The 114572-nt window shown below is 41.7% G+C and overlaps 7 protein-coding genes across 15 annotated transcripts in view; 3 read left to right on the plus strand and 4 right to left on the minus strand.

Moving 5' to 3' along the window:
* The window catches only part of LOC102790324 (NLR family CARD domain-containing protein 3-like), a 10277-nt gene extending 3955 nt beyond the window's left edge, over positions 1 to 6322 (minus strand). Inside the window, exons 1-7 of one of the 4 annotated variants that reach the window (XM_035913371.2) lie at positions 5943 to 6322; positions 5214 to 5333; positions 4881 to 4976; positions 3552 to 3671; positions 2712 to 2782; positions 799 to 2584; positions 17 to 190 (exon numbers count right to left, since the gene is read on the minus strand). In XM_035913371.2, coding sequence (XP_035769264.2) covers positions 17 to 190; positions 799 to 2584; positions 2712 to 2782; positions 3552 to 3671; positions 4881 to 4976; positions 5214 to 5333; positions 5943 to 6037 — 2462 coding nt within the window. In that variant the 5' untranslated portion in view covers positions 6038 to 6322. Of the gene's footprint in view, positions 1 to 16; positions 191 to 798; positions 2588 to 2690; positions 2783 to 3551; positions 3672 to 4880; positions 4977 to 5213; positions 5334 to 5942 lie in introns of all 4 variants that reach the window. The other 3 variants (XM_035913370.2, XM_035913369.2, XM_035913368.2) reach the window with 3 other exon arrangements.
* A 1666-nt stretch (positions 6323 to 7988) lies between these two features.
* Positions 7989 to 19914, minus strand: LOC118455200 (NLR family CARD domain-containing protein 3-like). 3 transcript variants are annotated; one of them, XM_087833821.1, is made up of 9 exons: positions 19858 to 19914; positions 18777 to 18917; positions 17492 to 17623; positions 16509 to 16690; positions 14581 to 16408; positions 13508 to 13681; positions 12776 to 12952; positions 11738 to 11911; positions 7989 to 9109 (listed from the first exon to the last, which is right to left on the minus strand). In XM_087833821.1, exons 2-9 carry the CDS (start codon positions 18890 to 18892, stop codon positions 9076 to 9078), a joined length of 2817 nt encoding a protein of 938 aa, XP_087689947.1. In that variant the 5' UTR covers positions 18893 to 18917; positions 19858 to 19914; the 3' UTR covers positions 7989 to 9075. The 3 variants fall into 3 exon arrangements, with proteins under 3 accessions (XP_087689947.1, XP_087689945.1, XP_087689946.1); XM_087833819.1 differs by having other exon boundaries at positions 14581 to 16411; XM_087833820.1 differs by lacking the exon at positions 19858 to 19914 and adding an exon at positions 19840 to 19851 and having other exon boundaries at positions 14581 to 16411.
* Positions 19915 to 28839: 8925 nt separating this feature from the next.
* gata1b (GATA binding protein 1b) lies at positions 28840 to 34552 on the minus strand. Of its 3 annotated transcripts, none has more exons than XM_035913363.2 (7): positions 34457 to 34552; positions 34280 to 34370; positions 33071 to 33383; positions 32851 to 32990; positions 29488 to 29613; positions 29193 to 29371; positions 28840 to 29029 (listed from the first exon to the last, which is right to left on the minus strand). In XM_035913363.2, exons 2-6 carry the CDS (start codon positions 34358 to 34360, stop codon positions 29210 to 29212), a joined length of 822 nt encoding a protein of 273 aa, XP_035769256.2. In that variant the 5' UTR covers positions 34361 to 34370; positions 34457 to 34552; the 3' UTR covers positions 28840 to 29029; positions 29193 to 29209. The 3 variants fall into 3 exon arrangements, with proteins under 3 accessions (XP_035769256.2, XP_035769254.2, XP_087689609.1); XM_035913361.2 differs by having other exon boundaries at positions 28840 to 29076; XM_087833483.1 differs by having other exon boundaries at positions 28840 to 29371.
* A 1213-nt stretch (positions 34553 to 35765) lies between these two features.
* On the minus strand, positions 35766 to 40518 carry cdk20 (cyclin dependent kinase 20). Its single transcript, XM_035913360.2, has 8 exons — positions 39860 to 40518; positions 39608 to 39721; positions 38813 to 39001; positions 38463 to 38584; positions 37793 to 37855; positions 37052 to 37175; positions 36183 to 36338; positions 35766 to 35966 (listed from the first exon to the last, which is right to left on the minus strand). The coding sequence occupies exons 1-8, from the start codon at positions 39932 to 39934 to the stop codon at positions 35775 to 35777; spliced, it is 1035 nt and encodes a 344-aa protein (XP_035769253.1). The 5' UTR covers positions 39935 to 40518; the 3' UTR covers positions 35766 to 35774.
* A 293-nt stretch (positions 40519 to 40811) lies between these two features.
* Positions 40812 to 45713, plus strand: uxt (ubiquitously-expressed, prefoldin-like chaperone). Its single transcript, XM_087833484.1, has 6 exons — positions 40812 to 41369; positions 42734 to 42815; positions 43898 to 43965; positions 44150 to 44257; positions 44861 to 44924; positions 45271 to 45713. The coding sequence occupies exons 1-6, from the start codon at positions 41272 to 41274 to the stop codon at positions 45316 to 45318; spliced, it is 468 nt and encodes a 155-aa protein (XP_087689610.1). The 5' UTR covers positions 40812 to 41271; the 3' UTR covers positions 45319 to 45713.
* Positions 45714 to 51837: 6124 nt separating this feature from the next.
* On the plus strand, positions 51838 to 84584 carry elk1 (ETS transcription factor ELK1). 2 transcript variants are annotated; one of them, XM_087833394.1, is made up of 12 exons: positions 51838 to 52494; positions 52588 to 52902; positions 64017 to 64225; positions 64309 to 64494; positions 64587 to 64763; positions 65006 to 65152; positions 65869 to 66291; positions 66374 to 66524; positions 66672 to 66820; positions 69585 to 69668; positions 71392 to 71493; positions 76855 to 84584. In XM_087833394.1, exons 2-12 carry the CDS (start codon positions 52878 to 52880, stop codon positions 76951 to 76953), a joined length of 1752 nt encoding a protein of 583 aa, XP_087689520.1. In that variant the 5' UTR covers positions 51838 to 52494; positions 52588 to 52877; the 3' UTR covers positions 76954 to 84584. The 2 variants fall into 2 exon arrangements, with proteins under 2 accessions (XP_087689520.1, XP_087689521.1); XM_087833395.1 differs by having other exon boundaries at positions 51838 to 52902; positions 64590 to 64763.
* Positions 84585 to 89325: 4741 nt separating this feature from the next.
* On the plus strand, positions 89326 to 109665 carry si:ch211-180f4.1 (leucine-rich repeat neuronal protein 1). The gene is made up of 13 exons (XM_087833786.1): positions 89326 to 89507; positions 98144 to 98306; positions 98398 to 98543; positions 99473 to 99574; positions 99874 to 100058; positions 100562 to 100804; positions 101211 to 101333; positions 101483 to 101605; positions 101857 to 102271; positions 103835 to 103964; positions 104058 to 104236; positions 104795 to 104953; positions 105150 to 109665. The coding sequence occupies exons 2-13, from the start codon at positions 98225 to 98227 to the stop codon at positions 105696 to 105698; spliced, it is 2436 nt and encodes an 811-aa protein (XP_087689912.1). The 5' UTR covers positions 89326 to 89507; positions 98144 to 98224; the 3' UTR covers positions 105699 to 109665.
* Positions 109666 to 114572: the final 4907 nt, after the last annotated feature.

Here is a 114572-nt window from a genome sequence, read left to right on the forward strand (position 1 = left end):
TACTCAGTAAACTGACCTCAGAGTCTCCAGTCTGCAATTTGGATTCTTTAGTCCGGCAGAGAGCAGCTTCACTTCGGAATCCTGCAGCTTGTTAAAGCTCAGGTTCAGCTCAGTCAGATGGGAGGGGTTGGACTTCAGAGCTGAGGCTACAACTTCACAGTGAGCTTCTGAGAGCTCACAGCTAGAAAGTCTGTAAAAGAAAAGAAGCACATTTTACAAAACATAGTGTTATGAAGTGTCATGATGCATGCTCAATCGTCCAAGTAAGGAAATCCCATAAATTTGATTCTGTTTATCTGAATGTAGCATTTTCAGTGAGAGAAACGTCTCTTGGAGATTGAAGAAGTCACTTGTCACGTTACTTCCACTGAAAATGTTACGTCGAGATGAACAGAATCAACCTTTTGGGATATTGTTATGAAAGTAGACATTTATTTCGTTTTTCGTCATCTAATCTTTAGATTTTCTAATAAGTTTTATTGAGTCAACAGAAGCTGACAAGAACTAGCAACACAAGGCACCAGCATTTGTTTGCACTGATTGCACCTAACAGAACCTAAAATATGTTAGCAGGAGTTTTAAGTTTAAGTTTCAAACCATTTTCTAATGAAAATGTGGAAGTTTACTGTCCATTCTGACCAAAGTATGAAGAGTTTCCTCACAGAAACTCCAACTCATCTTTCTGTTGAATTCTCAATCACAGCAAAATCTGAAATCTTATCTCATCTTAATTTTGCCCTTTGGCTCGAAGCTGCTAACCTGAACCAAGTTTATAATGTTAGTCACAGGCAGACTTACTGAGCCTTTCTGCAATTTCTCACAGCTGGGATGAGTCTCTGTTTGCCCTCCAGTGTGGTGTTATATTCACCCAGGTCCAGTTCATTCACAACCTCTTCTGACATTTGGAGAATGTAGGCCAGACCTGAGCAGTGGATAACAGAAAGTCTCTGTGATCTCCTTCCTGACTTCTGGAACTCTTGGACCTCCTGATGTACTGAGAGGTCATTCATCTCCATCAGACAGTGGAAAATGTTGAGACTTCTGTCAGGGGATATTTTTTGGGTGTTTATCTCCTTCAAGTTGCTGATGGCTTTCTGGATGCTATCTGGATTACTCTCTCTCTGACCTAGCAGGTCTCTTAAAAGTCTCCGGTTGGACGACAGACAAAGGCCATGAAGAAAGCGGACAAAAAGGTCCAGGTGACCATTTTTACTTTTGAGAGATTTCTCCATAACTTTGCTCAGAAAGTCATCTAAAAATAGCACATGGGTAGTTTTATTTCCAAAATTCCTAGACATCCTAGAAAACTTAGGAATTAGGAAATCCTCCAGGATCTTGCTCTGTCTACTGGTGAAACAGTGGAACATGTAAACAGCAGCCAGAAACTCCTGAATGCTCAGATGAACAAAGCAGTAGATTGGTTTCTGGAAGATCACACACTCTCTTTTGAAAATCTCTGTACAAAGTCCCGAGTACACCGAGGCCTCTGTGACATCCAGACCACACTGCTCCAGGTCTTCTTGGTAGAACATGATGTTTCCTTTGTCCAGATGTTCAAATGCCAGCCTCCCAAGCTTAAGAAGATCTTCAGGAGTAGAAGCCTTATGGTACTTCTGAATCTTCCTCTTGGTCTGATCCAGCAGGAAGTGTGAGTACATGTCGGTCATGGTCTTGGGCAGCTCTTCTCTCTGCCCTCCAGTTAACATGTGCTCCAGAACTGTAGCAGTGATCCAACAGAAGACTGGGATTTCACACATGATGTGGAGGCTCCTGGATGATTCTATGTGGGAAAATATTTTGCTGGACAGCTCTTTATTACTGAATCTCTTCTTAAAGTACTCCTCTTTCTGAGCATCAGTGAAACCTCGCACTTCGGTGACACGGTCAACACATGTAGGAGGGATCTGATTGACTGCTGCTGGTCTGGAAGTTATCCAGATGAGAGCCGAAGGAAGCAGATTGCCTTCAATGAGGTTTGTCAGCAGATTTGTGACCGTTGACTTCTGTGTGACATCAGACATGACGCTCCTCTTAGTGAAATCCAATGAAAGTCTGCTTTCATCCAGACCATCAAATATAAACAAAAGTTTACAGACAGCGAGCTTCTCTGCTGTGACCTTCTGTAATGTTGGATGGAAAACCTGGAGCAGCTCCAGGAGACTATACTGCCCATCTCTGATCAGGTTCAGCTCCCTGAATGAAAGCAGAACCACCACACTGATGTCTTGGTTTTCCAAACCTTCTGCCCAGTCCAGAGTGAACTTCTGCACTGAGAAGGTTTTTCCAACGCCAGCAACACCGTAGGTCAGAACCACTCTGATCACTTTGTCAGATAAGGCTTTAAAGATGTCATGACACTTGATTGGAATTTCATGGAGGGTCTTCGTCTTGGAACCTGTCTCCAGCTGCCTCACTTCATGTTGAGTATTAACGTCTTCACTCTGTCCCTCTGTGATGTAAAGGTTTATGTAGATTCTGTTCAGGAGAGTTCTTCTTCCTGTTTCTTCAGATCCTTCAGTTACAGTTTCACATCTCTTCCTTAGACTGATCTTATGTTCATCTAAAAGCTCCTGCAGACCAGCAACTGCTAGAAGACAAAAAAGAAAGACAGAAATAAAATTAATGAAACTTTAATATCAGCATATAATCATCTGGAATCTTCCCCTATATCTTATAAAGCATAATGTTACTTTGCACAGTGCTGCTCTGACCAGCTATATGTCGTCCAAACTTGGCTGTGGCTGTTTCTCCACAGTGGGAAACAGGATCCTTTGTCTTCTCTCTGTGCATAGAAAAGAAAATGTATATTGACCAGTACACATACAATACAATACAACTTTATTTATATAGCACATTTAAAACCAAAGGTACACCAAAGTGCTTCACAACAAGGTTAAAACATAAGATAAAAGACTATAAAAGAGAACAAAGGTGCAGACAGAATAAGAAGTAAAACATTATAGCATGGTTTAGAAGATAAAATTACAGGGTATTCATTAATATAAGGTGGGGGTATTTATTCAGTGGGAGATTAGTAGGAAGATAAGTAACACAAGGGTAAAATATAGGGGGAAGTGCACTAACTAACTGAAAACGCTCGGTCAAACAGGTACGTTACATACATTAAAATAATAGTCTAATGCAAACAAATAATTATAGAAAAATATATATTCTTTGGTGTATAAACGCTAGGGTTGGGCGATACGTGAAAAAATATGTAAAAATTTTCCAACCGACAATCGTCAGTCCAACAATCCCTGATGGGCGATATAGGCGCACATGCACAGACTTTATGATCAGCGGGGCAATCATGCACGGACTAATTTGCAAGTTTACAACACAAATTACTTTACCATGGAAGAAGATATTAAATTTAAAAAAAGAAAGAAAGAAAAAAGAAAAAATACAACTGCATTAAAATGATATTTTGTGATGCCATTGTTTTGGCAGACACTGGTTTAGGCAGAAATCTCTGACTTCATTTGCCTCGCCCCATGTTAGGTATGAACCGCCTCACTCTGTAGACCAGCCAGTTCAGGATACTTTCTTACTTTGTGTCCGATTGTCCAGGTTCATTATTAAACGATATGGGAACAATTTTGGAAGAGTCACTCCTCATAGACAGACACTCTGATCCTGGAGACGCTGGGCTGCATCTGGGCTGCTGACCTCTGGGAACACAAACATATAATATTTAGCACATTGTTCATCTGCATCTTAATGTTGTTGGAAATAAGTCACTTATTATGAGTACAGGACTGAGGTTCTGGAGGTTTTTGGTAAAAGCAGAAACATTCACTGTCCCAGGGTCTCAGTTTGGATTTTATTTATATCACTACCACAATGAGTGTCCAATGAGACTTTTGCCAGTCATACAGGAGTACGGACTCTGCTGTCAGCAGTGAAAGGGAGTTGGTGAACTATTTGTCTTGGGTGGGGAACCATATCTATTTGTGTTTCTCCAGTTTTCTGCAACAGTTACGTTAACTGCTTATTTGAACTTGGTCACAGGTATGTTGTTGGGCACTACCACCTAAATTTTGTGTAACGATTCGGTGTTCAGGGCTGAAACTCTGCAGGTTTCCTGTGTCAGCTACACAGGAATAGGCACTATTTGCAGTCATTAAATTAGCATGGTTAAACTGTTTGCGTTGGGTGATTAGCTACATTTTACATCACACCCGAGCATAGTTGAGGCCTGAAGCCTGTTTTATTTGTGTTTGTAATCTTAATATGTCTTTTGGCCACAGTTATGGATGTGAGAGACTTTGAGGAACATATTCTACCTTCTATAGGTGCATACTGTCATGGTCGCTGGATCTTGGACACAGGTTTGAATTTTGTGATGTTGGGGGTTTTATAGTTCTGTAGCTTTGGTTATGTTTAGGTTATGATGTCAGATTTAGTTTGTGCTTTATTCCTTGCTTCTCTGTTTATTCCTGCCTCCTTCGTCTTTCTGTGCTTTACTTGGTCTTCTTTTGTGCTTGGCATCAGGTTAATCTTGTCTCGCTGTTCAGTTGAGGCTCTCTTCCTGTTTTATTTTGGTGACTGTTCTTCTTTGTATCCTGTGTCTAATTTCCTTCCAGGTAATTATGATAGTTTACTGCTGCTGCGTTCCCACCTGTTGCCTTTTCCTTCATCATCCTGCGTGTCTCTGTATCCCCTCATATGTTGTGTTCTCCATCATGAGTGTGGTCTATTTCATAATGTGTTTTTAAAATATCTGACACATAAAAACACAAGAAGTCCTTCATGTTTTCATGTTACAGCTTTTCTGTTCAAATAGGTTTCTGATTTTGAAAATCACTGAAGCTTTTCTGTGTTAGTGTCATCCTAACAAACCATTTTTGTGTCATTTTAGAGGAGAAATAGTCTCTTACTTTGTGTTTGAGACTTCAGGTTCATTACTGAAGTGCATAGGCTCGTCTTTGGAAAAGTTAGACAGAGAGTCGAATCCTGAAGTCTCTGTTCCTTTTCTGGGAACACAAACATATAATATTTAGCACATTGTTAATTTGCATCTTCATGTTGTTAGAAATACGTCACTTATTGTGAGTACAGGACTGAAGTTCTGGAGGTTTTCAGTAAAAGCAGTTTGGATTGTATTTATATCACTACCATAATAAGCTGGTCTTACAGATATGGAAGCATGTTTGTTCTGCCTGCTAAGGGAATTTTCTTCAGCTCATTTTACAGCAGAAACATTTTCTTACTTTGTGTTTGAAGGTCCAGGTTCATTACTGAAGAATGGAGGATCATCTTTGGAGATGTTACTGTTCACTGACAGACACTCTGATCCTACAGACGCTGTTCTGCGCCTGGGCTGCTGATCTCTGGGAACACAAACATATAATATGTAACACATCATTCATGTTGATGGGATCTGTCTTGGTGCCAGGGTCACTGACCCAGGGTTTGGGGTTTTGGGGATGTTTCTTGTCTTCAGCATCTCCTGTGGAAGTCAGTCTCCACGTTTATTTACCTCTCTGTCTCACCAGCTGTGTCCCTTTCCAAAGATCCACATCCTAAATGGTCATTCTAAACTGGTGAGAATGTAAGCAAATTTAGCTGTATAAGCAGCTAATAAAAGAACTAATTAGTGCAATATGCATTTTTCCAACAAGAATCAGTTTGTCTGTGGCCCACAATCTTGGTGAACAGTTTATATTGTCCATCTATTACTCAGGCAGTCCTCCCTATACATATTTATCTCTATGAGTACTGCGTGCATACAAATGTAAAAACTCCTTCCTGAGTTTCATTTTGCACTGTTTCTGTGCAAACAGGTTTTTAATCTTTAACATCCGCAGTGAAATTTTGCTCCGGATGTTCCACATCAAAGGTTTAGGGGTAACACTTCACTAAAATATATCGCACACATTATTTCTTCATAACAAATAAATCATCTTTACTTCACTTTACAGTAGAAAACGGTCTCTTACTTTGTGTCTGCAGGTCCAGGTTCACTGTCATTTATGGAAAGGTCTCTCTTCATGGGAAAACAGAGAGATTGTGCACTGTCCTCCTCTTCCTCCATTTTCAGCCAGGCTCACCGGTAACTCAGAAATGCTGAGCATTAGCACAGAATACAAACCACTCTCATGACTGACAAAACAGGAAGTACAACACACAGAGAGAGAGACTTCAGCAGTGAACTGAGTTGTCAGTCCACTTCCTGAATTAGCACATCATTGTTTTTTCCTCTAGTCCACAGAGACAGCTGACTGAAAGCAGACGAAACATAATGTCGGCTTAAAGCTCACATTCATTTCTTCCTCCTGCTCCGTAGTCTGCAGGGACCTAGATCAATGGAGAAGAGATGCTCCTCCCTTCTCCATTTACAGGAAATCACATGACGTCATCCTGGGTGTGTGTGTGTGTGTGAGAGAGAGAGAGAGAGAGAGACATACGAAAATACATAAATATATCATATAATTAGGCTTCTAGATTTATGATTCAAGAACTTTCAGAGCATCAAATCACATCGATCACATTCTCAAAACATACACTTATATGGACAATGATGGTTTATATATAATCTGAGGCCCCCTAATGGTAGACTTCTGGTTTTATCGCCAAAATGAATACTTTCATTTCTAACTGGTAAGTCGAGTGGCATAGTGAGTAAGCGAGCAGGTAGCAACTTGATTCTAATCATGTAGAAGTTAATAGTTAAACATTAATGTAGCTTCATCAGTGAGTGTCAGGGAGACCTTTGGTCCAGCTTGGTTGTACGTCTCTTTTCTTACTATCAAAGACAACAGGCCTAAATTTAACAGCCACTTAAACATTGCTATCAGAGTAATCTAAACTGGGTTAACCCTTAAAGGTCTTTACACTTCGGGTTGGTTGTAAATTTTATGAAAACAAGCTAGCATGGAAGAAATATGATACCACTACGTCACATTTTTTAGAAGGTTTTGGGAAACCTGATTAAAAAGGATTTATAAAAGTCTAGCTCTTGCACATGACATGTTTTTTTGTTTAGGTTCAATGTTTTTAGTAAATTCAACATGGATTCAAAAATCACTCAGATAATAGTAATAATAGTAATAACTTAGTTTAGCACCTTTTAAAAGACCCAAGAATGCTTTACAGAGGAGCAGAAGGTTTTGTTGAAGACGTGAGTTTGAGAAGTTTTTTGAAGGATTCCAGTGACATTGTGAAGCTGATATGGAAGAGTTGCAGAGGGTGGTGGCCTCCAGCCTGACGACTCTGTTCCCAAAGGTATGGAGGCTGGTGCACGGGACAGAAAGCAGGCCCGTGGCTGAGGACCGTAGCATCCAAGATTGTGTGTATGGTTGCAGCAGATCAGAGAGATACTGAGGGATCAGGGTATTGAGGGGCTTGTAAGAGCATCTTGTAAGTAATGTATGACTTGACAAGAGGACATTTATGAGGGTGGGGATGATATGTTCTCACAGCTGCCCTTCCCTGGGATGTGGGTACTTGCTGGTTCCGGGGCTTGTGGCTGGATGTTCTGGCGCAGTCTTGACCCGCTCCCTTGGTGGTCTGGGACGCTTGTAGCTCATCTTTGTCGCCAGGGGTGGGAGGGCTCTGCCGGGTACTGGGTGGTACTTGTGGGCCTGGAGCCCTGGGACCCTGTACTGGGCTTGCACCAGGGGGGTCGGCCGCCCGTCACCTCTGGGACTCTCACCCTGTGGCCATGGGCGCCCCATTTAGGGCCTCCTTCCTTCTCCTCCTGGGTTGGGCGCACAGATGTTGCTGAGATGTGTGGCCTTGGGGCTTCGGTACTCTTGGGGGCTGCCTTAAGACATTGTCCTGCTATACCATATATAATGTAATAACTGAAATAAGATGAATAGAAATGAATAAATAAACACGTAAAAGAAACAGCTGAACAAGAGGAGCCTATAGAGAATTTATAGAGCTGATCTTGGAAAAATATGTTTGCATTCAGGTCGTAATTCTGATTGCAAACGCTGCCAAACAGGACAGGATTTTTTTAGCTATTTTAATAAGAGCAGTCTCAGTACTGTGGTGAGTTCTAAAGGGTTCAGTGAGCTCATAGAGGTTTATTAAACTTTCTTGGCATGACTTTAGTCGGCATCGTTCCTTCACATTTTTATGCATCCAACAAATACTTTGCATTCAGAAATATTAATTACTGAAAGACTAAACAGGAACCTAATCCACTGACAGTAATGAAACTGTGCATGCAAGCAGTCTTTAACAATCAAAAAAGTTACTGTGTAAACATTAACTGCAGTTCTCAATTATGCCACAGTGTGGCACTCTAACACAGAAAAATTACAGAAAATCAAAGCCTACTCTAGTTTACACTGATTTGAGTGCCGTCTAAATGACTATAAACCGTGTGTCACCATAAGAAGTAATCAGAAGAGCAGTGCTGGTATGATTATTTATACTCTATCAGGTTTATAAAACACAGGGATGATGGTATATTCATCAGGATTCACTGACTTACAGTATATATAATATATTGCTTACACAGATGAATGTTTTATTATCTAAGACAAAGGCTGTGGCTCAAGTTTAAAAGAAAAGTTTGACATTTAAAAGTGTTAAATCATAGCAAACCAGAAGAAAAGAAGTAAGCAGGTCCAAACAAGGACCAACCAGTCCATCATCTATAACCAGGACATCATCGAGAAATGAGTGTAACTAACTACCAGTAAGGGTGGACTCTAATTTAAATACATTTTGAACAGATAAATATTAAATATACTTTCTAAGACAGTTCATCTTTTGTATAGACACATAGTCTGTCGTAGTTCTAAATATGCCTGCTCATTACAAGCAAGCTCAGGAAAAGAGAACAGAATCCCAGATTAGCAGGAGAAACACTCATATGCACAGTTTAAGCACATATATGTGTTTGCATAATGTCTGTGAATAATTCTTATTGAGTCTGCACTTCTTAGGGCAGTTCACACTGAAACACAGTCATTTATACTTCTTTTGATTCCTCTAGAAGTCACTGCTGGTTGAAGTTTTTCTTCTGACTCCATGGCCGAGTCAGGGTATGCTAATGCACAAATTCCTGCTGCTGTTTAAAACTCTCCAGATCATCAGGGCAGAGCTCGTCATAGCTCAGCAGACAACTGTTACCGACAATTCGTGCCAGCTGTAGAGAGAAGAAATAACAGAGGTCATGAATTAGAGTTTACAAGAGTCATAAACAAAATATGATTACTACATATCAGGCTCTGCGTGTAAAAACGAACAGCGACTAAGTGTAAAGATGAATCTCTGAAATAAGGGAAAAGAGTTTGCAGGCTTCTGTCTGACTGACTTTAAAGAAAAGAGAGAAAAAATCAAATTTGATTGTACAACTATCTGGTCAAAAAGACCCATGTATCTATATCCATATCTATATCTCTTCAAATGTCTTGGCTCCAACACTTCTTTACTTGCTTTAGAAATGAACAGAGGGCCTCTTCACCTCTACCTCCTGAACTCTTGCTCACTGTGTCAGAATTTTAGCTACTTCTCAGCCTCCTTTAGTAATGATGATACTTGTAACAAATATGGTTACAGCTCTGGAGGCCAGGAGCTTGAAAGAGTAGTTGTCAAACAGCTAACTGATCATCTGCAGAGAATTGGCTTCAGTTTCAGTCAGGTTTCAGAGCTCATCACAGCACAAAAACAGCTTTAGTGAAGGTTACAAATGATCTTCTTATGGCCTCTGACAGTGGACTCATCTCTGTGCTTGTCCTGCTAGACCTCAGTGCAGCGTTCGATACTGTTGACCATGATTTATTACCGTGATTAGAGCACGCTGTAGGTATTACAGGTACTGCAGTGGTTTGAATCATATCTATCTAACAGACTCCAATTTGTTCATGTAAATGGAGTCTATACATTACATTATACATGCTTCCCTTAAGCCAGGGGTCTGCAACCTTTAACACCCAAAGAGCCATTTGGACCCGGTTTCCACGCAAAAGAAAACACTGGGAGCCGCAAATACTTTTTGACATCTAAAATGAAGATAACACTGTATATATATTGTTTTATACTTTTATGCTTTGTGTGAACAACTAAGGTGTGTTGCTTATGAAATCCATGAAGTGCTACAGAGAAAATTACATTTTATTTATGTAATTAACACATTTTGAACTCTTAAAGAAATATAACAAAAGGAAAGACACTGAACTAAAAGGATCCAGCAAACAAAAACTGTTGTGAGCTGCCACCCTCATATCGCCTTTGTGCTTTTGGAGCCTAGACCTGACTTTTAAAAAATAACTGGGGAAAAAAGCACTATGCTGCTAAAAAAAAATTAGATATTTGCAAAATTCTGCCTAAATATGTATTTTACCTGGTTAATGTGTGTGCCGGGGCGTGGTCTGCAGTATGCGTACAGCAACCGTGTGTGAAAAGTGGTCAATAAAGAGATGCTGAAAAGCATGTTCATGCAAACATCGTCGGGTCTGCCGTGGTATGTTTACAATGGGACTTCTGCTCCTGAACCTCTGCGCACAGCGTCTGCAAATCAGGGCTTTCATCTTTACGCAGGACTGTAAGCTGTCATTAGTGAGGCGTGAGTGGTGTTTGTTTTTAACAGAGTTCACGATGGAGAACAGCTGCTGACATAATGTGGATCCGAAGATCCATAAATGGCCTACCTGGGGTTGAAAGTCTCAATAAATGCACGGCGTTTCGGCGGGTACACCGGCTTCCGCACATGTGACGCTTATTTTGAGCGATGAAAAAATAATAGAATATAATTTTATTTTTATATTTCAATATCACCATAATCTTCCAATTTAGAAGTACAAGTTAAAAAAGAACTAATATAAATAAAATACACTTCAGCTAAATACTTCTAATTTATTTTCCCAACCACGCTGAGCCGCACTATAAGGACTGAAGAGCCGCATGCGGGACCGGAGCCGCAGGTTGCCGACCCCTGTGTTAAGCAGTATTATTAGAAGACATAGCATACAATTTCACTGCTATGCTGATGACACCCAGCTCTATCTGTCCATGAAGCCAGATAACACACACCAGTTAGTTAAACTGCAGGAATGTCTTAAAGACATAAAGACCTGGATGACCTTTAATTTCCTGCTTCTAAATTTAGATTCAGATAAAACTGAGGTTATTGTACTCGCCCCTGAAAATCTTAGAAATTTGGTATCTAACCAGACTCTTACTCTGGATGGCATTACCTTGGCCTCCGATTTTATATTTAAAAATAAAATCGGAGCCAGAGCCTTCAGCTTTCAGGCACCTCTTCTGTGGAACCAGCTCCCAGTTTGGATTCGGGAGACAGACACTATCTCTACTTTTAAGATTAGGCTTAAAACATTTCTTTTTGATAAAAGCACATTGTTAGGGTTGGATCAGGTGACCCTGAAACCTCCGTTAGTTATTCTGCAATAGGTCCAGTGTTTCACCTTCCCACTGTCACTGAAGTGTTTGCTCATAGGGGGTCATCTGATTTTTGGGGTTTTCTAAGGTCTTTACTAGTGCTGTCAGCGTTATTCTGCAAATTCCCGTTCGGCCCATGCGAGGGTTGCCCGGCGCTAACGCGTTAACAAAGTGCAGCCCTCGCAAGCTTCAGTCTAATCTGCCTGGCTGACTTTCTCGTCCTCTCAAAAAATGATGACTGTTAACAGCTGCCGCTTTACTGAGAAAAGCAGCCAGTGAGGGTTTATAGGAAACACTCGATCTTTACTCCCATACCAACTGTGTTTTATACAGTAGTGCTAAAAGCAGCATTGACTCAATGCAACTTCCTACTTACCACAGATTCTCCAGTCTGTATTTTGAATTATTCACAAGATTCACCAGCTGAATCATATCTGAATCCTGCAGGCCGTTTCTACTCAGGACCAGCTCTCTCAGGTGGTAGGGGTTTAACTCCAGCGCTGAGCACAGAAAAGTACAACTGGCCTTTGACAAAGAGCACTCCCTTAGTCTGAATAAAGAATAAAATAAAAAGACAATGTTTCTGTTTTAAATATTTCATATAAATAATCAAACATAATAAGTAAAAAAAGAGCTGTCATTATTACTAATCAAATCTTGCTATTTCTGCTGCACAACAAAGACATAATAACATCAGCTCTCATACACTGTCAGCTCAAGCAGTGACTTCATTTACATGCAGTTGTTCACAGCAAAAAACATATGCACACCCATTTAACTGCCTGTTAACGCTGATTTGCGTAATGCCTAATGGCAGTAACTCAATGCATTTAGGCATGTGGGCATGGTTAAGACAACCTACCTACTTAAGTTCAAATCAAGCAACGAGTAATTTTGAGCATATCAGGATTATTTGAACCACACAGGTGGTTCTGAGTGTTTTAGAAACTACTGATCTGATTTTCCCACAAAACCATCTTTAGGGTTTACAGAGAATAGACACAAAAGCAACAAGTTCTCTGAGTGAAAATCTCTTATTGATGCAAGATGGAAAATGGCCGAACTGTTTTGGGCCTCTAAATGCACAACATGTTGAACCTTAAAACAGTTGGGCTACAGAAGCAGAAGAACACAGTGGGTGCCACATGTAGCAGCTAACAACATGAAAGGGTTGGGGACCACCAAAAGTGGACAATAGAAGAGCTGATAAACAATTGCCTTGTCTGATGTGTCTCGATTTCTGCTGCAACATTCTAAATGCAGTCAGAATTTGGCATAAACAAACTGCAGATCCGTTGTGTCTTGTATTAGGGACAGATAAAAGAAGATATTTGAACATGACTTTTTGTGAATTGAACCCGTAAGATCATCATTACATTCTGAGAACACAGTTTAATATGAAAACACAGCTGACCTCAGAGTTTCCAACTGACTGTGTTGCCACTCCAGAAAACCACACAACTGCTTTACTCCAGAATCCTGCAGCTTGTTGTAACTCAGATCCAGATGTCTCAAACGGGAGGGGTTGGAGAGCTTCAGAGCTGAGCTCAGAGTAGCACAGCTAATCTCTGACAATCCACAGTGCCACAGTCTGAATAACAAAAGAAGAAAGAAAAAGACAGATACAATTATTTCTGACCTAATGACATGCTCAGGTTTTAAACGTAGTGCCACATCACTTTATAGTATGTAATGCACAGATATAAAACTAATTCAGGGAAAAGGTATCATAAAAAAAATTCACTAACTGAAATAATGAGACTTAATGATGGTCTTGTATCTTGCTGGCATTCAGTGATGATTAGATTGGATTACTTTTTAATTCCTCCTATCTATGTAGGATCGATAAACCCTAGCAGGTATGATTACTAAGCTTTGGCTAAAATTTCACTGGTAGATACTTCCAAACAATTTTCCCCCCATTAAGAGCAGTCTGTTACATATTTTAGCTAGTCTGAAATGGTACAAAATGGTGTTGTTCACTTTCTAAGCACAGAAAAGGATACTAACCAAAGCAAGGTTTTAAGGTTCTTTCTTACTTAGTGTACTTTTTATGTACTTTTTTGTTTAGGAAAATCCTGAAAATGTATATCCAAATTTATGAAGTAAATGTATTAAAAACAACAACAACGGTTAGGGTACTGACTTCAGGATCTCCAGTTTGCAGTGTGGACTCTCCAGTCCTACAGAGAGCAGTTTCAGTCCCGAGTCCTCCAGCTCATTGAAGGTCAGATCTAACTCTATCAGATGGGAGGGATTGGACTTCAGGGCTGAGGCCAAGACTTCACAGTGAGTCTTTGAAATTCCACAGTCAGAAAGTCTGTGATAAGACAAATTTGCAAAAGACATTATCATGGAAGAAGATACTACATATTTATTTTTGCTTTTGCATTTAACATCAAAACAGTTGAGCATATCTTGTTCAATCAGGGAACCCATCAGCGAAAAGCCTTTTGGGAACAACAGCCAATTTGGGGGCTTTCCAGTGTAGCTGGCTGATATCTAGACCAAGAAGCATTCTGAGTAGAGATGTCAAGACTTTTGATCATCCAGGGCACCTCTTTCAATTTAACAGCTGCTCTGAAAGAAAGCCCAGCCACACCTCATAGAAAAATCATTGCTACCACTTGTATCTGCAACATCATCCATTCGGTCCGAGCTTGTCACCATAGGTGAGAGTAGGAATGAGAGTAGGATGCAGCAGCGTGTGCTGCACTGACTGCCAGCTAGAGTGAATGGCCCAAAATTTGTGTTGCGCTGACTACTGCACTCGACTTGTATGTCATTTTTTTGTGCTCACTCTATGTGTACCAGATGTGCCTGCTCTGTGTCATTTCAAAACATTGATCTCTCATCCATAAAAGGCAAAACATTGTAAGTATCCCAACTAGAGAAGAGTATGTCGTTTCCACAACAGTGCTTTCCTCCACATAGCTGTTGAATGGAGTGACTTACTCAATGGCTCCAGGAGGTCCCTATATATGTATGTAAACATGTGTCATAGAGTTCCTCGTTCATTGTGTGATTGAGGTTAGTGTGACTGTAGGCTTCGTTTCTCTTGGTTGTGCAAAGGTATGTCACATGTATAGCGGTTAAAGTTCAGCTGGGTTGAACTTTGACCACAGCATGTGCGAGTACTCTTGTGCAATAGAAAAGAATAGGTTTTGGAGTACAGCGCTGCACATGCCGCGTCCTATGTGAAAGGGCCTTTAGACTTACAGAGCCTTTCTGCAGTTCCTCACGGCTGGGATCAGTCTCTGTCGCCCTGCCTCTGATGTGTTGTACTTGTTCAGGTCCAATTCATCCAGAACTTCTGACATTTGCAGCATGTAGGCCAGAGCTGAGCAGTGGATTTCATAGAGTCTCTTCTCTGATCTGTTCTCTGAGTTAAGGAACTCTTGGATCTCCTGATGTACTGAGAGGTCATTCATCTCCATCAGACAGTGGAAAATGTTAATGCTTCTGTCGGGAGATATTTTATCACTTTTCATCTTCTTCAGGTTGTTTATAATTCTCTTGATGATTTGTGGACTATTTTGCAAATGAACCAGTAAGCTTCCTAAAAGTCTGTGGTTGGACTCCAGACTAAGGCCATGAAGGAAGCGAATAAACAGGTCCAGGTGGCCATTTTTACTTTGCAAAGATTTCTCCATGGCTCTGCTCAGAAAGACATCCAGAGATGGGATGGAACAATTAATATTTCCAGATTTTTTAGAGGTTTTCTCAAAAAAAGACTTTATATTTATAAAGTCCTGCAGAACATCAGTATTTTTATTGGTGAAACAGTGGAACATGTAAACGGCAGCCAGAAACTCCTGAATGCTCAGATGAACAAAGCAGTAGACTGGTTTCTGGAAGATCACACACTCTCTTTTGAAAATCTCTGTACAAAGTCCCGAGTTCACCGAGGCCTCTGTGACATCCACACCATACTGCTCCAGGTCTTCTTGGTAGAACATGAGGTTTCCTTTTTCCAAATGTTCAAATGCCAGCCTCCCGAGCTTTAAAAGACCTTTCTTGTCAGCCTCCATCAGCTCTTCTGGATTTGCTTCTTCTCCCTCATGGTACTTTTTAATCTTCCTTTTTGTTTGTACCAACAGGAAGTGTGAGTACATGTCGGTCACGGTCTTGGGCAGCTCTTCTCTCTGCTCTCCAGTCAACATGTACCCCAGAACTGTAGCAGTGATCCAACAGAAGACTGGGATTCCACACATGATGTGGAGGCTCCTGGATGATTCTATGTGGGAAAATATTTTGCTGGACAGCTCTTCATCATTGAATTTCTTCTTAAAGTACTCCTCTTTCTGAGCATCAGTGAAACCTCGCACTTCGGTGACACGGTGAACACATTTAGGAGGGATCTGATTGGCTGCTGCAGGTCGGGAAGTTATCCAGACGACAGCCGAGGGAAGCAGATTCCCCTGGATGAGGTTTGTCAGCAGCTGGCTGACTGATGACTTCTGTGTGACATCAGACAGCAGCTTCCTGTTGGTGAAATCCAATGAAAGTCTGCTTTCATCCAGGCCGTCAAAGATGAACAAAAGCTGAGAGACAGCCAGCTTCTCTGCTGTGACCTTCTGTAATGTTGGATGGAAAACCTGGAGCAGCTCCAGGAGACTATACTGCCCATCTCTGATCAGGTTCAGCTCCCTGAATGAAAGCAGAATCACCACACTGATGTCTTGGTTTTCCAAACCTTCTGCCCAGTCCAGAGTGAACTTCTGCACTGAGAAGGTTTTTCCAACGCCAGCAACACCGTAGGTCAGAACCACTCTGATGGGTCTCTTTTGGTCAGGTAAGGCTTTAAAGATGTCACAACACTTGATTGGAGCATCATGGAGGGTCTTCTTGTTTGAAGCTGTCTCAAGTTGACTCACTTCATGTTGGGTATTAACCTCCTCACTCTGTCCCTCTGTGATGTAGAGCTCAGTGTAGATTGCGTTGAGGAGAGTTTCACCTCCTGTTTTATCAGTTCCCTCAGTCACAGATTGACATCGCATCTTCAAACAGATTTTATGTTCATCGAAAACTTCCTGAAGGCCATCATCTACTGAAAGACAATAAAGACAAGAAAACAAAATTTATATATAGTTTTTTACATATATTTATATATGTGTACATATATTTATATGTGTACATATATTTACCATAACTGGTTCTGGATTTTTTTCCACACGGGGGACCAGTGTCTCTTGATGAATCAGAATCCCGGCACAAATCAATGCACTGTTTGCAGAACAAGTGTCCACAGATGTTAGAGACTGGGTCATTCACGGCATCCTGACACGAAGCACAGCAGGACACGGGCTCCGGCACACACTTGTTCTTTCTGTGGATAGAAAGGGAAACTTATTCTGGCCATGTTGCTAAACATGAAGTTAATTAAGTTCAAAGTCTCAGAATGGTCTATTACTAAGTAAATGCTCTTTCTTTACTTATCAAGCAATAATCATTTCCTTTTACACCATCAGAACTTATATTAATCCAAAACACGAGCTCTCAGCACCCTGTCGACACATCTGTTTACAAGGAAGAGGGTTTATCATGACAGTATTTTCCTGATATCTGCTTTTCGGTCTCTTCCTGAGAACTCTACTACCAAGCAGCATTTTGTCCACCTGTGAAGGTGGTTCACTTCTTACCGAGGTAAATCGCCATGGTAACCTATCCTGTTACGTTCAAGATTGGAGATTAACTGGTATAAAATAATCCCCTACTGACCAATCGATTAACCAGAAATTAACATCACCATTTCTAGAAGATCTCTCAGACATCTATGGGGAGAGTTGGAGGGTCTAAATCAGTGGTGGGGAAACTCCAGGCCTCAAGTGCCTGTGGGGTGGGGATGTATCCTTCATTCAACACAGCTGATTTAAATGGCTAAATTACTTCCTCAACATGTCTTAAAGTTCTCCAGAGGCCTGCTAATGAACTAATTAGTTGATCCGGGTGTGTTGACTCAGGTAGTTGTGGTATTTAACAAAAACAATAAAAATAAAATTATTACATATGAATTGCAGGGAAAAAACAAAAACAAAAAACAGGAAGATCAACATTATTCTACAACTAAAGACACTACCACTGATTCTGGCTCATTTTCAGGTCAGTGTAAAACAAAACAGCCTCTTACTTTGTGTCTGAGGGTCCGAGTTCATTACTGAAGTTTGAAGGACGACCTTTGGACCAGTCACTGGCCACAGACATACAGCTGGGCACAAGGGACGATGTTCCATCCTCCTCTTCCTCCAAATTATTGTTTCCCCTAATGAGGATCAACAATACATAACAAATATAGATTTTTTAATTTTAATTTTTTGTTTTCTGTTGGTAGCAAACATTTTCACAACAGCATTATTGTTCTATAAGAATTAATCCTGCTTCTCACATACAAGGTCTTAAATAATCAGGCCCCATACCCTGAATCCTCCCTTAGTTATGCTGCAGTAGGTGTAGGCTGCTGGGGGATTCCCATGATGCAGTATTTCTTCTTCAGTCATGTTTCTCATTCACTCATGTGTTAATAGACTTCTCTGCACTGAATCATACTTGTTATTAATCTCTGTCTCTCTTCCACAGCATGTCTTCTATCCTGTCTTCCTTCTCTCACCCCAACCAGTCGCAGCAGATGGCCCCGCCCCTCCCTGAGCCTGGTTCTGCCGGAGGTTTCTTCCTGTTAAAAGGGAGTTTTTCCTTCCTACTGTCGCCAAAGTGCTTGCTCATAGGGGGTCATATGACTGTTGGGTTTTTCTCTGTATGTATTATTGTAGGGTCTACCTTACAATATAAAGCGCGTTGAGGTGACTGTTGTTGTGATTTGGCGCTGTGTAAATAAAATTGAAACAGGACACTTTCCGCTGACCTCATAAGAAGTTTGTACGTACACTACGTTTGAAATCTGTTTTTATATTTCATTTTTACTCTGAAACCCTTAAACAACACCAAGTCTGTTGCTGACACAACAGAAATGAAAACTGTCAGGAGCGGATTATGTTCCGACTTTCACAACACGTTTTCTCTGAGTCTTTCATTTAAAGATTGTTTTAAGTGTATTATAGATTCTATGCTGGGAAATAAACTTTATATGTACAGTTTGCTGTTTGATTTTACTGTTACTTTTTCTGTGTTCTTTATAGGTTTATCCTTCACATCATCATTACCATGCCTGAAACCCAAAAAGTGTATTAGTAAGATTTTTTTTTTAAGTCTTTACCCTACATTTAGTTTGTGGGTATCTGGTCACCCTAGTCCCTGGGTGGAGTCCCTAACTATGCAGAGGTATCAGGTAGTTGTGGTATTTAACAAAAACAATAAAAACAAAACAAAAACCGGAAGAACAACATTATTCTACAACTAAAGACACTACCACTAACTCTGGCTCATTTTCAGGTCAGTGTAAAGCAGAAACAGCCTCTTACTTTGTGTCTGAGGGTCCCGGTTCATTACTGAAGTTTGGGGGACGACCTTTGGACCAGTCACTGGCCACAGACACAGGAGACGGTGTTCTGTCCTCCTCTTCCTCCAAATTATTCATCTTCAAGCACTTGTAAACAACAATTCTGCGAACGCACAACGTGAGAATGAAGACAGGTTTGTTCAAAAGTCGCCCAAGACCAGTCCACTTTTGCTCTGTCGGCTGTTTCAACATGTACACAAGTACGTATATGTCACGGACCCGGCTCTGGGGACTCGGGGTCCGTGGGCAGTGGGGACTAGGATTGTTGTTATTGTTGTTGTTATTATTATTATCGTTATCATTATTATTTGGTGTGTTGTCTGCACTGCCCCTGTGCACATCTGTATGTAGGCAGGTGGCTGTGTTGCCTGTCTTCTGGGGCCAAGTTACAGGCACCTTCAGCCCTGGGGGCGTGGCCTGACTTGAGGGCTGGCCACACCCGAAGTCCTTGCCGCACACCTGCTCCTCATCTGGGCTCGTCGGTGGAACTATTTAGAAGAGTGATGGAGCTTCCACCGACGCTGGATTATTGAGTTTGACTCCACGTTAGTGTCATTAGTACCCAGTCCAGTGAGTACATGCCCGCGGTAGTCGAGTGTCCTGACAAGTTGCTTCTTTGTTATTTTTCTCCAGGAAGGAGCGGGGAAGACAAGAGCAGCGAGCACGGGGTGCGGGGACACACTGGAGCGAAGAGCATGGAGCACGAAGCTGTGGGTGAAGACACGACACAGAAGTCAAGGGGAAAACATGGGGTTTATTCTGTGAACTATTTACACCACTGTAAATAAACGCACTGCCTTCATCACAAAGTCCTGCATCTTGGGTCCTCATTCCCCTCATCCCCACGGTCTGCCCCACAGACCGTGACAGTATAAGTATATGAAGCGCCTTGGGGCGACTTTTGTTGTGATTTATATAAATAAAATTGAATTGAATTACGTGGATCAGCCAAACACAGGAAAGACCATCGATTACATGATTGTTAAAGAGACGCGAGAGCACCGCACATGTTAAACACAGCTTACAGCAGAAGTGATCTTTACCTGGACTTTATGTTAAGTTCAACAAACCTCCGCAACAGCCGCTGGTTTCACTTTCTGTTTTACAGCTTCTCCACCACTTTACGTTTGAGGAGATCACGTGACCACAGTTCAACCTTCTTATAGGATGATGGCATTTCAACTTCACAACTGCAGCAGGGTTTGACAGTTTATCAACACTTTTCTAGATTTCTCATCAAAATGACCTAAATCATTGTCAGATTTCCACACGTCATTAAACTGGTTAAACATTTTGCTTGTTTTCTATTCTTTTCTCTCAACAGGTGATCCCGGAGATATTCCCCCCCCCCCCCCCCCTTTCTCACTGTCCCTCTCCCCTTATGTTTTTCTTTTCCTTCCTCTTTCTTTCTCCCTTTCCTATCCCTCACTTATGTCTGTCCCGTCTGTAACAACTGAAAATAAAATAAAATAAATAATAAAAACAAAGGTCGATCAAATGGGCCAATACGGCAATGCCATGATGATCCATTTGGCAAAATAAATCCATTGGGTATCCTTGTTGGTCTTCAGACAACAATTCTGACGGCTAAAGAACTAAATGGGACAGGCAAAAAAAAAAAATAAAAAACTGGTTAAACATAACGGAACAAAGAAATATTAATTTTGCACTCTGTCGCAGGGCTATGGAGTCCTTTACTGAATGTATTGGTTTAATTACTCATGTTTGCTTAATTTTCTTCTGCCCTCAAGTTCTCTCTATGGATGAGAGCACGTAAGGTACCAGATGTGGGATTCATTTATAGTTGTTTATTATGATGATCCACTATTATCATGAATTCTCTTACTTTAGATTTAGAGTATATTTGGATCCTAAAACTCTTTTAACATCGATTAATTAAAAGTCCATCCATCCATCCATTCGCTTCCGCTTATCCTTTTCAGGGTCGCGGGGGGCGCTGGAGCCTATCCCAGCTGTCATAGGGCGAGAGGCAGGGTACACCCTGGACAGGTCGCCAGTCTGTCGCAGGGCTAACACACAGGGACAGACAACCATTCGCACTGTCATTCACTCGCACATTCACACCTAGTGGCAATTTGGATTATCCAATTAACCTATCCCCACAAGCTGCATGTCTTTGGACGGTGGGAGGAAGCCGGAGTACCCGGAGGGAACCCACGCAAACACGGGGAGAACATGCAAACTCCACACAGAAAGACCCCGGCCTGATGGTGGAATTGAACTCAGGACCTTCTTGCTGTGCGGCAACAGTGCTAACCACCGTGCCACCGTGCGGGCAGCACGGTGGCACGGTGGCACGGTGGCAATTAAAATTAAAAGTCATATTTATTTAAATAAGCAATTGAAATGTTAAGATTGAACCAAGAATGGTGGACACTGATATAAGACATGACAGAAATCAAGTGGAGGGATTAATTACAAAGACTTGTAAATCTTGAAGTCTTGCTCTTTTTACAAAGACAGGGACAGATTCCTACTGAGCATGTGCACTGGACCAGCTTGTTCCTGCCTGGTGAAATTAATTGTCCATAACAGCACCTCCTGCCTAATGATCCTTCGAGGCTTTGATTTTTATGAAAGCTTAATTTAAACTCCAGAACAAAATTCTGAAAAACAGTTTCTCTGTGTAAATGTAAATAACTTTTCAAACTGTGAACAGGCAGCTTGCGTACTGAAAGATAGAAGATGACACCACACCATACAGCACCATTGATAAAACTCTTTATATCGAACTTTTACATTTGTTTTTAAAAGCACAAAGTCTCCAGAAACTCTTTAAACTCACTGTTACAGATAAAGGTATTTCTTCACTGAACATGGTGCAACAGGACTTTCTGACACCAGAACATTCACTGTCCAAACACTTTTGACATTCCTGCTTTCTTCCTGCTTTAAATGAAAATAAAATGTTTACAGCTCAAATGTTTTTCAGGTTTTTGCAGAAGAATATACAACTGCTCTGCAGAGTAGAAAGAGCAAAAAGGAAGGAAATCAGCATGATCTAAACAAAACACGATGATCCAAACTAAGAGATCTGGTCTGTTCCAAACACATTGAGGTAGAAATGTTCTGACATTAAAGCTGCTGAAGAGCACCGAGGATCGACAGAAATCCTGTTTATCTAAGTGCTGCAGGAATTAGTCTATAAACATGGAAAACTGTTTGGTAAGATGCCTGAAATATGCTTTTTGTAACGGTTCTGGGTCAGTTTCAAACCAGTATTTTGAGTTTTGATTGTTAGTTTATTTTTGAATGATTGTTGTGGTTTTTGGTGCTATGATGATGATTATTATTAGAGTTCCATGTTTTGTGTGGGTTTAGTTCCATGTGTCATTTTCTGTGTGTCTCTCAGTGTCGAGTCTGCGTCTTTGTGTAGTGTTCTTGTTTCCTGTTTTATTGTGAAGGTCTGCATCTCATGTGAGTGTGTGTGTGTTCAGTTTTACCTCTGTCTCGTCTTGTTGATTACTCCCAGCTGTGTTCCCCACCTGTGTGTAATCTCCCTGTGTTTCTCTGTGTGTATTTAAGTCGCGTCTTCTGTCATTGTAGTTGCTGGTCCGTCTGTGTATTCACCATGTTTCATCCGTGTGTTCCCTGCTGTCTACCATCGTCTGCCTCTGCTCGCCCTCCTTCATGTTCGTGTTCTGGTTTCTGCGCTGTAGTTCAGTTGTTTTTTCAGTATAGTTTAGTTTGTCTTCGTTTGCCACTTTCCCTTTGCCGTTTATTCAATAAACCACCTTCACACCTTCACGACTGCCTGCGTTTGGACCCTCCTTCATTTCTTCCACACGGCTCTTCTCACTCGCCGTGACACTTTTAAAATTCCACAGATGGTTTAAATACATATATGAACACTGAGCTGCTGAATTTTGAAGCTGAACGAGTCATAAACACGGGATTTCCAAACGAGCATCTTAACAAAAGAAACTCCAGGAGTTTCAAAAAAGTTTTATGTTTTGGGAAGTTAAAGTCATGCATCCATGCTGTAGTGTGTTTCTGATTTGTTTGCCCTTTTCACTGCTTCAATACTGCTCGGTGACTAGTTGGCACCGATTGTAGGCAAGTCAACATCTTCCACGCAAACTATGACACCTGCAGCAATCTGCTTGCAACCAGAGCAATCACAAGAAGGTTTTTAGTGAAGCACAGCAGATGACTGGTTTCACCTAAAAACAGAAAGCAGCTTCCAGCGGCCACTCGCCAACCGGTCGAGGGATAAACATTTGTCCCCAGTGGTTGTGGTGGAGTCACCAACCGGGCTCTAGGTCTGTACGATTTTGAAGTTTCTGATGGAGCTCGTGTAACTTTTCTTCCAGAACATTCTTAAACTGAGCAGCTTTAAACACATTATGTAAAAATATATTTTACACATAAATAGAATTTACAATTTTTAACTATTTATACAAAAGCTGCATTCAACAGGTTTTATATTAAAGGTGGGGAGATTTATCAGGTAAATAAAATAATATGATATAAGAATGATGGGAGTCCACAGTCCTGGATCCTCTTTGTTGTTTTTCATTTCATGATGCTTCAAATGCTCTCACATGGTGAAAGGTCTGATCTGCAGGCAGGCCAGTTCAGCACCACAACCCTTCTGCTATGAAGCCATGATGCTGTTGTAGATCTAGTATGCAGTATTGTCTTGCTGAAACATGCAAAGCCTTCCCTGAAAAAGATGGCAGTATATGTTCCTCTAAAACCAGTATATACTTTTCAGCATTGATGGATACTTTCCAAATGTGCCAGCTCCCAATTGCATTGGCACTAATGCACCCCTTACCACAGAGATGCAGCACTGATAACAAGCCAGAATGGTCCCTCTCGTCTTTATTCCAGAAGACTCAGGATCCATGTTTTCCACTTTAACTCAGGCCATTTTAAATGAGCTTTGGCTCAGAGAAGGCAGGAGGTTTTCTGGATCATGTTCACGTGGCTTCTTGTTTGTATGTTAAAGTTTTAACCTGTATTTTCAGATGGCACGGTGAGCTGTGACAGACAGGGAATTCTGGAAGTGTTCCCGACTCCATGCATGGATTTCCGTGACAGAATCATGCCTGTTTTTAACGCTGTGCCTCCTGAAGGGCCCAAAGATCACAGTAGGCCCAATATTCATTTTCAGCCTTTTTCAGAGATTTCTTCAGATTGTCGTGTGATGATGTTGTACTGCAGATGATGAGATATTTTATGTTGAGGAGCATTATTCTGAAACACAGTTTTTTGCAGATTTGTGAACCTCAGTTCATTTTAACTTTGATATGCTTTTTTTAAATAAACATAAACATGTTACTGACGTGTTACCAGCTGTTTCTTTCTAGTATCACTTATTTTTTTATGTTTTGTTGTCATTAAATTCTAAATGAACTCATGTTTTTCTTAAAGTGGTACTATTTCAGATGTTTTGATCTGATTGCATGTTTTGTTTTGTTCTTTTAACGTTTCCATGTTCTGTTATAAATTAAATTTGGGTTTATGAGAGATCCTTGTGTTCTCTTTAGCGCAGGGTCCCAACTTTATGCAAGTGGTGCTGTACTACACACAGTTAACATGGCAGAAGGTGGCGCAAAGCATGCAGACTGAGGAATGTAAATATGATGGCACTGGGAACACTGGGAAGAGAAAACAAGGAAACACTAGGGAGTCATCTAGGACAGAGTTATGGCTATGAAACAACGAATGGTTTTGTGACAGCTGAGTCAGTCTTAAGCTTAATCTCTCAGAAATATAAGTGAATGTCAAGAAACCCACCAGTGTCCTGCTGTGAAATGCTCTGTATGGATGTATGGACTGATCAGTGTTTACACTTGTTATTTTTAAAGGTTCACCAACTTTAAAAATAGTAATAATAATAATGTAAATCTCAGTGTGGATGTGACCTGTGTCCGCAGAGAGGAATGTTTACGATTATACATTGAAGGCATCATCAATAAAGCGCTCCTCACAGCCACAAAGCATGCGCAGTCCTGCAAGGAATCAATCATTTAGTAAATTAGTGATAAAGTCAAACAGAAAGAGAACTGAGGCAATTGACTGAGCATGCGCAGCAGCCAGGGGCGCGGGAACATTTCACTATTAGAAGGGGAAGAAGTTACAGGAGAAAAATCATGAAGCCGAAGATTAAAGGAGGATGACTTTGTCTTGTTGTCGATTCTGAGGTGTGAAACGCTCAGATGGGCTCTGTGACTTCAGGAGCTTTCACAGTCACTCGACCTGAAAACATCCTGTGGATTTAATAAAGACAACCTCAAAGAGAAAACTAACGGGAAAGGTGCAGAGACCATAGCAGTCACCAGGGGGCGCCCTTCACTGAAACTTCAACTGCATCAATCCGTCCTGCTTCTTTCTGTTTTAAATCAAATCCAGAGGCAGATCTAGAAAGTTTTACATGGGGGCGGGGTCAAAGGAGGGGCAAGAGGTCTCGGCAGGTGGCACATACCTCTGCAGGGAAGTATGTGAAAATGCCCTATATGTAAATGGAGTCAACAAGATATCCACAAAAACCTTTAAAACTATTTATTGTTTCATCATCTCTACTAAAAAACACAAAGTCAGGGTGATTTTTTACAAGCAAGTAGAAAAACTTTGCTCATATCCTGCAAAACTCACTGGCAAGACATTAACGATCATGCGCAGGTCAAAAGTCTATGAAGGTGGCCCTGTCCTGCCCTGTGCTTGCAAAATAATCAGAATAATCAGAAAATCCTCACTATAGAGGACAAAGATCAGTTATAAATAAGTTAGAAAATATCTGTAAATAATTAAGACACATTAAAAATAAACTGCTGAAGGTAGAATCCATCCATGCATCCATCCTCTTTTGCTTAACCAATTCAGGGTCACGGGTGAGGATGAGTCAGTAAGTGGACAACTCGGACCTAGGTAGAGTGACCAGGTATCCCTCCTTATAATTTACTGCACAGCGATTTTATCCCCCTCTAGTTTCCAAAAATCATCACTGCAAGACAGACCTGTCACTAAAGTCTGGATCTGATTGAATGACTGTGAAGAAAGCGGTAAAGATCATCACGGGCCTCCTGCAGTTTAACATGTCTGCATGTACGCAGCAATTCTCCACAGTGGAAACCTACAAATCACAAGCTACTCAGATGTTTGTGGAACATGAAAAACTGCCAAAAATATCTGTGTAGGTTGTGAAAATGAAATGCAGCTACGATGCAGACAAGAAAACTTTTACTGGCTGGTGGAACATGAATGTAAGAAAGGCTTTTCTCACAGCTGATCGATGCATCCCCACTGAAAGCCAAATGAGACTTGAACCAGACTGAGAGGCTCCTTTCATTACCAAGAAGCTCATTCAAATAAAATATGTGCTTCAAATGCCAAACTCCTGTGTCACACACACTCTTTGTTTTTTACATTTAGTTTTCTGGGATCTCGCCACAATACGCACAGCCTGTGTAACCTACCAACTGTGGTGACCTGGTGACCTCTCCCTCTGTCGCCACCTTCAGGACAAACTCAGACTTCATGTCCTGAAGGACCTCTGAGTGTGGCAGTCCACTCTCTGAGTGTTTTCTGGCTGCTGAGAGAACAAGATGTCAACATCTGCTGCAGGTGTTCACTCCCCAGCCGTTTACTGTGTGTGTGCGTGTGTGTGTGTGTGTGTGTGTGTGTGTGTGTGTGTGTGTGTGTGTGTGTGTGTGTAACCAGCACTAACGGCTAACGGATGCCTCTGTGAACATCTATAAAAAAAGTGTGGGTTTGCTGTGGTTTCTGATGTTTCATGACGTTCATCCGTACTGTTATTGCCTGGACCCCTCACACACACACAAACAGACACACACACATTCAAGGTGGTGGAGGGAGGTAAGGCATCTTTGGCCGGCCTCAGACCACCAACCGCCCTCTCTTTATCTCCTTTTTCCTCTCTTAGCCTTTTTTTCTGGCTCCGGAAAACCAGAAGCCTCCTGCGTTGCACAATTTCGGCCCTCAGCAAGCAGCCAGCAGGAGGCTCTGAGTGGGTGGGGGCCAGGGTGGGAGTATGGTGTATTATTGTCTGATGATAGCATATGATGCTCTGTGACAGGCTGAGGCCTCTGTTAGCACTGCTGACATCTCACTGTGGAGTTTGGGTGATAAGTCCCATTAAACCTGTGGGACTTTCTGGGCCTCCGTGACCTTCAGTGACCCCTAAAGTATTCGTAACTTTGTGTTTATTTAAATGTAACTTTACATGGAAAGACTGAGAATTTTTCCATCAGTTTACATTCAATAATCAGCGAGTCAAAGCGTGTTTCTAGCAGATTTGATGGAAAATCAAAAAATGAAATCTCTCGTTGATGAAGGTGATCAGACACTTCCTGTTGGCTTTGCTAATCCAGCACATGAAGACACACGGAGCAGAAACAACACGCTTCAGAGTGAATCAAAAGCAGACGACCGTAAAAAATAAAATAAAATAAAATGCAAAGCAAAAACAAAGTCAGCAGTGTTCACACTAAACAGGCTCTCTGCTTGCTCCTGCTGCAGGCGGCGATCTTTACTGTGTCTAATGACTTGGTGTATTAGTGATTTAACATGTTTGTGGTTGTTGTGCGTTGGTTTCACTGTTTTTATATTGTTCTTTGTGGATGATTGCTTCAGAGTCTGTCTGTTTCCAATAAGGGGCAATAAAATAACTGACCTGAACAGTGACATCAGCACCCAGAGGTCACTCACGGTCATGTTAGAGTTTCTTATGTGATTTAAAAAAGCTCAGGCAGTTAAAAAAGAAGAATGAGTGATTCATTTGGAGATTAAGCTTTTTGATATTTCGACAAACTGGATTATATTTTTATCGCCGATTGATATTATGCATGATTATGATTAATCTGACAAGTATTTTCTGTTTAAGTTCTAACTATGCCATCCACTACATTGCTGTGACGGCATGAACAAACTGACTAATACTTCAGATTACATTTATTCCATTCATTAATATACAGAAAACATACAAATATAGTACTTTTTAGTTCTGCTTTGTGGATATTATAAATGGAATCCAGATTGAAGGCGAAACAACAATTCTTAAGCGAGCAAAGATCCAGTGGGACTACCAGATACAAACAGGCAAAATAAAGAAGAAGAAAGAAGAAAGAAGAAAGTGTACTTTATTGATCCCCTCTCTGCATTTAACCCATTCACTCTGTGAAGCAGGGGCAGCCATTGGGCGCCTGGGGAGCAGTGTGTAGGTACACAGGAGATATATATATATATACAGTTGTTGTTTTTTTCAGAATAGCACTTAAATTTTCAAATTATACCAGCCAAAAGCAAGACAGTGGGTGGAAGCTCTATTTATTATTATGTCTGCGATCGTGGCTCGAGAGTTGGGAGTTCGCCTTGTAATTGGAAGGTTGCTGGTTTGAGCCCCGGCTTGGACAGTCTCGGTCGTTGTGTCCTTGGGCAAGACACTTCACCCGTTGCCTACTGGTGGTGGTCAGAGGGCCCGATGGCGCCAGTGCCCGGCAGCCTCGCCTCTGTCAGTGCGCCCCAGGGTGGCTGTGGCTACAATGTAGCTGCCATCACCAGTGTGTGAATGGGTGGATGACTGGTTGTGTAAAGCGCTATACAAATACAGGCCATTTACCATTCATTTGTCAAGAAATGTAGAGGGACCATTATTATTTTTTATTATTACATTATAGCTGAAAGTCTGCACTTCAAGCACATATTGACTGCTTAATGTAAAATCCCAAAACTCAGAGTTTCCCACGTAAGGATGAATCAGATATTAATAATTAATCAATAATTGATCAGACTTTATGTTAAACTGAGTTTTTTCAAGCCTGTTTTCTGGAACGGGTCCTGGATTTAAAGTCATTTCTAAAACGTTGAGTTTTACGTGTGTGAGGCAGCTGAAACTAAACCCAGGCTGTTAATGTTTATGCATTGGATCACATGCGTGATGAGTTTGTCCTGGTAGCTGTCGATAAATGCTGCTGTCAGAAGGAGGGGGGAGTGGAGGAGTGGGGACCCAAATGTAGGAGGCAAAATAAGATGTGTTAAATAACAAAAAGTGAGTCATTTATTGGGCTGGAGACAAGGTCCACAGTAAATACAGCCAACAAACATCTAAAAACAGGTGATCACAGAGGACGGCACACAGGAAGCAAAAACAGCAGACACGTCTGAAAAGGTTGTGCGAGCAGCTCCTGTCTGCAGAGGTTCATGGATTTATTTATTCACTCGATTGTTCTGATAATGAAGAAGAAGGTCCTGAGCTGATGTTTTCCTCTGGTGGGCTTATGAAGGTTCAAAACAGAGAGAGATCAGAGGTAATGAGATCCTGAGAATCTAAACATGTTTATCTCTGACTGATTTCTGACAATAAAACCTAAACTGCTGCAGATTGTTTTACCTGCAGCATCAGGTCACCTAAAACCCGACAACGCTGCTGTCAGCTGCTGTGACATCACTGGGCTGGACCCCCTTAGGCAGCTTGGTCTCTGATTGGTCAGTTTTCCTCTTCTTCTTAGTGACCACTTTCCGTTTTCTGGTTTGGATTCCATCTTTCTTCAAGGCCAGCGGGCGATTCACCTGCAAACATTTAACAAAGACTCAGCCTCAAAGTACAAGGAACACCTTCTTTGCTGTTTCACTCTTACTAGAGGAAGTAAAGCATGTGGCCAGAGCAGTATTTTAGTTTGTAGTACCCGGTGTAGTCTGTAGTAGAGGCCGCAGGCGTTGCAGATGGCTTCTCCTGCAGAGTTTCTCCTCCACAGCGTCGTGTGCTCAGTCAGACAGTTGACACACTGAGTTCCTTTCCTCTGAATCCTGCTCTGGAATAACACATCATGATGTTTTGAATTATACTTTGAGGTAATTTAACACAATTTTCTTTTTCAAACAAGATGTTTCCCACAGGAAATCTGAATTTTTCAGTAATAAATAAGAGGAAGAAAACTGGCAGGACTTCATCCAGCAGATGGTGTTAAACCTGTTCCTGTTGTTCAATTATTTTCTTAAGTAAAAGCCTCAAAAGCAGAAGTTTTACCATCAGAATATAAATGAAGTACCTAAAGTAAAAGTACTCAGTCTGCTGAATCACATTCATCATATTAGAGGATCAGAATTACTGATCGGTTATTGTGTCACTTTATTGTTTCAGCTGGAGGTGTTTTCCATTACTTATATGGGCAGGGTTAAATATAATAATACTTAATAAGAAGAAGAAGAAGTAGCTAAAATTTTTAAATAATGGTATGGAGTACAAAGTACATTAAAAATTGTATTTTCAATTTAGTTTTATTTATACAGCGCCAAATCACAACAACAGTTGCCTGAAGGTGCTTTATGTTGTAAGGTGGACCCTACAGAGAGAACCCAGCAGTCACATGACCCCCTATGAGAACACATTAGTGACAGTGGGAAGGAAAAACTCCCTTTTAACAGGAAGAAACCTCCGGCAGAATCAGGCTCAGGGAGGGGCGGGGCCATCTGCTGCGACCGGTTGGGGTGAGAAAAGGAAGACAGGATAAAAGAACAGTATAACTGCATCTAAGTAAAAAGTAAATAAAGTAAGAGTACATTAAAATTGTGCTTCAGTAAATGTACTGAGATATCACTGGTCTTGTCAGCAGAAATAAAAAGGTTTACAGCCTGATCGCAGCTGTTTTAATGACCTGCTCACGTTTGAGTTTGTTAGTTTCATGACTGCTTTGACTGACCCAGCACAGGCGAGCGTCCGCTGGGCTTCACCTCCACTCATCTGAGTCTCTACAATGGACATCTAGACCTTGTTTTTGTACGAACAGACCAGTCTGTGCTGCGGTGTGACTGAAATATTGTGTTTTTGTTTCTGAATCTGCGAGCACGCAGGGGTCCACATGGGTCCAACTGACAAAACTGATGTCATCAAATGGTGAGCATGAAGCTCCGTGCAGACGTACAACTTTTTAATGACTGCTTGGAGTCTTTCACGCAAGCATAAAGTGCACCCACATGCCCTTTAAGCCGACTTCAAGCAGGCTTCAAATAAGTATAACAGAAATAACTCATCCATCATCTATACAGTCGTTCTGGTTTGAAACCGAATGTAACCCCTAGTTATGTGCACAAACTAGTTAACTAGCATTTAACTAATGATCTCTGTGTCTGTGCAGTGCACCTGTACAGCTTAAGGATGCTGCTTGCTAATGAAGCAGCACCAGCTGCTGAATAAGCGAGCATCTGAAACGTGTTCCCTTCTAACTCGAACCAACCAAATAAAAACAGTAAAAAACAAAAATGCAAAGGTCCCGACGGCACAAACCGGAGCGAAGCATCTTTGCGTCCACGTCCATCTTTTAGAAACAGTCTATGATTTTAACCCCAACCACAATCTTTTCCTCAACCTCAGCAAACAGCAAAAGCAGAAGTAAACAAGGAGTGAAAACAAAAGTCTGCTGTGAGTGAAACCGAACACAAACCGAGCTCTCCAACGGCGCACTACACCTGCCTCCTTACACTGTTACCACCATCGCTTACACATTTACAACAGCACTCCAAATAATGGTTATCAATTAGTTTCCAAAGCAATAATTAGCTCTTAATATTTATATTTTTATTCTTTATGAACAGTAAAAAAAAAACAACTATTACCCAAAATTAACTTGAAGTTTTATCATAAAGTGTTAGATGGTGTTGTTCGTATTGTTCGTCACTGGGTATCATAAATAGTTAAGAATTAGTCTGTCGATCAGAGGAGCCACTGAGGCAGGCAGCTGTTCAGGGCCCACGCCAGTAACTTCAAACTACAATGACCTGATCTCCCTAAGAATGCCTGAGCTGGAGTTTTGATCAAACCTGATAACTGATGCGATCAATGAAAATGAAGAGGAGAAGAAGAAAAAAAGAGGAAGATGAGAAAACTTTGGCTTTAAACAGTGTTTAGCTTGGCCTGCAGAGCAGCCTGGTGTGTTTATCTCTGCAGGCTGTCACATGACTGAGTCGAGGGTGTATGGAGGGAGTCAGAGTAAGAACACCAATGGTACACTGTAGACTGAAGGAACTAGTAAATATGGCATAAATATCTTACAACCAGCCAGCTTGGTCCTGGCATCATTACTGAAATAAACCTGTACTCTTCCATTTCTACAGTTGCTGGTTTACTCTCTGTTTTATTGGGCACCAGTAACAGAGTGGAAACTGCCATCTTGAACATTTTTGACAGCTGTGTCTGCCGGGGCTAACTTCCAAAGCTGTGAGTGCTAAGTTATGAAACTGAGACGCAAAGAAATTTGGATGTGTATGCTAAGGTACTCTGATTACTCTGATGTACTGGTGTAAATTATTGTGCTGTGTGTATTTTATTGTCCATTCATCCATTCTCTTCTGCTCATCAGGGTCACCCATCCCAGCTACCACAGAGCAAACAGAGAGACGACAACCGCTTACACTTGCATTCACACCTATGGGTAATTTAGAATTCTAATTCTATAATGTGAAATAATTTACTACATCCCTTCATTAAGTTTTCTCAGAATGATTAAGTTTCTGGCACCAGAAGGAAAGAGAAGGGTTTGGTCCAACCATTAAATGTTAACTACAGATTCAGGATTCCACTTTTAACTGATTAGACTGTATGTACAACGTGCTCTGAAGAGTCCCCATGACAGGACGTCATGTTCCCGTTTGTCAGTTCAGTCATCAGAAACAAAAAAAATATCTTTGAAAGTGATGTACTTTCTCACTTATATTACTGTTTATAATGTGAATTTCAGCCAAAGGCCCCAACAGACACCAGAATCATCAATGACTGCAACTTTGCAAGCAATTTTTATTATATAAAAGATAAATTAATATAGATACAGATGCCTGTGAGGGACTTAATTAAAATTAAAACAATAATGTAAACTTCAAAAAAACTCTTGATATATCCATATAAAATGTTATATATAAAAGTCCTACCTGCTGTACAGTGTAGAATTTAAATTTTCTGATGCTCATTTTAAATTGGTGCAATATAATAATAAAATATTATTATTTTCTAATTAAAACATTAACACAATTTTTCAAATACGTGTGTGTCGTCTTACAGCTCGTCTCTTCGGTCTCAGCAGCGGTGTGTTGTTGGCTTCCTGTCCGAGGCTGCAGGTGTTACACAGGAGTCGACCTGCAGCGTCTCGCCTCCACAGGGGGGCGCTCTGCGTCCCACAGCTCACGCACTCGCGCTGCTCTGAGCAAACGATGACAAATTACACATCAGCACAAAAGACACACACGCTGATCTACCAGCACAGGCAGGTAATTACTCACCTGGTCCACATCCCTGCCCCCAAGACAGACTGTCAGGTAGCATCCAGTCACCTGCAGAGGGGGAGGAGGGTGTGTACAGGTTGCCATGGTAACTGTTACATCCAGGTGTTGAGGAGAGGAGGTGGGTGGGGTGCGGAATCAGAGCATGATTACTATACAAGGATGAAGAAGATGCAGGTGGGACGTAAGCAGGGTTCGGTGACTGACAGCTGGAATCATTCAGCCAGAGGCAGGGGCTGAGGAGGAGCGAGGGAGGGGCCTCTTGGGATGTGTGTGGTGATTGGAGGAAAGTGTCTGAAAGAACAGGCCCCACCTGAAAAGAGATCATATCAATGTAAGAGAAACCTGCATCTGACATCTAACAGATCAGCTCATATCATAACTACCGCAGGCTCCCTGACCCCTGAGCCCGGCGGTGGGGTCAGTGACGTAACAGAAAAGGCGTAACAAGAATAAATAAATATATCATATATACATCAATATAAATCAACTAAATATCAGATGAGGAAACTTTGTTATGTTTGATGAAGGTCAGGCGCTCTGGATGCGTCACAAAAGAAGAAACAAATAATTTCCTGTAATTACTTTTAAAATGTTTTATTTTCAGTTACGAGGCCTCAGAAGGCCTCGTTCTTTGAGGAATATCAGGAATTTTTGTAAGACCAGGGCCCCATTCATCGAACCGAGCTAAGCTGCAACCCCGTTAGTCCCCGGGTACCGTCTCTGATACACACGTTTTTTGGGAGTTTTTGAGACGTCTACATCATCAGTGTGATTTTTTTCCCCTGAAAAGCCTAAATAAATCGCACAATACTTTTTTAAACATTTTTTTAAATGCCAGACGTCGCAAATACGATACAAATGTAAAGTCATATGTGGAAATTCAAATTTCAAGAATTTTTCAAACTAATTTGTCAGATGTTTCGATAAACTCTCCATTTTCAAAAAAAATTCAATCTTCTTTCAAAGAGCTAAACGTGTGCATAAGAATCACCAAATAATTTATGGCGAGCCAAAGTCGCCAAATAACATTTTCAATAACATTTTCATTACAGCACTTTTTACTTCTGTACAGGTAAAAGCACATTAAAGCAAAAAAGAAGAAAAAAAACACTCCATATGTTTATTGAACATCAGATTACATACTTCCATACTTGTACTTGATTACATTTTGACTCCATAAGCAGGAATATAATAAAAGACTCTCACCTTCGTACTGAAGCTTGTTTCAGATCTGTTGGACGTCACAGCAGAAGACCAATAAGCTAACGGCAAATAGTTTGACATCATCGCTGAATTTCTAAGAGGAGGTAAGAAACATTAAAGACTGAGTGAGTGCTCTCTCTAACACAAAGGATCACTGCTCTATTTTCTGATGGTACTCACAGAGGCTGAAGAGCTTTGAGGGCTTTAACTTCCTCTGAATGCTGCTCTGGGGTCTGAAGGAGGGCGACCAGGAGGAAGAGGAGGTGTTTGACTCCTCCTACAAATTCTGACGTGGGTTTTTGAAAGGGATTTTTTTTTTATTATTGAAATTTGGAGTTTCCAGTGTTTACATAGCTGTTATCATTTACTGCTGTAAACATGGTGTAATATGAGATCACTGTCAGTCCACTGGAGTCCAGGTTCAGCCCACAACTGGCCTCAAAAACACATCAAAGAGTAAAGAAAAGAAAAAAATTCTTCTTCTACTTTTCCTGGTCTGCTGTTCCAGTCGTGGACGCTCTAGTTAAACATCGCCACACACAGTACTGATGTCAGTGTGTGTACAAATAATCACTAATCCACAGGTTCAGTCTGCTCTTACACTCCGTTTCAGTCAGTTTTTTGTACTCTTGGTTCTGTAAGATGTCAGTGAGTGCATTCTTTGATATGGTCGTCTCAGGCACACAGCTCACGCTGTAAACACATCATTATTTTCAAGATTAATTCTCAGAAATGACATATTTAAAGGAAACAAATGGTCAGGAACCAACCCAACTTCTCCACACTTTACTTTAAATAAAACTCTCAACATGTTTCATAAATGGTAAATGGCCTGTATTTGTATAGCGCTTTTTACTAGTCCCGCCTAGGGACCCCAAAGCGCTTTACACGTCCGGTCATCCACCCATTCACTCTCACATTCACACACTGGTGGAGGCAAGCTACAGTTGTAGCCACAGCTGCCCTGGGGCAGACTGACAGAAGCGAGGCTGCCATATTGCGCCATCGGCCCTTCTGGCCAACACCAGTAGGCGGTAGGTGAAGTGTCTTGCCCAAGGACACAACGACCGAGACTGTCCGAGCCGGGGCTCGAACTGGCAACCTTCCGATTACAAGGCGAACTCCCAACTCTTGAGCCACGATCGCCCCTGAACAGAACAGAAACAAATATTTTTAGAATAAAAATCTGCTTGATTTTGTGTTTTGTTTTTTTTAATTATTCCATCCTTTTACCACATGGAGACCCAGTGGAGCTAAACATTAATTCCTTTTAGTCGATAAATTCAGTGTGTGGAAATTTAACTGTATTAGGTCATTTTCTCGCGGTTACAAGTGGTTACAGAAGAGGTTCAGGCTCAGGAAAGACCGTCAGAAATCTTCTGTGTGAGCTAAAGTTCATAAAACAATGAGGATTCAGTCTGAAGGAGAGGATTTAGTAAACCAGATAATAAATAAATATATAAAACAAGATTAACTGGTATAAGAGCAGCTGATCAGTTCAGAGGCAGGAAGCGTATCCCTGTATTAGGGCAGGGTCTACCATACTGTTCTGCAATGGTAGGTCCACTGAGAAGTCAGTGGGCGGAGCCTGGAAACGTTGGCGGGGGGGTCGCCCTCCCCTTTCAGGGATGGGCAGCTCTGAGTGGTGAGCAGGAATTGGCGAAGTGAAGAAATATGGATGGAGGAGAGCCTGCAGTAAGGAGGAGAGGACATGGAGAGCACCGATCAATAATCAGTTTATTAACCTTTATCTGAGTGATAATGGGTGATAAACAGACCACAGTGATCAGGGAAAATATAACGGCTATGTCCCAAGAAATGATTCTTTATGTAAAAATGAGAGGACCTCTGACCGAGCCCTGAGGAACTCCGTTTTTAAACTTAAGCTCTGCTTCAGGTTTCTTACCTGTCTGGCTGAGCAGCGCTGTTTAGATGGATACACCAGGAACTTATAGAGCAGGTCCACTGCCTGAGGGGGCGTGTCAGGGATGATTTCCTCCAATGGGATCGCTGGATTCTCCTTAAAGGTGATTTTATTGTAATCTGGCAACTCCACTATCTCCTGGAGACAGACAGGAGAGGGATTAAAGTGTTTTAACCAGTTTCACAGCCATAAAAGAAAAAAACAGGACAAAATTAAACTTTGCATTATTTTACCTCAGCCTTCAGATAAAATCTCACACAGACCACAAAAATGGCACCGGACTTCAAACAGTTGTTGATTTTTAGAGTAAATTACACAGGATCAATTTTAGGTCCGATTTAATTTCTCTACATATTCATCATCATTTACTGCTAGTCGACTGGATTTCCTTTAATCTTAAACTAAACATTTTAAATAAAGCTAACTGGAGACCAACCAATATTTCAGGCAGATGATTGCAGGCCTATCGCATATAATAATATACTGATGATGATTATAATGTAGACTATGCACTAAAAAACATTATTTTAAAAAAATAACACATTGTGTCTTTTTAGCACATTTAAATTTAATGAACGTGGATATCGGCGGATATTTATATGCACTATGTGCAAAGATGAAAGAGAAAACACTACCACTGAGTGATGAGTGATGATGACATGTGGAAATTAGGCATCCTCATTGTGTTTACATTTTCAGAATATCTCTTTTATATAAAAGGCAGAATGTGTGAGATGATACTTTGATATAAAGCTTAATAGTTTAACCTAATACAAAAAGATCCCTAAGAAAATGAATGTATATTCATGTAACGTCCCCTGAAGTGATGGAAAAACCAGTGTGTGTCTTACAGGCCAGCTGTCCTGAGTCGGGGTTCCCAGCACTCTGAGGACACAGCAGAGCTGCTCGATGTCGTTCTCTCCAGGAAACAGAGGAGACGAGTTCAACAGCTCCCCAAAAATACAGCCGACTGCCCTAAAACACACACACAAGCACTCACACACGGACTAAACAGTAAGCTGTGACTTCAGACTGCTGCTGCCCCCTGCTGTTCATCTCTGATCACTGGACCCATTTACACCTGAGCAGGAACTGTGAGCATTAACAGAGTTAGAGTGTACTGAAGCTAAAGCTTACTCTTTCTATGTTACATGGTCCCATGTTACATAGTATGTTAAAGAATAATATATAATAAAATACGCTGATACAGGAAAAGAATACAAGCATGCACAACAGAAACAAAAGCATCCAGGTTTATTGAGTAAAAGCTAAACAGCGGAGAATTCACAGTAGATAATCAAATCTAATTTATTTGTATTGCACATTTAAAGTCCAAAGTACACCAAAGTGCTTTCCAGTAAAACCATGATACAGATAAAATCACAATATAAAATATCAATTACAGATATAAAATAATTAATATAAATGCAGAGCCAGGTGAAAAATCACACTAATTAGCCCCGAATGCCTGGTTATACAAGTACTATGTAATGTAAATCTATATAATGTAATGTAAGCTATAATGGTCGAACAACAGCAAAAAATAATAGTGTGGGCGCTACTTTTAGCAGCATTTTCAGGGTTGTACTTACCACAGGTCGACTCCCTCGTCGTACTTTCGGGCTCCGTACAGCAGCTCAGGGGCTCTGTACCATCTAAACACACACAGTGGTCAAATGTAACTGAGCACATTTACTGCACATTACTGATAAAGTACTGATGTCCAGTTGAAAGTGGTGATTATTTTAGAATGAACTGAACCAGCAAGTCACATGACATGGCGACTTTAACATGATTATTATTCACAGGTGTAATGAGCACCTCAAATCTGAATATGTGAATCTCCTCTGTGACACATTTGTTCACCAGTCGAGCTTTAAAGCAAGTCTGAGTGAATATTTAAAGTATCATCTGACTGCATTTTACATGTCACCACATGGACTTTTCCCAGCAGCACTAAAGCTAATGCTGTGTTAGTGCTACTTTACTTTATAGAGCCATTTTCTGTATTACATTCAGCCTTTTAGATACTGCATTTTATATACAAAAGTACTTATTTTTAGGTTCATTATATTGCATTTAAATTTTCACTTGAGATCTTTCATTTTACTGTCATTTTTCTATTTAAATGAGCATTTTGCTCTTCGTGTTTTTTTACCTCACTGAGTTCTTTTGGTAAGTCATACTGTATTTTACTTTGATTAGCTAAAGCTAGCTGCTAAATAAAGTATTTCTTATTTAATCTCATCTTATCATATTTACCTGGTGGCCACCTGGTGGCTGTACAGCCTCTCTCCCTGCTCGCTGAATAGCCGGGCCAGACCAAAGTCTGCAATCTTCAGGTGGCCTGAGGAGCTGATGAGCAGGTTTGCTGGTTTCAGATCCTGCAAACACACAAACGTCACTTTATAATGGTTTGATTTATTTTGTTAAAGCAAAAGAACCCCAAACTCTCCACATATTTCCCATATTTTCAGCTTTTCATTTATTATGAATAACCAACAGTATTTAAATATCCTTGTATGTTTAAGTGTTGCTTGTTACAAACACAGGATTCACTGAGAAAACAGTCAGATGACTCATTAATGATAATAACTGTTAGCTGCGCTCACCCGGTGCATGACATTGTTGTGATGCAGGAAGGCCACGCCCTTCAGCAGCATCATCATGTAACTTTTGACCTGCGCAGGGGTCAGAGGGCGCTGGGAATTCCTGATGACCTCAGAGAGGTCAGACAGCATGAAGTCGAACACCAGGACGAAGCCCGTGCCGTGAGGAAAGACGTCCTTCAGCTTCACCACCTGAGGAGGAAGTCACAGAAAGAAGTCCTGCATCCCTTCAGACTCCAAACACTCTGCAGCTTCTTATAATTTTCTCATATAGCCTAATCTCCTTTTTATTAACACGTCTGTTATGCTTGGCTTTGTTCTTGCTGCTCTGCTTTGACTGTCTATGTTTTCTATGTGCTAATTTTTGGTTTCTGTTATATCTTGTTTGTGATGTCCCCCCAGCCACCAGGGGAGCTGGAGTGTATCCCATCTACCATAGGGCGAGAGGCAGGGTACACCCTGGACAGGTGGGCAGTCTGTTGCAGGGCTAACACATAGAGACAGACAACTATTTGTACTCACATTCACACCTATGGGCAATGTAGAATTACCAATTAACCTAACCCCACTAACTGCATGTTTCTGGACTGTGGGAGGATGCCAGTGTACCCAGGGAGAACCCAGGGAGAACCCAGGGAGAACACGCAACCTCCACACAGAAGGGAGCCGAACTCATACTCAGGACCTTTTTGCTGTGAGGCAGCAGTGCTACCCACTGCACCACCGTGCTGCTAAACACTAATCAAATTTTAAGATTAAAATGACTCTTATCTGTAAAAACTCTGCACATTCACTCACATGCTCATTGTCCTTGATCTCCTGCAGTGCTTTAATTTCCCTCAGAGCCTGGTTCGGAATGCCGTCTTCCAGCCTCCTCAGAGCCACTTTCTTCAGAGCCACCGTCTCCCCTGTCTGACACACAAGAACATTTCCATGTCACATTTCTAAGCCGCTGAGGTTAGACTCCAAATTTAATGCTGATCGGATTACACAAAGAAAAGAAAAAAAGAAATGAGATAAGATGCAGACATAAAAGCACCAGTCCGTCACCTCAATATGTTTGGCCTTGAAGACTATGCCATGAGCTCCTTCTCCTGTCCGACCCAGAATGTTGTACTGCTCCATGTTTTCATGAGCGTGTAAAACAGCTTCAGTTAATCTGGATTTAATCTGGATCACAACTCTCACCGATTTTTTTTTAAATTCAAATAGTGGTTTGAAGTAAACCCCCAATGATGTACAAATTAGCTCCTTGGAGCAGAAAACCAGAGAGAGGAATGCCAACCTCGAACTTCACTCAAAAATTAAGCTGTTCACGATGCTGCGCACGTTTGCTCAATAAGATACAGTTATTAAACTATTATTTTAAGCCCAGTAAAAGTTTAAACCGTTAACTTAAATTCGGCTTGTATTACATATGCAACAACAAACAGCTGTAAAGAAAAGTCTCTCAGAAAATAAATCCTGAGACAGCTAGCTGTTGGCTAACGTTGCCTTGGCAACGTCTTAGCTCCGATTACCCAGTTAAAATTTTAAAACTTGTTACTGTTTAACTTCTGCTGCCGGATTGACACGCACGCTTGTTAAGAAAGAAACTACAAAAACGACGATATGTAATTTTTCAATACGCATTTTCATTTAGGACGTTTTAATAATTGTTTCGTGTTACAGTAGCTAGCTACAGATCCGCCCGTGGTCTGCCATGTTTGTTTACAGTGACGTCATGAGACAGGACCGCCATAGAGCCAGACAAAGTAGAAAGCATTAGGCAGAAACAATTTTTTATTTTATTTTATTTTATTTTTGATTCTTTTTTGTTGTTGTTCTCTTTCGCTGTTTAATTTTTTAACGTACAAACTAAACAATTTGACTTGAACATTTCATTCGACTAATGATTAAAAAGCTATTTTGTTTTTTTCCCCCAGTTTATAAAGCACGTCTTTTGAACTGTATAGAGATGTACTTGATGTGTCTAAAATTTATAATCTGCTCAGACAAATCCTTCAAATTTCCCTGACCGACAGACAGACTTTTTTGAATCCAATTGGGAAATTTTTGTTTTACAGCAGCACGATAAAGAATAAAAATCATTCACTCCGTACTGGTATTCTACATAACGAAAAAGGCTTTCTATTCTAGTATATTAAAAAAAAAATAAAGTAAGGCTTTTTCTGAGTTTCCGAGTTTATGCTATCATTAGTTGACAAGCTTTTGCTGTCGTTTTGTCTTTTCTGTTCTCACAAAATCTATTCTTTGTGATTATTTGGAAACCCGGAAGTACTTGTTCACAGTTTCTTCCCATCCGGTGTAGAGTGGCGTGTTTACATCCTGTCTTAAGCATGCTAGCCGGAGAGTTTGGTGTCCAGAAACATTAACGTTTACGACAGAGAAATCGGGTAGTTGGCCAACCGGATGTTTTTTCTGTTGTTTGTAGCTTCTTTTAAAGAGAAGACAGTGAAGAAATGTCTGCTCCCGACAATTCCACAGCTAGACCTAACGTGGACCAGAAGGTGCTGCAGTATGAAACCTTCATCAATGAAGTCCTGAAGAGAGACTTACAGTAAGAAGACACTACAGCTGATGTCTGAACACAGTATATGTCCGTACAGAAAACTTTATTCAGTTACAGAACTTTAAAAACTAAAGTAAAAGAAATGTAATCTGTAGTTAAAGTAGTGCAAAATACTTGTGTAGATATATATAGATATGAACTCAGATTTCTATCCTGGCAGACTTTGAGCAGGTAGTAGAGGCGATATGAAGGTCAATGAGGATTGACTACAAATTAAAGTAATTTAAAGCTTAATTAACAGCCTAATAAATGTCAAGTCTCACAGCTGCCGATTGTATAATAGTGCTGGTGTCATTTTTGGTCCCCCTCTGCGCCTTAATTACTTGCAGACTGATTATTAAATACTTACACTCACAGGTCACTTTGTTAGGAATACCTGCTCAACCCAAATATCTCATCAGCGATTCATATGCCAGCAACTCAATGCATTTAGGCATGTAGACGTTGTCAAGACAGCCTTTGCGTGCAATGTGTTTTTAATACAGTGGGATTGTCGTACATGTCACTGCTGTGCCAGCACTGCAACAACTGGGTCAACAAACCAGACAGAACTGGAGCGTTTTGACCACACTAAGAGGAAACATCTCAAATACCGTACTGCTTCACATTCTGCAGCCAGTACTGCAGAGCTCAGCATGAGCTAACAGAGTGCGAAGCACATCCAGTTATGTTAATTTACAGCTTTATATTGTTATTCTTGCACACTATGGCACTAGAGTAGCTTTGCATGATTCATAGTAATCATGCAAAGCTACTAATTATTACTCAAATATTTTTTTTTTTGCCTTTGACATGACCGGTGTAGCTCCTCAGACAGCAGGTGGGTGGGCTATATTAGGGATATCTCTTCTCAATGACATCATACAGATTCAAGACTTGGAAAAGTATTTAGAGGAATTTAAGGCCTTAGCCTTTGGTTCACATGGGTTACTTGTACATGCACAGACCCGACTGGTTGTGTTTAATGTGAACACTGAGAATTTTATTAGGGTGTAAGAAAAGAAATACAGAAATTACTTTGTACAGTTACAGAACAAAATGGTGCAAAAATCTAAAAACTACATGTAAGAAGGAGCTCAGTTATATAGAAAGGATACAATTGAATTGAATCTGTTGTAAGTACACATGTGTGGTGGATAAGAAGGGTAGATCTAATCTTACAGGTATTTAGGTGGTTCTTTAGGTTGGCATCTGACTGTTTGGTGACACAGACTAAAGAGCTCAGGTGTCTGAAATGCTGTTTGGTGCTTTGAATCAGATTTTCTTGGCGTGTTTAGGCTGTTTGAATTATTTTGGTCCATCTGAAGGCGTTAATGTTCTCTGTAAATCAAGTGACAGCTGTCGTTTGGCAGGAAGGTGGTGGAGCAGAGGGATCAGGTTTATGAGAAGATCTCTCAGTACCTGCAGCTGAAGAACACCATACAGAGTCTGCAGGTAAACGCACACAAAATGTATTGTGTTATTTTGAAGACCTGTAGGTTTTTCAGTTTAGAAAAGAAGAGATTTCCACATTAAACTGGAGATCGTTGTAGTGATTCCCAAGTGTTTGTGCTGGCTGTCATTCTCTGTTAATGTTAAACGCTTCAGTCTGCTGGTTAATGAGCTGCAGACCGAACTCTGCTGATACAGACATCTCTCTGTGTAGCTTCTCTGTGTGAGCTGTTTCTGTAATTCAGCACACTCTTCTGTGAGGAAAGGTGGAGGAGCTTATCGCACCTCCATCAATACAGCTGAGCCTCACTGCAGCTGTTTATCCAGCAGATCAATACGTGTGGCTCATTAGGCCGAGAGCTGTGAAGCCAAACCTCCATCGTCTGGATCAAAGAGCCTGAAACTACAGCTGGAAAAAAAAAACATTCAGACATTTTACCTCCACTTTTCAGATATTTGAAAAGATCATTTTTTATTTGTTTTTATTTTATTTAGAGGATAGAAGTTTTAATTTTAGTTTTCAAATATTTTTAAAATAATTTTCATAATCATTGATGTCTGCGTAGGTTTTCAGTCATCCGGGTCATGGTAATCTAAGGAGCTTGGAAAGAAAAGCGACTCAACTTCTTTAAGTTTCTTGAAGACGTTTCATCCAAGAAGCTTCTTCAGTTCTAAAACCAAACAGTGGAGAGTCCCAGGTATTTAAGTCCTAGTGGGAGTTGTCCCATAAGAGGGTCGTTGACCGACTGTTGATCGTGTGCCTTATCACACACCTTGGCTCATGTGATGTAATATTTTGAACTCTCCACTATTAGGTCTTAGAACTGAAGAAGCTTTCCAGATGAAACGTCTTGAGTCGCTTTTCTTTCCAAGCTCCTTACATATTCACTGATATATTTTTCTGTGGAAACCCCTCCAAACAAGCCAAACTCATTCAGTCTCTTTTCTAGCTGTCATGTCATGAACTTTAACCTCTAACATGCTAACTGAGGCCTGTAGATGCTGAGATGGAGTACTTTTTTCTCTGAGCTTGGGCCACCTGTTCCACAAGTGAATGAAAGTCACTCTTCTTTGTGTTCCTGCAGGAGGCGGGCTCTCAGCAGCTGAAGACTGACGTTGATCTTGGCTGTAACTTCTACGTTCAGGCTGAAGTGTGAGTTGCTGACACAGGAAGGTCATCCGCAGCTGTTCTGCATTCAAACAGGCACAAATGCTGCATTTAGGCTAATGAAATGTGCTGCGAGACTCCAGAGAGGCCAGAGGATCCGTGCTGTGTGTTTCCGAGAGGAATTCACTTCCTGTTTAAACTCAGTTCTCGTTGTCTTCTCCTCCACCAGCGAGGACTCATCCAGGATGTTTGTGGCCGTCGGTTACGGTTTCTTTGTGGAGATGACTCACGACGAGGCTCTGAGGTTCATCGAGAAGAAGACGAGTCAGCTCACAGCGTGAGTTCATTGTCACTGTAACACTATTAAGATTAAAAGTAGGAGAAAAAAGCATTAAAAATTAATTATGTTTCAAATGAAGGTCAGGATTTCACTTTGTTGTGAAATTATTTGAAAAAAATATGTTAGAACTATTTATTTTGAAATGTCCTGATTTTGTTTTTAGATATTTTTGGTGGGTTTTCTGAACATCTATGATTTTATTATTAATTTTATCTTTAGATATTTCTCAAGTATTTTTTTCACACTTAAATTTTCCAGTTTAAAACATTGATATTTTTGTTGTATTATTATTTTTTCTGACAAATTCCTGTTTTTATTGTACTTAAAAATTAATTTTTATTTGTTTTATTTATTTATTTATTTATAATTTAGAATTATTGGAATTATTGCTAATTATTACTAATTTGTCTATTACTAATTTTTTTATTTTATATCTTTTGTAAGATTTTTTTTTATTTTATTATTATGATTGATTATTTTTTTATGATTTGTTGTTGCAGACTAATGTCTATTAGCTAGCTCATGTTAGCTCTTTGCTAGCACTGTCACTTTTTCTGAATGAGAGATGCTAGCCATGCTAACCCTGTGTTTGTGTTACAGCTTCACTGAGCAGCTCACAAAAGACTCTGCCAAAATAAAAGCCCACATCCGCATGGTGCTGGAGGTCAGTTTCTTCTCAGGCAGATTATAGGACAGTTTTTATATAATAATAGTTTCTGTTGGGTGCAGGAGTTTTCCTCTGGCTTATACTTAAGTACTAAATAACTTGTTACTCATTTCTGAGGATTTTACCGTCAGTGAAGTTTGAACATTGAACTGGAAATAAAAAGTTTTACCCACCTGATGAAAAATAATCAAGATCAGATTTGAATATGTTCAGTTAAAAAACTGTTTTTCAGTATTTACTGGTGACAAAAAGGTTAAAATAGTCAGATTTATCTGATTTATGATCAGATGTTAAAGAGGCAGGTAAAGAATCTGATTGGCTGCTCTTTTCTTCTTTATGTCAGGGTTTGAGGGAGCTGCAGGGCCTGGGCGACCTGCCAGAGACGGGTTAACGAAAGCCGACTGCTGATGTCAACGGTTTGTTTTGGGAAAACAGGGTCAAGGAGAAGGAAAGACTTCAGGACTAAAGCCTGAAAGTCGTCACAGAGCTGAAGAGGAGGATTAGTGCCTGAGCCTTCTCAAACGCGTACACTCGACGTGACTTTGTGTCTTTGTGAAACTCGTCTGTTGAAAATCAGAGAATATTCCTGTTTTTTGTTGTCTTCAGTGTCACATTGAAAAAGGGGGCTGCTCAGAGATGATCCTGCAGCCTCTAAACAGACACTTTCAGTCAATGTGACAAATTCAGGTTCAAACAAACCTGATCTCATAGGTTGAAAATAATGTGACAGGAAGTGAGTGATGTTTCACTGTTTGGAGTTTGAAATAAATTGTTTTGTGAAAATGATCCAGACAGCTTTCCTTCCTTCGGTTTGTTGGACCTGTGCTCAAGGTGTTTCCTGGGTTTTCATAGAAATTCTTTGGATGTTTTACTGAATTTCACTTTTTTTCCCTGACTAGCTGTTTTCTAAAGTTCTTTGAGAATGATGTGTTTATTTAGGTGTTTCAGGACTTTTAGCATCGTCCAGCCTCCTCCTGGAAACCCTGCTGAGGCTGATCCGACACCAGGATGGGTCCACGTTAACGGGTGGTTACTCTCCTCTCCTGGTTCTCTCTTGAGCCATCTTGAAGGTTTCTCACCTGTTTCAGTGGTAACACAGATGTCTGTTCTCCTTAATCTTCTCTTTAATGCCCAACAAGTTGAAGGCTTTAGACACAACACCTCCTCATCCGGCCTCCACTGACACTTTGCTCTCCATTCAGCTTTCTGACTGCCGGCCTCTTCTACGGCGGTCAGCCATCCTCCAGGAGTGGGGCTGGTGACTCCCCTTTGCCAAACACGGTGTGTCTCTGGTTTCCACAGTTCGGTCCAAGTTCATGTTCTCTTTGATCCTGCTGCCTCATTCCCACCATCTTCCTCCTCGACTGCTGTTCTCACCTCTTCCTGGACTAAGCAACACGTCTTTCCCTTTGATGATGTCCCAACAGGAAGCTGAAGAGGCTCCCAGACCAGCCCTGGCTGTTGCCATCACTCCCACCTGCTGCAGTCTGCTGCTCAAACAGCCTCCTCTGCCCCGCCGCCTCCCCCCTGTCCCCACTTCACACTCAGCTTTGGCCATATTTGGATCTCTGTACTGCCACACTTCTCTGGCTCTTTGAGCTTTTTGTACTATTTCTTTGTACGTTATTCCTCATGATAAACTTTTTGCATGTCAGTAATGTTTTCAATAATATTTTTAAATGATGTTCATTCATTTTATGGACTAATAAGCTTCCAAAACAGGTTTCAGTTATTTTAATATTTTGAAATATTTATTTCGCTGAACATGTGTCCATATTTGTCTTATTTTCTTATTGTTAGTACAAACGTAGTACAATTTTCTCTATGTTAGTACTTTTTAATTGTTTCTACTTTTTTAATAAATATGTTTCAGACATTTTACTGATTTGAAAAAACATATTTTACTAATATAACATTTATATGGAGTAATTTAAAAGATGAGTACAGCGACTGTACTCATTGTTGTTATCACGTTATAAAATACAAAAAATCGAGTGCTAGTTCTGTCTCGAAAAAAGAATAAAAAGTCAGCAGAAGATGATAAATAATGATCAATATTAAGGTGTCAAGAATGAAAGAGACGGTGCTTTACAGTATTCGATTTCAGACAGTAACTGCACTGTTTGCCTTTGTTTTGATGGACTTTTACCTTCAACCACCGGGCAACAGGTCAAGCAGAGTCCAGAGTGAGAAAACGTCTTCTGCTCACCTTCAAGGCCATTCATAACCTCACACCTCCTTACCTGCCTGACCTGTTAAGCACCACCTTTTCTGCCCGCTCACTTTGATCTTCTTCTTCTATCCAGCTTTCTGTACCTTCCTTCCGCCTCACCGTCATGGGCAGCAGAGCTTTCAGCTGCTCTGCTCCCAGGCTGTGGAGCGCTCTACCCCCAGATATAAGAAACACTGGTTCTCTCCTCCAGTTTAAATCCCAACTCAAAACCCATCTGTTCAAATCTGCATATTCACTGTGAGCCCACTGTTTGTTATTTTATCTTGTGCTTTTGTTTTTATTGTTCTTCATTGTGTCGTTGTTCTATTATGTGTTTTTATCTATTGTACAGTGTCTTGAAAGGCGCTTTATAAATACAATTTATTATTATTATTATTATTATTAATCATATTTAGTGATTTTAAGGTGGTATTTTGCATTAACAGCTTCTTGTAGGGAGGGGAGTGTGCAGCCAGCGGTCTTTGGTAATGTGTTTGTTATTTCCTTCTGATTACCCTTTTTATCTGCTGCAGAGCATCCGGCTGTTACGCAGTACACCGGGATGCTTTCTACACTGGCATAATAAAAGGTCACCAGCAGTTTGCCATCCACACAGTTCCTCTTCAGCAACCTCAGGAAGTGAAGTGCTGCTGAGCTTGTTAATGTTCACAGACCAGGTGAGGTCAGAAATGAGGGTCCTCCTCTACACGGTTCTTACTATTAAACAAATAATTGAATAATCTTAGAAAGAAATCTTTCATTTGGGAGATAAAAGGTTGTGCCAGAACAGAAACATCCTGCTCCGAACGGGTGGAAATCTCTGCAGCAGGGTCACATGTGATCCACTGTCCACATACTTTTGGAAATCCTCCGATGAGATGCGATTGTGCGTCGAACTGACGCACAAACAGACCCTCAGCATATGTAACGATTATTGAAACAAGATGAAGCGGTGCTTGGCCATTAGCTCAGCTGCTTTTTAGAGATGCAGCACCATAAAGAACCTGTTGCCATGGAAACTGGATGCTGAATAGAGGCAGTGGCGTAAAGAAGCAGAGGGAAAGAAAGAGAAAGATGTGATGCCGACTGAATGGCCAGAGCTCGGCCAGCATGTGGTCGATTCTAGCTGCAGTCAGACAGGAGGAGGTGATTTCAGCCAACGTCTTTAGAAGAAATCCTTAATGAGAGTCGCTGTAAAACAAAATAACGACGTCAAGTTTGAAATCTGAGTGAAAGACGTCATCCCAGTGCACTGCAAGAAAGGATCTGTGGACATTTGCTCTCTCTCTCTCTATCCTTCTTTTATCAATGTAAAACCTTCAAGATTCAACTTCAGGAGCCAAAAGCTTTTTAATCTTAGTCATTTTTGTTATTTTTATTGATGTATTGCAGATCTACAGTATTTTAGTTCTAGGTCTTTAAAATAAATTTTGCATGGACTTCATGCACAGACTTCTTCGAGGCAGCAAAACAGTTAGAGATATTCAGTTTTGCTTGCGATGCTTTGGGAATTTATTTAAACGTTCCTTACAACAAAAAGACAAATCTGCAGCACACTGCTGAACTAGAACACCACCTGGGTGTGACAAGTGAGAAGACCTGCCTTTAAGTTTGCCATATGTTATTAAAAACAGTCTTTATACTCCAGTAAACTGCTGATACTGAGAGGAGACCAAGGAGGGCACTCTGCAGGAGGCTCACGCTCACATTTTGACTTTTTTGAGCTTTTCAGGAAACAAGAAGGTGGCTTGGGTTTCCCCCAGTCTGAATTCTACTATACTGATATATGAATACATTATTTTTGTGTCGTGGTTGATTTCCTGGCACTAACCCAGATGAAAATGGCCATTTGGCTGTGGATTGAACACGTGTCCTGCAGGCAGACGTCTCTCACATCACTCCTGAACAGACTTTTACAGTGACAATCCTAGAGTGCAACACCCATTAAAAGTCTGGTCTCAGGTGCTCACTATACTGACAAAAATCTATATGCTGACACACTGATATGCTTTAATCATGTATAGCGGGTCTGGAGGAGCTTGTCTTTAAAATCTAGAAGCAGAAGGGTAAGAGTATGAGGTATTGATGGCCAGCTACAGCAGACATTTTAGCTTTCACATTTGCACTTATTTTCATTTTTAGAGTTTGAAGCAACTCTAAAAATCACGTCCCAAAGTATGAACAGAGACCTCTTCATGCAGCTTTACAGGGTGTCCTGAATAATCAGACATCTTCCAGTGGAGCTGTAAAGCTCCATCCTCGGGATCATTCCGACTAGACTGGAATGAAGAAGTGGACACTCAGATCGCTGATGAAGTCTGGGAAAACTCTTTGGACAAAATTGGTGGTACTTCTATAAATGCTCACGTTCAAAACCATCCACAGACTACACTTCTCTCCATCCAGATTACATAAATTATTCAAAGACATTCCACCTCTGGGTGTGAAAGTTCAACAGAGAAAGGAACCCGATCTCATCAGTGTAACAGATTACAGACTTTGTCAGCAAGGATTTAAACAGGGGGGCTTTGTCTGGCCCCTCTTACAGCACAGTTTAGGGTGATGATTCGAGCAGTGTGGAGGATCGGCACATTTCTTACAATCCAGAAAGTCTGAGACGCCTCCAACAAGTCAAACAATGCGAAGACTGAAAAGTTGAACTGAAACTTTTTTGGTCTTATTAATGATGTCACGCTGTCCTATAAATATGTATAACAGGTAATAATGTAATTGAGTCTGTATGCGAGCTAACACCATAAATACTAACACCTAAATCCTCCTTCAGTACCTTTTTTTTTTAGCTCTCTCAGAGACCTTGTAGTTTAATATACCTGATGTTTTATAAAAAGATAAAATTATAATTAATTGATTATTATAAACAATATTATACTTCTCATAAAGTGAATATTTATGAATAATTAGTGCTTGAGATTATTGCTGCATTTTAATTTTGCAACATGTTTGCAGTTTTAGTTCAATATTCCTTTCAGCTTTGATTTCATTTTACTGTTTACTGAAGACAGAAATATTTTGATAGCATTTTTATAATATTTTTCACTGCTTTCCTCCTTAAACGTAAATGAAAGATTACAGTAGTACTGTCAGTAGCAGTGCTCACACGATGTTTACCATGAGTATAGGTCAGGGTCACCTCATGGCTACAGCTGGTTCCTAGTGACAGATTTCAAACTTCAAAACAAAAAGGTTTTCATCTGAATTATTAGAGAATGAGCTTTTTAACAACAATAACGTCCAGTTTATATAATTTTGTCACAACCCGGTTCTTAAGGATATGACAAAAAGGTGGACACACCTTTAAGAAAATAGTTTATTAAGAAATTAAAGAAAAACTAATTCAGCACACGGCATGGTGGCAGGGAGAGAGAAACGCGGGAGTCCCAGCCACAGATTTATAGTCTGGGAACACACCTTCCAGGTGTGCTCAGGTGTGCCGAGGAGCCCCGCCCACCGAACACCTGAAACACATGTAGAGAGAAAAGCCTGGGAACATGGGGCAGAGATTTAACTGTGAAAACCTGTTATCTTACTTTATCACAGTACCTGAGATACGAGCACTATTCCCCGTTTCCAAAATGGGATTGGCCGTGCGAGCGGTTATTTTTGCAAAGACCGCAGCGGTGCGATAAGAGTGCAGATCTGACATCGATAAGATGCGTTTCACTGAGTTCGTTTAGCAAAGTTTGGCGGAGTTACTCAGATCTCCCGTCCATGGAGCGCACAGCCGTCGTTACGTCACCCCCCGTTGCTGCAGAAACGGTGCTTTCACACACCGGAATTCAAACAAAGCGCGAAAGGATGTTCTTCAAAATAAGAGCACATAAAACCCGCAAACCTTTCATTTGAAAACGTAATTCCACACAGATTTGTGATAATATTCATTGGCTGATTCGGTCACTGATTCGAGGTTAAAAACAGGGCAAAAAAACCCAAAATATAATTTTTTTTTGCTAAAACCCAGACAACGAGCTGATGCTGAACTTTGAGAAGCAAGTCTGCACTCAGAAACCTCGTTTTAATGGTTAAATAACCTTAATGTCAGTGGTCAATGAGACATGAAAATTACACGTGTGCACTCATCAGTCAAATATGAAAAGTTTGTCTTTAGCGAAGACTTGAGACTCCTCTAAACACTCTTTTACCTACACTGTCTTTTTTTTGTTTTGTTTTTTTACTCTTTTTTTCCTATGAGGAAGTGTCTCTAATGACACTCTCTCAGGCAGAGAAGCATTACAGCATTACAAAGTGCAAAAATATTAAAACAAGTCACTGTAACTGTTCTTTAACCAGTTAAATGATCAAAAATCTTTATATTTGTCAAGCTCTGCAAAAGGTGAATACCTTAACTCAAAATTTTGAGATACTAAACTTAAATTTTGGCATATGGCTAGCATTAAATAAATGAATAATAAAATAAATAAGTAATAATGGTAAAAAGTTACATTTAAATTAAAAAGTGCTGGAAACAAGCTTCCATTCCTAACGGAGTTTAGGCAAATATTTTAAGTAATCTAAAAATATCAAAGTTACAAGGCTTGTTTAAAAAGATCTATGGTAGCAATAAGAATGAAAAACGATCATTTCATACAGAGAGAGCGTGGGGCGCTTGAGCCATTTGAGTTTTAATTTGAAGGTACACCGGAAGTGAGGCCGTTTGCGTTGAGGCTAATATGACGAGAATGGAAGCGTTGAGGAGGCGTGTGGTTCCAAACAGGAAGAAACTGGGAAAACACGCAGTAAATACGATATCCTCGGACACAGCCAACTAACAGCCTGGGGCAGATGGTACAAACTACTTTTTCTCCCTGCCGGAGGCCTGTGGACCGTTCCTGGTGTACTCCTTTTAGATCTGTCCCGCAGTCGGAGGGGCTGTCTGGGGGGGGCTGACGCACCAGCAGAAGCGCAGGAAGGCGGGGGGCTGTCATAGCAGCAGGCTAGGCTAGGCTAGGGTAGGCTAGGCTAAGCTTGGCTAAGCTAAGCTAAGCGCTGCAGCCCGGAGAAACCTTGAACTTGTGTAAACTTTGTGGAGTACAACACCGGAAGTAGCATCACCGGAGTGGTTAAACGACAACCACGGACTCCACAGATGAGATAAATATACACAAACGTCTATTATTTTCATAGATGTTTTTTTTTCTAAAAAGTGTTAGCCTGGCAGCGGACTTATAGCCAGTTAGCTGTTGAACACATCCAGGCTCTGGCAGGGGGACGTGAGCGGGAGGAAAATCGCCTCAGTTTGCCCCATGCACATCCGCAGAATGGATCTAATTTGCGTTGTTAACCAGTGAAAAGCTATTGGACGCTAACTAACACAGTGGATGTTAATTAATCACTGAGGTATCAGCGGATGAAGATTGTTTTTGACACATAAGAGGGACTTTTTTCTGTTTTGTCATATCGGTTTTTGTGATAACTTCTGCTTTCCGTTAGTGTGGTTATCATGGAGGTAGGGGAGCCTGGCAGCGGCAGCTTGGAGCGGTTACATAACACCAGCAGGCCGGGAGAGAAGCTGCTGAACGTCGCCTCCTCTTCAGCCTCCTCAACCTGGCTCTGACAGCTGTAAACCCCCCTCCAGCGCATACACACACACACACTCACACTAACAGACTGACAGACGCACAAACAAACACAGACAGACTGACAGCAGGACAGCAGCATGGAGGTGGTGTGAGGCATCTGGGAGATAGAAAACAGCAACGAGAAGGAGCGTTTTGCTGAAGATGGAGTCCAACCCACTGATTAACGGTGAGAAATACTGCTGCAGGATACAGTTGCGTGCGTGCGTGCGTGTACCGCAGTCCTGCGTGTGTTTCTGTGCACTTTGGAGGGAAGAAGCAGCAGCTTTGCAACAGGTGTGTAGAAGCTGCTGTGGCCTGCAGCTGGGTTGGACCTGAATTGTTTTCATGCTGCTGCAGGCGTGTACAAACTTGCAGCCTGAGAGAGAAAATCCACACTAAATGCTCTTTAACTATTCACAGTAGGGGGGCAGAGAGTCACTGCAGGGGGGATGGTGTGTGTTTATATGTTTACTGTTGCTACAGCACTAATACCTGTTTATGATTTGGAGCTGAGCACACTACTAGAGATTAATACAGGGGTTATAAAAATGACTGTTTCTGCTTTATTCTATCGATTCATATGAACATAAATGGAAATACAGCATGCATGCGCGAAAGCCAACATTTAGCTGCTTTTTGTTCCATTCCGTTGGCAGTGTATTTTGGATCATTTTTGTGCTAAAAAAACATTGTCAATCAGTAACTTCTGAGATGGTATTGCATAGTGAATCGAAATCTGTTTGTACATCTCTGCAGTTTTAATTCCATCATTTTTGAAAAGATCAACACCACTGGTTGAAATACAGTTCCAAACCATGACAGAGCCTCCACAGTGTTTTACAGGTGGCTGTAGACACTTACTGTTGTAGCTCTCTCCTGACCTCCTTCATACATACTGATGATGATTTGACTCAGAGATGTCAAATTTGGATTAATTGCTCAATTAGACCTTTTGTCAGTGATTTTCACTTGAGTTCTTGTGTAATTTTAATACCTCAACCTTTCCTTTTCCCTTCCCTTTCACTGGTTTCTTGACTGCCAGCCTTCCACTGAGATCATTGCTGAAACTTCAGTGAAGTGTCAGATGCATCTCTCAGGTCCTGTGTCAGGTCTTTGCTGGATTTGTTTTAAGGACGTGACTTTCAGATGCTGTCTGTCTGATGTAAACAGTTTCTTAGATCTGCGAGTTTTTCTTTTGTCCTTAACTTGTCCAGTTAATTAGATTTTTCAAGGACATGCTGCACACCATGGCGAGATATAATGCAAGTTCTTGGCAATGTGGTCGAGCAAAAATACTACAGTATGCACTACAGTTTTACAGTACTGTGCAAAATGGAACAACGTTGTGATGATACTGATTGGTTTTGGGTTGCAAATGAGGTTGTCGATTGCTTCCATGTGTTCTGCTTTTGCTAGTTGGCACCAGAAATATCTGTTGGCTAAATGAATGATTTTTGTTTTATAATGTACAACGGCAGTATCTATTCGTTCAAAAATGACACAACTTCATTCACCACTAGCCAGAGCAAAAGCCCTGACACATAGCTGTGGCCCATCTGTCTGATCTGACCCATTTTTCCAATCCGATGCCAACTTTCTGGCTGTGAGTGTGCGATACAGCATACCTATCTGTCATCAGCATTAAATTAATAAACCGTGTGTAACCTTGGCTACGTTCACACTGCAGGTCTTAATGCTCAATTCCGATTTTTTGATCATTTGTCTGCTTGTTCACACTACAAATAAAATGCGACAGCAAACGTGCTCTAGTGTGAACGCTCAAAGCGGCCCGCATGCGCAAAAGAAGACGTCACACACAACGCGCTCTGTTTAGACCCAGACCAAACAGTATTGTTTGACTGTTGGCCCTTAATATAAAGACTTTGGATTTTACGTTTCCCAATTTTTGCTTTAAGTTATTTACATAATAATGTAAATAACCTAATAATGATCCTTATTGCTGTTTTAGAGAGGAGCGGTGCTTCAAAGGATAGTTACAGATTTCTGTCAGAATCTGCAGATTATACAGTACAAATAAAATGTTCATGTTGTCTTCCCAACAGTTTCACTGACATCTACACTGGATGGCCAGGAAGCGTTCATGATGTCTTCTCCGGCGCTGATAATTGGCGTCTGTCTTGTGTCATTGACGTAAAAGATGGATTTAATGTGACATGACCGTTCAAACAGCAGTCGCTTTCTAAAACATCAGATATGTATCAGATTCAGTAGCACATACGAAAGTGACCCAGATCGGATTTGAAAATATCGGATTTGTGCCGTTCATACTGTCATACCATGATCGGATATGGGTCACATAGGGTCAAAAAAGTCGGATTTGATGCGCTTTCGCCTGCAGCGTGAACGTAGCCATAATGTCAGGATCAATTCAAACAGCTAACTTTGTAGCATAAAATGTTGCAAAAGTATTAATAGAAGCCGTTGATGTAGCAGCATCAAATGTTTCCTAGCTGATTTCACTCAGCTGTTAGCTTCTTCCATGTTATCTCTGCTGCTAGCTGCTGCTGTCACATGATGAAGTAAACACAGAGCAACATAGAATTGAAGTGAATGAATTGGCTTAGACCAATACCAGCACATCCTTACAAGTGAGGTGCAAATTAAACGTGTGAACTTTACTTTATTTTAAAAAGTTTTTATGAATTTTTCCAGACTTCTAGACTAGCTGCCCAGTCAGTTTTTTTTATTCTAAAGTTACTATATGTCATTGTCATTGTTTGGTCTCTGCTCGTAATGTTGCTACCAGTCACTTTTATTGTGAAGTAAAGAAGTAGCAACAGTACAAAGGATATTTCATTCCCTTGTGTTTTTTATGGCAGGCTCAAAGGTTTAATTCAAGTGGTGCACTTCCAATGTCAGGTGGTAAGACCAGCGTAAAAACAGGAAAAGGTTAAGATGTTTGTTCTTACTACTAAACCCAAAAGTTAATACTGGTGTCTCCAAAAATACCCACTTTAAACTGGAAAATTTAGCAAAAGTCAGGTGGTGCAACTGCCATTAATTTGACTCAAATAATAAATCATATTTAAAACTATAGATCACAAGAAAGCATGTGTATGGAAAGAGCAGACTCAAAACTAACAAGTGGAATTATTATTTCATCAGAAAAATGTGTACTGAGGCCATAAATCAAGTAAAAAGTAGAGATGGCACGATACCACTTTGTCGGATACCTATACCGAGATCATAATTTTGGATACCTGACCCCCAAGAAGGGACCGGTCCCCTCCAATAACCTGCCTCAGTACTACATGGAAGCTCCTGTCAGGCATCATATCAGCTAAGATGAACAGGCACATGGGTCAATACATGAGCGGGGCACAGAAAGGGATTGGCAAGAATACCAGAGGCGCAAAACACCAGCTACTGGTAGACAGAACAGTGAGCCATTCTAACAACAGCTTATTGACCTTAAACCTGCTGCTGTTGTTCAGCTGCTGGTTTCCTCTTTCTGGTGCAAAGCGGACCAAAAACAAACAAGAGAGATGGGAGTCGCGACAGAAAAGCCAATCAGCTGATCATTAATCAGTTTCATGATTGAAGTAGCAACAAGAGAAGGAGAGAGAAGAGGCAGTCGCTCCATATATCGGTTGTTAAACTTAACGTGGGAATGCTTTACAAACATTCAGAGATTAACTTACACACTTGCTTTACTTCCCTCTGGGATCACTTTCTCGGAGATGAAATGCCAGTTTGGTAGCGAGGCTACAAATACTCAACCAGACCGCTGACAGGTCTCGCACGCCACAGCCGCTCTATCACGTGACACATACTGCTCTGACGTGCTACGGTTATGAGCTGAGTTACACCATGTTGCAAGTTTTGTGAGGTGCTTTTGTGATGTTTAATGGATCGGATTACATTTTTCATTTCTCTCCGATATCCGATCCAGTAATTTAGGTCAGTATTGGACCGATACTGATACGTAATATCGGATCAGTCCATCTCTCGTTAAAAGTAAGGTTTTGTTTTGTTTGGGGGGGGGGGGTGTTGCAAACATAGGTTTTGCCCCCCGCTGGCCAATAGAGCGAATGCAGGTTTAGGGCACAGACTGCAGTAAAGATCCGAGCGCTCTGGGCCTGTGTGGTTTATGAAGTGTGGCGTCTGCTTGAATTTGACTGTAAAAACTGTCATTAACACAGCCCTATCACAGACATGATGCCTACTGTTATCATGGAGACAGTGTCAGGTCTGTGATGTAATATCACCTGCTGCCATGACAACACTGACTCATTCTGATGTGTGTTGAGCGATGCTGTGAGATGTGACATGTTTGTGGTGCGATGTGTGCTGATGAGGAGTCACAGCGCTGTCAGCTGTGCTATCGGGACCATCGTGTGGTTGGATTCCACGTCATTTCGAGGCTGAAGGTCCCTCTCACAAACATCCTGTTTTTGCTTTGACTTTATTCTGAAAGTTTTGACCTGAAGTGGTGATTTGTATCTTCTGAGCTTTCAGGATGTTCGTCTTCAGTTCTTTATCTGCTGTGTCAGTCTGTGTTTTTGGAGGAAAGTACATGTTCACTGCCATGTTCCAGACACCTCTTGACTTTGTTGACTCTGAAATAAGAGAAACTTTGGGTTATCTGTTCAAGAAAAGAGCTGATTTTAAACTGTGAGTCACTTGCCAGGTTCAGAGCATCTGTGAATCTAACCTGCCTGCTTGGCAGGTTAGATTCTGACTCCTCCCCTTCCTGCTGCTCTTGAAGCGGCTATCTGATACTCTTTTCTTTTCCTCTTAAATAGAATCGTGTCAAAGCTCGTATTGAAGTGCATTAATGCTGTATTATATTAAACACAGTCAACGTTTCGACATAATGAAAGTAGCGCATATACGAGGACATATATGTGCACCAAAAGAGCTTCAGACTGCCCAAACACCCAGTTTCAGAGAGTTTATTTCTACTCTTAGGTCTAAAGATTAAGATGGCCTTAATCATCAGGCGAGTAAAATGACCAAGTGGGTGTCATTTATTACCCCACTGCATTTCATACAGGAATATATACTGTTTCCTTTATCTATGACAGATGAGATGTTCTAATGAAACTAAATCATGTTTCTATTATCTTGTTTTGTTTTTTTGGCATCACAGTTTCCATACTTTATGCCATACTTGGCTGGTTTAGAAGAGATGTGAAAACTCTGAAAGTGGCCAACTGTTCACCCACACAGAGATCAATAGCAGTAATATAGTATTTGAGTAACTGGGTTACAGACACAGTCCAAATATCCCTAAAAGCAGCCTGTCTGTCTGCTCGGGCTCATCGGTTGTCGAACCACAAGCACTTCAGGGGCATCTCTGAATCTCGACTTAGAGAGACGACCGAAAATGACCTGTTTCAGTCAGGGGAAGAACTGAGGAGCTGCACCGCGGCTCAGTATAAGATTTATGAAGGTTGTTTTGAACTGTGAGTCATGCAGAGCTACTCTGTCAGAATGGATTCCTGTTTAATTGGCATTGAGGAATTAGCCACAAAACGATTTTCAGAAAAGCCGACAGTGTTAGAAAAAGAGGTGTCGGTAATGTATCTTAAACTGGCATTGTTTTAAATCGTGATTTCAATTTTAAATCCATTAATCAATCAGGCCTTTTATCCGACCAAAAGGTAACAAAATATTGTTTAATTTCCTTTGATATTATAAATCATTGACAAATTAATCTTTTATATTTTTAAGCTGCACAAACTAAAGACAAAGTTTGATTGAAAACTAGTTTCCTTTAGTAAAACCAGACACTTTCCCCTGTAACCAGAACAGTATGTTGAGATCTGACTGACAAACTGATGTCAGGAAGCAGAGAAACCACAGTGCAACAGGACGTGGTTTCTGGGAACAAACCAGTGGTTTGAGTCAGTCTGTGTTTGGGTTTTTCTGTTTTCCGCTCAGCGTTTGTTCTGTGGAAACTTCAGAAAAGTCTGCGTATTCAGAATATGGATTAAGACAGAGCAAAGCTGTCACACCGGTGAACACTCTGGCATCTAGATATGTAATAGTTTATTTTCTGAACTTGTGAACGTGTTCTTTATAAAACTACGGCTGCAACTGATATTGACTCTGGCATTTCGTTTTTCAGTTGCTCAAGTATCTTGGCTGTAGTAGAATAAGATTATTAAAATATCAGCCAGCTTAAGTATAAAAAGCAAGGGTACCAAAAACTGAAAATGCACTAAATAAAAACAAAAAAGTAGCTAAACTGCTGAAAATTCCTTTTTCAAAACAAAAAAAGAGCAAAACTGGAGCTGAAGATCATCAAAATGAAGAAGTGCTGAAATAAATGCTGTACGAGAGAAAAAGAGCAGAAATGAGCTCAGCAGGCAGTTTCTGATTGGTGGCAGTTTGTAAACACCCCTATGACACAAATGTGTTTACCTGTGACATTTGTGTCATAGGTAAACATGTCCCCACATAGCAATGTTTGCACACACTGCCTCTGTGTTTCTATGCCAATCAGTCTGAATCAGTGTCTTTTATACAGTCACTGGTCTGAATCTGCTGAATTTAAATCCACCTTTCAGGAGCAGCTTGTGTCTGCATCCTTAAGTCATTTTTATGCTCACTGCGTCCTTTGTGTCTCAGGTGTCACATGACGATTTTCACATCACATCCTGTGTTGTGAGAGACAATCTTTGTAGCACGTTGGTCAGTCAGTAACCTCTTCATTTTTGATCTGCAGCTGTCGCAAAAATCCTACACAGAAGCTCAGAGTCGTGCAAATACACAGAGTGAGATGTTGTAATCGGTTTGAGAACTTGAGTTTGAGTCTTAGGCTACGTTCACACTGCAGGTCTTAATGCTCAATTCCGATTTTTTGATCAAATCTGATTTTTTTGTCTGCTTCTTCACACTACAAATAAAATGTGACAGCAAACACGCTCTAGTGTGAACCCTCAAAGCGGCCCGCATGCTCAAAAGAAGACGCCACACACAACGCGCTCTGTTTAGACCCAGACCAAACAGCATTGTGTGACTGATGGCCCTTCATATAAAGACTTGTTTCGGACTTTACGTTTCCCAATTTTGCTTTAAGTTATAAAGTTATTTTGTTATTTACATTTGGCCTAATAATGATCCTTATTGCTGTTTTAGAGGAGCGGTGCTTCAAAGGATAGCTTCAGATTTCTGTCAGAATCTGCAGATTATACAGAACAAATAAAATGTTCGCGTTTCTCCAACGCTGTCTTCCCAACAATTTCACTGGATGGTCAGGAAGCGTTCGCGATGTCTTCTCAGGCGCTGATAATTGGCGTCTGTCTTGTGTCGGTGATGTAAAAGACGGATTTAATGCGACATGACCATCAAACAGCAGTCGCTTTCTAAAACATCAGATATGTATCGGATTCAGTACCACATACGAAAGTGACCCAGATCGGATTTGAAAATATCGGATTTGTGCCGTTCACACTGTCACACCATGATCGGATATGGGTCGCATAGGGTCAAAAAAGTCGGATTTGATGCGCTTTCGCCTGCAGTGTGAACGTAGCCATAGTTTCTAGTTTTGACTTCTTCTCCTCATGAGCTCATTTGACACGATATTCTCTATCGTTCAAGAGAATACAGCAGCGACTTCTTGTGCCTTTATGGCGGCTATAACTGACTGCATCTGTGTGATTACGGCGCGGCAGTGAGCGAAGTGACCACTCTGGAGGGTATACTGCAGGAGTATTCAACTGAAATTTAAAGAAGTTTATGCAGAGAAAATCTCTTGAAGCGAAGCTCCGGATGATCATAATGTGTAATTATTTAGTGTGATCAGTGCAAACAAAAACTTTAACTGTGTTGATCACAGAACTAATATATATGACTGCTGGTGTGTATAATGCTATGATTTAAAGCAGGGCTCCACTTCAAAATATCAGAAAACAATAAAATGTGATGCATGTTCAGAGGAAGCGCTTAACTTAAGAAAAATTAAATAAAGGAAGGAAACGCTTGAAATTCCCCTTTTCTGTTTCACATCCATGCTGAACATCTTCAGATGATAAACACATCTCAACAGTTGTGACAGTTTTAGGGGCTCCGTTTCTTCTTCTCTTTTAACCAACTTCCCCACATTTTTGCTCAGTGAGAGAATTGAGCTCCAGCTTTCCGGCGTATCCTTCCAGGATTTTAAACCGGAGCTTGAATGGAGTCAGGGCCGATCTCAAACACATGTGGAGGTGCTCGGTGTTGAGCCTGGGATGATGTTTAGTTTTGATTATGTTCAATGTGGAGATAACTGCTTGGCTTTTGTGTTTGGAGCCAAACATGGTCAAGATGCATAGGGCTACTTTCCTTACACCTGAGAACAGTGTCTCAGAGACAGTTTGGACTTTTGGTGCCATGAACAGCTTTCAGCTTTCACATTATTTATTTACAGTGATTGATGGAACAGAAGATCAGGCAGCTGGGGGGAGGAAGAAGCTTTTATAAAGGTTAAATAAATGCGCTGCACTATCAGCAGAGAGGTGCACGAGTCGCTCGGCTCCGGCTGTTATTTTTTAACTCATCAGATGCAGTTTCTTGTTCAGAAACCAGAATTTCTAATGGGATTCCCACCGTCTGCGGCGGTGGTTGTTATGGTCAGCTCACAGTGTGAGGCCAGTCTGACTCGTCTCTGTGCCACGCTGAAGCCTGCGTGCAGAGATTAGCTGCTGCATTCATTAATTCACGCAGCGCCCTTGTATCTGGCGTAATCGTCGTCATGTGTTTGTGTGAATGTTCCTGCAGAGATCAGGTTCACGGTTTTGCTCTGCTGTTCCTGCACAAGGTAAAAAGCACACCAAGAATTCTGCTGAAGCCTCTGCTCTATCATTACTGAGCAGCAGTGGTGGAAGATAATAAAGTGTATTTACCCAGGTAGTGCTTTTGTGGTGCTTTTATTTCCCTTTTGTCTGCAGCTGTAGCGTTGTTTGAAGAGCAAAGGCTTTTCCTTTTTTAACCTCTCAAAGAAAAAGTAAACCGTTCTGCTCTGCTAGTTAAAACTTGTTTCTGTTGACGTCTCTGCAGTTCTTCTTCTTTTTGTTCTGATTTATTGAGTTTGACTGTGCCTAATTATGTGCACTTGCACTAGCGAACAGTAACAGTCTGGAACAGTGTTTGATTTGGATCTGATGTTCGCTCCTAAACTCGATTATCTGGTTTATCCAGTTCTTCTTTGTTTGCTATGTAGCATGCCAGCAGTGGTTTGTGGGTTGCTGGGAGGGAGAGCTCACATAGTGTGGAAGAAGCTTACAGCATAGGATCATTTGGATGCTTTTCAGTTTTCATGCATTTGTTTGTCACATTTTCTTGTACAAAGTTAGGAAGTCTGTGTTTAAGTGGAGCCACATGTTTCCGTATGTGTAAAGAATGAATCCCAGCCGCCTCCTCATAGTAATTGATACAGATCATTCATTTTATCATGGGTGTTGGCTTAGTACTGGGAAAAGTTGGATCGCAGTGTCTTTAACTTGCACGGTGAAATAAGTTTCATGTACATTTGCTTGAATTATTTATTTAGATAAATATTCATTTAAAGGTTCTGCTCTTTAAGTGTTTTAATAGTTCAGTTTAGAATAAATTAGACAGTAATGCAGAGTCTTTACTCTGGGACTGGAGTGCAGCTCCACAGTGTCGCACCGCAGCAAGCTCGGGAAGACGGAGCCCAGTCTAGAGGAGTCAGAGCTAGTTAGCAGTAACTGGACTTTCAAAATAAGAGCGAGGGGATAGGCTAGTGATAAGCTGAACATGGATGGTGGCGTCCCCTTGGATGCATAAAAAAATACACATCCAAGAAAAAAATTGCAAATTTAAGATATTTAATATACTTGGGTGGGTTATCCCGTCCAGGGTCAGGTCACGCTGTGTGCTGATTGGTGATTCTGTGAATCCTGTGATTGTGCTGAAGGTCAAGGTCACATTTGTCACTTCACGTAATAACCTGTGAATCAAGATGCCAGATGAGCTACTGCGCCTGCTTTCAAAATGTGGACGTGTATATTATCGCACTCTGACCACATCACATCCCTCTCTCACAGCGGTGACCATCCCACTATAGAGGTCAGCTTTTTATTGCTGCCAACAACAAATAACTGTAAACAAACTGTAAATACTGCTAAAAACCAATAATAATCTTCAGCGTTATCGTTAACATTAATAAGGGCTTCACATCCTCCTACGAGTATCCCTGGTCCTCCATGTGTCAGATTCATGCTGACTGAGTGCCTGTGAGCAGGGCAGCAGAGGTGAGCTGATGTCAGCAGTGAACCCTCCTCATTTCTCTGTTTTTCTCTCCTCGCCCTTGGTTACCATTGATGAAAGGTCTCACCATGGCGATGGTTTCCAAGGTGTTCGATAGGTTAGTTGTGTACCAGGTCAGCCAATGGTAATGAGGTTCATTTCCGTGGCTGACAGGCATCTCTGTGTAATCTGTTTAATGTTGACCTTCTCAGAGGAGTCTCTCTCTGGCTTCTGCTGGAGAGTACTCAGTCTCGTAAATCCCCTGACTGTGTGATTGTGTCTGACAGTCAGAAAGTATTACACTCTGAGGCTTTAAGCAAGTTTCAGCTTTAAAATGACTTATTATTTCCTCGCAAAACTGTGGCAGATTATTTTTCTGTTGTGATTTTATACCGTAAACTGATGTTTGTGTTCTCACCTGTCATTCATTACTCTGATGACCTGTTAGGTTTCCTGCAGCAGCTTTATGCTGGATTTCTGACTGGAAACCATAGTCTCCATTATTTTAGTCAGTATTAAGTAATTGATTTAATAAACATGATTCTTCTTCAAAAATTGACAGATGAAAAATTGGGCACAGAAAGGAGCGGTGTGATATGCTGGCTAATCTGTAAGCGAGTTGAAGCCAGTGTAGCGGATGGTTTTGAATGTAAAGCACATCTCCCAGGATTGATCGCCGTTTCCTTCTGGGTTGCATCCTCCACTCGGGATGCAGACGGAGCCAACAAGGTGTTCGGGGGGCAGCAGACTGCGTAGCAGCCGTGCAGACGGTGACACTTGTGCTCCTCGTCTTTTTTATTATTTTTATTTTTTTGTTTGTTTGTTTTTGTAGGCTTGCGTGTGGCGCGCCTGGGAATGCCCGGGAGAGTAGATGTAAAGCAAAGTTTTGCCTCACATGTCTCCTTCAAATACAGTTGCTGAAGTGTTTTTGGAATATTTTGAAATCTTAAATATTTATTCCTGCCAGCCTGTGATAGAACTCCTTTTTTCAAAAGTGGTTATTCAGCTGCCCATAAATGACTATAATAAGCATGTTCTTTATTTTTGAAACAATCCTCAACTGTCTGTCCGTGTCCTCAGCAATGGACCCGTCCATCACGCTGTGGCAGTTCCTGCTTCATCTGTTGGAGGACCAGCGGCAGCGTCACCTGATCTCCTGGACAAGTGAGGACGGCGAGTTCAAGCTGCTGGACGCCGAGGAGGTGGCCCGCCTGTGGGGGCTCCGCAAGAACAAGCACAACATGAACTACGACAAACTGAGCCGGGCACTGAGATACTACTACGACAAGGTACTGCTGATAATACTACTGTTCCTGCAGCAAAATGAGTACTACGCTACCTCCAGGCTCACCATTTTTTTCCCCTCTTTCAGAATATCATAAAGAAGGTGAGCGGCCAGAAGTTTGTCTATAAGTTTGTAAGTCAGCCTGACCCCTCCCTCCCCGATGGGATACGCAGTATAGAGGAGGGCCAGAGGAGGGACATCAGCGACTCAAACAACCAATCAAAAAGCCTTGGGGGCGTGGCACCAACTTGTCCGACAAAGGGCTTGCCCCAGGTACGTCCACACTTCCTTTGTTTCCTACAGGGTGTTATGAATAATTGGCTGATTGCTTTTTTTCTTTCTTTGCGTCTGTCTGCGTGGATCAGCAGCGCTCGTCACCCAGCAGCTCCCAGAAGAGCTCCAGAAACGACTACATGAAGTCCGGCCTCTACTCCACCTTCACCATCCAATCCCTGCAGGCCTCACCCAATCCACGGCCAATCAAATCAGAGCTCCTCCTGCAACAAGAGCCTGTCCCCAAGGTTGATCGCACACCGAGAGAGGTAAAAAGAGTTAAATGTTACCCCCTGACCCCTCTGTCCACTTCATAATAATAACAATGATAATAATAATAATAATTCAGCGCTATTTTTCAAATGGATCTCTAATACACTTTTTCTTCCTGACCTTTGCGCTGCCGTGCCATGTCTATGTCTGTGCCATATGACGAACACACGCATGTGCACTATTTGTGGCAATCAGCTGCTCTAACTCCAGGCCTTTTTTGGCGTGTCCTCCTCCTCAGGTGTGTGTGTTACCGGAGTCTAAATCCTCTCCGTCCGTGGGGAGCGCCGCGGACTCTGTTCTCCAGGTGATCGTCACTCAGACGTCTCCCTGTCCGACCCCGGCTCTCAGCCCACAGATACCAGCCAACTCCAATGGCCAATCACAGGTCAGTAAAAAGTCACGCCTGGTTACTTGGTTACTTGTCCGAGAACACCTAAAGCTGGACATACACTGTGCGATTTTTTTCACTCGCGTTATCCAGCTTCTGCTCAAACTGCACGATTGACTCGCAGGGGTTAGAAGTTCGTAGGTCACGACGCAGGGTCTCACACTGCACGGCCCGATGCTCTGATGCGACCTGAGTGCTCACGCTGTGCATAACATGAAGGTTATAACAGAAAATCTGTCGCTCGCTCTCCCTCTCTGTCTTTCACTCACACAGACACACACCACCATCAACTTTGCTAAATTGCTAATGAAAAACGTGATTGGCAGCTGTGATCGAGCAGCAATGTAGATCCAACTATTTTCATGGTTGTTGTAGTCGTCGGCTCAAAAAAAAAAAATCGGCTCAAAATGAGCCAAAAAAAATCAAAAATCGGCTCAAAATGAGCCAAACATCGCACAGAGTGCTCAGCATTAGATGAAATTATGAGATATCTCTGCTCTCAGTGACATCGTACAGATCCAAGAGTAGAAAAAAAACTACTTTAAATGAAGCATTGAGGTCAGTGTGAAGCCTTTTTGACTCACAGGGGTTATTGTACGTCTACTGAAGTCATTATTTGGACCTTTATCCGTATGAACATCCACCGCTTTATAAATATGATGGAAAATAACATCCCCTTTATTAATGTTCTCGCCTCTGGTTTACATTCCCAGAATCCTCCTGCTGCTCCGCTGAGCGACCCTCCCCAGATTTATCTCACCAACATGGGGGACCCGTCCGCCCTCATCACTCTCGGAGGGGGCACGGTGAGCCCTGTCCCCCCTCCTCATGTCTCAATGGGCACACAGGGCCCACAGCAGGAGGATTGCGGGGGCCTTACCAACCCCACCAACTTCCCCTCTCACCACCCGCATGCTGCTCCTCATCAGTCTCACCCCGCCCCTGTGTTCGTTATTATCAACCCACCTCCCAATCAGCAGCAGCAACAGGTGTCGATGACCACTGCTGCTCCTCCTCCCTCTGTCGCTCTTCCTCCCACCGCCCGTCCTCCACCCATCGTCATCAAGGAGGAGAATCTGCCGTCAGAGCAGGAGCTGCTGGAGATGGTGACACTGGATGGGAAACAGGTGGAGGAGGTAAGAGGAGGAAATTCTGGGTTTTTAATAAAAGTTTAACAGACCATGGTGCTAAAGTGGTGCTCTGTGCGCTTCCATCCAGGTTCCTCAGCTGATCTGTGACTCGGGAGAGCCAGAGCCTCCCCCCACCATTGTGGAAAGCCCGCCCCCGCCCTGCATTGATGCCGGGGTTGGAGTTCAGCAGCCAGCAGAGGAGGGGAGGACAGAGGGTGAGGGCCAGGACACGCTAACAGGTGACAGGAAAGCATTTTAGATGATCTCCCTGATTGAGGAACGGGTTTTTCTTCCCTCTCTGGGTGAAGCCCACCGAGACCGCCTCCTCTTTTTATGTCTATTCCCATAATTCATTAGATTTCATTCCTGCGATTTGTTTCCTTCAGATCCAGTCATCCCCCTGGTGACGACGTCCTCGCCGGTGACCTCTCCAGCAGCTTCATCCTCGGACGCCGTTCCTCCGAAACAAAAGAAGCCACGAGGCCTGGAGCTGCCCTCCTCTCCCTCCCTGCCCCCCGGCCTCTCCCTCGATAAGGTCTGCAACACTGCTGGTCACTTTACTAAATATCACATGTAAAAGTTCAGATGTGCTTCACAAACATAAAAAAAAATTATATTTAAAACAGAAAGTCAGGAAGACAAAGTCTGAGGTCAGTGTTTCCCGAGTTTGGGGCCGTAAACGGCAAAACCTGAACCCCCAGTTTTTCTTTGGAAGAAGTTTCGTTTTTTTTTTTATGAAGGCATGCAAACTTTACCTGCATATTTTGATTTTTTTTCTCTAGTTTAAGGCTACGTCCACACATACCTGGGTATTTTTGGAAACGCAGATTTTTCTATGCGTTTGCACCTTTCGTCCACACGTAAACGGCGTTTTTGGTCACTGAAAACGGAGTGACCACCTGGCCAGGGTGGATATTTTTAAAAACTCAGTTTTTGCATTTACGTGTGGACGAGAAAAACGCAGAAAATGCAGCGTCAAAGGTGTGCGCCTTTTTTGACGTCACACTGTGCGCCACGTTATTGTTTCGGTGAAATGAATTTCTACAATACTGTTACTGTTAATTGTCTCTGCAGTGTTTCAATGCTTACATATACACACAGTTACTGTCCCTCCACACATACCACTCGGTTCTGCTTCTATGCCCCAGCTTTGTTTACTTTTTTCCACGGAGGCTTCTAGACTTCTGATTGGCCAACATTTCTGCACGGTTAGGAATATAGCGCCACCTGCTGCTTTGGCATGTTCCTAGCAGCGTTTTCCTTCATTTCTGCCTTTACATGTGGACGGGATTATTTTTTAAAACGAAAACGGAAAATCTCCGTTTTCAAAAATACCCGTGTACGTGTGGACGTAGCCTCAGTCTCCTCAGTTAAAACTTTGCACTTTGTTAGAACTTCATAACTCAATGACAGAAAATCCAAATTTCAGGGCTGAAAAACACATTTAAGCACTTTAATTTTGTCCAAATCACAGTTGTTACAATCTAAAATCCAGAATCTCATTTTTGTTTACCCCTTTTTTTTTTTTCTAACCAACCAGTAGCACCATTATCATGGGATATATCATAGTTTCTAATCAAAACTGCAGCAACTTAATCCCTGTGATTCAGAGGAACCTGGGGAAGCGTTGGTGTTCTGGATCTTTGATCAGTTTGGTGGAAACTTCAGAGTCATTTTGGGTCAACTATGGCTGCTATGGGTTTCTATGACATAAAATCAAACGTCATAGCAACCGGCGGGATAAGTGACTGGTCAAAACAGTTACAAACGGTCACCTTTTCACCTCTGCTTTGATACCAGGCTCATCATCGAGCTGTGAATCCCTCAGTGTCAAACACATTTTCTCATATAGTCATGTTTTAACACTGGAAAAATGCAGGTTTTGGTTGTGAAATGGAGAAACATCACTGTGTGCGCTCGATAACAACTTGAACGTTAGACATTTATCAGATAAACTGAAGTTTTCAGAATCCTTTGAGTCTGTGATGTGAGTCTCACAGCACTTAAATAAAACGTCCAGGACGAAAAGCTTTCAGCTTTTTCTCTTAAAGCTTTTAGCCGCTCTGAATGTGTTCATTTTCTTTTCTTTAAACATCAGCAGCACAAACTGCAAATGTAAATGACTATAAGACAACTTCAGAATACAACAAGATTAAGTGTAACCACACATTTATAACATATATCCTGCAAACAAAGAGTAAAAGTCAATATATATTTTATTGTACACATTGTAATATATATTTTTAAAGTGACAGCGGATCGACTACAAATGACAACAAATAACAGGACTATGCAGAGACTGTTAAGACAGTAACAAAAATGAATTGCCAGTCATGCAGAAGTCCGTGGCCACCCCCACAGAGGCTCATTTTAAGTCTGTAAAAACCCAGATATTTCCACTTCTGCATAAATAATCGGTTTAAATATCTTTTATTGATTTAGGTTATATTAAAAGGATCTTAAATAGGGAGACAGCTGGGCAGTTATTTCTATCAAAAGCAAAGCGACATCAGCAGAAAGATGTCGATGCTGTTAACAAAGTATGAAACAGAGGGATTCAGTCGGAACATGCACTCCTTTCCACACAGCAGGAAACGACACTGCCAGCCTGCCCACTGGCACTCACCGACTCTTCTTCACAGCTTTTGGACTCGAGTGTCGTTTGCTGTGTGGAGTCAGCTGTGCGCTGACTCTGCAGGAGGAAAGGATGGCACCAGTCAGGGAGCGATAGGACACGCCCACACAAAGACCTGCTACGCCCAGAACGTGTTGCTTAACAAACAAATAATTTAAGTGGAGAGTTTAGTCCTCGGTGATCGTTTTAAAGAGCTCTAAAGTCTTGAATATTGTAGTAAAGCTGTGTAAGTTTTGGGGTTGCCAAAAATGTTTTTATCCAGGAAAACCCTGAAGATATTTTGTGTGCTGCGTCCTCGAGTCCTTATCATGACCGCACCAAGATGAATGTGACACGTAAACAAAAATCTTCTCCACAGTCCATGATTCATAAGTTTAATCATTCTGCAGTCTGTTTGTTAGCTCTGTGACACACTTCTAATCGACTGTTAGGTTTGCTGAAATCTCACAGCGTGTAGGCGCTTTCGCCCTGAACTCTGTCTGAGCCTCGGCAGGCACAAGATTAAATAAAAATCCAAAAACACATCAGAGCTTTTAACATTTTTATTTATTTTCTCCAAAATATGGAATTATAGGGATTTATATATATTGTGTATATGTGCAAGTGAATGATCGTGCTGTGTTTAGAGGTAAACGTGTGGTGTTGCTTCCTGTTCCTTCTGCAGGTGAATGCAGCAGTTAACAGTTTATTGGCTCCTGGATCAGCGACCAACACGCTCACCCCGACTGTCATCACCTCCCACGCTCTGGTAAACACTCGCTTGTCTATGTGTGGCACACGTGTCTTTATTCATATAGGCGTCTGTTCGCAACTTGGAGGATTGTGTCGACAACAAGTCGACACGAAACACTTTCCTCTACAGCACCACAGACCTTGAATTCCCTGGAACGTCACTTATCTGTTGTTTTGTCTATAGCTGTTTGTTTAAATTATCTTTATTTCAAATCACGTAACACACAGCAGACTGTGAGAGTTTAGTGTAGAGCACTTCACTCGTGCGCTGCAGGCCTACTTGTTCCTAGAGATTTAAAAGTAGAATGGGAGGCAGAGCCTTCAGTTTTCAGGCCCCTCTTCTGTGGAACCAGCTTCCAGTTTGGATTCAGGAGACAAACACTATCTCTACTTTTAAGATTAGGCTTCAAACTTTCCTTTTTGCTAAAGCATATAGTTAGGGCTGGACCAGGTGACCCTGAATTCTTCCTTAGTTATGCTGCAATAGGTGTAGACTGCTGGGGGATTCCCATGATGGATTCAGTGTTTCTTCTTCAGTCACCTTTCTCACTCACTATGTGTTTATACACTTCTCTGCATTTAATCGTTAGTTATTATTAACCTCTGTCTCTCTTCCACAGCATGTCTTTATCCTGTTTTTCTTCTCTCACCCCAACCGGTTGCAGCAGATGGCCGCCCCTCCCTGAGCCTGGTTCTGCTGGAGGTTTCTTCCTGTTAAAAGGGAGTTTTTCCTTCCCACTGTCGCCAAAGTGCTTGCTCATAGGGGCTCATATGATTGTTGGGTTTTTCTCTGTATGTATTATCGTAGGGTCTACCTTACAATATAAAGCACATTGAGGCGACTGTTGTGGTGATTTGGCGCTGTATAAATAAAACTAAATGAATTAGTGTAGAGGTGCCAAACATGCAGCATGGATCGTGCATTTTAGTGCACGGGAACAGAAATGTACCCAAAGTTCAAAGTCTCGGGAAACATGTTTGAATCATAAATAACTTTATTCATAAAAAGATAATTTTTTTCATCTTTTTGGTTGTTGTTGTTTTTAGAAAAACGTTTAATGACCTCAAAGTCATTTTCAACACAAGTGAATCAAAATATTGTCCTTCAGTCCCTAATTACATGTGAAGGTCTTGTATGTGTTTATAAATCCTCTGTGATCTGTTTTTCTTCCAATATCTCAGCCTGTCCATCAGCTAAAAGGATGGTTCATTGAATTCAAACATTTCATTAAGAACTTGTTCTTGTTCACTCTAAAACAAATTTAGAGTATATGCCCCTATGAAGACTTTCAAGTTTAAGTTTAACTGGCTGAGATCAGATTGAGCTCTGGTTCAGTCCATTGTTCAGTTAACCTTCATCTGAAATGCCGCATTGATATTGAAGCTTGTTTTGATGAGTCATTCGTCCTGTTTTTGATTTGTTCTGCAGTGTCAGGAGTTCTTGAATAAAAGCTTCTTCTTTTTTTTCTTTTTTTTAACATTTTCTGTCTTTAAATGTGTCATCTGCATTTGTAGAGCGGCCAATAGGAACAATCTGCCTCCCAAGTTACCTGCATTCCTTCCACAGAAAGGAATAAAGACGGATTTCACTGTTAGATACTCTGACTTGTTGATGTAAACAGAACTGAATCTGGTTGGCACGTCCACACAGGAAGTTGAATCATTTGTCAATAGTTTTTTCTTGAAATGTTCGTTCCTGTCAAACACTGTTGGATGTTTCTGTCCATTTATCCTTCCAGACTCCGGTCCTGTTGACTCCCAGCCCTCTTCCCTCCACCATCCACTTCTGGAGCACGCTCAGTCCCATCGCTCCTCGATCGCCAGCTAAACTTTCCTTCCAGGTAATAAATACACTGAGCCCACTGCGTGCAGTTCCCACATCCTGAAACACAAATCCACAAACAAATGGACGATAACAAGTGCGACAAAATTCACTTCAGTACCAAAACTCCTTCACAGTAAAATCCTTTAATGTGCAGGAACTAAAAGACAATATTGTTTTGGTGAAAGAGAAAAGAATCAGTCTGCAGGTGAAGTTTGTGGTGAAAACTGAAAGAAAAAAGTGTTCAGAGCTGGTTCTCACAATAAGAGACTCGTCTTTTAAAATATAAAAGGTTTGTAGGTTTGCAGAGCTCACACTGAACCTTAGCTTACAGCCACATAATGCTTTGGTCTTTGTCTGTATGCAGGTTTGGTAAATGAAACCACAGCTTCAGTTTCACAGAAAATTCACACGTTTGTGCAGCAAGTTTGCAGTTCTGCTTGCCGCTTCACGCACGCCGTCATGCACACTGGTTCACGTTCAATACATCAGCAGCTGTTAGTTGGGAAGTTTAGACACTTGGATGCTCATTTACACCAGAAGTGAAATCCTACTGCCTGTGGTGATCCCCTTCATTCCTTCTGCAACAACTCACGTCTCAGTCTGAGCTGAAAAGATAATTTTAGAGGCCGTCTGTCATCATTATCGTTCCTTTATCTCTGTGTGCATGTTTTCTGTTAAGTTTGTCATTAAATAAGTTTTCACTTAAATATTTTTCTGCAGCCAAGTTTTAAACAAATATAAACATAAAAGCAGAAAAATTCTCTTATTTCCCTGAGGCTGTGTTTTCACAGCCCGGCGTAGAAATGAGTGGTTAAAAGCATAAAAGATGGACGTAGCCACCATCATGTTACCCTTTGGGTTTTGCAGCAAGCTGCAGCTACAGACTGTATGGGTGCATCTCACACAGACACCGGCTAATTAGTGCAACAAAACAGAACCACAAACTTCTTGCAGGAGCCGTACTGTAGAGTAGAAAGCCTTTATCGCCATTGTACATAACACATATCCAAGATTTGGTGAAATATTCTGTACAGTGCAAAAACATTGAAGTAGAAAAATGAAAAACAACTACGTAAAGAATAAAGGCTGCTATAAAGAAGACACACACACAATAAGGATTCACTATTCACTGTTGAACTTCAAATTAGTTGCTAAATAATCATTTGTTTTGTTTATTTATATGAGCTCAAATTTGTGGTAGCCCAGGGGGAAAAACTGAGTTTGTTTACCCGGCGCTTGGTGCACCTGTGCTGTGGGGCGGGAGGTTGAACAGTTAGATGTCCAGGGTGAAAAGGGTCTTAAATTATTTTCCTCGCCCCGCTGAGACACCAAGATCTGGAGATGTCCTCCAGGGAGGGCAATGTGCAGCCGGTGGTTCTCTGGGAAGTGTTGATGGACGTCTGCACTGAGCAGGTCCCACACTGCGATGCATTCACTGCATGTTCAGTTGTTATGAAGGTGGAAAATATTCAGAGGCCCAAAAGGGATTTTGCACCAGGCTGTAAACATGCCTTTCAATGCTGTAAAGTTGTGCATTTTAACATGCGAGTGTGTGCATTAACACACCTTCAGAACGAGTCAGTCAACTGTATGGAGCAACAACTGTCGCTCGCTCATGAAAACTGACTCGCCTTCAATTTACTGAGCGATAAAATGACACGATGAAGCATCAGCGTAGCATCAGTCATATGTTCAGTGGAGACTCTGTAGCATGGTGTCTGGCCACACTGGCTTTATGTAGTGGAATTAGAAGACGATTTATGGATGACCATCATAGATGGGAGGCCCTTATCTTTACTTAGTTGGCATTAAAGAGGAAAGCATCATCACAGAATCACCAAAGTATAAAAACTGGTTTTCAGGACACAAGCTCCTCTACCACAAACACACACACACACACACACATGGATACTGTGCACTGCGGGTACCTGAATCTGATCCAGGGTGCCTGCACGCACACACACACACATGCAAACACACACATATACTATGTGAGGACTCGTATTGACGTCAGCCTTAATCTGAATATAGTTCTAAACATGAATCCTAAATCCAGGTGTAAAACCTTTAAACCTGAAGGTCTCAATCAAAGTGAGGAGGGGCGTCCTCGCATGATCTAAAATACACACAAGTCCCCACATTGATAGATGAACGAGAATACACAGAGCTGGTTTGTGTGTCTGCAGGTTTCTGGCCCAGCTTGAAGTCCGTCTGTTATCTGTTATTAAAGGTTCAGTTCACTCGGTGCATAAACAACAGCACATTCTGAGTCTTCTCTCTGACGGAGTCGTAATAATGATCATAATGCACTAAAATACACTGCACATTATCTCGTTACAATGGGACCTGTCAGGATGTGGGTTATATTAGACAGCCGTTGAACAGGGAGCGCTTGAAGCTGATGTGTTGGAGGCAGGAAGGATGGGCGGTGCGAGGATCTAGGCCAAAAAATGTTTTAAAAAGAGGGAAAAGCTTGAAACGTTAAATATTTTTAATGTTTGCATGCCTGTATGCACAGTTGGGTAGTTTAAGCATTTATTTGTCTATAACTAGTATCATTAAATCATTTCTTCCTGTGTTCTGAAACAAAGGTGTTAAGTTTTCTCTGCTGTTTGTATCGTGACACTGTGATACTTTGTCGCCTCCTTGTGGTGCAGCTAAAAATTGCAGGCTGTGAAAACCCTGCAGCTCCTCAGTAACATCTTTGATGACCTGCTAGAAAAAGCTCTTTTAACCCATTTTAACTCTTCAGTGACGGGAAAAGTGTTCAGCTGGTTTTTTACATTGTAAGATGAGGATTTGGGCTACAAGTGTGAAGAAACCAAAAGGAGAGTTTTTAAGCATTCTGTGTCCGAGCAGAAATGTTCAAATATGAAAGATTTTCCACCATGTGCTCACCAGACCTCAGTGATCTAGTGAGACTATAAATAAATATCTGTTATTTAAACAGGTTGCTTCTTTATCAAGACAGACCAGTGTACAAGGGCAAAGTGTGCAGTTTTAGAGCAGGCAGAGGTACAGTTAATACGGATGCATTTGATTTGTTCAGGAGTTGGAGGCAAGGATGAAGGTTAAATAGAAGTGAACCCCTGAGATTATGAGTACTACATTAAAAATGTAAGTAAAGAACAGGTAAACCAGGCAGTCTTAAATCATAGTAAGTACCCCTGAGTCCTGGGTTTCTCAGGGCCATGTCTGTATTTTAACCCTCTGGCGTCGCCCGACGCGCCGGCGTCTCAAAATCACATGACCAATTTAAGACGACACAGCTACAAGGCGCAGCAAGTCAGTCTCCATTTCAACTTGGGTCGAAAGTGCGGACTTCATACTATATACCAGTTTTTTTTTTAAATTGTGTCGATGGGCCACGTAAAACCAGAGTTATGATAAAAAATACACGCAATGGTTTTTTTTCTGAACAAAACAGTGGCGTTTACAGCGGGAAGGACGGTAAAAATGGCGTTTTCTACAGACAGCGCTAGCAAACTCTTTCCGCTTGCGAGTGGAAAAAAGAAAAAGAAAAAACACCCCTTCCCTATTGGTGTTAGAGTTTACCATGTCAGCCAATCAAAAAAATGATAAGGCAACATGTGACATTTGGTTGTTTAGGGAGAAGGGGAAGTTTTTAGGAGTGACACCCGAGCGAAAGACAGAGAGAGAGAGAGCAAGTTTTCATATGTGAAACATTAGTGACGTTTAGCGTGTTTGGAGGCTGTAGTTAGTTTGTTGTGTAGTTATTGTTTTGTATTGTGTGTCAGTTAGACTGCTGAATTTCATATTTTCTCTAAAAAAAGCCGTCAAAGGCAGATTCCAGTGTAAACGCTGTTCCCACATGGAAAACTGGACTGATGCACCTCCTGCTGTCAGACCTGCAGGGTTTAGGCCTGAGCTGTTCTCCTCTGTCTTATACTGAACACAAACTACATTTTTTGGACTGGCACAAATAATTTGTGTGCCTTCTTATTTGATGCAGCCCAGCTGATTGTTCTGTAAATAGATTTAAATGGTTATATAAAAAAACGCCTGAGGCATTTTTAGGTAAATAGTACCATATAACTTTGTTGTTTGCAAAACTTGTGCATAATTTTTAGGAATGTACAATTTCTATTTGCATTTCAAGTTATGAAAATGATTCGTTAAACATGTTTGTGGGTTTTACAGTAAAAAATATAACTTTTTTCTACTCAGATTTTGAATTTTTTGTCTGAATTTAGATCAACTGTGCTAATGTAGTATACCAAAGTGAAAAAAATAACTCAAATTTCGGATATTTGAGGTTGTGCTGAAAATAATGATACCAAACAAGGCAAGAAAAACATATTAAAGGTGAAATATAGAGGTAAAATCAAAAGTAGTCAAAAACATCCAATTATACCCTGGACCCCAGAGGGTTAAGTAAATGAAGTGTCAGAATATTATTTCAGTTTCCATCACGTGCCCAGTGGGACTTTACAGAGTTTACAGGCACTGTTTGGGAGTTTTGCTTTTATATGGTTTAACCATTTCAAGTACTTTTCTCCAGAGACTGAAATGTTCGACCTTTAATCTGAAGACAAAGTGTTTAATTTGATTCATTGTGTAATGTCTTATTCTTGGAAAAACGTAATGAAACGAGATACACTGCAAGAGCGCAAATCTCCACCAAGACACCTCAGTCTCTGGGCACGATTTACTTTTAAGGGAATAGTGTTTGTATTTTGTATGCAAACATTGTTCAAGAGTAGCATGAATAACACCAACTTATGATATAGCATTATGCTACAGTTTATTTCTAACTAGGCAGCTCAACTAGGCAGATCGTTTTCTTGACTATATTTTAAAGATATAAAATATTTATAGGTCAACTTGAAAGAAACCCAGATGTGTGAGGTCAGAGGTCAAATGTGACGTGATACTTTAAGTTTTAATATGTTACTTTCTACATGTGGATAACACACACCACACTTGTAAGAATCATGGTTTCTAAGTTGAGGCAGTTTTCAACCAATAAATAAATAAAAGACTGCAGAACCAAATTTTAATGGATTGTTAACATCAAAACTTTATTCAAAACTTTTGTGTTTACAGATCAAATGGCATGCAGGTATAAAAAGGAATCAGTTACACATTCTTCCGTCAATGTACAAACCTTAAGGTGTTCAGAAGCGACGGGCTCAGTTTGCTTAAATGTCCTAGAATCAGTAAATTGGCTACTGAGGAAGAAAAATAATTGATAAACTTCATCAGTGGTGCATCATGTTCTACAGAAAGACAAAAAAAAAAGAAAGTGAAGCTGAAAAACAGCAGATTTTTACCAAGTTGGCAGGATTTTTTTAACATTCCTTCAAAATAAAACGTCAAGTTTTCATCTTCAGTGTCTCTTTCTGTCTCTTCTCAGTTTCCCTCTAACGGCAGTAATCAGATCCACATCCCGGCTCTGAGCGTCGACGGCCTCTCCACCCCCGTGGTCCTCTCCCCGGGGCCCCAGAAGCCCTGAGCTCCCCGCCCGCCTGAAGCAGCTCTTCACCGGGCACAACCTCGCCCAATGATCTCCTCAACTCCTGGAGGGTCGGAGGAAAAGCCGGATCTGCACTGACTCTGAAATGCATCACTAAAAACCCGACGCCATGAGAAGTTTAGGCTGCATCGGCTGACTCTTTTTGGTAGGTGTGATGGTTTGTGTGGGCCTTTCACTGGTGGACGCGTTCGCAGCCGAGGATCAGTCAGACCCTCCGCTGATTCTTACTTTCTAACAGGTGGGAATCTGCGCTTTGTCCTCCTTCCACCTTCCTGTTTCTTTCATAGCTTTGTACTCAAACACTATGACAGCGGGGTTTCGAGAGAACCAGATGCTTCTCTCGACTTGAACTCATCACAAGAAGCCGACACGAGGACATAAACGGCAACTAAAGGCCACGAGAAGACGGAGGGATGTTTTTCTCTTTTTCTACTGGTGTTTTTTAAACCTGTCGTTGGATTTCTTTCTATAATATTGTGAGGTCTTTACCTTACGATGCAAAAGTGCTCTGACGTGACTGTTGTCAAATAAAACAGCTTAACCTTGAAGATGGCTTTTATAGCCGGTCTGCTCACTGAAAACTGACAGCAAACAAATGTCTGTTTTCAAACGGTTTCTTCAGTGTGTGACGGAGGGGAACCGGAGAAAAGCTGGAGTCGTCTCTTATTTGAGTTTTTACTAAACAGAAGATTTGACTTGACGTTTTCTGGGAGTAACTGATCGCGGACTGGAAGGAGGGTCTCACGAACGTTCATATGTTTGTGTGTAAAAGGATCTGCAGTTCCTCATAATCTCACATTTTTTCTGATGGGATCTTTTGGTTTTTAAATTCGAGGTTATTTATTCCTGTCTTGTTTCAATGCACCTTTCTCTGCAGATTCCTTAAAGGTTCTTGACTGTTTTTAAAACAGTCATCTTTTTTTCCCCCTCATTTTTTTAAGCTACCAGGCGACTCTCTCCCAGTTGGAATTTAATTTCAGCACCAACACTGACATTTTATAAACTCACCTTCTGCTGGATTTCTTCAGAAACGACTTTCAGAGCCATTTAAGGGTTGTTGCTTTGCTCTTACTGGCCGATTTTAAAGGTCACGCCTTTCTCCGGTTCTGCATGGCCTGTTTTTTGTTTTTTGGTTGTTTATTGTTTGTTTTGTTTTGAGTGGACTCGTCAGCAGCATTTCAAACTGACCAATCACAGAGGATGAAGATGACAGTGGACCTGAGGTTTTTCAAAGCCAAGTTCTTTCTCTATAAAAGTGTCTAAATGTGACAGATTGTATATTTTCTCACAGAGTTTAATGTCCAAACTGACCTGAAGTGTCTGTCAGACTTGATTTAAAGGTTTTACCGAGGACAGAGTCACATTCCTTTGGTTTTTAAAACAGTGATAGATGAGTTTGCGTTACTTATTAACAACTGCTTATTGTTTGAATCTCAGCAGTCATTCCAGAGATTTTATTTGAGCACCTCTGAAAAATAAATGTTTTGTTCCCAAAAGCCTTGAAACAAATCTGCAGTCATGTTGCCACAAGTTGAAAGAGTCGCATTTATTCTCCTTTCACAGCCTTTAATGTATTGAAAGCTTTTTCTGTGCAAAAACCAACAACAAAGGACCGAGTTTAATGACACTCTGTCATACCGGTGCTTATGATTGAAACGTTTCAAATAATTTGATCAATTTGTGTTTAATAAAGCACCAAAAACCACGAAAAACATAAATTCCCCAACATCCAAGTCTACGTCCTCATTTTGTACAAACATCAGCACAACATTTCAAAATTAAAAAGGCATTAGAAAAGCATCAGATGGTCTTTAGTGTCAACCTTGGAACAAGATGACTAAGAAAATATTTTTTTCTTTTATGGCTTAAACGCGTATTTAATTGGATCTCGGAAGACATCCTTGATGGCAGGGGCTGATTTATCTGTTTATCTGTGTGTGGAAAAAAAATTTAGTTCTCTGAAATTTAAATAAAAACTAAACTTTCAGATAAAATACAAATACACAGGAAGTGGCTCTAACTTTAGTCTTTGTCAGTTTGGTAAAATTTGCTCTCGGAGTTGAATTTAAACTCCTCGAGGTCATAAATAATCTGACCACATCAAATCTCAACGACCTCGTAGTACCATGTAATCCCATCACACCTTACTCTCAGACTGCTGGCTTACTTCTGTTTACTGAGTTTCTAAAATTTAGAGTGAGAGGCACAGCCTTCGGTGTTCAGGCTAATCTCGACTTTCAGACTCTCTCAGCTTTGCTGCTGTGGGCTCAGCCTGCTGGAGGACTTCCCATGATGCACTGAGAGTTCCTTCTCCTCTCCCACCTCTTCACTCCCTGCTGCAGATCGCAACGTTTTCTTTCTTGTTTCTCGGGTGACGTATACGTCTGCCCCTCCCTCAGCCTGGTGCTTTTGGAGATCTCTTCATGTTTAAAAAGAAAAAGAAAATAAATAAGTTCTTTCTCCCCTCTGTTGCCAAGTGTTGCACAAGGGGATCAGCTGATTGTTGGGGTTTTCTCTTCAACCCCGTAGACTCTTTTTGATTTAATTCCAATGAAATAAATTTGAATGAAAAAGGAAGAAATGAAACCTTTAAAAACTAACACTAAACACTTTCATTGATTTAAAAACGAAACTCAAACAAACTAAAATTGAACTGAAACCTGATTAACGATAAAACATAACTGTGTTAAATGTTGTCCCGTCAGTTCTTACAGTTGGATTTGAGATTATTCAAAGATGAGCGTCCTCTAATCTTCAGGGCACCGCAGTGATTTTTATCCACATAAGAACTTTAAAAGTTCAAAACTCTGTGAAACAAAGTATCAGATAATCCCAGTTTTAAACATTTTTAAATCCTTGCTGGTAAAGTTTGATAATTTTAGGTTGTGAGACATGCGGTCGTTTGTTTTGTTCTCTCAGCGAGTTTTACTGTACATGATTTACAAACAACTAGGAGGCTTCATGCATTAGAACAATGATTAGTTGGATTTTGTGCAGTCTTTAGTTTCGTTTACAGACCTTTTCCACTAATATCGGCTCGGCTCGGTTTTCAGGGTTTCCCATTAGGTGGTAGTACCTGGTACCTGCTCCATTGGGGTTCTGAATGGTCCTAAAATGTGACTGCATGTCAACAGACAGCATGCAGGTCAGTGGCGTCACTCGATGTGTCATGAGAGCAAGTCCTTCACAAAATTCCAAACCGCCATTTTTGAAATCCGGCAGTGAGGGAAAGTGGCTCCACACAAACCAACACCGATGAGGTGCAGACACTTGGCATCGGTTTGGCAGCAGGTATACCAACGCTTCGATATCCTCCACTGTTGTGTTGTGGCGCATACGAATGACATCACAGGAATTTTGGCGGTGTTGCCACAGCAACCCCAAGGACACTGATGTGATTGTATTATAATAGAAAACGACTGAAACAGAGCCGAGCCGAGCAGATCAGACTGGATACTTGGTTCTCTCAGAGGACCTGGAGTTTCGCTTGATTTTCACGAACATGTGATTTTTAAAGCGTGTTTGACGTGAACTTGTGGCGACATCGAAAACCTGCAGAGACAAAAAAAAATGTTTTGTTTTGTTTGTTTGTTTCCCCCAAAATTGTAGACAGACACTGACTCATGTTCCTCTAAAAAAAACAAACAAAAAAACCCAGACTGTTGATGTTGTTGTTGTTCGTGTTATTTCTAATGCTAGCTGTGGTTGCCACGGTAACCTGACCCGACTGTTGCCGCCCTGCAGGTTGCTGTTGTCATTGCTGTTGTTATCGTTGTTGCTGCTGGAGCTGTTAACGTGTTTCTATGCTTCTGTGTGTGACGCCAAGGCTGCAGACACGCACACGCACGCACACACACACACAATGCAATCTTTGTGAGGATTCATTGGAGGGGTCGGTCCGTCCATGCTAACTCAAGCTTTGCTCAGTTACTCGCTGTGATGTTGCTACTGCTGGCACATCTTGCGCTCGGGCAAGGGTGAGGAGGAAGCTCGGGCATAGATACCCAGAAGGTGCAGAACATGCTCCAAGAAAACAAAAGTTAACGAAAACTTGTGTTCATATTTGAATTACGCCTTTCTCCAAATTCATAACATTACGTTTCGGTATTTCAGTGACATTTCTCTTAAGATTACAGTTTAGGGTGCACTGCTGTGTTGCGCCGACCACGCCACAAATTACTGCAGCATCACTGCTGTGCTTTTTACCAGCAACATGGTGTCGTTACCAAATCTGTAACTACCTGTTTCTACTTGAAAAGTATGATGGGGGAAAGAAAATACTGCACTAACTGAGCTAAGAGATTTTTGGTGGCGAAGGTGGGCCCACTGGTGGTAGTCTCTATGGGAAGGGCTGCCAAAAGAAATGCACAGTCATCCATATTTCTTCTGTACAATACTATGCTTTGGGTTGCAGACCTGACCGGTTCAGAAAAGGCAAGAAAGCGGAAGTGGCTTTGCTCCAACAGTGTTTAAAGTTCAACAGACAAGTTGGAGAGATTTAGGCAGGCGTTGAAGCGCAGCAGGGGCTGCACTTATGGCCAAAGTGAGTCAGTCGCTATTGACTCGTGTTCAAATGTCCAACTTAAGTAAAATGGTCTTTGCACTCTACAAAATATTATTGTGAAAAATGTAATTTGTTTTGATTTGACAGATGTTCCTCTCTGCTAGTCGTAGAACTGGGCCTGTCTTGTGTGTGCTGTTGGCACCTTTTGGATTATTTTTAATGGAAAAATGTGTCTTTGTTTACAGTCAAATGTAATGGCAGCAAGTATCAAGTAATCTAAGCTTTTAGGTTCAAGGTTGGTTGAGCTAAGAGCAGTGCAGTGTCTGCAGTGAGGTTCAGGCTGAGGACAGGGGGCGCTCTGGATTTGGACAGATGGTTCATAGATGAGAGGAAAAGCCCGACTACCCAACCTTTCAAAGGTGGGTCCTCACAAGGTTGACCCTCTATTTGGTTCCCACAAAGATAGCTGTGCAAGCACACACGCACACACACACACACACACACACACACACAGCTGGAGCGTCAGGGACTGAGTGAAGCTCGTATTCAGTGTTTCCACCTTCACTGAGGTTATTCTGCAACTCGTTAAATACCTGAAACATCCTGCAAAACAAAATCTTTCTTTACTACTTAATTTTTTTTACAATGTGAAGTTTAAAAAGGAACAAAAAATCTGATTCAAGATAGAGGTTTTAGTTTTCTCTACCTGATCCAAGCTAGAGCCATCCATCATCGGCTCCTCTGAATTCAGCCTCAGCTCGGTCCCTGACGGCGGGATTTCCCAGCCTTTGCGGCGACGTAAACGCAGCACCAAGCCATCGTGTTCGACTGTTCTCTCTTTACAGCATGACTCTATTTTTCTATCAGAGATGACGTGTTTATATTGCGTATAAGATTTAAAGAGCGACGAAGCCTTAAAGATTTCAGCTGCAGCAGAAGAAAGATGCATCCTCATTTTAAAAAAAAGAAAAAGATACTACCTGTTGTGTATCTTTCAGAGCATGATGATGAAAAATAAGCCATTTATCGAGAAAAGCTGAACTTTGTGTATCAAGTTTTGGACGCAGGGTTTGAGTCCGACATGTTTAACTTCAAGCTAACCTTTCTCTCACCAGCAGAACATGACGAATGTCTTTATATCGATTAGAAACTGCTTTGCATTCTGGGTAATGTCCAGATTTCTGTTTTTGAAACTCATCACCGTCTGAGCGAACTTGACGAGGGGTCTGCTTTGCAAACGCTGCCTGTATGCAGATGAAAGATGCTTGCAAAGTGACATTTGGGGAAATACTTCACCTGCAGGCCTTTAAGTCTTAAAACAATATTTTCAGACGTCTTTAATTCACAGAAGTCTTAAACTGTCTCTCTCGAATGTGAATCCCTGAAAGGAAAGCACATTATGGAAGAGGCAAAGCAAACCCCTGCCTCCAGTTACATAAGGCATCTTTTCACTGTAGGGGCAAAGTGTTGTAAAGGTATCTGCCTTAACAAAGTTCTTGGGCGCTTTCTCCAGGTTTAAAGAATCAGAATCGAAGCCGCTCAGCGGTTCCTACCCCGAAAAGGGTTTCTGTAGATCCTGAGATCTGAACATGCGAAGATTGAAAGCCAAAACAGCCGGCTGGTTCCTGCAGTCAGAGGCGGTCTGTGGACATGTACTCAGGATTTGGTGATGAGTTTCACTTCATAAACATCATCAGTTAGATTTTCTGCTCTGGTTTTTTGACATTTATAAAGGAAGCCGTTCCTTAAGTCCAGTGAGGAACATCTGTTGTTCCTGAGCTTTCTGTCTGTCCACCTGAGGCCTGGAGTTTTCTCAGTGGTTTTCATCTCATAAACTAAAAGTTGTTTGGGTTTTTCACGTTGACGTCCAAAGCCTGGACAGACTTCGCTGCCGGTCATTCTGCATTTGAGCGTACCGTCCAGCTGCACTTCAGAAACTGTTCGTGTGCAAACCAGCTCAGTGCAACTTAATGAATCTTTGTCTTACTGTAACACTGTTTCGAATTATAGTAACTTTGATATGGTAATACATCTAATATGACTTGTTCAATGACAAAACTTAACATGAAAAATGAATAAATATTCACGCCTCTTTTAAGACGGTGATTTCTTTTTATAACAAATATTTATAATCTGCTTCCTGTTATCATAATTATGTATCTGCTAATAGAATAGAAATAGGTCATTCGTGCTGGGACGTATGAGCAGCTTCTTGTTATAATGACAAAGATTGAATAAAAGTTTAAAAAAGGCGTAAAACGAGAAATTAAATGATGACAGTTCTTGTTTTCACCGGGCTCCGTTACAGGAAAGAGTTTCTTGTTATAACAACAACTGCCTCCTTATGTCAAAGGTTTGTGGAAAATAACTAGAATTTAAGCTTAAAATCTTTCTTGCCAGAAAAGTTTAACATTATGCAAAAATTAAAATTTTTAAATGCTGTCATTCAGATACTTTTTTTAAATTTTGCAATTTTTAATTAACATTTGCACATCTGTCGAGCGGTTTCATCCTTTGGTTATTGAGCCTTAATTGCACAGTTTAAATTGCTAGTTTTGAGGGAAAAACTAGCAATTTAAACTCAGAGGAAGAGCACTGACCCATGATCCTTTGCAGCAGGATGACAGACAGAAAGCTCCGGAAGCCGATGGCTGACGCGCCTCCTAATTGTAAAGAGGTTTTCTGTCCACGGTTTGTGTGGAAATCTTCACTGTATATAGACGCGAAATATAATCTGAACATATGAATATGCTATATATTCTGTACCATGTGACAGGCCTGACCAATGGGCTGGGGGTTGTTAATAACGTGTTGTTCCTGTGGCCTGTCGTTGCTGTCAGATCCTGCGTGGCCCCTCCCCTCCTCGGCTGTGATTGGCCATGGAGTTTATTGATGTAAAGTGGCGGGGCCTGCTTTTATTTTTCTGAGATAGAGTTCTACATGTTTAACATGTTATTTACTGGAACCATTTAAAAGAAAAGCTATTTTTTATGGACGTGATTTTAGTTTTTGTTGGTGTACCATGTTATGCTGATGATTCCTCTTGTTTTCTACAAACACATGCACACACACTGGGAGGACGGTAATAAAACTATTTTGTCCTGTACAGTTTGTACTGTCTCATTTATGACTTTTGAATGCTAAGCATACCTGGGCACGGGAAGCCGTTTAGTTCAAACTTCTAGCATACAGGTTGAGTGCTTGTGATGAGTTACCCTTAGTTAAAAACAATAAACTTCAGATTTAGAAATGTAAGAATTCTGAGAGGAAACGCTCGCTCAGAGAAAGTCATGTGATTTCAGATGATTCAGAGAGAATATGCTGACTCATCAGTGATCACCCAGACGCCAGCTGGCACATCAATGCGATGAGCACGCACACAGAGCACAAAATCAATATGATTTCTCCATCAGCTCAAAGTAAAGCACTGACTGAAAAATAATTTAAAAACACCAGAGTGTTAGATCTGATTTTATTTCATGTATAATGTTCTTTATGTTTAATTATTAAAGATCTATTTTGTAATTAGGTTGTCTTTATTATGTTTTAGCACATACAGCTTTGTTATTGATGGGTTGTTGTTTTAAGGGAACTAGCACTTTGCTGATTGTTGCATTGTAAGTGAAGTTAACTGCTGGCATAGTTCACAGAAAGGTGTCTTACTACCACTGAAATCTCCACCCTGTCACTCAGAAATATGAAGAAAGAAACTTTTACCTAATTCACTTTTAATGGTTTGAGCTACAGCTCCACCAAGGCTCTGTTTAGTCTGGACTATCCTAAAACCACCCCTTATGAAACAGGAGGGCCAGGGCACAGGGGTTCTCACACAGTATATTTACTCACTACACACTCTTGTGTTACAAACTGGTATTACATGCAAATACAGCCAACCTCTAGTACTTCAGTCAATCGCATTTCAACACATTACAAAAATGTTTTGGACCTCAAATAGCGACAGTTGTTTTTACACATCTTGTTGGTAGCTTTTAGTCTGTAGAGCTACAGGTTCACATGTTTGAAGCATCACTGTGGATGTGGGGTACTTTTACTGCTCCGCTTTAATGCCATGGATTTAATCTCTGCTAATGCTAGCGCTAACTCGGGCCACCTCACTTGCCGCTCATGTGACACGCTCCCATTTCTCCATCAGTCTCCCAGTGGAGGTTAGAGAGCCGGAGGCTGCAGGTCCCAACCTTAAACCAAGTCTTCACAGTTAAAGATAAAGGTTTACCAGGACTTCTTTTTGTCCCCACATGTCAGTGTGATAACAGACAAATGTCCCCATAGCATCAGTAATGCAAGTACACACACTTTTCTGATGGGAATAGTGAGTTTTAATCCAGACTAATCTGGATTTGAGAGGCTGCAGGATTGTTTTCACTCAGCAGGAGTTCACACCGAGTCTCTCACCCACACATTAGATGCTCTGTGTGTGTGTGTGTGTGTGTGTTCGCCTCAACCAAATTCTCAAAGATAAGTCTTCCATTTTATTGTTTACACTGAACTTTGACCTGATTTGTCATAAATCTCCTGCAGATAACAACATGAAGGCTGATGACAGTTTATGTGATGTGTGTCTTCTCACACACACACACTGATTCTCAGGGAACAAGCTGACACACATTTACAGATAAAACAGGTTGGAGGAAAAACCTACTTTGCATTGTGGGAGAATTTGGGTTGAACCCGAACGAGGAGGGAGTCAGATGTCAGTGCTTCCATCCAGCTGCAGCTCAAAGGTTTAATAAAACATGAATCCATGCTTTACTTTTTATTAAACCTCTGATCCTCTGAACATGAGTTCACCTCTGGTCAGGAAAAGAGCAGGTGGAGTAAATCCTCCTGTTGGGGTCCTTAAACCACACAGAAGAAAGGACGAGCCTCGGAGCTCTCAGTGGTTGGTCTTGTTGTTCCACGAGAGGCGCAAATTATTTATTCCAATATGAATAGAGATTAATGGAGGCTCTGAGATGTAGCCCAAAAATGTATTTTCATCATCGATAGAAGAGAACAATTGCAGTTAAAGCCCCGAGTCTCATAGACATTACCACCTTACGGCATTTTGATTTGAAGCATGATAGCATCAGCTTCAACCCCCAGCAGCTACTTCCTATACACACATGCTGGTTTAACTGTACTGCTGATGTATGGTTACTGTTTTCTGCAAGGTGCAGTTTTTATGGTCTAATTAGCTTTCATGTTTAAAAAAGAAAAGATTGTTGATATTACATCTCTGAAAACTGAAACAAAAAGGTTTGAATAATTATTTCAGCAGTTTGACCCCGGCTCGCCCATGTTGGCTAAGAAGGTGAACACAGGACTGCTGGCGTTTCTTTTGAGGAAGTGCTTTTAACACTAAATATTTGCAATTGGTTTTTGTTTTGTTTTAATTTAAGTAATGCTTTCATTTTCATATTAATCTCCAACAAAACGGGAATTGTTTTTAATGATGTTTTATCCACAAATTGAGAAAAGGTTATAATAGCAAACAGCAAGTGTCATCAACTAGACGTTCACCCAAAGAAAGGACCCAAATGCACACCAAATAAATAACAAACAAATAACAGAATACAGAGCGGGCAAAGCCTTAAGTAAATAATAACGACGGAGAGTCGGTGACTGGGACAGAGAGGGAGTGGCCTAGTAAATCAGGTTGCTGGAGGCATCAGAAGAACAGGAGGGATTCTGTAACAAACGGAGAGGCAGGAACTTCACAATCATGAGCAGGTGAATGATTCTCCTTACTTTACAGGTCCAAGTTGGTAAACACTGAGAAGGGGAGGTCCGTGGAAGTTTCCTTGAGAGTCCTGAGGTTAAACGAGAAGGTCGGAGGGCAAAGAGATGGAGAATATCCAGGTGGGATTGAACCAGGGAATGCAACACCAAACACAGGGAAAACAGAGTTACACAAGGAAGAAGCAACTAGCATGAGTCTCAGAGGGTCAGTCTAGTTACCACAGTAGTGAGCTTAACAAACTGGTGAGGAAAGGCAGGTTGCACAGGTTTAAGTAGCTCTCCCGCTGATTGCTTGCAGATGGAATACAGGTGAGGCGCTGGCCCCACCCAAAAGGGGAGGAGCCACAGATGGAAAACTCCCACGGACCATGACAGGAATTGAGGGGACTTAATCCAACTGAACCACTCTGAACTTGAAACTGCTCTAAAAGGCTTTTATCAGTAACTTGTCTGACATCAGAAACCTGACTGGATCAAAGTCTCAAGACTTTATAATGTCCATCAGAATCGGATTTAAAAAAATAAAGATATTTAAAAGTCCTGCTGAAACACTGCTTTGTCTGTGTTTTAAAGGTTTAAGGTCTGATATGATGAGAACTGTTTGGTGTTTGGTGTGGATTTATTTTTTACTGCTGTGACAACTCCTGACTGATATTAAATTAGCAGATATTTGTGTGGAGTTTGGTTTATATCTGTGATCAGAATGACGATCAGTCTTCTTTTATTCTTCAGCATCTTGTTTTCTTTTTCACCACCGTTTAAACGTCTTCATCATCTTCCTCCTCTCTGTCCTGCCATCGTCACCTCGATGTCCTCATCCTCGCCTTCGCTCCATGTACAGTAACGCTGACTCACCCTGAGGATTTACTGGATCAATATGAGATCACTCATGATGTCAGCAGGTGTCTCACATTACTTTGGTTACCTCTCAGCGTTGAGCGCCGGACGTCCGCAGAGATCAGAGAACCTCGCTGGGACTCGCAGTGCAAATTAAATAAAAATGCAGTAACTAAAAGATAACTGTGGATGCTTCTGCGTGTTTATATTTGAGCCTTTTTCCATTTTTGATTTCTTCATGTTCTCACCTTTCTGTCTGCATCTTTTCTGGGGGAATATCGAGGCGTTCCCAGAAATAAGCTCTGGCTCTGTTGAGGGATCGCCTTCTGGCTGGATTGCAAAAAATCCTCAGTTGGCTCCTTCTGATGTAGAGCAGTGGCTCCTCACAAATCTCTGTGGCTTTTTTAATACTAACAATTCCTTATTTACTTATTGCATTACAATCCTATAATAGTTGCTGGTATTATGAAGGCGATAATGATAATATTAATTCATTTATTTCGTTTTATCATGAACACATTTGCTACATGTGATCCATCATAATTTTAGAATTTATCAAACTTTTCTGTTTCCTGTTTGTTGTTTGATTCGTTATCATCATTGTTTGTTTGTTTGGTTATTTTTTTATACTAAATAAGAATAAATACAAACAAAGCCCCCAAATTGTTTTGTTTTATGGAGGAAATGAAGCAATATGTTGTTACATTGTTGTTCACTAAAACTAAAACCTTTTAATTTTAGTGTATTTAATTTATATTTATAGGCACTGATTGAATTTCCATGAAATGTCCCAATAAAAAAGTGCGATGTAAGCTGTAAAGCACTGACATCATGCTGAGATACTCTCTGTTTAACAGTAAACTCTTTGCTTCTGATGTGTGACTGAAGACATTTTGACTTGTGAAGTTTCAAACTTCCTGTTTAAACTTTCTGCTGGTTCGTGCCTCAGATCAGACAGCACAACGGAGACACCACAGAAGAAGAAGAAGCGAAGTAGAGAGAGATAACAAGGGGAGCGCAGACTCTCAGTCATTAGGTGAATCTGGAGCATTACGTCATGTCAGAAGACACCCACCCTCCCCTTCCTCCTCCTCCTCATCGTTCACCCTCCTCCTCCTCCAGCGCTTCTGTGCAGCATCCGAGCTCCCTGATTGGTCCCTCGTCCAGTGGCCTATAAATCCCATTGGCTGATGGGAAGTCAGCTGCCGCGGACCTGACAGAGGACAGGAGGGAGAGAGGGAGGGATCCTTCAGATAAAAGCGCCAGCAGCAGCAGGACTCGGCCCGCCCTCATCTGGATCACCAAAACATCAGCGGACCGGAGAACCGCCCGCTTCTACCGGACTCATTCCGCCCGGGCTCTGTGAGGCTCTGCCCGGCTCTGTGAGGCTCTGCCCCGGGCTGTGTCTGCAGCTGCGGCTGGGAGCAGGAGAAGCAGCAGGCGGAGGAGCAAGGTGAGAACATGGGCGTCTGTCCTCACTGGAGCACGGAGCTCTGCAGGGACACCACAGTGAGACGGAGGGACGAATCATGAATCAAACCCGGGGTTTAATCCCGGGTACTCACCTCAAAGTTTAGCATTTCTTTATTTTCACAAAGAAAAAGAGTCGCTGCTGCGAAACACGAGCTTTGTTCTTAAATGAGCCGAAATGCAGCTCGATGCTGATGACACTGAGTGATAAAGAGAGAAACGATGAACGGGACTCTAATCAGTCTCTGTGTTCACTGCACTGTGCAGGAAAAGTCAACTCCAGTCTTCAGGCATTGTTAATTTTTAACTTTAAGAGTTTTAGATATAAAACATGAAATCAAAACTACTTACAAAAAAATCGGGTCTCATGTGGTGTCTTTTTAAAGTTTATACAGGTGTGTTATTCTTGTTGTCTCTTGATTGTGCTACACAATCATTTTATGAAGTTTGGGTTTCGAAGCAAAAGTCCAGTTTATTCAGGGATCATGGGAACTGTAGTGTTTGCTATAAAATGAATAGAAAGAGTGTTTTTGAAGAAGCCCTGTCCCCGGCCATCCAAAGACTGTTTATAAAAGATGGAAATTGTCAGGACTTCTCATTTAAAAAATGTTCCAGCAGTACAAAGATGGTCGAGAGGTCTGGTTCAGTGATTTTATTTAGCCGCAGTTTTTGGCAGTTTCAGACGCTCGGTCTGCAGTGTCTCCACTTTTTTATCAACATTATTATTCCAGATGTTCTTGCAGATGTTTTAATAAACTGTGTTTGCTGCTTTGATCCGTCTACACTTTTTATGGGCTGATTGACAAAGTTTTAAGACTTGGTGTCATGGTCCCTGGTATTGTTGTTGTGTTTGTTTTTACAGTTGTTCTTTTTCCTGCTTTTTATCATTTTCCACACCTTTTATTAGTATCACCTGTTTGTTTCCACCTGTGTCTCACCTGTATGTGTAGCTTGCTATCCCTCTTTCCTCCGGTTCCTTTTTATTAGATTCGAGTTTTGTTTGTTGGATTTTGTGTTTCTTGGGGTTATTTTGACTCCGCCCCCAGTGTTTTATTGGCGTTCAGGCTCGTGGGTTCAGTTTCAGGGTAGCAGTTTGAGTGTGGGCCAGGTGTGCAGTTTTTATGGTGTTGCTTTTGTTTTAATTAGGTTTGTATAATTTATTGTGTTGTGGGTAAGATTGTTGCACCACTTAAAGTAAAAATATTTACTGGGTTTATAATGTAGATTTGACGTCGTCAACAGTAATTTTGACTCACTCCATGTCCTTGCATGTGTATTTTCAGTCTAATTAATTCCCTAAAGATGAAACAAAACACTAATTTTTTCGAGCTATTTAAGTTTATTATAGATATCTCGTGTAAATGTTTTACCCGTCAGTGGCAACTCTTCTTTTCTTTAGTCAGACTGGCGTTTCAGTGTCGGGCCAGCGGCAACTACTTTCTGGCTTTTTGTGCAGCTTTTAATCAAATTCCATCTATATAGTCGTTATCATCCGTCTATAACGAAGCTCCCTCGTCTCATCTTCCTCGGGAGACGTGAACCTCTGGCATTTTGATGCAGATTCAGACAGAAAGGAGGATGGCTTGACTTATTGTTGCATAATAGATTTTTCTGAATGAAAGTAGGTCAGAGAGTTTCTGCACTTCAGTCGACTTGATTTCACATCCACAAGGTTTCCACAGCAACACCGACTCAGCTTTATGTAATCACCTCTTACCTCTTCGACTCTCAGTTAACCCTCAGGTTTATTTTCCACAGAACGACTGCAGCAACACGCTCGCAGTGATTCAGACAGGTTAATCCGTCCCTTTGTGGTTGTTTTGTGTCTCTTTGTGGTTGTAGAGCAGATGAATTTAACCGAGAGACACTGAAAAGTCCCTGCAGCAGTGCAGAAGAATTAATCAAAATGCATATTCAGTTACAGTTATGGCTTCCTGTGATTATGAAAACTAGATAATTGTGTTAAAGCAATTACTCTGATGCATCCCTTTTCACAAAGTGCTCCTGCTGTGTCCCGTGTTATAAATCAGCTGCGCCTCCTTCCTCCTTTCCTCGGTTAGTGAAGCATCACCGTCTTGGAGTTTGGGATGAGACATTGTGAGCAAGGGGGTTGGTCTGACTCTGAGACCAACTCACACACTCGTTATGTAACAATTTCTGAGTGAAACACCATCAGCTAATATTCATACTCTAAATCACAGGTGTCGAACTCCACCCCTCGAGGGCTGGTGTCCTGCAGGTTTTAGATGTGTCCTTGATCCAACACAGCTGATTTAAATGGCTAAATGACCTCCTCAACATGTTTTGAAGTTCTCCAGAGGCCTGGTAATGAACTAATCATTTGATTCAGGTGTGTTGACCCAGGGTGAGATCTAAAACCTGCAGGACACCGGCCCTCGAGGCCTGGAGTTCGACACCCCTGCTCTAAATAATCCTGCTTTCTTAATCTGGAGAATGACCAAAATTTAAAAACGTGAGATGTTTCAATTCAATTTCAGTTTCAATTATAAACTGAACTTTATAATTTAATCAGAACAACCTGACTGATCCATGAGGTCACTGGTCGAGTGTCCATAAAGTTTGATGCAACCAGATGTGCTGCCTCCTACTGGCTGTTAAAAAGAATGCAGGTTTAAGGCACTTCAAAATTAGGTTGACTACGGTCGTGTCCAAATTCATGGGCTGCATCCTCCTGAGGCCGCATTTGTAGACCGATTACGTCACAGCGACGCGCCGAAGGCTGTCCAAATTCGTAGACTCCTCCGAATGCAGCCGACAAATGCGTCCTTCTTTTCCCCGAATTTGAAGGATGGGTCGGGTGTGTCCTTCATGGCCTACCATATCCCAGAATTCATAGCGCGGCCCAGCCAAACTCCAGTTTCCAACAATGGTGGCCGCTACTAAGTTTTAAAATTACTCGTACTGATCTTTCTGGGTCACAAAATAAACTTTTAACATATTTTCAGGCGAGAAAGTAGCTGTGTAAACATCAAATATCTGCTCGGTTTATCAAGATATCGCATATTTGCAAAAGTGCTTCAACGTTTTCGGAGACGTCGGCTACCCACCAGCTCGATAGCTCGCCGGGAGCTCGAGGGTCACTGAAGCCGCCGAGAACGGCACAACTCCTGGCACATCATTTTCAGATCACCGCGGAGTTTCGCTACTGAGGTTAAACGTAATATATAAGTCACTTAGACAACCTAAAAATGTTATTGTTGGGCTTTTTTCAGTGTTTTATTTGTTCGTGAGTAAATCGGTTTGGCTGAGATTAAAGTTATTAGATTAGATTAGATAAAATAAAACTTTATTAATCCCTCGGGTGGGTTCCTCCTTGGTTTTCACACAGCTGACTAAACGTCAAACAGAAAACTGAATAAACAGAAGTGTGAGACGGTCGAGAATTTACGCCAGTGTCCTGTTATATTTTAGACAGCAAGGAGCAGACGGCCGAGTTTATTAAACTCAACCGAGACAGCGGTGACGCTAATCTGAAGGCTAGACCGTCCAATTTCCCCAGCCGTTTACTTCCGGCCTACCTGACCTTCTGAGGACCCGGCCCACGTAGACCGCGAAGGCTGGGTCCTCAGGAGGATGCAGCCCATGAATTTGGACACGACCTATTATGATAAATCTATGGCTTTGAGGACTTCCTAAGAGCTCAAACTCGGGCCTTAACAAGGCGTGGCAGGTTTACTTCAGCTCAAGCCATGATGACCAACAGAGAGACAAAATGGCAAATTTTGGTAATAGTTTATTGTTATAGTAGTTAAATGTAAAAGTAGACAAGTAGTGTTCAGTGATATCCACTCTAGAGCTCAACAGCAGCATTATTTGATTATTTTTTTTGCAAGATTAGTACATTTACAAGCTTTATTTAAGCAATTCAATTAAAATTTATTCATATTATTTTCTTTAGTCCAAAATCACAACACCAGTCCTCACAAAAATTATAAGAGTTAGCATGTGGCAACAGTGGGAAAGAAAAAAATCCTTCTAACAGGAAGAAACCCCTGCAAGATCCACAGTGAAGTAGGGGCATCAGTCTGCTGTGGCTAGGGAGTGAGGGGAAGAGGACTAAAAGGTTTTTACTTTTTAAATCTCTTTTAAATCTCACATTAACCCTTACTTAACCAGTCAAGTCATCAACAGTGCATTCCTGAATGGGTTGGAGTTCTTTATAAAATTCATTACAACAATCATGCAGAGATGAGTGGGCCAACATTCCTCCACGGCGCTGTGAAAGAATCATTGCCAGTTATCTTCAATGCTTAATCATCAGTTGTTGCTGCTAAGCGTGATCCAACCAGTTATTAGGTTTAGAGGGCAATCACTTTTCACACAGGTAATAAAAGCAGTGATGCACAGTCAGGCATGAAGCATTGTAACCTTAATTTCTGTGAAATGCTCTTCAGGCTGATTTTAAGCTTTGGGTTCATACTTAAACACGACAAGAAAGATCTCGTGTGTTGTCATTAGGATAGGAAGTTATATCAGCGTGCAGGAATGTTGAACAACATTTTTATTGTTAAATGGTAGCTATAGTGTAATATATCTCAGGACATGTTACAAAGCAATGGAAGAGGTACTGCAACAAAGTAGTTCATTTATGGAGTAATCAAGTAAGGTAATGTATTATTTACTACTTTTTTGAGTTCAACCCCAACAGCATTTAGCACATTTGTAAAAAGTGAGAAACTTTATACAAAATGGGGACATTTTCTTAAAAAAGTTAATAGATGTTCACAAAATAATAACATCTGTGAAAAGTGAGGACTTTTTTTTTTAAATTGGACATTTGTTGGAACATTAGAACAAGAATGAGACGTTTAAATCCTATCTGAGTGTTTAAACATTTGTTTAGCTAAAATCAGGCAGAGGGTCCCGGATTGGCATTATGTTTGTGATGGTCCTTACAAAGGCAGACATACGTGTGTGTGTGTGTGTGTGTGTGAGTGTGTGTGTGTGTGTGTGTGTGTGTGTGTCACAGTTAATTAACCAGCATCTCCTGCTTTCCTCCAATCACAGCCTGTAGAGAAGGACAGTAAATGAGGCACTCACAGCCGCTTAAATAATTAATATCAGCTCATCAATATTCCATCTGCTCAACAGCAAAGGGGTTGGGGGGCGTTCAGATGTTGGAGCAGAGAGACGAACCTCCTCTGGTCTGTCACTAACCAGAAGGAGGAGGTTCAGACATTTGAACGATCTGTCAGACAAATGCTGACACGTTCTTGCCGCGCTGTGTTCAGGTTTGATGCGTTCATCGCAAATTCATCAACAAACCTTTAAACTTAATGAGCGATATTTAATAATATGCTAACAAACTAGTGGCAAATCTGCCCCACCCCCCTGTGCACCTTTTGTCCCAGTAGCTCTGCTGTCTGACTCACTGCACATTATAAAAGCTTATTAAAAGGCAGAAAGCCACAGACAATCATTACTGTTTGGAGTGTATTATTATGAACCAGCAGCAGACTGAAAACACGACTGACTTCCAAAGTCAGCATTTATTTGGGGTTTTATGAGAATTACTGCAAAAACAACCTGAAAGCTTAATACAGACATGAACTAACCACAGATGCTAGACTGCCCAGCTGTTATCAGAGAATCCTTCCCTTTTACTGATAATACTATTGCACATTAATTGGCTGATATTCAGCCCAGGGCACATAGAGTGGCACAAAACTAAGCTAAATTGCTAAATTAATTGTTTACACCAGCTTTTAGACTATGAAAGACAGTAGCAAGAAAGAGCATGGTATCAATAATGTGACCAAAGAGAAATAAAATGGCATTTTCTTCTGTTTTTCTCACAGGAAAGCTCATATTATCCATAAAATAATTGTGTCCTGCTAATTCATACTTATTGGTTAATCAAGAATTTTGAAAATGTTGGCACAATAACTTCAATTTATTCAACGAAGCACAATTAAATCAGTCCACAGCATGAAAGAAGTTACCAGAAATAAATGTTTACCCTTCAAAAAATGTGTATTTTTGGTCTACAGCTCCATAGGACCCAAAGTTCTTTGATATAGTGAACTAACCAGAGCCCCTTGTAGTATTTCCCATGATGTTCAAGCTGATTTTCTGTGTTCATTCATCTCTCTGATGATTTATTTATTTATTTTTTAAATGATGTGCATGCTGCCTCAGGGGAGGACAGCAGGTAGAGGATTATTTTGTGTCCAACCTACCAGCCGTGCTTCATATCAGCCTGCCACAGAAACACACACACTGTTTGAAGCCACTGTTTTAAAGACTCGAGTTTTTCCTTTTTGTCCTGTTTGTTTGTTTTTAAGCAGACGCGACCACATTAGGAAAGGAGCGAAGAACTGGGGAGTATGAGCTGAACTTGAAAATAAGATGACTTCTTAGAATGATTTCAGTACAACTGAATGATGGGCTGTATGGGAAACTGAGGCCTACATGGAAGTGTGATAATCGTGCGTCCTTTCTGAAAGCTAGCAGGCAGCTGAAAAGGCGTTCGGTATTATAGGACTCGATGGGAGAAAAAAATTGTAATTTTTAACTTTGTTTTATTTTAATGCCATTTTAACATCTTATTTTTAATTCAGTTTTGTTCTTGCTTTTTGAAAATGTTTTGTTTTAATTAGTTTCAGTATTAATTTTAGTCTTTTAATTATTATAGTATGGATGGCATATATAAGATGGAAGATTTAGGAATTTAGGACAGCAATTACAGTAAAAACACAACTTCCTGATAGCCGTTGACTCACAGTCTTGCAGTCTCAATAAACATGTCCATCATGGCCTCATCAGGCAAGTTGAATACATTTTTTACCAAACTAAGAAATGCTACAACTAAGGACATTTTCTCTGTATTTTTATTTTAGTGCAGTTTTCCAAGTTTACAAAATCATTCCAGTTGAGCAAATAAATAAATAAGTAGAGAATTTAAGGTTTCATATATGATAAATACAAACATTAGTCCATGTTACACACATAAAGTGCATGTGATTGTATTCAGTTTTGGATTTGGGACACAGTGAGAACCAACTGGACCAATCAGGGGGCGGCACAGAGGTCAATCCCTCCCCTTTGTCCTGCTATGTCACTTCCTGGCTGGTTGCCATGGCACCAGAGGCAAGGTGTCCCCATTTCCTATCCCGCTGCGTGTGTGTGTGTGCGCAACAACAACATCAACAGCAGCACGGCTGTCTGGTTACATTAACAGAGGCTGTGTGTGTGTGTGTGTGTGTGTGTGTTCTTGTATAACTCATGTTGTGGGTACTCAACTTCTTCACATTGAGGACATTTTAATTTGAAGACCTGATTTTGGTTTCATTTTAAATTGGACCGATATATTGATGGCTCTTTTATCCTATTCTGTTCATCTCAGTGCAATGTCAGAGCAGCTACTTTGCATAAAAACACGCAAAAACAACCTCAGTGGTTTCTTTGCAAACAAATGTATAAAATATAATAGAGAAAAATAATGAAGACCAGAGCTGGAACTTGTGCAATAAAACTATAGAGTAAAACAAAGAGTACTTTAAAGTTGCGGCCCCAGTGAATGAGCGTGAGAGAGTTTAATGTCCTCAGAAGTGGACATTAAACTCTCTCACGTCCTCAGAAGTGTTGGAAACAGGAGCGAGTGTGTGTTTTGGGATTGGCCGGTCGGCTGCAGACACACTTTGATTTGATCCTATGTGTCACCAGGCCGCTGCCCCCTCCTCTCCTCTGTGTTGTCAGATTAATTGCTGCTGTGTGTTGATGGATGCTGCAACATGAGTTTGACACAGTTCCTGCTAATGAAATATTTATGTTTGTTTGCGAATGTGTGTCACAAGCTGTAAACAAAACACTGGCTTAGCCAACATGAGGCCGCCGACTGGTTTATTCAAGCATCAGTTTTAGCTGATGCTTGAATAAACCACGTTCCTATTTTTTAGGAACGTGGTAGGGTAGAGAGTTATCATCTGTCACTAGTAAGTTTGGTTTACTAGTGACAAATGTACCTGTGCATAAACTGTACAGATACATTTTAATAAATGCAACTACAAATCACTCAAAGAGACTGAGATTACCCATAATGCACCACTGATGCAATCATTCCTGTACAACTCCTCCATCTAAAGCACAGTACACACTGTAATATCTTTACACCCTTTATATTTACACATCCTCTACAGAGAAAATAAAGTTTTGCAGTTTGATAAGAAGGTCACCTCAGTTTCAACCATATATTTTTAATTTATTTATAATGTGTATATATATGAGCTATTTTGTTGTATTTTGTAACTTTGTAATATATTGTATTGTTTCATTTAGGTTAGTCAGTTAATGTTCTTACTGTCTCTGTGACCATGTGCTTTCCTCAGGCATTAATAAAGGATTCTGATTTTCAAGTGGCCACTAAAGGAACTGCAGCATTGTCACTTTAAAGTTTAGTTTTTCATGCTTGGTCTGTGACGGTTCCACATTTCTGCTGTTACAACACAATCAATCCAGGTGTTTCCACTTACTCAACTTCTTTAGAGACATTTAATTAAATGCTAAGCTAGGCTAACTAATGATTAACTATATCTGCTAGCAGCAACTTCAACAGAGTAAATTCTTTTTTAAAAAATATTCTATCCTTTACTTTTTCAGTATTTGTGTAGATGAAACTCCGACCAGCCTTCTGGAGGCACGTGTCATCACTATTTATCCTGCGCCACAGCCCAGTGCATCATGGGATCTGAAGTTCTCTCCATTCTCCTCCTCTCCCTGGTTATAGCATCAGCATGTGCTGAAATGAGCGGGACCAGCCAAGGTAAAGATTGCATAAAGGATGCAAATGGACATTTAATGATCCGCAGATGTTGTTTAAACATAGACCTGGTGCATGTGTGTGTTTCCTCCAGGTGGCGCTGTGCTGTGCCCTCTGCAGTGTGTATGTGAGACGCGACCGTGGTACACCCCACAGTCTGTGCATCACCAGGCCAGGACAGTCGACTGCAATGAACTCCATCTGCAGAGAGTACCAGCCAACATCTCTGCTGATACGCAGGTAACAGCCCTGCATGGATGGACCTCCATGCAGGGTCTAAAAATGAGCTTTTACAATACATTTCTTATTATGTATTATGTCTCTAGCTTGCCTTCGATTTAAAAGCCTGCTCATACAACAGTGTCATAAAAATGTAACAAAATGTAACAAAAAACAACTTTTAGGCTTAAGTGTGAAGCAGCTTGGTTCACTTATTGCTGAGAAATATTAATAACACACTCACATTCCTTCTTGAGTCATGGGCTAAACAATGTGAGAAGTGGCTGTGAGTCACGGGACGCAAACATTGCTCTATCCTTTTTTGGCTCTATTCGGGACCATCATTTACCCAAAATAAAGCATGAGACTTTGAGCAAGTCAGACCATAAACTCATCAGGAACATTTTTGCAGTGGTAATAGAGCAGGGCAGCAATAGGCTCATTTCCCAGACTTCTATCAATTTTTCATTGGCAACCAGAGGAACCACACCCCCCACCCTCCTTGCTGGCTGTTAGCAGGTTTAAGGCATTCATGCACTGGATTCACTTTTCTGGCCTACATACCTTTCAAACCCATCACTATATATAGTGTATGGTTGTGCTCTTTTGACCCTCAGGGGTGTCTGCAGGCACACCAGGATCAGACAACACCGAACTACTTACAAAGATGACAGAGATTTATTGTGAAATTTGATTGTTACATCTGCTCTAGCTCATGAACCCAAAGAACAAGGTAGCGTTTTTATCAGTTCATGCCTGCAGAGAGCATCGCTTTGGGATTGAATCAAAAGGAGAGTATTTTCTGGATGTTCTTGACTAATGAGACCCTGCATACATTAACATAAACTGGGGTTCTGACTGTGACCTGACTCTAATGAGCCAGTTGAAAGACTGACCAGTCATTATGTTGTTAATATATTCTGAATGTGATTTTTCATCTTTCCTTTCAGGTGCTGCTGCTGCAGAGTAACAACATCTCCTCTATAACTACTGAACTGCAGAGTCTGACCAACCTGACAGAGCTCGACCTGTCTCAGAACCACTTCACACAGGTATGCGCTTCTCGATTCTCAATATTTATCCACGGTCTTGTTGAACAGCAGGATACAGATGTCAGTAACAGCTGGATGAAAGCTTTCAGCTGCTACATATTCACACGGGGTTCGGCGCAGTGGGTAGCTCTGCATGTTTGATTTGAGATCAAATCTTTACACCAGATGCTGGATGTTGCTCACAACTTGTAACTGAAGTGAAAAAAATGTGGTTTACATTTATCTCCATCCTGGTCCAACTTGATAATCCGCTCTAAGTCAGCTTCATACCGAAATAATTTCTCTTCTTGTCTGTTCAGGTGGGCTCCATGGGCCTGTCCTCTCTTGGCCGCCTGGTGACTCTGTACCTGGAGGAGAACCACATTGAGGAGCTGGAGGACTTCTGTCTGAGGAACCTCTCCAGTCTGGAAGAGCTCTACATCAACCATAACCACATCTCTTCCATCGGACCCAAAGCCTTTGCCGGCCTCACCAACTTGCTGCGGTAATTGCCACCATCACTTCTTCTATCAAACCTCATTTCGACTGTTAACGTCTTGCAGATGACCATCAGAACTGCATATGAGATGAATAGAACCTTAAAAAGACCACCAGAGCCAGCTAAAGCCAGTACACCTGTCTCAGTGAGGACTCAGGAGGTAGAACGTGGGGGTTTCTCTGAGAACAGAATCATAGCAGACAAAATCTGAAGGCTGGATCTAGGAGTCATCCATCTCTGATGTTAACTGTCGAAGATCTGAGCCCAGCAAATGTGAAGTTGGTCGTTGTTCATGTCAAATTCACTATACCAGTAGAAGCAAGATAAATAAGATTAAAAGCAATTTAAAAAAACACCAAAGACCAATATAATCAGATCTTGAAACTTCCTAAAGGTTCACTAGGTCACTCTCAGGGACTACATCCACCCCAAAACTTTCAAAAACCTGTCATGTTGCTACCATTCAGCTTCATCTGAGTTAGTTCTCTATTCTCTGATGTTTCTCCTAGGCTCCACCTGAACTCCAACCATCTGGTGGCTATCGACAGTCGCTGGTTCGAGTCTCTGCCATCCCTGGAGATCCTGATGATTGGGGAAAACCCTATCCTGGGTCTTGAGGAGAAGAACTTCTTGCCTCTGTCTCGCCTCCACAGCCTGGTCCTGGCAGGAATGGGACTGGCCTCTGTTCCCTCTGCTGCTTTCTTGGGCCTGGACTACCTGGAGAGCCTCTCTTTCTACGACAACCGGCTCAGGTTCGTCAGCACAGGACCCCTAGTTTACTTTCTGTTAGCCTGTTAGACCTAGCTATAACCCTGTTATTAAGTAGACTTTCCTGTCTTAAATGCATAAAATGCAAGAATAGTAGCAATGTGGTGACCAGAGAGCATCGAAAATGGCAACTTGTAGTTGTTTACAGATGAAATAGCCATTATCAAAGGAAAATGGTGATGTGATTGATACGAGTGGTAGTGAAGGATACTGTTGATGTAACAGGGTGGGGGGAAAGTTGTTTTAAAGGGTTCTCAGCAGTCAGAGCCTTGAATGTCCACTAGTAACACACTTTTAGCTTCAAGGGGATGTACAATGATTAAATAACGTCCTGCAGGAACAAGGTCTCAGTTCCACTGGAGCCATGGCTGAATTTCATTCTCACGGCAGGTCTGTTCCTCGCGATGCTCTGAGCGTGCTCCCAAACCTGAAGTTCCTAGACCTGAACAGGAACCCGATTGGCCGAGTCCAGCAGGGAGATTTCCAGAACCTCGAGCACCTGGAGGAACTCAGGTTGGCTGGAAAACACAAAGTAGAGATCACGTTGTCCCAAGCTGTTGGAGTTTTCTGGCTTTGTTTTTCACCTTAGGATGCTGCCACCTTCATGTGCAGTTTGTGCCGGTTGCACGTTGTAGTAAATGCTGTGTTGTGTTTGGCTTCAGTCTGAACAACATGGAGGACCTGCTGATGGTGGAGCGAGCAGCTTTTCAAAACCTTCCAGAACTTGCCAAATTGGAGCTCTGCAACAACCCACGCCTCTCTTACATGGACCCACAGGCCTTCAGGTGAGTGTCTAACGGTCTCTGAGCCACCCCACACTGATGTTATGTTTTATTTTTACATATGTTATGTTTTTCATGAGTAAAAGTGATTATTTTTTACATTTTGTACATTTGCAACTCCTTCAGCTGTTGTCTCCTCATCTTCTTCTTAACATTCTCCTAGTTCTTCATCTCTTCTTTCTTTTCTATCTGTCCATATTCTTCGTTTCTTTTTCCTCATTCAATGTCTTTTGTTTTCGGTCTTCTGCCCTCAGTAACCTGCCCTCCCTCCGGACTCTCCTCCTCCATAATAACCAGCTCAGCCTCCTCTCTGGAGACCTCCTCTCCTCCCTCCATTCTCTCGAGGAGGTTTCTCTTCACTCGAACCCTCTTCGGTGCGACTGCCTCTCCTCCTGGGGGCCTCACCTTGGCAACCAATCACACCTCAAGCTGCTTGATTCCTCCATCACCACCTGCTCCTCCCCGCCTCACCTGATCGGTCAGGAGCTGCGGGAGGTGGTGGCGGTTGGATGGGGCGGAGGAGGTACCAACAGCTGCTTGCCTCACATAACTCCTCACGCCTTCCCCCCGACCATAAATGTCAGCGCAGGGCAGCCAATTACGCTGGAGTGCTGGGCAGACGCTGACCCCGCCCCTCAGTTCTATTGGGTGACGCCAAATGGTGACAAGGTGGGCAGAAACTTTTGTGTGTGTCCAAGTCCCAGAGAGAAACACAAAGCTTTGAGCATTTTCACTTCATTGATTTCAGTTAATCAGTTATCACAGCAGACAGTGATTATTACACGTTACTTCCTCTTCATGCTGGACGTGGTGAACAAACTCCCCAGCGTCTCGTTCCCTCTGCATCTCCACTGTTCTGTCTGTTCCACTGTATAATTAGCGATTAGCGTAATAGCAGGATAACAGAGCTACATTAATCAAGTGCAACATTAAATTGTACTAAATGACTCACTCCAGCAGACACAGCTTCAGCGTGAGAGCATGAGACAACCTGGAAATGGGTTTAAATCACCACAGCGACTCAATCTCCCGACATGTACATTTACAGCTTTGACATCTGTGCCCCGATGGATCGTGGGAGTCACTTACTGTCATCGTCATTTTTGTATTATGGTTTATTTTGTTAGTCTTGAGTTTATTCTTTATTGCCTATGTTGTCCTGTTTAGCTCCTTGGTTACTAGGTTCCCCTGAGTCTTTGTCCTCTGTGTGTCTGGGTTTGTGTGTCTTTGGGTCTTGTTTCCCTTGTCTTCCATTTCACGTTCCCCCCTCTATCCTGTTTATCCCACGTTTCCCTAGCCTGTCATGTCCCTCTTGTGCTCTCTTCATTCCCTAGGCTACTTGTTCCCCTCTCGCTCTCCCTCGCCCCCTTCGTGGTGTCTGTGTTTTGCCCCCTTGACTGTTCCCGTGTTCCTCTACTTGTGTTTCATCCTGTCTCCCCGGTCCGTCATGTGTTTTATGTCATATTGTCACAGTCTACGTCTGCTGTTGTGTGCTAAAATCTTTTCTTAACCCAAAACAAGTATCTTCACATGACATGAAGCAATAATTTTGAGCAATGGCATCTGAAATAGAATTAAAGGTTTATTTATCCAAACAATTTATCAGTAAGAAAAAAAAGCCCTGGCATAAACTGAACGTACATTTAATAAAAACTGCTTGTGCCCATGGCACGGTGGTTAGCACTGTTGCCGCACAGCAAGAAGGTCCTGAGTTCAATTCCACCATCAGGCCGGGGTCTTTCTGTGTGGAGTTTGCATGTTCTCCCCGTGTCTGCGTGGGTTCCCTCCGGGTACTCCGGCTTCCTCCCACCGTCCAAAGACATGCAGCTTGTGGGGATAGGTTAATTGGATAATCCAAATTATGGACTAGGTGTGAATGTGCGAGTGAATGAGAGTGCAAATGGTTGTCTGTCCCTGTGTGTTGGCCCTGCGACAGACTGGCAACCTGTCCAGGGTGTACCCCGCCTCTCGCCCTATGACAGCTGGGATAGGCTCCAGCACCCCCCTCGACTCTGAAAAGGATAAGCGGAAGCGAATGGATGGATGCTTGTGCCCATTCCTTAACTACCTGATGTATACCGTATTTAACCTTGTATTATTACTATTACCCCTTACATCATATTGTATTTAAAAAAACTAATTAGTAAAATAATTTCATGCAATGAGTGAGATCTAAAAAGGTGCATGATCCTGTAAAGAGACACCAAAGAGTGACATTATGAATCTGCTCAGGTGAGCTCAGAGGCGGTGGCTTCACCAATCATATCGGAGGAGGGGCGTGGCCTGAGCAGGAGGAAGAAGAAGCATCGGATGTCCGATCCTGGTGCGCTGGTGATTGAACACGCAGAGCCATCAGACGCAGGTCAGTCTGAGCTGCAGGCTCAAATCCAGTTCAGTTTAAAGTGGAGTTTTAATTTGGACCTTCAGTGGCATAAAAGCTGCTCTTCTCTTACAGGTGTGTACACCTGTGTGGCTTGGAACATCGAAGGAGCAGACACCAAGAGTGTCTCGGTGTTCGTAGACTCTCAGGGATATGCCGGCTCTTGGTCTGGTGGGGGGAATGACCCCAGCAGAGAAAGGACCTGGTTGGGGAACTCATCCAGTGGTGCAGGGTCTCTGGTGGTGCTCGCGAAGGTACGTTTTGTACTTCATGTGCTATACGAACAGGTTTAGGTGTTATTAGAAATATGCTATCATCTATATCTTCTGCATCTTCTCCTTCTTATTATTCTTGCCCTTTTCAAGTTCTTCATCTTCTTCTCTTTTGTTTGTCTTCTAGCGTGTGATTTTATCCATATTTTCATGAAGTTCTTCTTCCTCTTCTTCATGTTTGCCATCGAGTAGTTACTCCTCTTTTGTTTCTTGTTATTCTTGTTCTTTTATTAGAAGTTCTTCTTCTAGCTATTTGTTCTTAAAGTTGTTCTTCTAGTTCCTTTAATTATTTGTCTAGTTTTACATCAAACTTACTACTTATTCTTATTTCGTTATTCTTCTTCTGGTCCTTTCTTCTTCTATAATTCTTTTTCTAGTTCTTCAGCTTCTACTTCATCTAGTTTTTCTTCTTTACTTCCTCTGGTTACATGTTATTCTTCTAGTGCCTCCTTCTATTCTTCTGCTATTAAACTATCTAATGCTCCAGACAGTTTGTCCTCCATGAATCTGGTGATTCACTGTTTCTTGTTTCATGTGCAGGTGGTTCACGCCCAGTCTGTGGTGTTGGAGTGGAAGTTATATCCCAGCGGAGGAGCTTCGGCTGTGGGTTCAAACCATCATGACATCCCCGTCCCTCTTCCCCGGTGGACCAGTGCAACCGTGCACATTGACAACCCTCAGATCAGCTACACGGCCAAGGTGAACATATCACCCAATGACATCACTGCTGGAAGTCGTGAAGCCATCACAGGAGTTTGCATTTACAGATTATTTTGACTCAGCTTTAACTAAGTTTGACGCGTGACGTGGGAAACAACAATAATATAAACTTGATATCAATCGCTCAACCTGTTCGGGCTCTGTCACCAACACCCTATCTTATCACACTCTCCAGGTTCCAGTTGACGTGCAGGAGTACAACCTGACTCATCTCCTTCCTGCCACCGAGTACCACGTCTGCCTCACTGTCTCCTCCTCTCCTCCTCACCCCACCTCTCCTTCTTCCTCTCCTAGAACCTCCCCTACCCCTGTGTCTCCTTCCTCCTCCTCCTCCCTCCCCTCTGGTCCCGTCCACACCTCCTGTCTGAACATCACCACTAAAGAGGCGGGTTTCTCAGTGGAGCTGGTGGCGTCGCGGCGCAGCAGCGTGGCACTGGCGGCCGTCATGGGCTCCATGTTCGCTTTGTCAATCATGGCGCTGCTGGTGGTGTACATGGGCCGGCGCGTGCAGCAGCACAAGTCCTGCGGCCACTCACTGAAGAAGTACATGCAGCACGCCACATCCATCCCTCTGAATGAGCTTTACCCGCCGCTCATCACGCTGTGGGAGAGCGAGACCGAGAAGGACAAAGACGACAAGGAGGAGGAAGACAGGGAGGGGGGAGCGAGGGGTGAGGAGGCAGGGGGGAGTCAGATCGACACCACAAAGACGTACATGTGGTAGCTGAAGGAGGGTGGAGGGGGAGGTTTGACAGACACTTGGGGGGGCAAGAGGACAGAAGTGAAGCTGTATGGATGAAAAGGGTCATGTGACTCAGCGAGGAGCCTGACAGTCAAAGAGATGACGGCGAGGTCAGGTGTGTGAACTGATTAAAGCAGCAGGACACCCATCTCAGCTTTCTTAAGGGACTTTTTTCACGCTTCAGTCCATCTATTCCAAACCAGCTCACTCCCGCTAATCACCTCCCGTCATCAGCCGTCAATCTGATCGATTTCCTTTCTTCCAGGTCACCACTTGCATTCCAGGTAGACTCAGCTGTGTAGGTGCCTTTAAAGTCAGTTCATTTATGCAGTTTAAATTGAGTTGTTCTCAAATCATCAAGCGACAAAACAAAGTTATGAAAAACTGCAGTTCCTCTAGTGGCCACTTGAGGCCGGCTCCACCGGTGAGTCCGTCCCCATAGACCCCCATGTTAAAATGTCTACTTTTAGAGCAGAAATATACATGTTTACTGCCTGCCACAAAAAACAGTTTTGACCTGTATGGATAGTTTCCCCCTTCAATGGAACCATACAGAGGTTCTTTTTTAAAAACTCTTTCATCTGGATGATTTTAAGGCCTTAAAATTAGGGTCATGACTGTTTTGTCAAGTGTCCTAATACAGAAGCTGGAGCCACTTGGTGTCTATTAATCTAAACACTTTCAAAACCAAAGGAAATAATGTGGAGTCCAATTTTAATCACAAATTTTTTTTATGTGGGATAAAAAAAATTTCCGTCTGCATTTTTTCTCTCAAATCTGCTTTTAAAATAATGATAAAAGTCATCCAGTGACGTTGACATGTGTAATGACCACTCGAACCAGTCAGCAGCCCAGCAACAGTTAACTGCAGTGGTTCAGCCCAGAGGTAATTAAATAAAGAGTTAACTTTTCGATTAAAGGAACGATCTGAATACCAGAACTAAAATAATATGAAATACTATCGAGTGCACTTCAGGCAGGCTGAATGATTAAAGTTTTATATTTTATTGAGTTTGACGAATCTTAGTTACGCTGTTTTTAATATCAGCCAGGACTCGGAGAGAGCGGGGAGAAAAAACTCCTTTAAACAGGATCTGACAGGATTAGGGACGCACACTTCGACTGGCTGTGCGTGCTGGGATCAGTGCGAGGATAAAAGTGGACGTCTGGTTTGTGTTTCGTGGGCTGAAGCATGAAAAGAGGATGAAAGTTTCAGTTTTGGGGGGATTTTCTTTTCTCAAAGCATCCTTCTTCTGTCAAACCGGAGCAGCTGAACAGTCTGTGGGACAGATTTAACACAGACGCATTAACAGGAAGTCGCTGGATTTGTTTCTCCTCAGTTCGGCTTCTCAAATGGTGGGTCGGGGTCCTGTTGTTGGGCCGGCAGCTGGTTTAAACTGGGCATTTCTTCTGAGGAGAGCCCAGTGAGTCCGGATAGTTTCACCTCTGCCCCCTCCCTTCTTTCTCTCCCCGTCTCGTCTCTGTCAAGCACACTGACAGTAGCTCTACTGTTAAAAAAACGGATTATTGTAATTTAGTTCATCTGATGAACACAAATGCAGCACTAACACTCAGCACAGTGTGCAAGATCTCACTTTAAATATCCTCAGAGACGGTTAAAGGTCCCGTATTCAGGTTCACACGTCAGCCTGACGAAAACGAGCTCGCAGGCGTTTTAGAGTCTGGTGCTGAACTTCACACAAACCTCTTTCACAGCAATGAAACAGATTTTTGTTAAAATTATCTCATTTGTAGTTTTCCGAGTGTGACAGCGATGCTCAGAAGTTCATCAGGGAGAAGAAAACGCTTTTAGGGACGCACTGATATATCCGTCTGTTATCGGCTCAGTTGACTGATGCTGGCAGATGAGATTTCTCAAAGACTTAAAAAAAAGATTTAACACAACAACAGACTAAAAACCTGTTGAGTCAGCTTATTTTACACATTTCCTCAGAACTTCCCAACAGCAGCGTCCATGAAAGCTGTCAGAGCGTCAGTCACTGAACTCACACACCTCACACCCTGAGCCAAGTTTCACGTTCTGTTTTGGTTTCATTCTAAAAAAGGTACAGGACAGAACTCTGTTGATGCTGGCTGCGTCTGCTGGTGTTGTGACCTCAGCGGGTGGCGATCTATCAGTGTTTGAATTAACAGCGGGTAATTAATGAACAGATTCTCTCGAATTCACTCCAAAAACACCTCAAAAGTCATAAAATTTTTAAAACTTATTGAATAAACTAAATAAATAAAACCAAAAACAGGACTGCAGGTCACAGCCAGAGATAAAGATGATAGGAAAACAACAACCGAGTGCTGTCTGCAATAGGTTTTCATACTAGAAATGACCCGACCTTAGATGACCTCTGACCGTGGTCCTGTGGAGGTTTTTGTACTCACTATTGTGGTTTGGACGAACAAACAAACCTTCGTGTGCTGTTTGCTCACCGCTCACAGCTTCGTGTCGTGCAGCAGGTGAGAAATGGTTTGATTTGGGGCGGCTGGGGTTCAGGAGGTAGAGCGGATCAGCCGCTAACTGGAAGGCTGGAGGTCCTTGAAGTATCCTTGGGCACAACAGTCGCCCATCAGAGTGTGAGTGTGTAACTGTTAGGTTATAGGCCTCTGGTGTGATTGAGTAGTAGTAAGAAAGAACCATGAGCAATCAAATAGAGTATAAAATTCCAATAACCGGCTTTCCCGCCTCCTTTTAATTGAGTTCAGAGGCTTTTTTAAATGAATGAAACAAGGAAGTCAAGAGCAGGTTCACCTCCACACTCAACCAAAACTCTAAGATTACTCTAACGAAAGTAATCTACTTTAGTTACAGTATCTAATCTTGTTTCAGTGCATCAGCTTGTCTGCTATTTCTGTATTCAATGTTCAGCTCCCACTGAGTGTGGAGGTTTTAGAAGAGCGGATCCTGAACCTGTGAGAGGAATTGTAACAGCAAAGATGGTGGAAGAAGTTTAAGTTATCTACTTTTCTAAAACCTTGTTTCCTTGTAAAGTCAGCAAACTTTTAAGTGCTATTCGTCAGATTTTACTGGTGATTCTTTACATGCAGCTTTTATGCCACGGTGACCGTTAAAGATTTCGTTTCTTTAGATAATACTTCAGGAAAACTGCCCCAAAAGATGCCCGAGGTGTTTCTGGGTGGATGCTGAGTGGCAACATACTGCGTCTCAAACAGCTTCTTACATACTTCTAGTGCGATCTTGTCTGATATTGTTTATATAAACATAAACAATATTTATGTTTTCCAGCTATACTTTTAGAACTTGATGTCCATCCTCTTTCAGGTCAGCTTCAAACCAAACACAAGACTCCACTTCCTGTCTGAATACAGGACCTTTAATCCTCCTGAAACCCGTCGCCGGACACTCTTGTCTTCATCAGCAGCATGAATGCATAACCTTTATATATTTGACTGCATCGGGAGCGGCGCTCTGCGCACGAACACTAACGGTGACCGTGTTCTGCTGCTGTTTGTTCGCTAATGCAGAGCTGTAATCTCTTTTCTATCATGTGATGTCCTCTGGGTTTGTGGGTGACGCCGCGCCGGGAGGCGGGTACTGCTGCATGCCTTTGCACTCGTGTTTAGGACTGTTTGTATAAAACCATGTCCGTGTGACAGCCTGCAAACTGCTGGAGGAGCGAGGATCCAGCGTTACGCTCCGACTCTGACCACAAACACTCTGCTTTCACCAAAAGTGACTGAAATGCAGACTTTGTGCTTAAATTCAAGAGCTTTCAGAACAAGATTACGCTCATTGTTTAGGAATTACAACCATTTTTTTACACCATCCTCCAGAGGATCGACAGTAATTTGACAAAGTAGCAATTTTTAATATTTATATAATAAAAATTAGGACGTCTAGGAATAATGCTGTTCCCTTCCTTTGTTCCGTCCGTGAAACCTTTGAATTAAAGCTGAAAGTTTGCTCTTCAGTCACGTCTCGATTGTGTGATTTTAAATCCACTGTGGTGACGTCCAGAAACAGAAGAGGCAGATCTTGGGATTTTCTTCTCATAACTACAGGAGAGATTGTTTTGGGTTTTTTAAGTCTCTGATCTCATAACTGTGAAGCAATAATGTAAAACTATACAGAGGTAATTATGAGATCTTTTAATTCTAACATACAGAGAAAATTTAGTTTCATTCATCTAGTTTGAGTAGCCGGACAAATAAATCAGGGGGCAGAAAATTGATCAATCGTTTTGATCGGACAGTTTTTCTTTCATTTTTCTTTCATTTTTTCCCAACCTCAACGTTTCTTGTTAGAGTCAAAGTAGGATTAATTTTTTTTAAGCGGTAACGAGAATTACAGAATTTCTTCAATCTGTCTCCAAGTTTGGTTTTCTTTGGTGAATGCAGAGTTTGCCTTCACTCAGATGTGAACACGATGGCTGTTTGTGCCATAAAAAATGAATTCTTTCCTGATTTAATAAATCCATAATCCCAAATAAACTTTGTAATAACTGATGGACCAAGACCAGACCTCAAAATTCAAGAGAGTTGAGCTGCTGTGATGGGCGTCGTGTCACATGACCAGTGGATCACAGTTTGATTGGTTTGTTTTCAGACAGAGCTGATTCCCTGATGTTCCCGATCTTTAAGATGACTTATGATGCTCAGATTTTGGGGTTTGATCTTCTCAAATACTCGAACAAATGTGATTTAAATTTGTAAACTTTTATTGCGAGGCAAAAAATAAATTCTCTCACTTTTACACCTGAAACAGCAGTGGGACAGGTTCACCTCGTGTGTTGATCCTCCTACAGATCCTCAGTTTGCAGGTTTTGTTGTTCAGACTTTCAGCCAAATATTCCCTCAGCTGTCTGTCAACCAAAACACTTCAGGAACAAACACCCAAAGGATGCTCTGGGCATTTCAAAGAGTATGAACTGTATATACAAACATCACATGCTGTTTGGTGTCTCTCTGGTTCTGCACTGTGATGATGTTCTGCTTTAAACTGAAGCCAGACTGAGATCAACTCTAAACTAAAATCTAAGATTTTAACCACAAACATTTCTGCACATTCCTGGTTTCAGATTTGTCTCCAACGTGCAAAGTGATCGCTGAACATTTTTCTCTTTGACTTTCAAGCTTTTTTTCTTGGAAACTGCAAAATGCAAACCTCACTCTGAGTCTCTCAGACACAAATGTAATTTACTGCTGTTTTTTAACAATCTTTAAAACAGATGATTTAATCACCAAAATACCAACTGAAGCAAAAACAGCAGCCCGACACTGTGCACCACCGCCAAGGCTAAACTTGCCCTCCTTTATCCATGATTTGAACCTCTGGACCCAGAAGGACATCTGGCTCTGGCTCTGGTTACTTTGTGAAATTTCCTTGAGAGCATCAAGCTGTTACCTCCCAAATTCTCCTTTGATGGATGATGTGAAATGTGCAGTTTTGTCCATTGTCCCAGTGGTAAAAAACACTGAAAATTCCTGGCTCCAGATCTGGATCAACTCCAAAAGTTATCCAAAAGCTGAACTGTCAGTAAAGTTTAAATGCAGATCCATTGATTGGTTTTTTAAGCAATCCAACAAACAAATAGACGAACCAGGCCAACTGTGTGATGTTTGAAACAGCAGAAACAAGAAGCAGCTCACAATAACCTTCTGTTCATATTTACAAAACCAAAATGTTTGTTTGTTTGTTTTGATTTTTGCATGCAGCTCAGGTCGCTCACCGCAAAGAAAGGGGAGCTTGCTCCATTTGACGTTCCTGTTATGTTTTCCCATCAGAAGTAGGAATGTCAAAGATGTGTGTTTTCTTCACTAGCTAATCTCAGCTTCCTGACAAATGTTTTTCTATTTCTGTCAAACAACTCCTGGACTTTACTCTGTGATGGATTGGTCACCTGTCCAGGTGACCAGTGACAGCTGGGATGGGCTCAACCCCCCTGTGACCCTGGATTAGATACATGGTTAAGTAAATGGATGGAGTGATGGATTTGATGGGTCTTTCGACTTTTTTGTCTAAGCCCAGTTTAATGAAAATGAAATACACCTCGTGGCTGTTGCAGTTATTTTTTTAAATTCAGATGGTTAGTTATAACTTATCTCCTAGTTTAACATCTCCTTGTCTCTGAATGCTTTGCTTTGTTAAACATGCGCATAAAATAAAGCCCAATAACTGTGGACATGTGGCTCCTGCTGGCTTTTGAAAATCAAAGAATCCGAATATGTTTTGGTTTTGTAAACGTGAACAGAAATCTGAACCTTCACACCTGATAGAGTTGTTGGGGGCGCCCTCTGGTGTCCATCACAGCAAACAACAAGCAGAACCAGCGACTCGTCACACAGCTTTTCTCATTAACCTCCACACTTATATCCAGGGTATTTTGTATAAAGTGCATCACTCTATATTTCAAGAATTGCTTATATTATTATTGTTATTGTTATTATTATTATTTACTCAACACTGAGCACCAACTGTAACTAAAGATATGTGTGTGAGAGTGTGTGTGGGAGGGGAAATTATATAAATACACTTTGTCACCTCACAGCCTGCTGCCTCTTTATTGTTTATACACTTCATGATGACATTTAAGCATCTGTTTGATGAATGATCCTGGTTATGATACATACATAAACAGGAAGTGGTGTTAATTCTGCACAATTAAACAACTGAAGAAGAAGGATTCAAAGACCTCACATGTATTGTCATAGATTTTACATAGATTTTAAACATTTCCATTTATCAAGTGTAAAATATTGATAAATGGAAATATTGACACCCAGAATGGCTAACTGAAGGCCGGACAGTCCTGATCCTCAAGGACCCCCAGAAGGGACCGCTCTCCTCCAACTACCGACCAATAACCTGCCTCAGCACCACGTGGAAGCTCCTGTCAGGCATCATAGCGGCTAAGATGAACAGGCACATGGGTCAATACATGAGTGGGGCACAGAAAGGGATGGGCAAGAATACCCGAGGCGCAAAACACCAGCTACTGGTAGACCGAACAATCAGCCAAGACTGCAAGACCAGACTGACCAACCTGTGCACTGCCTGGATTGATTACAAGAAGGCCTACGACTCAATGCCCCACTGCTGGATACTGGAATGCCTAGAACTATATAAGATCAGCAGGACCCTAAGAGCCTTCATCAGGAACTCAATGGGGATGTGGCGTACAACACTAGAGGCCAACCTCAAGCCCATAGCACAAGTCACCATCAAGTGCGTGATCTACCAAAGAGATGCTCTGTCCCCACTGCTGTTCTGCATAGGCCTGAACCCCCTCAGTGAGATAATTGACTGACTACGGATACCGACTACAGAACGGAGCAGTTGTCAGCCACCTCCTGTACATGGATGGCATCAATGTGTATGCCAAGAGTGAACGAGGCATCGATTCACTGATCCACACCACCAGGATATACAGCAATGACATCGGAATGTTGTTCGGGCTGGAGAAGTGTAGTCGGATGGTAACAAAGAGAGGGAAGGTAGTCAGAACTGAGGGGATTGAACTACCAGAAGGCAACATTGCAGACATAGAGGACAGCTACAAATACCTGGGGATCCCGCAGGCGAATGGGAACCATGAAGAGGTCGCTAGAAAAGCTGCAACCACCAAGTACCTGAGGAGTCAGCTGAACGGTAAGAACAAGATCCGGGCCATCAACACCTACGCCCTGCCCGTGATCAGGTACCCTGCTGGTATAATAAGTTGGCCAAAGGAGGAGATAGAAGCCACTGACATCAAGACAAGAAAGCTCCTTACCATGCATGGAGGGTTTCACCCCAAGTCCAGCACCCTGAGGCTGTATGTAAGCGGAAAGAAGAACAGGCCCCTGCACGGTATGTACCACAGATAACGGAGGTGGCTGATATCCAGAAATCCTACCAGTGGCTGGACAAAGCTGGACTGAAAGATAGCACAGAGGCACTAATCATGGCAACACAGGAACAAGCTCTGAGTACCAGATCCATAGAGGCTGGGGTCTATCACACCAGGCAAGACCCCAGGTGCAGGCTGTGTAAAGATGCCCCAGAGACAATCCAGCACATAACAGCAGGGTGCAAGATGCTAGCAGGCAGGGCATACATGGAACGCCATAACCAAGTGGCCGGCATAGTGTACAGGAACATCTGTGCCGAGTATAACCTGGAAGTCCCGAGGTCAAAATGGGAGACGCGCCCAAAGGTGGTGGAGAATGACCAAGCTAACATCCTGCGGGACTTCCAGATACAGACGGACAAAATGGTGGTGGCTAACCAACCGGACATAGTGGTGGTAGACAAACAGAAGAAGACGGCCGTAGTGATCGATGTAGCGGTTCCCAATGACAGCAACATCAGAAAGAAGGAACACGAGAAGCTGGAGAAATACCAAGGGCTCAGAGAAGAGCTCGAGAAGATGTGGAGGGTGAAGGTAACGGTGGTCCCCGTGGTAATCGGAGCACTCGGTGCGGTGACTCCCAAACTAGGCGAGTGGCTCCAGCAGATCCCAGGAACAACATCGAGATCTCTGTCCAGAAGAGCGCAGTCCTAAGATACTGTGCATATATATATATGTGTGTGTGTGTGTGTGTGTGTCTGTGTGTGTGTGTGTGTGTATATACATAACTTTTGAAATCATGAGCCAGCACCCCTCCTGGCCTTGAAAACAGCACAGGATAAATCCACTCAGTATCCACTAAAATAACCTGTGAGTTTTCACTCCTGACGTTTCTTTTGTTGCGTGAAAAATAGTTTTGTTATTGCACATGTCTGTTTGGCTGCTTCCTGTCACTCTCAGCTCTTTGAAATAATCCCATCCCGAACTTCTTAACTGGGTCAGTCACAGCGGCAGCGCTGTTTCTCCTGACTGTAATAGCCACGTCGGCCACACG

This window comes from Neolamprologus brichardi, chromosome 20 (genome assembly GCF_056152115.1).
Source record: "Neolamprologus brichardi isolate AB-2024 chromosome 20, ASM5615211v1, whole genome shotgun sequence".
NCBI lineage: Eukaryota > Metazoa > Chordata > Actinopteri > Cichliformes > Cichlidae > Neolamprologus > Neolamprologus brichardi.

What these genes read in the sequence shown, in the direction of transcription:
- LOC118455200 (XM_087833819.1), bottom strand. Translation starts at nt 18,892, where the DNA reads ATGAATAATTTGGAGGAAGAGGAGGACAGAACACCGTCTCCTGTGTCT. An exon ending in TGCAAACTGGAGATCCTGAA is followed by an intron (nt 12,953 to 13,507) that starts GTCAGTACCCTA and finishes TTTGTTATTCAG; the next exon opens with ACTGTGGCACTGTGGATTGT. An exon ending in TACAGACTGGAGAATCTGTG is followed by an intron (nt 9,110 to 11,737) that starts GTAAGTAGGAAG and finishes TTCTCTCTACAG; the next exon opens with CTGGCACGAATTGTCGGTAA.
- gata1b (XM_035913363.2), bottom strand. Translation starts at nt 34,360, where the DNA reads ATGATGTCAAACTATTTGCCGTTAGCTTATTGGTCTTCTGCTGTGACG. An exon ending in GGGGCAGGGATGTGGACCAG is followed by an intron (nt 32,991 to 33,070) that starts GTGAGTAATTAC and finishes TCGTTTGCTCAG; the next exon opens with AGCAGCGCGAGTGCGTGAGC. An exon ending in TGAGACCGAAGAGACGAGCT is followed by an intron (nt 29,614 to 32,850) that starts GTAAGACGACAC and finishes GTGTTATTCCAG; the next exon opens with AGCAGGATTCAGAGGAAAGG.
- cdk20 (XM_035913360.2), bottom strand. Translation starts at nt 39,934, where the DNA reads ATGGAGCAGTACAACATTCTGGGTCGGACAGGAGAAGGAGCTCATGGC. An exon ending in ACAACAATGTCATGCACCGG is followed by an intron (nt 38,585 to 38,812) that starts GTGAGCGCAGCT and finishes GTGTGTTTGCAG; the next exon opens with GATCTGAAACCAGCAAACCT. An exon ending in AGCCACCAGGTGGCCACCAG is followed by an intron (nt 37,856 to 38,462) that starts GTAAATATGATA and finishes GTGTGTGTTTAG; the next exon opens with ATGGTACAGAGCCCCTGAGC.
- uxt (XM_087833484.1), top strand. Translation starts at nt 41,272, where the DNA reads ATGTCTGCTCCCGACAATTCCACAGCTAGACCTAACGTGGACCAGAAG. An exon ending in GTCCTGAAGAGAGACTTACA is followed by an intron (nt 41,370 to 42,733) that starts GTAAGAAGACAC and finishes GTCGTTTGGCAG; the next exon opens with GAAGGTGGTGGAGCAGAGGG. An exon ending in AAGACGAGTCAGCTCACAGC is followed by an intron (nt 44,258 to 44,860) that starts GTGAGTTCATTG and finishes TTTGTGTTACAG; the next exon opens with CTTCACTGAGCAGCTCACAA.
- elk1 (XM_087833394.1), top strand. Translation starts at nt 52,878, where the DNA reads ATGGAGTCCAACCCACTGATTAACG. An exon ending in GGGCCAGGACACGCTAACAG is followed by an intron (nt 66,525 to 66,671) that starts GTGACAGGAAAG and finishes TGTTTCCTTCAG; the next exon opens with ATCCAGTCATCCCCCTGGTG. An exon ending in TCATCACCTCCCACGCTCTG is followed by an intron (nt 69,669 to 71,391) that starts GTAAACACTCGC and finishes TTATCCTTCCAG; the next exon opens with ACTCCGGTCCTGTTGACTCC.
- si:ch211-180f4.1 (XM_087833786.1), top strand. Translation starts at nt 98,225, where the DNA reads ATGGGATCTGAAGTTCTCTCCATTCTCCTCCTCTCCCTGGTTATAGCA. An exon ending in ACATCTCTGCTGATACGCAG is followed by an intron (nt 98,544 to 99,472) that starts GTAACAGCCCTG and finishes CTTTCCTTTCAG; the next exon opens with GTGCTGCTGCTGCAGAGTAA. An exon ending in CTCAGAACCACTTCACACAG is followed by an intron (nt 99,575 to 99,873) that starts GTATGCGCTTCT and finishes TTGTCTGTTCAG; the next exon opens with GTGGGCTCCATGGGCCTGTC.